Source organism: Mustelus asterias, chromosome 14, assembly GCF_964213995.1.
Source record: "Mustelus asterias chromosome 14, sMusAst1.hap1.1, whole genome shotgun sequence".
In the NCBI taxonomy this organism is placed as follows: domain Eukaryota; kingdom Metazoa; phylum Chordata; class Chondrichthyes; order Carcharhiniformes; family Triakidae; genus Mustelus; species Mustelus asterias.
The window spans coordinates 51,255,178-51,377,073 of NC_135814.1; the positions used below are offsets into that span (position 1 = coordinate 51,255,178).

Genomic DNA, 121,896 nt, shown 5'->3' on the forward strand with positions numbered 1-121,896 from the left:
GATCTCCCACATAGCACAGTAGCAAAGCATCCACTCTTTTCTTCTTACTCTGAAAAGTTTAATGCAGTCAAACGATGTAGTAATTTAAACCCTTGAGCAGAAAACTAAAAATGTAAATTTAAAATCAAGTTTCAGCTCACAATATATGCAGTGACAATTTACATTTAAACAAGTCCCAAATTGGCCTTTATTAGACCCTGCATATATCAAAAACTGATATGCTAATATCTTACCCTAAAATCAGCTCTGACAAAGGGCCATCCAGACTTGAAACGTTGGCTTTATTCTCTCTCCACAGATGCTGTCAGACCTGCTGAGATTTTCCAACATTTTCTGTTTTTGTTTCAGATTCCAGCATCCACAGTATTTTGCCTTTATACTAATATTTTATCTGTGGCATTAGTTTGTTCCGTTAACTTGTAGTATTAGTCATGTTTATATTTATAAAGTTCCAATGTTTAGCATCTCCACTCAACACCAAACATGTGCATTCAAAATCCTGCATCACTTTCACCAGCGATAAGACTCTAACTTTTACTCCTATTTTCACCTTATGCGATGAAATAAATTACTAATTTGCATTTATTTCTGATTACAAATATGATACAAAGGGGAATGACATGTTAGATATAGGATACAAAGAAACAAATAAAGTAGCAAGACAGTGAGAATGTACAGAAACAATAATTATCTGGGTTTTACAGTCTGCGGTGAAGTGACAGCACTCAACACAAACCGTTCACACTGAACATAACTGTAGGTATGAATTTCATCTGGACAGCAGGAGGAGATTGCCTTGCGACATGCGTGGCTTTATAGCACATTTTTAATGAAGGCAAAAAGGAAGGAACATGTGGTACAGTGGGTGGAAGCCATGTCCACAGTGTCTGTCAAACTCTTAGCTGCAGAAGTCACACCCACAAAAGTCAGCCTGCAGCTCGGTGGGAGGTGAGGACTGTTTTTAACTGAAGTTTTCAACTTTTAAATATTTGACGAAACCATAAAAGCATCTGAAAAAAAACTTTAAAATGGATGGATAAGCACATTGGACAGTTTGTGAAAAAAATTGTGCTAATTAAAATTTACATTTTTAAAAAAGGAATGCAAAGTAATTAACAGTCTCCAAAAAAACCACATTTACTTACTTAGAATCATAGAATCCCTACAGTACAGAAAGAGGCCATTCAGTCCATCGAGTCTGTACCGACCACAATCCCACCAGGCCCTATTCCCGTAACCCCACACATTTACCCTGCCAATTCCCCGACACTAGGGTCAATTTAGCATGGCCAATCAACTTAACCCGCGCATCTTTGGACTGTGGGAAGAAACCGGAGCACCCAGAGGAAACCCACGCAGGGGAGAAAGTGCAGACTCCACAAAGAGCCGAGGCCAGAATTGAATCTGGGTTCCTGGCACTGTGAGGCAGCAGTGCTAACCACGGTGCCATCTTTGCAGAAAAAAGATGGCAGGGTCAAAGATCGACGAGTGGAAGTTCTGACATAACTTTACTAATGAAGACCTCAGCACCTTCCTCCATGTGGTGGAGGAAAACCAGCAGCAACATATCGGTTATAATAAGTGTACGGTGCTGGTAAAAAGTCGCATGTTGGTATGGAAGGAGGTTGCAGAGTGTGAGTGCTACCAGCATCGTACCACAGGAACGAAACAATGCCGTTAGAAATTAAATGATTTAACCTGATATTCCAGAGTTTGTGGAGTTCTCGGATCTTTTTATTTCAGCTTTCTTGAAATGTTATTGAAGTGAAGAGCTTGTTTGTAGGTTGATGTTTAGGATCAAATGAAGTCAAGTGATCATAAAATTCAATTGCTATTGGAGATGGGCCTCACTACGTGCATGTAAAGATCTTTTATCTGTACTCCCAGGGTTGAGGTGCGAAGTTGTTTTCAATGAATGATATTCTATCAGCCAACCACCCAGCTGCTCCCTCTTGAACCAATATTAAAGCACATATAAAATTTTTTCCATCGCTATGACAGTGACCCTCAGGTATTTGTTTCATGTGGCGGGTAAAAATGGCTTAATTTGGGTTTGTTTTACCCAAGATAATCTCAGAGGTCAGAAGATTATGTATGGCAAGCCACCGTACATAGGAGACAACTGTGCACAAAGAGATGCATGGATCCTTCAGCATAGACTTGCCACTGCTGTCCCTAACTCCACCCTCTGCTAATCCTCACTCGTGAAGTTTGAGTCACCACATGAAAACCAGATATATCTCTAACTGATCCTGCCAGAGTACAGGTTTCTGAGCTGCTGCATGGTCTGCATAAATCCTGTGATAGTGCACCATCAGAGGGATTAGGCTCCTCTGAGGAGTCAGTGATAGTGAGCTCAATCATGTTCTGCTGAACATGTGAAGGCATGTGGTAAATTAAAAATATGAATAGTGCTGGACTGGGGGGAATGGAGTAGTACGTGCAACAGGTACAGAAATGTGCCATTGTCCTCACCTTTTCTGCCCCGATTAGATCGGTAAACAAGCATTGTGGGCTTCCTAGTAACAACGTAGGGCTCTTACATTGGATCCAAAAGTGTGATGCTGTGCTCCTGATGTTGACCTCTCCTCCAATATGTCTTTTTGGATTCCCCATCAACTGCTGGATAACAGTACCTCCATCCAGCTCCTCACAGCCACAGCAGCACATCCAGGGAGACCTCTGAATAGTGGGGCTCAGGCTTTTCCAGTCCAGACTCCTTTTCTGACATTTCTTCCCTCTTATTCTATACACAAACTCCTTCAACTTGCATCTTTTAATTGTCCCTTTAAACACTGCAGTTGAAATTACATAATGTGAGTTGTCATGATGCTCGTTGGCACTAATTGACTGGATGGGAAACCTGAAAGTAAAATGGTTTATTTTTTTAAATTTTGAATTTTACTCCATTCTTAAAGTTACAAAGCTAATGCCCAGAATGAACCAGGCAAACCCAAATCCATCCCGTGTGTTTAAAGGTGGTGTTCACCAGTTAGCTTCGTGCAGTTCTGTTTGGGGTCATTGGTTTTTGTTGACTAATTCTAAGGCATAAGGAAGGGGAGCAGGAGAATGACAATTCGCATTAAGGCTCAGGACTGGCAAGGGTGAGTCCACGATGAGGGGATGGTGTGGAGTGGGGTCGGGGGCATGGGGGAATGAATTGGGAAAGGCCTAACATCTGGGTGTGGTGGGAACAGTCATTCACACTAAGAAAATGAGGGGCCTAAAAGGTAGTGTTAGTACTGTCCAAATGTGTGTTTATATCGGAGTCCTTACACGACTTTGACTTCACTGATAACATTTCAATTATCTCTGCTGAGAATGATCGTGGACAATGACCTTTACAATGGATAGAAGCGAAGGTCAGCTGCAAGTTCAGCCATGTCCCAAGGAACGATGAATACAGCACTGGTCACCACAATGAACATTCAATAAAAAATGAACAAAAAAACACAATATTGTTTCTTCCACAATAAAGCAAATGCCCCTAACACCCCCGTAACCATCAGTGCATGCCAACCATGAGGTGTGTCAGTACATTTGGCCCTTTGGCTAAGTTAGTCTTAACAAGTAACAATGATGCACACATGAATAATGTGAAAATAATGTAAAATCAAATATTCACAAGTGAAATTTAAATTTAAAAATACATCCCTGCCACCGTTGTGCTGTTATCGGCAATGAGTTGGGCAGAGTGCAAAACTTCCCTGTTTGACCAGGAGGAGCTCTTTCATAACCCATTTGCAGCATTGTCAGCTGATGCCAAGTTACACCACTGAAAAGCATTCCCTGTGGCAGAATCACACGTTACCCATGCATTTTAAATTTTAATTGTAATCGCATTTGGGAAAAGGCCAGGGAAGGTAAGAGGCGCACACTTTCAGTTCCACCACTGGAAATGGTGCGCCACAGACAAAGTATGGTGGTTTGGTGTTAGCAGATGTGTGCTTATAATGTGTAATGCTGTTAAAAGAAAATGGCCACAATTGTGTAAAGATTGGCTCTAGTTCTATTTTTCACCAACTTACCTTCTGAAATATTAACACTATACACTATTGGGAGTTTTGCCACCCCTGCTCCTAGTACGTTAAAATCCAACCCTCCATTACAAAGTAAAATCAGTGGGAACAGGCCTTAGGCACAAGTACAGGTATATGAATGGTTTAGAAGTAAGGAAGTAGAGGACTGCTATAAGATGAGAAAGGTTACAGTGAAACAGAGGAGGTGATATGTGTCAGTGGTTTGTTACTGGTAAACACAAGTGACTTGTGGTTTCTTTCATCTCTATTTTAGCCAAGGTATTGTTGGCTATCATTGCTTCAAACTAATCTTGTAAGTGAGCCCTAATTCCTTAAATGTCCCAGAGAGTTACCCTGATATGTTCAGGTAAAACTCATTGATTATCCTGGAAATCAACAAAACACTTTTGGGCGGGATCTTCTGGCCCTTCCTCGAGTGGAACCTTCCAGTCTTGTCAAAGGTCACCCCCCCCCTCCCCAACACTCTCACACACACACACAGACACACAATGGATTTCCCGGCAATGGGAGGGGCGAGCCATGCAAGATGCCATAGACATTGGCAGGACTGGAAGGTCCTGCTGATGGTCAATGGTGAGCCACCTCTGCAGTTGGAAAATCCCACCCTCTGTTTAGTTTCTACTCCATGCCTTCATGGGATCTTTTCCTTATTTCCAATGAGACATAAAAACTTGTTTCAGATTTTAACGGCCAAGCATATATATTAAAAAGACAAAGAATAGTAGTGGTAATTTTTATTTTTACGGAAGTTAGGTTTAGCTAATTCCTCAAAATGAAAAATACAAAATAGCTTTTTTTTTGGTATATTTTTATTGAAGATTTTGCCCCATTTTTACAAACAATGCAACAAACCCTTGAGGATTGGTACAGTACAGCATCATTATTTCTCCAAGAATACATCCAGAAAGAGACTAGAGAAACCAACACAGTTAGATCGGATTATTCATTACAAATGGCACCTCCGAAGATACAAACAATGAAAGAGATTGGGGGTAAACAGTTAACAGGATAAAGCCATGAGTGCATGGCATAATGGTGCATGCCTTTACCTACAGGATCAGCCTTGGCAGAAGATATTTAAAACCATTGCAATTCTGGTATTGTTGTATTTTTTATTTACACAATTTGTAATGTAGAAATTTGTTTAACCTGAATGAGAATGAGTCTTTTGGAGAATTCCATCTCACAAGGCAGTTTCAGAACTGATATTACAGGTACTTGTGCACACAAAACATGTCCACCTGTTATAAGGTCACCACCCTTATCTGCAAGACCTAATATTGTACGCTGGTAACCAGTTCCACATGTTTCTGGTTGACAGAGAGCAGGTGAGTTGTACTATCTGATGCAAGAACAATGGAAACCATCCTGTAGAATAGGGAAAACATTACCAACGGTGGATGCAGTTATGCATTATGTATGAACCAGCTGTGTGATGCACTGGTCAGGACAGCTAGCTTTTTAATTTACTTTTTGATTGACTAACAAGAGTGAAACATGTCTTCCCAATGACACTGCATTGCCGCAACTCCCAAAATACAGAGGATCCCAGATGGTAACTAGATTCCACCACTTGCTGAACCTCATCTATGCCTTTTCACTCCCTTTGGAATACCTGTATCCTCTGGGATCATTTGTAACTTTATGGTACTTGCAAATGATGACAGTGAGAGGGGGCACAGTTGTTATGAGGTATTGTCTTGCCTTGAACTGCTGGCAGTTTGCTGTTTCAATCTACAATGATAGAGAAACGTCTAATGTTTAAATGATATAGTCAAGATTCCCATTTCAACAGAGCTTGCAGTCCAATATGCTAACCCTATAATGAGAACAAGACAAGAACACTGAATGACATTGGTTCATCAACTGGAATGGATTTGCAACTTCATTTCTTACATCTGCTTTAATCGGTCAGTCAGGGTGGCTACCTCCAAGGCAATTGAGGGTTTATGAGTCCTCAACCACTCTGTTCAGGATTGTTGTCTTGTACTTAGTAGCATCTTGTTGTACAAGTAAGGTAGCAGCCTCAACATGTTTAAGATGAAGGAGCAAGCACATGTAGAGTATTAGGCATGCTGAAGCTGCAGCCAATTGTTGGGGTAATCACATAATTGTGCATTACTGTGCCAGGTTGTGTTAAAGTGCTTTCCTGTCTAAAGTTCTTTGACAATCTGACTGATTTTACTTGTCATTTACAGCTATAATATGTGCCATATGGACATATGGCAAATGTGGTTAGAAATGAAAGAGCTGTAGGTTTGTGAGGAAATGTTATACACCAGCATTAAATATACAAAGGATGGCTCTGCAACACTTTGTGGCATGAAAACATTTTTCATGTGCTTGACATTTGACTTTTTCCAGAAATTTTGACTCTGGCCATCATCTTCTGCCAGGCATTTTGCCCTGCTTTCTTTGGATAATGTGCTCTGCAATGAGAAACAGGACAACCCTCTTCATACGCAGTCCATGCAGTCACATTTCCATTTCAGAAGCTATCGGGCATGAGGGTCTAGTTCTGAACTACACCTTTACTGATCTAAAGGCACTTTTTCCTGCCTACACTCTTATTATTTCTGCTGTTTTATTTGCTGCTACTTAGTTGCCCTGAGCCACCATAGGAAAGGTTTAATGATACTTAAAAATATTTATAGCTTTTTTTGTCCTCTATATGCAACTACTTACCTCTAAGTAGCAATAGTTTAAATTATAAAATCATGCTTTTAGGGCTGCTCTTTCGAACTAATGTGCACTAGCAGTTTAATAAGACATGCATAATGAGAATTAACTGACTATAAATACTATGACAGAAAGAGGATTCAGAGAATTTCTGGAAAAAGTCAATTTTCTAATTCCAAAGTTCCAAATTCCAAAGAAGAGTCATATTGGACTTGAAACATTAATTCTGTCTGCCTCTCCCATACGGATGCTGCCAGACCTGCTGGGTTTTTCCAGCATTTTCTGTTTCTATTTCAATTTTCCAGTTGTTCCAGATGCAATCTGTGGTCATGGGCAGTGTGCTACAAGTCACCGCTTGATGATGTTCAAAGGAACAAGTGCAAAAAAAAATCCCTGGGTTTTCCAGTAGCAGTTTGCTTTCATAAGTTATCTAGCAGCAGTGTAACAGTGACTGAAGTTTATGGTTTAATTTCCAGTCTACCAACTATTAAGTCCTGGGGGAACACATCCAGATGGACTGACATGTGAATGTTTAAGTTTACAGATGGTAGACACCTGGAGTATCTGGTAGATACTGTGGTCCTCCCTTGAGCTCAAGTTCACTAACCTCCTGGCTACAGATACTATCCTGACTGCAGCACCCCCTTTTGGTTTCTTGGAATGCCAACAATTTTCTTTAATATGCCCAGATTACCCACACTGAAAACACACAGGGTGGACCCCTGCTGGTTTACCATCGAGGTTCTTTCTTTTAAAATGGGCATGGGCATTGAAATTGGCAGCCTGCCTGCCACATTTAAATAGGTAATCAAGGTTTCCTTAAGGCTTGTTGCCAAGCCAACTGACCTTGATAATACACTATTATAGTTGGGCAGGAGTGGGCATCCTGATTATTTAAGTAAATTCTACAAGGGGCAGGAAGGAAAGAGGGGTTCTATCTTCTGGGGCTGTCCTTTGTGGATTGTGGGGGGGGGGGGGCTCCTCCAAAGACAGAATGCCCCCTTTCTTCCTACCTGCCCGCAGCCTTAAACCTCCGTCTCTCCCACCTCCTTCCTAACCTGCCCAAACCCTCCCCAACCAAGACTCTGGACTTAGTGTTTCTGGGGATCCATTGCTCCTTCTTCTTGTTCCTCGTTGCTGTCACAACGGTGCCCACTAATGCGCTGTTGATGTTGCTGAAACTAATGGAGCTGCTGGCTTATTGATTCCTTCCCAGAGGTGGGCAGAAAGCCCACTTGCCCTTTGTTTAGCCTGCCCATAGTTCATTATGCCTGTGTCCCCAGCACCCCACCCCAGGTCTTTTTCAGGTTCTGTATTTTCTGCCTGTTCCAAAGTCTGAGGTGAGGCCAAAATTCTCGGCCAGCGTCTTTAATACTGTGGGCTTCTGTGTTTTACCTGCTTAACTATGGGTTGTAGCTGTTCTATGGTTAGGGGTGTTAATTTAGCCCAAGTTAAGTCCTCCAGTTGCATGAATGTTTCTATGTCAAAGTTAGCCATACTGCTGTAATCCCATTTGTTGAAATAACCTGGGTTAGAGAGGGAGAAATAAGCCAGGATAGTGAGAGAGAGAAATAATCTGGGATAGAGAGAGGAAGAAACAACCCGGGATAGAGAGAGGAAGAAATAACCTGGGGTAGAAAGTGAGAGAAATAACCTGAGAAAAAAATAAACCATGAGACCATAAGGCATAGGAACAGAATTAGGCCACTCGCCCATCGAGTCTGCTCTGCCATTCAATCATGGCTGATATTTTTCTCATCCCCATTCTCCTGCCTTTTCCCCATATCCCCTTATTAATCAAGAACCTATCTATTTCTGTCTTAAAGACACTCAATGACCTGGCCTCCACAGCCTTCTGCGGCAAAGAGTTCCACAGATTCACCACTCTCTGGCTGAAGAAATTCCTCCGCATCTCTGTTTTAAAGGATCATCCCTTCAGTCTGAGGTTGTGCCCTCTGGTTCTAGTTTTTCCCACTAGTGGAAACATCCTCTCCACATCCACTCTACCCAGGCTTCGCAGTATCCTATAAGTTTCAATAAGATCCCCCCTCATCCTTCTAAACTCCAACGAGTACAGACCCAGAGTCCTCAATCATTCCTCATATGACAAGCTCTTCATTCCAGGGATTATTCTTGTGAATCTCCTCTGGACGCTTTCCAAGGCCAGCACATGCTTCCTTAGATATGGGGCCAAAAACTGCTCACAGTACTCCAAATGGGGTCTGGCCAGAGCCTTAAGACAGCCTCAGAAGTACATCCCTGCTCTTGTATTCTAGCTCTCTCGACATGAATGCTAACATTGCATTTGCCTTCCTAACTGCCAACTGAACCTGCACGTTAACCTTAAGAGAATCTTGAACAATGACTCCCAAGTCCCTTTGTGTTTCTGATTTCCTAAGCATTTTCCCATTTAGAAAATAGTCTATGCCTCAATTCCTCCTTCCAAAGTGCATAACCTCACACTTTTCCACATTATATTCCATCTGCCACTTCTTTACCCACTCTCCTAACCTGTCCAAGTCCTTCTGCAGCCCCCCTGCTTCCTCAATATTACCTGTCCCTCTACATATCTTTGTATCATCTGCAAATTTAGCAACAGTGCCTTCAGTTCCTTCTTCCAAATTGTTCATGTATATTGTAAAAAGTTGTGGTCCCAGTACTGACCCCTGAGGCACACCACTAGTCACCGGCTGCCATCCTGAAAAATACCCCTTTATCCCCACTCTCTGCCTTCTGCCAGTCAGCCAATCCTCTATCCATGGCAGGATCTTACCCTTAACACCAGAATAGAGAGAGAGAGAGAAGTAGCCCGGAATAGAGAGAGAGAGAAATAACCTGAGATATTTGCCTTTATTAGCCGAGGTAAAGAATACAAGAGCAGGGCGGTCATGCTGGAACTATATAAAATGCTGGTTACTATACAGCAGGTTAGTCGCCACTCTAGGAAGGATATGATTGTGCAGAGGAGATTCACCAGGATGTTGCCTGGGCTGGAGTGTTTCAGACATGCAGAATAGCTGGGGTTGTTTTCCTTAGAGCAGAGAAGGCTGAGGGGGTACCTGATTGAGGAGTACAAAATTCTGAGGCTAAACTAAAAGAAAATTAAACTGAAAGCATCACTTTTTGTCCTTTATAATCCAGCAGTGTTATTTTTATCCTCTGAACAAAGGAAGATAAACTTGTGGTCTGTTGGTCTCTGAATACTAAAATAACTTGAACAACTTTAATGTTTGTAACCTAATTGCACAGAAATGCTTCCTAGTTCATTCCTTTCAAAACTGGGCTCAGTTTAAAATGGTCCTTGAAAAGGAACTTTGTAATCTCACTGGAGAGTCTAAGCTGTTACCAATAGCAACACTACCATCAAAAGCAAAGGCAAACAAGTCTGCCACAATCTTTTCTATCCTCTTGTTGAACTATTTAAACTGTACAACCTATGTGCAGAAGCTGCTATCTGAAGATTGTGGTTAACAAAACATTATTAAATGAATTATGCTCAACCCCATTCTCCTGCAAATAAACCTGCAACAATGTTATCTCGGATATGGAATTTTTAAAATTCAGGTAGGAAATGACTGTTCTGAAAAGCATCGGCCTGATTTTCTGAAAGCGAGTGGAAGTTTGAGGTTTCACTGCTGATCCGCTTTATAAATAAGAAAATTAGGGTTAAGAGAATTGGCGTTGGAAATAAGTTTTGCAACTATTAGAGAGAACTAATGGGAAAAATGTTGTGGCTTTGTAATTGCAGAACGCTTGAGAAGCTGGCCCTGGAGAGGGTCAAGAGGAGGTTCATGAGAATGATCCTGGGAATGAAAGGCTTGACATATGAGGGGCGTTTGAGGACTCTGGGTCTGTACTCAATGGAGTTTAGAAGGATGATGGGGGATCTCACTGAAACGTACAGGATACTGAAAGGCCTGGATAGAGTGTACGTGGAGATGATGTTTCCATTAGTTGGAGAAACTAGGATCCAAATGCACAGCCTCAGAGCAAAGGGAAGACCCCTTAGAACCAAGATCAGGAGGAACTTCTTCAGCCAGAGGGTAATGAATCTGTGGAATTCATTGCCACAGAAGGCTGTGGAGGCCAGTTCATTGAGTGTATTTAAGACAGAGATAGACAAGTTCTTGATTGATAAGGGAATCAAAGGCTATGGGGAAAAGGCGGGAGAATGAGGTTGAGCAGACTCGATGGGCCAAATAACCAAATTCTGCTCCTGTATCTTATGAACTAGGCAGCTACACCGTCCTGCATTTGTTATGATCCCAGTTGATGCTACTACTGGACAGAAAGGTCCCAGAATGGAAGCCTGGTTCCAAAGATCATAACTTTTACTTTTATGAGAAAACATGGGGATGAAGAGTCACAGGACTGCCAATTAGTTTTTAATAACCGAAAAAACATTCATTATACATGAAAAGTTTGACGTACTCCAATACTCCTTCACTCTCACTTATCTTCATGAACATACACGGATTTTTTAGGATAACACAGGTTAAAAATATATTTTGTGCTATAATGTTTTCAACAAATACACAACACCGTGCCTGTAAACCAATAGGCTAACTGTGGTCAGACACACCGCACTCTGAAAAAACATTCAATTAAACATCCAATTAAATATTCAGAACAACAGAAAAACATTCAAAAAACATCCAATTAAACTTCTGTGTATTTCTCCTCAAATCCCCCCAGATGATTCTCACACAATGTTTCCAAACTCTACTCTCAAAAAGACATGCCTTAAAATTCTCTTTCAAACAATGCTTTCTCTCAGCTGTTTCCAGCAAGGATCCACCTCCAGGATTTCCAACTTTCCTTCCAGTATTCCTTTGAATTGAATAGCCACGTACAATCAAGCTTCCACACAATCTCTCAGGTACCTTCTTTCAAGCCAACTTCACCAGATTTGCACTTTTAGGCTCTGTTTTCAACTTCAATGCTCAAATTCCAGTTCCCTTTTGTTCATTTGACTTCAATCTTCCTGGAACTTCTCGTTTCATTCATTGGTTTCTAGAACTAGCTGTTCCTTAGTTTCTGAGACTTGTTTTTTTGCCCATTACTCTATGTTTCTGCTTCTGGCAGAGCTGCCTTCCCTCTCACCACCTAGTTTCAATTGCCTTGGGTCCAATTAAAACTAAACTCAAAAATCTTTCCTAACCTAAAAGTGGCCAATGGTTGCTAAGCAACAATTCATTCCTTATTTACATCTGTTTGCTTTTCATGTCGTAAACTCTCTAATAAAGACACAGTATGAAAGGAAACCAACACCCTGATATATGCAAACACATTTGTTTCACATGAATCTGACTAGAGTTTTGCCCTTTCTTACACAAAAACACGAAATTAAAGATAAATCTTTATCTTATTTCTAAATATCCAACAATACAACCACAGCTTATTTAAAACCACCTCTGCTTCCTGATACATAGCACTGTGATTTATTGACTAGTTAGCCTGGCTCATTAATAGAATTTGCTGAGGAATGCAAGAACACAAGAAAGAGGACCTGGATTAGATCAGGCTCAACAAGCCTACTTCACCATTCAATATGATCATGGCTGATCTCTGATCTTGGGCTTCAACTCCCACCTGCTCCCTATATCCCTTAATTCCTTCAGAGACAAAACATATGTTTATCTCAGCCTTAAATGTATCAATGGTGGAGAATCCACCACCCTATGAGATAGAGAATTCCAAAGATTCACAAGAAATCATAGAAATCATAGAAACCCTACAGTGCAGAAGGAGGCCATTCGGCCCATCAAGTCTGCACCGACCACAATCCCCCCCACATACCCACCCTACCCCCGCATATTTACCCACTAATCCCTCTAACCTCCGCATCTCAGGACTCTAAGGGGCAATTTTTTTTTAACCTGGCCAATCAACCTAACCCGCACATCTTTGGACTGTGGGAGGAAACCGGAGCACCCGGAGGAAACCCACGCAGACACGAGGAGAATGTGCAAACTCCACACAGACAGTGACCCAAGCCGGGAATCGAACCCAGGCCCCTGGAGCTGTGAAGCAGCAGTGCTAACCACTGTGCTACCGTGCTGCCCCATTGAGTTAAGTAATCTCTCCTCATCTCAGTCCTTATCCTGAGACTGTGCTCTTATGTTTTAGACTCCCAAGATCTACCTCAGCATCTACCCTGTCACACCCTCTCAGAATTTTATAGGTTCTGACAGGATCGCCTCTCATTCTTTTAATCTCCAGAAAATATATGCCCAATTTACATAGTCTCTCATCACAGGATAATCCCTTCATCCCAGGGACCAATCTAGTGAATCTTCACTGTACCATCTCAAATTATATCCTCACTTAAATGTAGAGACCAAAACTACACACACTACTCCAGATGTGGTCTCACCAAAATCCTGAACAACTGCAGTAAGACATTTTTATTCTTGTACTCTAATCCCTTTACAATAAAAGCATACCATTTGCCTTCTTAATTGCTTACTGCACCAGCATGCTAATGTTCTGTGTTCCTTGTACAAGCATACCAAGGTCTTTGATCATCAGCATTTACAAGTTTCACACCTTTTAAAATATCTTGTTTTTCTATTTTTACAACCAAAGTGAATAACTTGACACTTCCCTACACTGTACTCCATCTGCCATCTTGTTGCCCACTCACTTAGCCTGACTATATCTCTTTGCAGCCTCTCCACAGGTTACCTTTGCACCTGGCTTGGTATCATCAGCAAAAATTGATATATTATTCTTCATCTCTTCATCTAAGTCATTAATAAAGATTGTAAATAGCTGAGACACTAATACTGATCCTTCCAGCATGCCACAATTCACTGCCTGCCAACTTCGTAAATGTCTGTTTACGCCCCACTCTCTACCCATTTTAAAATACTACCCCTAACTCCATGAGCCCTTATCTTGCTTATTAACCTTTTGTGTGGCAGCTTATCGAATGCCTTTTGGAAATCCAGGTACATAAGAACATGAGAAATAGGAGCAGGAGTAGACCATCTAGCCCCTCGAGCCTGCCCCGCCATTCAATAAGATCATGGCTGATCTGAAGTGGATCAGTTCCACTTACCCGCCTGATCCCTATAATCCCTAATTCCCTTACCAATCAGGAATCCATCTATCCGTGATTTAAACATATTCAACGAGGTAGCCTCCACCACTTCAGTGGGCAGAGAATTCCAGAGATTCACCACCCTCTGAGAGAAGAAGTTTCTCCTCAACTCTGTCCTAAACTGACCCCCCTTTATTTTGAGGCTGTGCCCTCTAGTTCTAGTTTCCTTTCTAAGTGGAAAGAATCTCTCCATCTCTACCCTATCCAGCCCCTTCATTATCTTATAGGTATACTGCATCTACTGGCTCCTTTTTCTACGCTACTAGTTACATCTTCAAAAACTCAAATATGTCAAATAGGATTTTCCCTTAGTAAAAGCATGTTCACTTGTTCTAATCATACTATGTTTGTCTAAGTCCATTGTTCAGAGTTTCTTAATAATAGATTCCAACATTTTCCCATCAATTAATATGAGGCTAACTGGCCTGTAGTTCACTGTTTTCTCTCTCTTCTTTCTTGAAAAATGGTGTCATATTTGCCAACTTCCAATCTAATGGGACCATTCTCAAATCTGAGAAATTTTAGAAAATCATAGCCAGCACATCCACTATTAAAACCCCAGGCTATCAGGTCCCAGGGAATTGTCAGATTTTAGTCCCTCTTGTTTCGTCAATATCTTTTCTCTGCTGATATTAATTGCCTCATTCTTTTTAGCTCCTAGGTCTCTCTTTTTCTGTTTTGAAACTTGTATCTTCTACTGTGAAGACAGACACAAAATATTTGTTCAGTACCTCTGCAATTTCCTAATTCCGAATGATAACTTCCCCTGTCTATGCTTCTAAGAGACCAATGTTTACTTTAGCTACTGCCTTCCTTTTTATGTACTTATCAAAGCTCTTACAATCTGTTTTTATATTCTTGGCTCGTTTGCTCTTATATTCTATTTTTCTCTTTTTATCAACTTTCTGGTGGCCCTATGCTGGTTTCTAAAATACTCCCAATCCTCATATTTACCACTTTTTTTGCAACAGTGTAAGTCTCTTATTTTAATCAAATGCTATCCTTAACTTCTTGAGTGAGCATGGCTAGATTTTTCTTGCTGAGTTTTTGTTTCTCAATGGAATGTATTTTGTTGTGTTACAATCAGGATGGGAGGAGTGGGCAGTTTGACAAGTCCCACTACTCCACAGGTTGCATCATTAGTTTAAAGTTCGATTCACTCACCAAAATAGCCAATTGTTTACCTTCGCTACTGTTACCCAGAACGAAAGCGACTGTAACCAGGCTTCTTTCAATAAACAACAAATGTATTAGTTTAATATAAAACCAGTCTTATAAAATAGAAAGGCAAAGCTGATTAAGTATGAGATATAAAAGTATACTAATTACTCTTTTGAGACACCTTAAGACATACACATAAACATTTCAAAAAAAAGAATTCTGGCAAAGGTTAACATAGAACTTAGAACATAGAAAAGCTACAGCACAAACAGGCCCTTCGGCCCACAAGTTGCACATGTCCCTACCTACTAGGCTTACCTATAACCCTCTATCTTACTAACCTCCATGAACTTATCCAAAAGTCTCTTAAAAGACCCTATCGAATCCGCCTCCACCACCACTACCGGCAGCCGATTCCACGCACCCACCACCCTCTGAGTGAAAAACTTACCCCTAACATCTCCTCTGTACCTACTCCCCAACACCCTAAACCTGTGACCTCTTGTGGCAACCATTTCAGCCCTGGGTAAAAGCCTCTGAGAATCCACTCTATCAATACCCCTCAACATCTTATACACATTAAAAGTCAATAGTTCAAGGGGAAAGGAAAGCTGGTGGAGACCATTCTGGGTTATGCAGGTGTTCTCTTAGCACTGATCTGCAAAACAATCCTCTTGCACTGCTTTTCTGGTGGGCTGGAGGAACACTTCCAGGTACTCTAAGTGAGTGGGAACAAGGTGACAGATGGAGTATAATCTGGGGAGGATGAGGTTATTCACTTTAGTGATAACAACAGAAAAGCAGAATATTTTTTTAAAATATGGAAAAACTTGTAAATGTTGATGTTTAGAGAGACTTGTGTGCACTTGCACAAAGAACACACAAAGTTAGTATGCAGGTACGGCAAGCAATTATGAAAGCAAATGGCATGTTGGCCTTTATTGCAAGGAAATTAGAGTACATAAATGCAGAAGTATTGTTACAATTGTACAGGGCTTTGTTGAGACCACACCTGGAATACTGTGTGCAATTTTAGTTCCCATATTTAAGAAAGGATATACATGCATTGGAAGCAGAACAGTGAAGGGTCATTGGAATGAGGTTGTCTATGATGAGAGACTGAGTGAATTGGGTCCATATTTTCTGGAGTTTCATTGAAACGTACAAGATTAAGAAGGGGCTTGACATTGTATGTACTGGGAAGTTGTTTCCCGTGGCTGGAAAGTCTAAAACAAGAGAACACAGTTTTAGGACAAAGGGCTGATTATTCAAGATGTGGAGAAATTTCTTAACTCAGAGGGTTGTGAATCATTGGAATTCTCTACCCCAGAGAATTGTGGATGTGCTATCATTGAATATATTTAAGGCTGAGATAGGCAGAGTTTTGGTCTCTCAGAGAATCAAGAGCGGGAAAATTGAGTTTTTAAGCCCAAATCAGCCATGATTACATTGAATGATGGAGCAAGCTTGAACAGAAATAATGGTTTACTCCTGCTCCTATTTCTTCTGTTAATGATGATGGTGTGTTTTCCATCATTGTAAAAAAACATTTTTAAATCTGGAATTAAGAATCTACTGATGACATGAAACCATTGTCGATTGTCAGAAAAACCCATCTGGTTCACTGATGTCCTTTAGGGAAGGAAATCTGTCGTCCTTACCTGATCTGGCCTACATGTGACTCCAGAGCCACGGCAATGTAGTTGACTCTCAACTGCCCTCCAAGGCCAACTAGGGATGGTCAATAAATGCTGGCCATTCAGCGATGCCCATTTCCCACGAATAAATTTTTTTAAAAATGTGTACAGGTACTCGACTGAGTGTTTCTGTGTATTACTTCATTGTGACAGTGCGAGCCGGAACTTCCTTAAAAATGGTACAGATAGTTTTGGAAAATTGGTTCACATCTACGTCAAAATATTACAGTAGAATCAATGAGTGGTATCTTCCGTTCTGGAGTTTATGTTGGATGGCGGGAGAGGTACTGAGAGTGACTGCAGCTCAGTGGTAGGACGGCTGGCCCCTTGCGATCTCACTGCTTAGCTCATTGCATATACAAGGAGCATAGTGAATCTCGTGGCTGGGCAGCAGCAAGTCATTGCCGCATGGGGTGGAAGGTCATTGGCACCATATTTAAAGGGCACCCAGACAGACATTCACTCACTGCAAGCTAGGAACTCCAGATTCTGCATCTATTGGAATGTTCCAGAGAAGACAACATTAGGTGCTACGGTTCAATGATGTCTCTCTGCAGGTTCTCCTCCAGGCTGTCTAGGAAAGGCGGAGAGCCTGTTTCCCAGAGATAGCTGCAGGAGGCTCTCCCTTCTGAGGTGAGCAGGTGTCGCAGTAGAGGTTAGTGCCCGAAGAGCCCAATAAAGAACCAACTAGCTGTTCCAAAAAATGATGAATGATCTGCTGTGTGCTGTCAGGGTAAATGGCACCACCTACTCATTGCAAAGAGACATTCGTAATGGCACCAAGCAGTGTAAGTGTATGAATACATAGGGATGTCAGATAGGAGTCTGAGTTACAGGACTTAGCAGCAGATGGGACATGTACACTGGACGTGTTGTAGCCACTTTACGCTGTTACAATTTGCAGCACATCATGCTTGTTAATCACTTATTGGGGACAGCTCAGGAGTTGCCATAGACATGCATGCTCCTAAACTGCTCAAGTGCCCAATCAGTCCTCCTGTCACTGGTGGTCTGGGCCCACTGCCTCTTGTTGTACACATTATTGTCCTGCAGACAGAGTATCCACCACTTTCAAGGAGGAGGTTGCTTAACCAGCTGGGGAAGACTGCGACTATGCAAGTGCCAAAGATGAAACAGGACTCACCCAGGAAGTCAGTGAGGATGCCACCAGTCTGTTGTCAGATGCGCCAACAGAGCGAGACATTGCTTTAATAAGGGAGTCTGCTTAGGCATTTACTAATCTTTCTCTTCTTCACTCTACGTACCAGCAAGTAAATGAGGAGAAAAAGAAACAAGCTCAACAACACCTCTAGCCCTACCACCACCTCTGAGAATACTGCCCCTCAATTCACAGAGGATGCACTGTTCATCAGCACCTTTCACCAGCACAGAAACATTAATAGCCCTCTCTGTGGGTGCACGTTCCAGAATAGGCTCGGTCATAATCTAGTGAGCACATCACTGACACGAGAACATAGCTGACAGTGACAGCTGAGGTCTTTGACACTCACAGGACTGCTGGAGACCATGCAGCTGATGAGTCATTGGACCCCTCATAAGAGACATGTTGGAAATGCAGAGACAGGCAGAGATGCCAGAAGCTTTGGGCAGACTGGACCGAAGACTGAAGGACTCTGTCCAAGTTCTATCTGTTGTCATGGTTCCGGCATGCGGATGCTTGGCTGCCTCCATAGCAAAGGTCGCAGACACCTAAGTCCAGCAGAACACACGATGGCTGCTGGGTATGCACTCAGACCTGCACTCGGTGAGTGGTATGTAACTGTGGCTAGGCGAGAGGGAGACGGGGCACCTCAAGCTTCCCCCAGACATCTCCTCAAGAAGAAAAGTTCACATGATCCATCTGACATTTCCCTTCCTTGATCTGTCTCCATTTCTTGTGATAGACTGTTTACCAATATTCACTACAAGCCCACTGACTCTCACAGTTTTATTGAATCAAGGTGTGTCACCCACCACCCCCACCACTGTGGTTGACAGGGCACTCAACTGTGTCTAACCCATCACCCCCACCTCTGCTCTCACCCCTTCCCCTCCCTTCTAAAACAGTGATAGGGTTCTCCTTGTCCTCGCTTTTCACCCCAGCAGCCTGTGCATTCAGTAGATCATCCACCGCTATTTCTACCAACTCCAGCATGATGCCACCACCAAACACATCATATCTTTACCTCTCCCCTTCCCCCCCAGCCATCAACATTCCATCAGGACCATTCCCTCCGTGACACCCTGGTCCACTCCTCTATCACCCCCAACTCCCCATCCTCTTCCCATGGCACCTTCCCATACAATCACAGATGATGTAACACCTGCACTTTACCTCCTCCCTCCTCACCATTCAAGGCCTCAAACACTCCTTTCAAATGAAACAGCAAATCACTTGTGCTTCTTTCAACTTGGTCTATTGTATTCGCTGTTCACAATGCGGTCTCGTCGATACTGGGGAGACTAAACGCAGACGCTTTGCATCAATTCTGACACCTGAAACTGCACACCCACAGTTCCAGCAGAAGTCAGAGAATAATGATTAGTCTCAGGAATTGTAAACATCTTTTCCTTCTTTAACCCAGGCCAATTGACCTACCTGTTCTGTTTTGTTTGTATAAACTACACACTGAACCGGATACCTTCCTGTCCATTATAGTTCAGTTAAACATTGCCAAATTCACTAGGCCAGAGGGGTAATAACCTGTACAGATAAACACGGTTATGATCCTGGTAGAGACCGATAACTTTCAAAAAGAAATTTGAACTTCCAGTTAATAGCTGGAAGAATGAGACAACAAGATTTCCCGTTTTAAGATGTTTACTGTAACAAAAGACTCTTGACTAGACACTATCTTTGTAGGCAACTTATGTTTTTTTATACTTTTCCAATTCAATCAAATCAAGTCCAATTCAGAGTCCCAACAAGTTGAGACATTTCCAATCCAGGCTGACAAGACAGGGCAAGCGACCATTTACCCTGTCCTGGGCCTGATCTACATGAGCCAAGCTGATTGGAGGAGGGGCAGGACTTCCTCCTCCAAGGCTTGATCTCATTTGCATCTTAGCCAAAAGGCCGAGATGCCGCTTTTAAAAATTGCTTCATATGAATATGAAGCTTCAATGTAACCCAATGACCTCAACCAAGTGCAGCATCCGATCCATACTACACTTGAACTTAGCCAAAAGGCCGATACTTTAAACCACTGAACAGGATACCTGCCTTTTTATTTTAGCACAACCAAAGAAACACACTTCACAAGTATAAGTTACACTGTCTTTTAACTCTGCCAGAATCAGTCCAAAATTTGATTCTGAGCTCCCAAGAATTTACTTCCAAAATTTTCCTTTTCCAGCCTGGAAACTTTTAACTTCAAAATGTCTTTTATGGTACAAGTTTTCCTGGAGATTTTTCCCTCTAGCTAAAGCTAGGTGAATTTTCTAGTCTCATTTTAACCCGCCACTATTTTTGCCTTTCCACCTACATTCCGGCACAGTGAACCATACAGACTTCCAGCCTCTTGCTGCTCTCTCCCAGATCCTGGAAGATTAACCCTGTCTGAGTTTTCAGGGATATCTTAGAAATCTTTTTCCTCTCAAAGTCCATTTCCATGGCAACACGCATAACATGAGCCTTGTCTCCAGGTAGAAATGTTGAATAGCTATCCTTGAGAGCTCAACTCTCTTTCAACTTGGAGCTAATGGCCAGTTTCAATGCGACAGTTTACAACTTGACATTCCCAATAGTTTTCTGGGACTTGAGTACTCTCAGCCTGTCCATGGACATCACAGCTGCCTTTGTTTTACTCTGCAAGTGTGAATACCTTGCATCTATTTCCCAGTAAAACAATTTATGTTTTCCTTTAATTTTTTGCAGCGTTATCACCCAGATCCATTGTCAGACAGGCTTCAGCACCGGTCACATCACCCCTTCATTTTATCTTGGGTTAAGGACACAGCCTCAAAACATAATGTACAAAGATACAGATTAGGGGCAGGAGTAAGCTATTCAGCATCTTGCGCTTGCTCTGTCATTCAATAAGACCAACTTCACATTCAACCTATCCCCCAAAATCTTTGAGACACCCTTGTTAGTGAAGAATCTATCTACCTCTGCCTTAAGACCCAGAAGGAAAAACAGTAAAACGGGGAAATAAGAATGTTGGTCTTGTATACTTTAAAGTAGAACACCAGTGAAATGGGGAAATAGAGTACTGGTCTGAACTGTTTTGCCCTTTTGGGGAGTATTAATTGATCCTGCCTCAACCGTTGTCTGGGGAAAAGAGTTCCAAAGATTCACGACCCTCTGAGAGAAAAATTATTCTCTTTAATGGGTGACCCTTTATTTTTAAACTATGTAACCTAGTTCTAGCCTCTCCCACAAGGGGAAACGTCTTTCAGAATCCACCTGGCCAAGTCCCCTCAGGATCCTGTATCTTTCAATTAAACCATCTCTCAATTTTCTAAACTTCAATTGATACAGACCCAGCCTGACCAACTTTCCTCAGAAGATAACCTCCCTGTAATGACTCAGGAAGCCTGACTGGAAAGGAACATGGTTTATTACAGAATACAAAGTAAAACCACTACCGTGATGTACACACACTAGTCCCTACCTGGGACTACTGTTCAGCAGGTCTAGAGCCTTACAAAAGGCTCAGGTAATGAGTTCCATCTGGGCAGGCCATTCAACGAACCCCACAGGGAGATCAATCAATGATTCCCTATGGATCTCATGGGGGTTATCAAACTCCCCATCTGTTGTAGGGAAACTTCAAGAGGTGGCCAAATGTGTCTTAGACTAAGACAATTCAAAACTCACAAGGCAAATATCTCTATGCAAAAGATGTAACAAATTTATTTAACATGAAACATAAAAACACAAGATAATACAAATGTACAGCTGACCAGAGTCTCACGAAGGGTTAAACAGCTCTATGGATAGAGCTACAGAACCTCTCTGGAAGAACTGAATTACAGAATCAAATACAGATCAATTATATTTTTTCATAATTAATAATTCCACATTTCATTAGCTTAAAATCAATTCTATTTAATAGTTATACATCAATACAAATCTCTGTTAAATACTTCAGCCAATCATAAAATACTTAATAGAATGGGGATATCTCATTCGTCCAATTGATTCGGGATGTATTCTCCCCTCTAGGCACTAACTCCCTGTTACTAGGTAACGGCAGATGCTACCGCAAGGTCAAAATGGACGTTTCCACCGGCTCATTGCCAAGTTGAATAGATATGTGTTCCTGCATCCAGGTTCATATCTATTCAGTGTCTGGGCAATGAATACATCTATTCATAATGTTGCATAATGCGTCCCCTCTTAGGAATGCCACCTGATAAGACTTGCTGACTGACCTGTTCCCAGACTTTTGGTTTTAAACTAATGACTTTTACCATCATGCTTTTCAGTAACTTAGCTTGGCTAAAGCCTACAATACATTGAAATACATTTAGAATATCAGCATATATGTTTCAAAATTATAACTATTTGTTTTGATTCACTTACTGCATTCACATATGTGTAAACTGTTTGTGTTAACTTGCCCAATAATCATTTAACACTTTACTGATTCCTTATCCTCTGAAAGACTGCATTCTGCCTATTAATCTTGTTAGCTAGTTAGAAATACCTTTCCACACCATCCTAGGTATCAGTTGAGTGATCCTTCTCTGAACTGTTTCTAAGAATGAATTTATATCCTTAAATTAGGAGACCAAAACTGTGCATTTAACTCTAGATTTGGTCTCCCCAATGCCCTGTACAACTGTAGCAAAATATCCCTACATTTATATTCCATTCCCCTTGCACTAGATGACAACATTCCATTTGCCCTCCTAATCAATTGGTGTAAACCTCATTAATGTAACAACATATTACATCAAGAAGCTCCATACCTCTATATTAAAAATGTTACCCAAATTCAGAAAAACATGGAACAAATTTTCATGGGCGGCATGGTGCCACAGTGGTCACAGCACCAGGTACGCGCTTTTGATTCCGGCCTTGGGTGACTGTCTGTGTGGAGTTCACGTTCTCCCCGTGTCTGCGCAGATTTCCTCTGGGTGCTCTGGTTTCATCCCACAGTCCAAAGATGTGCAGGTTAGATGGATTAGACATGCTAAATTGCCCTTTAGTGTCCCAAGATGTGTAGGTTAGGCGGTTTGGCCATTCTAAATCGCCCTTTAATGTCCAAAGATGTGTAGGTTAGATAGATTAGCCATACTAAATGTATGGAGTTATGGGGATAGGGCAGAGGAGAGGGCCAAGGTCCGATACTCTTGTCAGATTCGGTGCAGACTAGCTGGGCTGAATGGCCTCCTTCTGCACTGTAGGGATTCTACGATTCTATGAAGTTGCTCAGAGTTAGAAAATGGGAACTGAAAATCAAAAGCTACTTCCAGATTGCACTTAGTCGGGTGTCAAGGCCATCAGTCCCAAGTGTGCAGATCTTACAAAGCCTGCAGTAAATATGCAGATATTGCTGTGGCTGGCTGCCCTCAGGATCTGTTTTCTTTTTAATTGGGTCTTCCAAATGACTAGGCTTAATGAGTCCAGCATGTTAACATTAGAGTTTACATTGTCTGCACAAATCTTGTACTTTCGAAAGTGGCAACCCTAACATCCCATTAAGTATAGTACACAAGAATAATGGTTAATTTTATGCAAGATAGTCTGTGGTTGACTCTGTAGATTTTTTCCAATTACCTATTGACTGTTGGTAAATAACTCAATTTCCTCTTATGGGTTCTGGCTTCAGTGATTGATGTAATAACAGTACATCACCTTTAACAATAAGCTATATTAATCTCAGCAAACTGCACATTGCATTAATATATCCTATCTCGCTTTTCTTTGTTTTTCTACTTCTTTGATCCTTCATTAGTTTCTAATCATTAGAAGTGGTTGTTACTAATTATCTATTGGTCTAAGTAATACTACTCTATTATGGAAAATACATTATCTCAGATGCCTGAGGATAGAAAGAAAAATTGTACTATTAGCCAATACATTGTTATCTGAATGCTGATGAAGTGTGCAGTAATACTGCTTTACTTAACACTCTATATCAGTTTTACGGTAATTAATAGAAATATGTGAATATTGAGTTTTTTAAAAAATAGTTTGACCAAGGAGATACAACTCTAGAACATTGAACGTAATGCATCAGACCATATGAATATACTAAACAAGTGGTTTATTAAAGAAGTGTTAACTCTTGCCCCTATTCTGTGCAGTAGTTTAAACAGTAAGAAGTTTAACAACACCAGGTTAAAGTCCAATAGGTTTATTTGGTAGCAAAAGCCACACAAGCTTTCGAGGCTCTGAGCCCCTTCTTCAGGTGAGTGGGAATTCTGTTCACAAACAGAACTTATAAAGACACAGACTCAATTTACATGAATAATGGTTGGAATGCGAATACTTACAACTAATCCAGTCTTTAAGAAACAAAACAATGGGAGTGGAGAGAGCATCAAGACAGGCTAAAAAGATGTGTATTGTCTCCAGACAAGACAGCCAGTGAAACTCTGCAGGTCCACGCAACTGTGGGAGTTACAAATAGTGTGACATAAACCCAATATCCCGGTTGAGGCCGTCCTTGTGTGTGCGGAACTTGGCTATCAGTTTCTGCTCAGCGACTCTGCGCTGTCGTGTGTCGCGAAGGCCGCCTTGGAGAACGCTTACCCGAATATCAGAGGCCGAATGCCCGTGACCGCTGAAGTGCTCCCCAACAGGAAGAGAACAGTCTTGCCTGGTGATTGTCGAGCGGTGTTCATTCATCCGTTGTCGCAGCGTCTGCATAGTTTCCCCAATGTACCATGCCTCGGGACATCCTTTCTTGCAGCGTATCAGGTAGACAACGTTGGCCGAGTTGCAAGAGTATGTACCGTGTACCTGGTGGATGGTGTTCTCACGTGAGATGATGGCATCTGTGTCGATGATCCGGCACGTCTTGCAGAGGTTGCTGTGGCAGGGTTGTGTGGTGTCTTGGTCACTGTTCTCCTGAAGGCTGGGTAGTTTGCTGCGGACAATGGTCTGTTTGAGGTTGTGCGGTTATTTGAAGGCAAGAAGTGGGGGTGTGGGGATGGCCTTGGCGAGATGTTCGTCTTCATCAATGACAATTCATCAGGCGAATGAGGCTGAGGGAGTTCTTCCACAAACCCCAAGAGGCCAACAACGAACACAATGAGACAGCCAATGAACCGGAACAGCCGACAGAGAGATCCGCAGTGCATCCGAAGAGGAAAGAGTCGAATTGGACTCCTCCGGAAGGCCGCTGCCCTCGACTTGACATGTATGCCCAAGCCGTCAGGAGGTGCGTCAACACCAAATTCATCAGCCGCACTCACAAGACAGCCCCGAACATCACCCAAGCACAACGTAACGCCATCCACGCTCTCAAGACCAACCGCAACATTGTCATCAAACCAGCAGACAAAGGAGGGGCCATCGTCATACTGAACAGAACGGATTACTGCAAAGAAGTGTACCGACAACTCAACAACGAGGAACACTACAGACAGCTACCTGCAGATCCGTCCAAAGAACACACCCGTCAACTCAACACTCTGATCAAGACCTTTGATCCGGACCTTCAGAACACCCTCCGTGCTCTCATCCCACATACTCCCCGCGTTGGAGATCTCTACTGCCTCCCGAAGATACACAAGGCAAACACACCCGGCCGTCCCATCGTATCGGGCAATGGGACCCTGTGCGAGAACCTCTCCGGCTATGTCGAGGGCATCCTGAAACCCATTGTACAAAGAACCCCCAGCTTTTGTCGCGACACGACGGACTTCCTACAGAAACTCGGCACACATGGAGCAGTTGAACCAGGAGCGCTCCTCGTCACAATGGATGTCTCAGCACTCTACACCAGCATCCCCCATGACGATGGCATTGCTGCAACGGCCTCAGTGCTCAGCGCCAACAACTGCCAGTTTCCAGATGCAATTTTACATCTCATCCGCTTCATCCTGGACCACAATATCTTCACCTTCAACAACCAGTTCTTCATCCAGACACACGGAACAGCCATGGGGACCAAATTTGCACCTCAATATGCCAACATCTTCATGCACAGGTTCGAACAAGATTTCTTCACCGCACGGGACCTTCAACCGATGCTATACACTAGATACATCGATGACATTTTCTTCCTTTGGACTCATGGTGAACAATCACTGAAACAACTCTATGATGACATCAACAAGTTCCATCCCACCATCAGGCTCACCATAGACTACTCTCCGGAATCGGTTGCATTCTTGGACACGCGCATCTCCATTAAGGACGGTCACCTCAGCACCTCACTGTACCGCAAGCCCACGGATAACCTCACGATGCTCCACTTCTCCAGCTTCCACCCTAAACACGTTAAAGAAGCCATCCCCTACGGACAAGCCCTCCGTATACACAGGATCTGCTCGGATGAGGAGGATCGCAACAGACACCTCCAGACGCTGAAAGATGCCCTCATAAGAACAGGATATGGCGCTAGACTCATTGATCAACAGTTCCAACGCGCCACAGCGAAAAACCGCACTGACCTCCTCAGAAGACAAACATGGGACACAGTGGACAGAGTACCCTTCGTTGTCCAGTACTTCCCCGGAGCGGAGAAGCTACGGCATCTCCTCCGGAGCCTTCAACATGTCATTGATGAAGACGAACATCTCGCCAAGGCCATCCCCACACCCCCACTTCTTGCCTTCAAACAACCGCACAACCTCAAACAGACCATTGTCCGCAGCAAACTACCCAGCCTTCAGGAGAACAGTGACCAAGACACCACACAACCCTGCCACAGCAACCTCTGCAAGACATGCCGGATCATCGACACAGATGCCATCATCTCACGTGAGAACACCATCCACCAGGTACACGGTACATACTCTTGCAACTCGGCCAACGTTGTCTACCTGATACGCTGCAAGAAAGGATGTCCCGAGGCATGGTACATTGGGGAAACTATGCAGACGCTGCGACAACGGATGAATGAACACCGCTCGACAATCACCAGGCAAGACTGTTCTCTTCCTGTTGGGGAGCACTTCAGCGGTCACGGGCATTCGGCCTCTGATATTCGGGTAAGCGTTCTCCAAGGCGGCCTTCGCGACACACGACAGCGCAGAGTCGCTGAGCAGAAACTGATAGCCAAGTTCCGCACACACAAGGACGGCCTCAACCGGGATATTGGGTTTATGTCACACTATTTGTAACTCCCACAGTTGCGTGGACCTGCAGAGTTTCACTGGCTGTCTTGTCTGGAGACAATACACATCTTTTTAGCCTGTCTTGATGCTCTCTCCACTCCCATTGTTTTGTTTCTTAAAGACTGGATTAGTTGTAAGTATTCGCATTCCAACCATTATTCATGTAAATTGAGTCTGTGTCTTTATAAGTTCTGTTTGTGAACAGAATTCCCACTTACCTGAAGAAGGGGCTCAGAGCCTCGAAAGCTTGTGTGGCTTTTGCTACCAAATAAACCTGTTGGACTTTAACCTGGTGTTGTTAAACTTCTTACTGTGTTTACCCCAGTCCAACGCCGGCATCTCCACATCAGTAGTTTAAATGCAGGATTGATCATCACTCACTGAAGCAGAGGTACTGAAGATTGTATCGATTTTGACACATCTAAAACATTACTTCCAGCAAGCACCAGGGTTAGGATTGTAAGAAATTTGCCTTGTCTTCAACTGAACCATGTTCCTGGACCATTTAATTTATATGCTAACGCAGTTTAAGCCTTATGGCAAAAACTACCTGTAGAAATACGTGACCATTGATAATAAACAGCAGGCGTTCAAGCCGCAGGCTGCTCAATGTGGACCACGTGTACAACCATACTGATTCATGTCACCATGGAAACATGCAGTCAACCAGTACAAGAAACAAAACACCTGACTTAAACACACAACAAAGAACAGAAAACAGCAGAATAACCACAGATCGCTTTGGGTTCTACGTCTACCATACTACACCAAGCACTATTGACAACACTAGACTGTATTGAACACACGATCAGTTTTGGATTGGGCATACTGATTATCAGGTGGTCTGCCTCTTAATGACTGTTATTTAAAACCAGAGGTTAAAAGGCAGGTAATTTTAAATATTGAGAAAGTATTTTTGAAGTCTGCTCCTTAGGTAAAAGATATGATTCATTAAATTGCATTTGTTGGGTTCCTGCCCAGATACCTGAGATTTTGAACGATACATCTGAAGATTCCTAAATATATCTCTCGTCTCTGTTACTCCTCAAAATATAAAGAGGGTTACCAGCTTTCCCGATGAAGGGCCCAATCACTAGACAGCATTTCAAAATCATGGACTGTCACCTTTTGATTGGAAACGTCCCTGGATGCTTGGTCACATGCTACTCATGATATCTGATTATGTGATGCCTATGAATGCTATGGCTTTTATCTTATAATGGTTGGGGTTCTTGCAGTTGAGATCTTTGGGGCTTTTATGCGTGAAACTGTTCATTGAATCATAAAATTATTCAACACAGGAGGAGGCCATTCAGTCCTTTATACCTGTGCCTGTTCAAAACTTTCTGTAAACCAGGAGGCCATCCCTGAGCAAGCAAAGAATAGAAACTAAAATGCTGGATAATTTCAGCAGGTCTGGCAGCATCTGGGAAGAGAGAAACAGAGTTAAGGTTTCAAGTCCGTATGACTCTTATTTCAGATTTCCAGCATCCACAGTATTTTACTTATATTTCACTGAAAACTGACAGCTGGGAAGAGGGGAAACTGAAGGGAGGGGAGTCATTTGAAGCAGGGAAATCAATGATGGGAGGAACTTTGATTTGACCGGTAACTCACTGAAACTGTATCAATTGCTAATAGAAATACTTAAGATTCCTCATTTAATACAAAAGTAGTACAAAAAGGCACTGAAACTACCAATCTCTCTGCCCAAACTCCATCCTCCCCTGCTTGAGCCCTGACCGTCTCTTTATCATGATTCTCCCTGACACAGAGAATGTGAAAATCAGGGGAATCCAGTAAACTGGAGTGTGTTCTGCTGGTGATATGTTTTTAAAAACTATTTTAAAATGGAAGTTGTGGAATGGCAGGGACAGTTTGGCTATGTTAATGGAACTAGTGCTTTTGATATGTTGATGAGCCTAGTAATACTGCAAACAGATATTTACCTAAGGCAAGTTGGTAACAATGGGGATTAGAACATCAAGGGTTTGAGTAAAATGTCAGAGATTCAAAGGAGGAGATAAATTGTGAACTTTGCAATTACATTCTAAAAAGGTGGACTTTCAAAATGAAGGTGATTACGTTTGACGTCTGAAGAGGTTAGTCCAGGTAAGGGAAGATCGACAGAGAAAAATGTATATCAGAAGAAATTCAACCTATGCAAGGGAGCTGTTTCAGAGGCCTCAGCATACATCAGGAATAGCTGTTTGAACTCCCATCAAGCTGTGTCTGTGAAGAAAGCTTGCTTGAACAACTAGTTGTTTTGTCCTACTTCAAAAGCAACCCCAAAAGATATAACTGCCTGGTGTGGTAACTATTATTGCTCTTTGCCTTTAATTATTTTTAAAAAACCTATACAATGTTGTTTGTAGTAGCTTTGAAGTTAGGGAAAAGAAGATATTTGGAACTAGGTAAACCTAGGGTTACTATATACAGCCATTTTAGTTAAGTGTTTGTAATAAGCATTTATTTTATTAATAATCATCACAAAATCTTCTGGTACATCATTCTTTGGTTTTTAAATCTTTCCTCACATTATATCAAATTGCAAAATGCAATTGAGGCCAAGTGTTTCAAATTTCCCGTCTGGGATTTGGAATAGCTTGGTGTTTACCACAAGTTATGTTCTTAACACCCTGCTCCTGCTCAAGCCCCAACCCCCGTACCTCAATATCCCTCAAAATCCTTAGTCCTGTCTCTCTCACCCATTCTCCCCAGTGAACTATTTCTCTGACTTCTTCCCCAATCTCCAGAGCCCTGACCCCGGTTCCCTAATCCCCTTCTACCTTGTTCCTGCTTAATCTTTTTGAACACAGTAAGAAGTCTCACAACACCAGGTTAAAGTCCAACAGGTTTATTTGGTAGCAAAAGCCACTAGCTTTAAAAGCGCTGCTCCTTCATCAAGTGAGTGGGATTTCAGTTCACAAACAGGGCATATAAAGACACAAACTCAATTTACAAAATAATGGTTGGAATGCGAGTCTTTACAGGTAATATCTAAGACTTGATTAACTGTAAAGACTCGCATTCCAACCATTATTTTGTAAATTGAGTTTGTGTCTTTATATGCCCTGTTTGTGAACTGAAATCCCACTCACCTGAAGAAGAAGCAGCGCTTCGAAAGCTAGTGGCTTTTGCTACCAAATAAACCTGTTGGACTTTAACCTGGTGTTGTGAGACTTCTTACTGTGTTTACCCCAGTCCAACACCGACATCTCCACATCATTATCTTTTTGAACCCAGCCCTGCCTCTCCTGTTTCTCTCTCTCTCTCCTCTTCCACCCACTCCCCAAGATTCATGGCTTTTTCTCCACCAGTTCATCTAGTTTTCAGAATCATTGTCTTTGAAACCATATGAAAGCAGATAAAGGAATTGTGTACAAATGCATTAATCATTCAGACACTAGAAATTCACATAGTTTTAAAATCTGAAAGTATTTAGTTAAATCTTAAATTTTAAATGATTTCAATATTGAAAAATATTAAATATTCTAACAATAGTTCTGCAACTTTATCTAAATTTGCCTTTTAGTTTATTGTGGATTTAATCTACTTTCAGAATATTATACTACATAGGTTGCAGTTATACTCTTCTGCCATAATGGGGCACTGTTACCCTTTACTAATCCCTCACAAGGGCTTCAAACTGGGAGAAGGATGTGGACTAACAAAAATAAGAGCTTTCTGGGTGTGATAAATGGACTTTTACAATATAATAATGAAATGGCCTCCTCAACAATAATGAATGATCTACAATAAGGTTACGTCACAAAAAAAAGCTAAAAATATTATAATCTCAGGCAATGCTCACTCTTGCCAGAACATGTAGAAAATTCCATTTGACTGAAAAGAAGTGGTACACTTTTCTGTTTGCTTTTTTTGGTAGTGTGATAGGGTTAGGGAAGAGCTGGACACATAACTGTCTTCAAACAAGGTCCGCCTTCAGTTGCAATCATTTCTGAGTCCTGGCAATTCTGTATTTCAATCACTAGCTCAATGTTGTTGAACTCCCTGAACAAGAAAGAACAAAGCCAAAGAATATAGATGCCAGTGGCATATACTGCAGTTAAGGTCAGACCATCATTTCTACTGCTTCCGAGTGCCAGTATTTTATGGAGAATGATTTGATTACTCAATTTGTTGCAACTTGGAAAATTGTATTCTGGTACATTGGAAACAGAATGTTATTTTCAAGCAATGTCAACCCCAGTACTAGTTACTGTCAGAATTATTCCAATTCCCTTACCTTACTTTTTATTTTTAATTTAGTATGTTTCTGCCTTTCTCACTTCTGAAAGCTCTTCTGATGTTACAACGTATGTATGCCCTCACTAGAATGTCCTCGGTGCATTCTGAACTGTACAAGTAATCATCCTGCCTGCTGCTCTGGCTGAAATCACTTAACTTAGCACAGATCATAAATTAAACTGAGGACATTCTGCTCTGAATGGCTTGGTGCTATTTCCGAAGGTGCTTTCACTCAATTGACATTGGAGGATGAAACTTAAGTACAAGTGTAAATTGCATATAACATCTGAAATATTTTCAGAATTTAAAAATCCCATGATGATTGATGAGAAAGACAGAAACATACTAAATTAAAAATAAAATATAGTATTTTTGTCTAAGATGTAAAACGGTATTGTCTCTTAATTGTCAGAGAGTAAAAGCCTCTCTCGGAAAAATATGCCTCGTTTATTTTTATACAATAGTTGCAACAATTAGTCATCTTGCTGAACCTGGTATCCAAAAGGAATACAATTCAAGCCAGGGTTCAAAGTTCAAATGCAAATATATCATGGGATGATCCAAATATGTTTTATTGGCTGTTCCTTTATATTTTATTTAGTGACTTATTTAAATTTACTTAGTTTCAGGAAATATTTCTTAACTTGCCTGATACAAATTGGAAAACCCATCTGAGGCCTTGCTTCTGTGCACATTGGGCAGGGGAGGAATTAAATGTTATAGTCTTATACACCAAGGTGACTATTTAATATTTGCCACTCACTCAAGCTAATCAAGCTGAACAATCACTGTAAAATCTCAACTATGTCTCTTCTCATGTTCACATATTTAAGGTCAAATTTTAAACCTGTCTGCTAAAAACTGTACAGGTAGATGGCTCAAACTAGGGCAGAAGTTTAAATAGGCGCGCAGGCATTAAAGTGGCGATTTTATTTGGTTTCCCGATCAGCCAGATGGAGCAAGAATGCTCCTTTGAGCCACATATTGAATCAGGAGTAGACCATAAAGCCTTTCAAGCTCATTACACCATTCATTGGATCACGGTTGATATACCCACCTTTGATCCATACCCACCTTTGATCCATATTCCTTAATATCTGATATCTATCAGATATCTCAGATTTAAAATTAACAACTGATGTAGCAACGATTGTTCTTTATGGAAGAGTGTTTCAAACATCTACCACCCTTTATGTGCAGAAATGTGTTGCTAATGCTCCTGCAGGACTGGCTGTAATATTTTAGACTATTTCCCCCAGTCCTAGGTTTTCTAACCAGTGGAAATTGTTCCTCTCTGACTGTCCTTAATATCTTGAAAGCTTTGATTAAATCACTCCTTAAACTAAATTCCAGGGACTATAATCCTAGTTTGTGTAACACATTTTCATAGGTTAACCTTTGGAGACCAGGTATCAGTCTAGTAAATCTATACTGCAGTCCCTTCTAGGCCAATGTACCGATCACTGTTGCATGATACAAACTGATTCCAATTTGTATCAGGCAAGTTAAGAAATATTTCCTGAAACTACATGAACTAAGTAAATTTAAATAAGTCACTAAATAAAATATAAAGGAGCAGCCAACAAAACATATTTGGATCATCCCATAATATATTTACATTTGAACTTTGAACCCTGGCTTGAATTGTATTTCTTTTGGATACCAGGTTCAGCAAGATGACTAATTGTTGCAACTACTGGATAAAAATAAACTTGAAGCATATTTTTCCGAGAGAGGCTTTTAATCTCTGACAATTAAGGAGACAATACCATTCTGCATCTTAGACAAAAATACTATATTTTATTTCTAATTTCTATCTTTCTCATCAATCATCATAAGCATGAAGAACAATGCAAGTCTCAGGGGTTTTGAGCCCCTCATTATGGGAATGGACCTCCAACAAAGTTCAGATGTGAGATTATTTAATGAAATGAAGTCAGAACAAGTCTGTAACTTTTCAGGCAGTGATATGCAGTATAATGTGGGCAACATACTCCCATATTAAGACTTGGTGGGGAGCATTCAATGATTTTTCTTGTAGCTTTGGTCTTCAAGCTTTTCTCTCGCTTCCGATTTCTAGTTTTTGCTGTGCGCAAAACAAATTAGGATGGTTTCTTTTATCCTGGCCCTTGGCCAGTTAACCCCTCCCCTCCCTCTCCCCCAATCATCTTCAGCTTTGTGGTGATCATGTTTTTCTTGACAAACCAGGTAAAGTTTATCTGGCTGTTGCTAACCTTACATATTTACATAATGTCCTTCATATTTATTCACCACTATATTCAAGGTTTTTACATCCCATGGTACCTTATTACGTAAAGCAGAGGTTCCCAAACTGGGATCCACAAAACCCAGAGGATCCGTGGCAAGATGGGCACATTTGAAAAATGCTGCAGAGCTGCTCATCCAATCTGGAGAAGCCAGTCTCTGATTGGACAAGCATGGACAGTAGACTGATGGGAAGAGATGGCCTCAGAATGGAATTTGGAATGAGTGCCGGAGTTGGGGGGGGGGGGGGGGGGGGGGGGCATCTGGCACAGGCCTCGAAGGGGGGTCATCCAGTATGGGCCTCAGAGCGAGGCGGGTGTGGTTTGTCCAGCATAGGCCTCAGTGCAGGGGGACATCCAGCATAGGCCTCAGGGGCGGGGGTGAGGGGTTATGAGTGGGTCTCAGAGCAAGGGAAAGAGGGGTGAGTGAGGGGGGTAGGAGACGTGTGTATGTGTGTGTGAGGGAGAGAGACGTGTGTCCGATATGAGAATCAGCTTTCCAGCATCATTCCTCCCACTAAAAATGAGAAAAGGTAAGACTTCACTTTTTTAAGAGAATCTTTTACGATTATCCATTCTTAAAGTGGTTAATGCTAAGGGCCATGGGAGGGGGGCTTGGCCAAGTGTTAATTGGTGGCGGGGGGGGGATGTGACTGTGTGTTCGAAACATCTGGGAAACCCTGACATAGAGAGAGAGTAAGAAGTCTCACAACACCAGGTTAAAGTCCAACAGGTTTATTTGGTAGCACAAGCTTTCGGAGCGCTGCCCCTTCATCAGGTGAGTGGGAGTTCCGTTCACAAACAGGGCGTATAAAGACACAAACTCAATTTACAAAATAATGGTTGGAATGACTCGCATGTTGGACTTTAACCTGGCGTTGTGAGACTTCTTACTGTGCTTACCCCAGTCCAACGCCGGCATCTCCACATCATAGAGAGAGAGACCACTATATTCCATTCTTCTCTTACACAAGCAGCCTTCAATGTCTTTTATCTTCTCACTGCAATAAACCTTTTTTAAAAACTTGACATGAACCTCCAGGTTCCTTTTACCTTGTATCTTTTTGATATATGCTGTGCTAAATTTCCAAGTTTGATGATTATAATATGCCACAGAGAAGGGCATCTAAGGAAGTTAGATATTAAAAACCTTATAATTTTACAACCAAAATATGTACTATTGATCTTCGTTCTGTTTTTCATTAAAATAAATAATAAAGAGTAGCAGCTGCTCGCTTACAAAAAGGTCTTACTCAAAATATAACCCCGTTTTCGGTCTGATTTTGATTGATTTACTGCATGTTTTCAACATTTGTTTCGTACTCAGCACTGTTTCCTCATGCCAGTTTGTGGTTCAGTTGGTAGCATTCTCACCTCTGGGTCACAAGGTTCCACATTCCAAGTCTCGCTCCAGGGCCTGTCTACAAAAAGAAAGGCTGACACTCCAGTGCAGTATCAATGGAGTGCTGCATTGTTGGTGGTTCCAACATTTGGAAGAGACATTAAACTTGGGCCCCATCTGCCTGCTTGTGTGGATGTAAAATTCCCCCAGCGCTATTTCAAAGCAGCAGCAGGGGAATTATCCTGGGTGCCTGGCTAATATTTATTCTTCAATCAACATCACAAAAACAGAATAGCTGTTCATTATAACATTATTGTTTGTGGGAGTTTGCTATGTTCAAATTGGTTGATGTGCAATGAATGCCCTTCAAAAAATGCTTCAGTAACTGTAAAGCCCTTTGAGACATCTGATGGTTAAGAAAAATGCAAGTCATTTTCACAACTAGAATAAGCAATATTCTCCTGTGTTTTTATCCAGAGTGAAGTCTGGCTCATTCTGTGAAATGGAAGTTACTGTTGGCGTGAGTAAAGAAGGATAGGATACAACAGTGATATCCTGAGTTCAGAGCACACCAGGGTCTACGGGCAGAATCTTGCCAAAACAATAAAACTCTGAAAACAAGAGTGTTCCACACCGGTTTTTTGGGCGAGTTCGGCACTGCAACCTTCCCACACTCTTGTCAGTTTTTCTGACAGCTGGGAGCTTTGCGTCAGTAAGAGAAGGACAGAGCCCAAGTACAGCGAGGGAGTCGGCTGCAGACCGCTCGAGCGCCATTGCGCAGGGCGCCCCAATCTACTCGTGCACAGGGAGACCTCCTCCCACCACCACCATCCTCCTAGAGATTGAACCCTCCCTCTTTTATTCGCAGCATTGCTACCCCTAACACCAACATGGGTCGCCGGGATCAAGACCCTCCCGATGAGTCCCTGGCAGACCCCCGACATGTACCCTCTTGTCATGCTGCCCCCTTGCATAGCCCCCTCCTGCATGAACCCCCCTTGCATAGACTGCCCCTCCTAGAGTATCCCCCTTGCAGAGCTCCTCCCTGTACACCACCCCCCTTGTAGAGCTCCTCTCTGCATACAATCCCCCCCGCAACCACTTCCCTTGCAGTGCTCCCTCCTGCATAAGCAACACCTCTCCCGCCATTGTGTATACATTGCCTGTTATAGCCCCACCCCCACTCTGGCTCCACCCACTTGGCACTACCCTGGCACACTTATAGTGCTCAACTGGGCAATGCCAGGGTGCCAGGTGGGCACTGCCAGGTTGGCACTGCTAGGTGGGTACTGCTTGGCCATGCCCCCTACTATCCAGGGGCTTCAATAGCCTCCAATTCCTCTGGCATGGCCATGGCACCTGGTCCGTGCTACTGCAGAGCAGTAGTGATTCTCGCCGGCATGACCGCTCACCAGCGAGGGGGAGGATGCTGGGAGAGATGCCATGTAGGAGCAGGTACATGGTTTTAACTTAATTACTTTTATGTAAATAGGAAAGGGCACGAAACTGATCTCGCCTGCAAAACAGGGCCGGGAGGATAAGAAACCGATTCAAGCCCGTTTTTTGTCCTCACCTGCTATCTTTCCGGTTCATCGTTTTTGAAGTGATGGTGGGAAAGAAATGGAAATAAAACACAATGAAATTATAATGAATTGGTGCATAATAAATTTCAGGGAAGCACTGTCTGCACAGGCAGCAGGAGAACGGAGTGGAGCTGAAAAAGGCTCTCTATTTGTTTCTGTTCCGATGCTCTCTTTTGCCTTCCTCCAAGTTTAAGCATTCCGTGGATATTGTCAACACCTTCCTGCTCTGGAATACTGTGACCTTCGTAGCTACAAGTTCTATCAAAGTGGCTTGCCAGAAAGTAATAAGTGGTTGTGCTTTGAAAGTAATCGATTGCTTTGGGATGGTCCAAAGATGTGAGAAGGCATTAAATGTTTTTTTCTTTTTATTCATTATAAGTCTTTGGAGACACATTAAAATTTCAAATAAAATTAAGATTTGTCCATAATTGGGGATTTTAAGCAAACAGTCATTTTAAAAATGAGCTGAAGATTGGTCTTGGCCTGCTGTAACTTCCTCATAGATATGTATGCGATTTGTTGAGATTTGTCCAATAGCTGCTTAATTATAATTATTAACTTCTAGTAGGCTACATGGTTAATTTTACTAAATTAAGCAAGAAACCTCTCAATTTGGAGAGTGACTTGCCTATTTTAAAAACACATTTACCATGTTTAACTTCCTAAAAAGGTCAATCTACATTAGTGTTTGTACAATAAGGCTATACAACATTTTCTGGAATGTTCTCTATAAAACAGCATTGCTTTTCTGTGAACCTTTTCTTTGACAGCTGAAACCCTGCTTTAGGGTACATCGTAAACACCCCACCACATAATACAAAGCTATGTGATGACATAGCTCATCCATGATAATGGAGGATACAATCTCCTTTCATTAAACTATATATACACACATTGCAAAGACTGATGGGAACAACTCAAGCTGTGGCACTTTCTAAGTGTTCAGATGTCTTTATAAACCATTCAAGCTTTGTTATTCTGATTAAGAATCTCATCCAAATGTTGCAAGTCTTACAACCTTGTGACACATTTGCAGCCATCTGTTCCAAATAACTGATGCCTCACAGTTCCAGGTTATATAACCCTGAGCACAAAATATTTTGTTTATACAAAGTGCTATTTTGCCTGAAGGGATTTTTGTTTTGAAGAAAAGTCAAACATCTGAAGCTACCTGTCAACCAATTCATATGTATCCCCTCGTTTACGAACATTCATATACCCCCACCTTTCACTCAGTCCGTCCAATTACAGTTGTGCCGTGGCAGTAAATGAAGTGAATAGAATAAAAAGCCAGGTCAAGTGGCATTCATTCTAAGTAACTGGTTGGCAAACTTGGATACATTATTCGTTATTTCCGTCTCCACCTTCAGCCATATGTTGATCCAGTTTGTAAACATGACAGCAAAATGTTCGGGGTGGCAGCATTTCTATGTGTATGATAGTATCTCTGTCGAAGAACAATTGATGTGTGTAGGTCTGCAATTTAAAAAGAAAAGCTGGGTAAAACTGGGTATGCAGGAGCAACAAGCACATTTTCCATGCTTTTCTCTCTCCCCCCACACTGGCTATGCAAATGAATCCAATGAATGGCTAATTAGAAAAGTCTCAGGTTTGATTCCCACTCTATGTTGGGATAACTGCATTAGCTTCATGTGAGCGAATACAGATTAAGCTTGGAATAAGAATCTTGCTCAATATTTCTACTGCTGATCATAATGCAGAAATGCATATGTGTTTATATTCAGTGAGGACAGGATTGGATTCAGCTGCTGTAACCTCTGCAATTGAATAGATTACCAGCACTCTCACATGAAAAATGACCACTGAGGTGAGGTACCAGATGGCTACAGATTCTGATGGAACCTACCTCAGTAAGGAGTCAGGTTCCTCAGAGGAGTAGGGGAGGGAAGAACTTGGAAAAGGTCATTTACTGCAAAATTTTATATTTCAGTCCTTTGTCACTAGAACGGAGAAGGTTAAAAGGGAAAAAAATATAAAATGGTTTCATACCCAAGGATTTCCTGTAAAATGGGGTAACCAGAGCCAGATGACCAGTAGGACGTTGAAAGCTCTGCTTCAAGGATGCTGGCAAGCTAAGGCCATAAACATTGATTACCGCACCCAGGAGGCACTAGTTGATGCCAGAGGAAAATGGTGACACCTCCTGTGGGCTGGCATGCACCACCACGATGACAAGTTCTCCAGCAGCTTGGCCAATTGTGAAAACAACCCACAACTATACTTGGAAGCTTCATGTGCGGTACTTGTGGCACATTAAAAAGGCTCATATGTGGACAACTAAACAAAAGCTTGCAGCGTAGCCATTCCCTTGGACCGATCATTTAAATTTAAACAAAACCTTGGCAGTTAACTGTTCCACAGTGCATTCTCCATGGCAACACTTCTACCAGAGTCCATTTGTCTACCAATCAGAACTCTCTTCTCATGTGGTATTATTGTTGTTCCCTTTACAGCTGGTATTCTTGTGAATCTGTCCCAATGAATGCTTGACGAAAAGCTTTGAAAGTATTTCGCTTTTTTCAGCAAGATTTGAGTTCTATATGACCAACCTTAGGTTTTGATATTTTGATAAGATATCAACATCATTGCATTACTTCTGTAAATCCTACCTATTCTGTAGCTTTCTACAATACCATTCCTGCATACAATAAATGTAAAATTGTTTTCATTGTCCCTTTTACTGTGGAGTGAATATTCGGTTCTTATTCAATTGTGGAAGTAGACATTGCCATACAGACTCAAATTTTATACAGGTGATTTGAAAGCTGGCATTGTTCATCTTTGTCTATGGGAATTAGTAAAGTCCATGAATCCAATTTAACTATGTAAGTGGGTGGATTTTGAATGAGCTAATATGTCACACTATTTTTAGTAATCCTCACTGCAAGCAACTACTTAAAATAATAAAGTAACTATTAATAAAAACAGGAAAAAAATGCAAAATAGGAAAGCACACTTAGAGAACAACCTTTTATAGTCTCATGAGTTCTACAGATGGTCCCCAAATGTGATTAAGCGGGTGTTCTATTGGTGTGTCATTAAGATGCTCTACAACAAAAGTTAATTAGTAGCTAATAACCAATGGGCAATTTATTGGTCATACTTACAAAATCCCACGGTTCCCTTAATGGAACACGTTTAATTAAGATGCCAGATTGGTTGTCGTAAAGATCGAGATGAATCTTTTCTTCAGTGTCTGTTGGAGGTGCTGCTAAAACAGTCAACAGTTCGAGCTCATCCTCGTAGTCTACCATTTTAAAGGTCTTAAAAAGTGATGAAACAGCAAAGGAATAAGAATTTTTCATTCGTAATTACAACTCACTGATAACTTTAACAATCCACGCAGAGGATTTCCCATGCCTCATTTGTCTGCATAGACTGTTGTCTATAGAGGTAGCAAATATTCCAGTGTTTTACATTCTTATAATAACAACCTCTATTAATTTCAGTTAAACTTGTGCCTGTTTGCATAATTCATAAAATCACTTTTTTTCCCCACAAGATTAACGCTACAATATATACTCATCATTTCTCCATCTAACCAATAACATCAATAACAGCAACCAATAACAATCGCATTTTAAAATCAAATACACTGAAGGACATAATATGAACGACCATGAACAAGATTTATGTCCCTTGATCAGACTGACTCGGTAACTCATCTATGTTAAAGAACCTAAGATGGCACCGGAACGAGGCAACTTCTTGCCAGCTGTCCCCAGTATACCTTCTAATTCTATCTTTTACTCTCATTCTATGCTTTTAAAACAGTACTCTAACTCTTTTAAACTCTCTAATAATATCATGCTACATTCTGCACCCTCTCCTTTCCTTCTCCCCTATGTACTCTATGAATTGTATGTTTTGTCTGTATAGCGCGCGAGAAACAATACTTTCCACTGTATCCCAATACATGTGACAATAATAAATCTAATCAAATCAGGTTTGGGGGTGGAATTTTCATTATTTGGCAGAGTGGCACAGTGGGTGGGAAAAATGGGGTGGACACCATCTCCACCATATTGTGAGCCTCTTAAAACAAAATGGCAAGAGGCGTTACATCACGCTGACGGGGCGGGCTCAGCAACTCAGGTTTTCTGAAGATGGGGGTGTCCTAGTTTTTAAAAAAAGATCTGTATCCCTTACCACAGAACTCTCTGCCCTTCACCCATGGAACACCATTCCTGGACATGACCTCTCTGTCAGGGGGCTGTACTCACCTGTGTGCCTCTGGTGGGTTCTGCTCGCCAGGTGCACATCATGGAAGACCTGTTGTGGCATGATGACACAAATGGCCCTTTAACATGGGGGCGGGGTCTATTCGGGATTGAGGCTTGATAATGACATTTAAGTATATTTAAATGGCGATCTCAACATTCAACTTCAGGATGCCCATTATGTCACTGGCTGGAGCGGAGGGGGGAGATATGATGACAATTGATCAGGGAAATCCCACAGGTGTAAAAGCTGTTTTGGGACTCCCACAGGATCCCCACCCCACTGTCATTATAACTTTAGACACTCTGCAATTTAAGACATAGAAAATAATATTTTTATACTCCACCCATCTATCAATATAGGCCAACATTTTATTTGCCTTGCTAATTACTTCCTGTGCCTGCATGTTAACATTTTGAGATTCATGTATGAGGACATCCAGATTCCTTGGTATTGCAGCACTGCACAGTCTCACTCCATTTGAAAAAAAATTGCATTTCTATTCTTCCCACAAGAGTGAACCACCTCAAATTTTCCCACACTATACTCCTACTCTACAATTTTTTGCCCACTCACCTAACAGGTCTGTATCCCTTTGCAGAGTCCATGTCCTCTTACAATTTGCTTTCCTACTTATGCTACACTATTGAGGCCCCAGCAATGAGTGTTTGGAATGGGCAAACAGGAAATGTGAAACAGAATGAACAGGATAACAGACAATATCAAGTGCCATGGAATATTGGACTTGCATTGTCAACTGGTAGTTTTACTTCGCAACATATGCCATTTTATATCTCATTTGTTCTACTATCCAGCAGGTATGATAGTCTAAATACAGCAAGCATTCTGACACACAACTCTTTCAATAGAATGTTCACTTCACCAGACATTAAACAAGGATAGAGTTAGAGGTGCTGCACCTGCCACTTGTGCACTTTGGGCGGGATGGGATGGAATGGTAGTTCTCAAAACCTTGGAGCCATGTGACAAGTACGGGATGAAGCTGCAGAACCCAATCTAGGGGTTTGTGAGCATTAAGAGGGTTCAAATATTGTGTGGGAAAAATGGAGGTTTGGAGGGGTGGGGGTGAAAGATCCTGAGGTCTAGCTAGACTCTGAGGGCACGATGCTAAAAACCTAGCCTTATATGCCTTAACTGTCTTCATCTGATAATTTTTGTCAATTTAGTAGAAACCAAGTGATAAATTATCTGCTCAAATTAACTGAATTCTGCAGAAAAATAAGTTAATTTCAATCTAGCTGCAATTCCTCATCAATGCCTGTGAAACAAAAATGAAAAATTCAAAATTGTGCAAAGTTTACATACAAAAATAAATCTATAATACATATTGTATCGATTAGAAAAAGTTGCAGTAATCAGATTCATAAAATAATCAAATTCATAAGAATAAACAACATGCAGGATGTAGAGATTAGTTTAGCTGAAAGGAGCCCGAGGGAGGACAGTTCACATTTGGATAAAGTGCCAACGTATTTATTCATCTAAAATGACAGCCAAATACTGAGATCAGTCTCAAATTAAATTCTACTCCACCATTAACAAGTAGCTTCAAGACTTGCCCTGTTAAAAGAAGAAAATGAATCCAATATATTAGAGTACTCTAAATCTACAATTACCTCATAAATGTCATCGTCTAATTGAAAAAATCGCCTCTTCACAGCTCGGCCACTAGCGGTCACTTTTACTGTGCTCTCCAGCTTGAATAGGGAAATTTTTTTTCAACAGTTAAATAAATATCAGATTCCTTTTTGTTGAGTATTCACCTGTATCTAATACTTTCAGAACTCTTTATCAAGTGAGCAAACATCCTAAAGCACCAGAATAGCGCACGTTGCTTTCTTTACTCAAACGTAGATGAATTTATATATATATAATATATAAATCTATATATATGCATAGAAATATTTTCTTAGTGGGAGAATAAAAGTGTAAATTAGATTTATTGCCATGGCTACGCACGTACCAGTGGCAACACATATTAAGTAGTTGGAGTAATTTGTTTGGGCTTAGCTCCCTTTGGGCTTTGGGAATCTGCTTATGCTGGTTAATGGTTTTGGATCACTATCCTTGTCTGTTTTAAGGAGGATTAATGTTGGCTTTTTTCCCTTCTGGGTTAGCCTTTATTCCATTCATGGTCAATTTTCTTGATGTTGGGTGCTGCTTGAACCTCTGACTATTTCACCACTTCCATGTCACTATGTTGAATTATTCAGATTACGTTATTGTGGGAAGAGCAGGGTTCCCCACAATGGGAGGAAATACAAATCATGCAGTTATTTCTGCTAACCAGTGTGTTGTGGGAGGGGGTGGGGGGGATATTTTATTTTCTGAATAAGTCTAACAAGTATTCTCCCTGTTCCAGAAGCTAATTATGGAGTAATGTTGGCATACCCTGTGAAGTAGGTCAATTTCTCCTCTCTTAGCAGGGTTGAGTACATTGTATCAATTTGGGCGTTGGAGAAACTGATTGGTATCTTGGCTGGCACAGAACATATTTTGGTGACAATTGTCTCTTCTTTCTGATGACAGAAATCAGATGATTTTCGAGGAAGTGACAAAGATGATTGATGAGGGTAGGGCAGTGGATGTTGTCTACATGGACTTCAGTAAGGCCTTTGACAAGGTCCTTCATGGCAGACTGGTACAGAAGGTGAAGTCACATGGGATCAGCGATGAGCTGGCAAGGTGGATACAAAACTGGCTCGGTCAAAGAAGACAGAGGGTAGCAGTGGGAGGGTGTGTTTCTGAATGGAGGGCTGTGACAAGTGGTGTTTCTTAGGGATCAGTGCTGGAACCTTTGCTGTTTGTAATATATATAAATGATTTGGAGGAAAATGTAACTGGCTTGGTTAGTAAGTTTGTGGACGACACAAAAGTTGGTGGATTTGCGGATAGCGATGAGGACCATCAGAGGATACAGCAGGATTAAGATCAGTTGGAGACTTGGGCGGAGAGATGGCAGATGGAGTTTAATCCAGACAAATGTGAGGTAATGCATTTTGGAAGGTCTAGTACAGATAGGAAATATACAATAAATGGCAGAACCCTTAAGAGTATTGATAGGCAAAGGGATCTGGGTGTACAGGTACACAGGTCACTGAAAGTGGCAATGCAGGTGGAGAAGGTAGTCAAGAAGGCATACGACATGCTTGCCTTCATCAGCCGGGGCACTGAGTTTAAAAATTGGCAAGTCATGTTGCAGCTTTATAGAACCTTAGTTAGGCCACACTTGGAATATAGTGTTCAATTCTGGTCGCCACACTACCAGAAGGATGTGGAGGCAGTGGAGAAGGTACAGAAAAGATTTACCAAGATGTTGCCTGGGTATGGAGGGCATTAGCTTTGAGGAGAGGTTGGAGAAACTTGGTTTGTTCTCACTGGAACGACGGAGGTTGAGGGATGACCTGATAGAAGTCTACAAGATTATGAGAGGCATGGACAGAGTGGATAGTCAGAAGCTTTTTCCCCAGAGTGGAAGAGTCAATTACTAGGGGGCACAGGTTTAAGGTGCGTGGGGCAAGATTTAAGGGAGATGTACAAGGCAGATATTTTACACAGAGAGTAGTGGGTGCCTGGAACTCGTTGCCGGGGGAGGTAGTGGAAGCAGATACGGTAGTGAATTTTAAGGGGCGTCTTGACAAATACATGAATAGGATGGGAATAGAGGGATACGGTCCCCGGAAGGGTAGGGGGTTTTAGTTCAGTCGGGCAGCATGGTCGGTGCGGGCTTGGAGTGCCGAAGAGCCTGTTCCTGTGCTGTAATTTTCTTTGTTCTTTGTTGACACCTATTCACTGTGGAGTATGATCCTATGTATGCTGACTGTCCTCCAGTATCTCTCAAGTGGTGATCGTGTGTGTATACAATGTTATCATATGGATACCACAGTTGAGATCAATCCTGTCTCGCCCAAAATGTTCACACTATGCTCTAATTTATCAAGAGTCACTACAAAGGTTTTACCCCATAATCAAAGCTGATCCTGGGTACAGTACTAAGTGGTGCACTATTGAAATACATTAAATCAAGATCCCATCTTCTCTCTCAGATGCATGTAAAAGATCCTTGGAACTAATTGAATAGTGAAATCTAGCCAATATCTATCTCTCAGTCACCAGCACCATAAACAGATTAGCTGATCATTATCACATTGCTGTTTTGAGCTGTGTGCAAATATGGGATGCTGGATTTCACTACATTATAAATAGTAACCATGCTTCAACAGTTTATTATAGACATAAAGTGCTTAAGGATGTCCAGATGTTCTCTCTCACTTCAGGTACCATGCCCTCAGAGGCCATTGGTGACTATGGATTTCCATGTGTTAGCCCATGGTTACACGGTGCACCACTGCAGTGATTTGCTGTTGCTTTCTTGCAGGTTCTACCTAACAGGGAGACTCTCTCACTCTTACAGTCTGCCATAGGCATTTCAGAAGGATTTGCAAGTTGATAATTAACCTCTTTGGCCACATGATGAATGCACCTTCTGTGACCATCAGGTCCCAAATTGGGATGCATATAGGGTACCTCTGATTCAGAGACAGGAACCCTACACACTATGCCACAAGGCCTCCTGGTCCAGAGGTTGCAAAGTGCTTAATAAATGCAAATTTTTTCTTTGACAGTAATTTCACATTTGTCCATAAAGTTTCTCATACATAAAAAGTAGAACTTACACGGGGTTCTCTCAATTGGCCATCATAACTTTGGTGGAAGGTGTTAAGAATTTAAAAATGGGTAGGGTAGGATTCAGAGAGCAGATACCCAGTGAAACAGTCAAGCCAAACCTTCATTCATAAAGTCTGACATTTTATGCTAACATTTTATCTGGCAGTGGAGAAATTGCATTTAATGGGGCAGATTAAATATGAATGTTCATTAAAACAAGCAGAATTGTGAATCAGAATAGAGAGGTTATGTAGTGGTAAATTAATCAGTTACAGAGCATTGCTTAATGCAAGATGATTTATGATGATGTCAGTCAACTTATAGGACCAACTACAGATTGCCATTTAAATAGCTTGGTTAATATCCAAGACCTGTTCCATTACAGGTAGTTAACTTTTAGTAATATCACTAACATTTAACAGGTCTTTTCAAACTAATTCATGGATTTAGTCATTTACCCAGTAGTGGAAAAAAGTTAGTTCAATATGTTTCAGTATAACTTAGATCAACTTGGTCATGAAAACGTTTTGTTTGTACCTGATCTGAAAAGTCAACGTGCTATTAAAAATTGTTAACAATATGATGACAAGCCTGTACATTTAGGTAGGAGAATTGCATGAAATTCATTTAGCTTAACAGAATAAAATGCAACATTGAAAATTCAATTGCAGCCACAATCAATCATAAATGGCTAACAAGTCACAATTTCAGTGCAATTACATTCAGTGAATATCTTCCATATTTGCTTCCATTAGTGCTCATCTGACTCATTCTAGCCTATGTCTCTCTGAACTTGCAGTACTCTTCTCTCAGGACCACCGTTGTCAAGGGTGACAAAAGTGCTGCTGTTGTTGTCTGGCATATCAATTTCTATCAAGCAGAGACTGAATGCCAATTCGCTACATTTTTTCCAATCTCTCTGGGGACTGTGAACCCACCACTAAACATTGTTTTCAGGATTATGAACCTCAAATTCTCTGGTTATCTTCCCTCCATGGTCTCCAACTCATTGTTCCTGCCCTAACCCTGAACAGCCCACTTCTGCCTCTTTCTAAAGATCCAGAAACAAGACTGCCCTGGTATACCCTAAATTATTGATACCTGGCCTCCTTTAGACACAACCATTTTGTGTGAAGTATGACTCCAACCATGGAAAATCTTCCCCGATTCCCATTGACTTCCATTAGATTGGGACTCCTTCATGCCACATTGTCACGTGTTTAGTTTCTTTACCTGTCCCATTATCAGTCCCTTTGCCTTGCACCATGAAGCCTTTTGTCATTTAATGTCTCCTGTCCTCCAACCAGTCACAGTCTTTCCCTTTAGTTCTTTATCCCTTAATACGCCCTTTCACTTACTCAAAAACTGTTTACATCCCTTATTTTTCCCAGTTACATTGAAGCTCACACACCTGAAATATTCTCTCTCTACAGATACTACCAGGCCTGCTAGGTATTGAGTATTTTCTGTTTTTATTTCAGATTTCCAGCATTGACTGTATTTTGCTTTGTAACTTCCATATTTTACTACTCTACCAAGGATTACGAGATCCTCAACTCCCAAGCATTCTTGCAAAGGAGAACCAGACTGAGGTTCCTCCATTTGTCCTTCTCTTTGAGTTGGCTATTAAAACCCCAGGAAGCAACTATCAGGAGGAACTTAGTAATCCACCCGTAATGGCTGAAGGAATTGAACACAATATCACTAGGATGCCCTACTTTATGTAACTAACTGTGTTTCTTCACTCCTCTAAATTTTATAAAAGACTAAATTTGCCTAATTCTCTGGAAATAAAGCTTAACCTCCCTAAAACAGAGGGAATATTCCTTGTCCAGAATATTCCTAAACAGATGTGCAAGAGCTGAAACTCCACAGCATTTTCTTCCGAAGGAGACAAATACAAGAACATCTGGCTTCAAATATCTTAGGGATAATAGCAATGCATAAATTAAATTGGCTATGCAAAATAAACTCTTCTTCCCTAGTCAGCAGATATAGTGATGGAACAACCTGCTCATATTACTCGTACGAAGGGCAAGCACAGTAAACAAAAAATATATTTTCCCACTGGCTTTGTCCCTTGGCTAGGCACAGAGACAAAGGAATCCCATTAAATCCCCTACACAGTCCCCAAGAGCAGACTCACAGAGGCACAGCAGGCTTAACGACAATAGGTGCACTCACCACCTGAAAAAAAGTCTATGGGGGGAATCTTATCAAAAAAATTCTAAGACCAGGACAGGCGGAAAAACAGGAGAGTTTCTCACCTGTTTTTTGGGCGAGGTCAAACCCAGAATTTTATGCACTCAGTGGCTAATTGACTAAACTGTTCCTAGCTTGTAGGGAAAGGGGCAGAGCTTAAATCACCAGAAAGCCTGCTATAGCAGCAGAGGGCGCCATTGCGCATGTGCAGACCTCTGTGGCAACAAGCAGAGGGCTGACAAGTCTGTGAAAGAGACTGGTCACAGAGACCTGTCAGGCCTCTGCTGCTGCAGCCAATCTTGACGCAGCAGCCTCCTCCCCCCGCAGCTATCGCGGGGGCCCATGGTCGATCGTGAGCCCTTCCCCGCCCAGAAATATCGCCACCCCCTCCCTCCCCCACCAATCGCCAGCAGAGTGGTAGCAGGGCTCCCCTCCCTCCCTCACTGGTCGCCTGCACAGTGGCAGCAGGGTCCCCCTCCCCATACCGATTGCAGAGTGTGCAGAGCTGTTTTCCTCACTGGAGAGAACCTCTTACGGTGAGGTCACAGAGGCAAGTGAGCCCGGCAAATTGAGTCCCAGGCTTGCTAATTTCATTTACATTTATATTGAAATTTGATTCAAATAATTTATTCAGCCTCGTATCGGAAATGGGCAGATATCCAGTGCCAGTAAATCGCGAGAGGCGAGAAATCGGGCGTGAGTGACTTCTTGGCACTCCTGCGACCTTACCGGCTCGTCCCGCCCATCGGCCAGTTTTGGCGCAACGGTTAGATTGCCCCCTACATCTGAACTTCCCTTGGAATCCTGCAAGAGTTTCTGAATCTCAACAATGGACCAATGTGATTAATGATTAAAAAAAGAAAATTCAAGTTACTGTTTACCTCTCTTTCTCTTGCAGAAGAAATAGTAAAGGCTCGTAAAACCTGCCATCTCTGTACATCTTCAGATTTTTCAGACAGCTGCAACACACTGGAAAGCAGTGTTAACATAATTGAGAACAAATGTCCATCTATGTTATAAATTGCAATGGAAATATTTTGCACAATAGCAAGGATACATCAAACAACAATTGATATTTTATGTTCTTCAGTAACTGTAAATGTTTTCTTAATTTCAGTGGAAAATTCACATCAAGTTACCAATAATAACACTTTGGCAAGAACTGATGTCATATAGCACAATCAGACATAGGGACGCAGTAATAAAGGTAATAGGAGCAGGAGTAGACCATTCTCCCCCTTCAGTGTGCTCTGCCATTCAACAAGATCGTGGCTGATCTTCCACCTCAATGCCATTTTCCTGCCCTATCCCCATATCCCTTTATATCTTTAATATCTAGAAATCTATCAATCTCTGTCCTGAATATACTTAATGATTGAGCTTCCACAGCCCGCTGGGATAGAGAATACCAAAGATTCATCACCCTCTGAGTGAAGAAATTCCTCCTCGTCTCAGTCCTTCATGACATAGTCTCAGAATAAGAGGTATGTCCCCAGTTCCAGATCCCCCAGGGGAAAAATCCTTCCTGCATCAATGAATTTTCAATGCATCAATGAGATCACTTCTCATTCTTCAAATAGATTCAGTTTCCTCAATCTTCCATCATAGAACAATCCCACCATCCCAGGGATCAGTCTGGTGAACCTTCGTTGCACTCCCTCTATGCCATGTGTATCCTTCCTTAGGTAAGGAGACCAAAACTGCACACAATACTCCAGGTGCCTTTTCACCAAGGCTTCATACAATTGCATGAAAGACATTTTTACTCCTGCATTTAAATCTTCTTGCAATAAAGGCCAACATACCATCTGCATTCCCAATTGCTTGCTGCACCTGCATGTTAGCTTTTAGTGACCAATTAAGCAAAGACACCCAAGTCCCTTTGGACATCAGCACTTCCCAAAGTCTCACCATTTAAGAAATACTTTGCATTTCTGTTTTTCCTACCAAAGTGGATAACTTCATCCACATTACATTCCCTTTGCCATGTTCTCACCCACTCACTAAACTGGTCTGAATCTCCTTGAAGTTTCTTTGCACCGTCCTCTCAACTCACATTCCCACCTAGTTTTGTGTCATCAGCAGTTCACACATGTGAATAGCTGGATCCCAAGTACTGACCCTTGTGGTATCATATTATGTGGAGATGCCGGCGTTGGACTGGGGTAAGCACAGTAAGAAGTCTCACAACACCAGGTTAAAGTCCAACAGGTTTATTTGGTAGCAAATACCATAAGCTTTCGGAGCAGAGCTCCTTCGTCAGATGGAGTGGATATCTGTTCTCATTCTTCTCATATCTGAGAACAGATTTCCACTCCATCTGACGAAGGAGCTCTGCTCCGAAAGCTTATGGTATTTGCTACCAAATAAACCTGTTGGACTTTAACCTGGTGTTGTGAGACTTCTTACTGTATCATATTAGTCAGAGCCTTCCAACCTGAGAATGAACCATTTATTCCAGCTCTCTATTTTTCTCTCCATTATCTAATTCTGAATTCATGCCAGTATATTACTCTCAATCCCATGTGCTCTAATTTTGTTTACTAACCTCCTGTAGAGACCTTATCAAAAGCCTTCTGAAAATACAAATATACAAGGTCAACTGGTTTCCCCTTATCCATTCTGCTGCTCAAAAAACTCCCAACATGTTTGTCAAACAGGATTTCCTTTCATAAATCATGGGGGTGGCACGGTAGCACAGTGGTTAGCACTGCTGCTTCACAGTGCCAGAGATCCAAGTTCGATTCCAGGCTTGGGTCAGTGTGTGTGTGGAGTTTGCACGTGCCTGCGTGGGTTTTTCTGGGTGATCTGATTTCCTCCCACATTCTGAAAGACGTGCTGATTAGGTGCATTGACCCGAACAGGCGCTGGAGTGTGATGACTAGGGGAATTTCACAGTAACTTCATTGCAGTGTTAATGTAAGCCTTACTTGTGACTAATAAATAAACTTTAGGGGAGTCTAAAACTAGAGGGCATAGGTTTAAGGTGAGAGGGGAGAGATACAAAAGTGTCCAGAGGGGAAATTTTTTCACAGAGGGCGGTGAGTGTCTGGAACAAGCTGCCAGAGGTAGTAGTAGAGGCGGGTACAATTTTGTCTTTTAAAAAGCATTTAGACAGTTACATGGATAAGATGGGTGTAGAGGGATATGGGCCAAATGGATTAGTTTAGGGGTTTAAAAAAAAAGGGTGGCATGGACAAGTTGGGCCAAAGGGCCTGTTTCCATGCTGTAAACCTTTATGACTATGAAATCTATGTTGACCCCATGTTCAATTCTACCATTATTTTCTAAGTGACCAATTATCACATCTTTATAATAGACTCTACTTTTCCCTACTGCTGATGTCAGCCCTGCTTTTTCTTCTGAATAGGCCCTGAATTTTATATATTTTTTGCCCTTCTGCTAGGGGCAGTTTTTCCAGCTTTTTTCCCCTCTGGTAAAACAAGCTCCAATATGTCTCTTGCACTTAGTTAATTTTGACCATGGCTGAGTATATTATAATAGCACACTGGCTTGCTTATAGTTAGGCTTCAGTTTATCTCTCATTTTTTATCTTGGGGTAAGTTTCCTGATTACACAAGCGAGATATCCAAAGACTGGATTTGCCTACATCTGTATAATAATAGACAGATAATTGTGTTTTCTTAAATCACTGTGCTAGCAAATGTCGAATTGTGATGACAATACAAATTAAACAAGAAATCATCATTCATAGTATAGTTAGAGAAAATCAAATTTAAAAAATTAAAATAATTTAATAAAGTTTAATAAAATAATAAAAAATTACAAAACATTACAAACTACAGGTCTCCTTAGTTAACAGTATAAAAACGAAAGGTCAACTGCACTCTGCGTTTTGTATTGAGGTCCATAGATAATATGTTGTCAGGTTGAGTTCATCTAGTCTTGCACCTCAATTATCCTGGGATTGCTAGTTGAGCATAAGTTTGGATTTTCTGAACGATATACTTTTTCAATCTCCTGTTCAGTGGAAATTTGTAGCGACTGAGGTTGGTTGTGTTTAATACTTGTATTGGTTTTCTGCTTTCCATTTCTTCTGGGAGGCTGACTATTTATATATTTTTATTATTCAGCTAAATGTCTCCTCACCCCATTTTCCACCCACTTCTACCTGAAAACAAGCGGGTATTTGAGAGAAAAATGCAGAACGTTCACTAAAAATGAACAGTCAGACCACTTGCTGATCAAAGATTAATGCAATTATATGAACTTACTTAATTTGTGTCGGTCCAATATGTATGATCCTTCCGGAATCATCTGGATGAAAATATATCCAGTCAATATCTAATGTACAACATTGCATCTCCTGAATTCCATTCTCCGCCTAATTGGACAAAAGTGCATTTGACAGTTTATATCCCTCATCGCATTCTGTCAAAAAAGCAGTGTCAAACCAGTCAGAATACAAATGGCAGTAATCTAACTGCAATGCTATAATTTCACTAATTTTGATTAACAATTAAACATTTTTGTCGGCAATTTTCTCACTGTGCCATCTTTCTCAGACTTAAAGCAGTTTCAAGGCAACACCTAACATCCTTGTAAAACGGGCTATAACTCTGGTTCCCTATTCACATTACCTCTCAAAATGCAGTACTGAACTAGCAGACACACAGAGATAATTTACAGCCACCTCCACAAGCCAGAAGTATAATTCTCATTTGTTATTCTGAAAGCAGCAAGAGGGAGCCACTCCGATATTGGTGCCTGTGCAAAATGACTCTTAGGTGGGGCCTTAAACGTACTAATTGGCTACCTATCTCTGTGCAGGAAGAACAATTTGGATTTGGCAACACAATCTCACAAACTACTAACAACTCAAAAATAGGAGATTTGGTAAACAATGAAGAGGAATGCAAAAGATTTTAATTAGTCCAGGAGAGGTTGGCAAAAAGGAGGCAGATGAAATCTAACGTGTCACATAGTACTTTTTGGGAAGAAAACCAAGGAATACAAGTACACATGTAGGGTAAGACACTGAACAACGTGGATGAACAGAGACTTTAATGAAATTTTATGTTTGAGCCCCCAAGTCCAAGGTAGTTAAAATCATAACAAAAACTCTGTAGAACTGAGTAGACAAAAGATCAGGCTGACTTTTAGGCCGGATGGGGACAGGCACAAAGGCAGGCACATGACTTTGTGCCACAGGCCGGCATGCAGGTTCCCTAGTTCCATCCAACCAACCCATCCCCCTCAACCTGGCCATTTTCCTGAAGGCGGTTTAAGTAGTCAGCAGGACATCCGATGGAGAGGTTGACCCTCCACAACGGTGGCCCGGTTGCTGCGGCTTTTTTTTGCTGAATTAAAAATGTTGAAGAGAGTGTGCCTCCATTTTGGGATGCCTCTTCCTCACTCAGTGCAGTTTGTTGCCTTTTCAGTACTGGAGGGTCTCCTATTGGCCTGCCAAATTCAAGAACCCTGCTGGGTGTCCTTAATTGAATGATGCACTTGTCCTCTGGCCACTAACTGGCTAATTCATAGAAATCATAGCCATGTTCCACATGCAGTTTGACAATGAGAGCAGGGATCTGAAACAACAGGAGAAAATCATGCGCGTTGTTAGGCCAGAGAGAACTAACTATGTGCAGTTTTTGAGATCTCAATCTAGAAAGCCCTAGAGAATGTGCAATTTAGATTCACTAATTTTGTGCTAGGAATGGGAAAATTCAGCTGTGAGCACAGATGTGAGATACTGGGGCTATTTTCAATGGTACAAGAATTAAACAGCTTAATTAGTTTTTTAAAAAAGTTAAGCCGAGTTTTGGCAAAGCAGGAAACACTATTTCCTTTGGTTAAGGAATCATTGACTCAGAAGTTTTCAACTTAAAATTATCACCAAGAGGGCAAAACAAGTCCAGAGGGATGTAGTTATTCAGAGGGTTGCTGGAACAAGGAATATTTTACCTAAGGAAATGGTTGAAGCAGGGACGAGCACATCCTTTAAGAAAGTTGGATCCAGGGTTAAAGGGAGAAAGCAGGACAGTAGGATTAGTTCTGGATTGTTCCAGTGTAAAGTCAGCAGAAACATGAGAAGATGAATTGAATGGATTCTTTTTATTTTCTAAACTTCTGTGGTTTCATGGTTTTAAAAGACACAGATTAGAAATACTGCCCAACGGCAAACCCATGTTGCAGAAGTATCCAGAGCTATTGTGATACATTACCAGTTCTTTATCCTTTAACGAATAAATATGGTAGATGCCTTCCAGTTTCTTTTGATTAGGAGTAATGATGTAATGCCAGGGGTGTCCTCCAATCTGAAAAGCACTTTTAAGACAAGAAACTTCAAATAGGACAGGTGGACAATCTGTAAAAATAGGGTTTCATGTTTATATTGACAGTGAGCTACTAATGCATCCTAATTCTGGATAATACAAGTAACAAGATTTTGCATTAAAATACCTGTTATTTTAATATTACATGGAATTCCAAACGGAGCTGCACCCACAATTCCAGTTGTGTTATTCCATTCACACTTTTGTCCAAGAGTACATTGTTTCTGTGTAAACTATGTAAAGACAAGAATGTTGATATTTATATTTAAAGAACATTTCAGACCACAATGTTAAACACTATGGGTGGAATTTTCCCATCCCGTCTGCCACGGGAATCGTAGCAGGTGGCACAGAAAATTCAGCAGACTATGCAAAGGTCCATTGGCCTGGGGCGAGAATTTCCAGTCTTGGGGTGAGTGCAGCCGGAAAATCCGCCCTTTGGTTAAGAGTTTGCACTCCCTTTTACATTGGGAGTGAATGGTGATAGGAGCACAAAATCTCACGAGAGAACCCAAATCGCATTATATGTCGGCAGGAAGTCCCATCACAATTGACCTTGCCAATGACCTAATGGGATTCCCAATAGTGTCCCATTAGGATAAATTTAAATCTAATTATCAGGCCACTATGCCTCATTACCCCTATCCGTTGGTGTGAGGGTATGCCAATGTGTAGTACGACTGATCTCCCACAGCATGCACCTGACAGACAAACCTGTCGGAGGAACTCAGGTTAGTACAATGCTCAGGGGGGGGATAAGGAAATGCCTGAGCTCGGGCAGTGCCGGGGGGGGGGGGGGGGGGGGGGGCGGGCTGTTCTAATTTTATACACCAGAGCGGCCTATAAAATGGTGTCCAATCTCTAAAAAACTAAGTTGTTGGTTTGCTTTTTTTTCTAAGTTGCTAATGATACGGCAGAGAAAGGCACCACTGGGGCCAGTGGCTCCAATGCTACTTTTCATACCAATGCAACACTCTGCTTCAAAAGGGGAAAATTCCACTCTTTTGGTTTCCATTTGAGAGTGTTGTATGTTTATAAAAAAAACATTGTGCCATCTGGCATGGATTTTACAATATCCTGCCCTTTGTTCGGCCAGGGAGAACTGTGTGCGGTTCTGGAGATCCCATTCCAGAAAGCACTGGAGAATATGCGATTTATATTCACTGATTTTGTGCCAGGAATGGGAAAATACAGCTTTGAGCACAGATTTGAGACACTGGGGCAATTTTCAATGGTACAAGAATAGGAGCAAATTAAGTAGAGATTTTTCAAAGTTATAGAGTTTCGGTAAAACAAATAAAGAAACACTATTTCCTTTGTTGGGGGAATCATTGATTCAGAGGTTATCAATTTATACACAGAGTTAACAAATTTCTTATAGCTTTTATTGTGTGTAAACAAACCAGTTAAACCAAAACATTATACAAGATAACATGACTGTGCTATGTAAGTAACTTCTTAAAAAGTAATGAAAACCTCAAGGGTTATTAGTCCTCCTGTTAATGGGAACATTGGCTTAAATTCTCCAGCCGTTCACGGGCCGCTGCCAGTGAGAATGGAGAATTTGATACTCAGCCAAATCTCCATTCAGTGTAGCGGGACTGGAGGACCCCAGCTGCGGGCAAGGTCAGGGAATCCAGTCCATTATTTTGAAACATTTTGGTCAGACTCAAATTAATTCTGTGTTTTCTGCTGCATTCGGGGCCTTTAAAATTATTATGGACAAGCTAAGGCAAATGATGAAGTTTTACAGTACAGGATACTGCCAAGACTGAAATAAAACGAAAGCAAAAACCTGATAAAATCAAACATGACTGAGGACGCCAAGCTTAAATTTTAAAAGTCTAAAGATTACAGTGAACCTTGACTTTGATATGGTTAAAAAAAAGAAAATGGAAACATATTTGCAAACTAGAAAGAGCCAGAGAGAAATATTCTGAACAATACTAACCATAATACTGTCAATAAAATACAGGAAGATGATGAAAGGAATCATCCACTGACATACTATGACAACTTAGCTGAATTAGTAGCCCATTTGCGTCTTTAATCAGAAGGTTGTAGGTTCAGGCTGCACTTCAGAATTTGAGCAGGTAATCTATGTGCACTCCAGTGCACTACGAAGTTGGAGGTGACATCCTTCCAATGAGACATTAAGTCAAAGGAATATCAGGCATTCTAGTAGCATTCGCCTGCAATGTCCTCATTTACTGTTTCTCATTAAAACCAAAGTTTCAGTTTGTTGGTTCTTCTAATTTTCCTCCTTGGAAAATACTTTCTATTCCAAAATCCAATCCAGAAGAGTATTTGCTGATGTTCGTTTAATCTACCTTTGACCTACTATACTTAAATACCTCACTAAATTCACTTGTTATCTATATCACACTCCTTGAACTCCTGATATTTTTTGCTTGATGAAAACCTATTTCACTTTTCCTCTGATGAAATCATTATTCTTGACAATTTCAATAATAAGCAACATTGAATTAAGATACTACTTTGCATTTAGCAGCGCTGTTCCCATTGATAGGCGTCACGTCCAACAGATTCAGCCTTGTCCAGCATACACTACATTCTCATTTTACCTTCTGAACAATCCACTGGAAACTGTAAAGCTTCACCAGTCCCATGCTGTACGTCACAATGAGCAAACCGTGTGAAACAGTGGCATCTGTCACATTGTTTCCAAATATCTGTAAAATGTAATGCTGTATTAAAAGGTTTACTAAATTATAGTAATCACAAATATCACATGTTGGGCTTAAACGAGATATACAAGGCAAGTTTCTTTTTTACACAGAAGGTGGTGGGTGCCTGGAACCCGCTGCCGGGGGGGGCAGTGAAAGCAGATACGATAGTGACTTTTAAGGGGCATCTTGACAAATACATGAATAGGATGAGAATAAAAGGATATGGTTCATAGAAACATAGAAGATAGGAGCAAGAGGAGGCCATTTGGCCCTTCGAGCCTGCTCCGCCGTTTATTATGATCATGGCTGATCCCGGAAGGGTTGGGGATTTTAGTCCAGTCGGGCAGCATGGTCAGTGCAGGCTTGAGAGGACCGATGGGCCTGTTCCTGTGCTGTAGTTTTCTTTGTTCTATTTGAACTCTATCCTAGTTAATTTCTGTATTTAATATTGTAAAATTGAGTTTGGTTTTATAATTGAAAGTATTTTAATTCAAGAATGATACTCCCAAAGTGTACTTGCAACCATCAGTTTTGGCCAAATATTTAGAAAAATGTAGTATCCGTGTGTAAATACAACTCCTAAACAATGAACATATATTGTACAGTCACATGTTTTTAAGAGCTGCAATAGAATCATAAAATGTAGCGACACAGAAGCAGGCCATTCACTCCAACTGATCCATGTCAGTTTTTATACTCCACAAATGAAGTATTTTTGCTGACCTCTCCCTAATGCTCATTCATTACCATCCCACAGACTAGTAGAAATTATGGGTGGAATTCTCCCATCCCACCCATGGCAGGTTTGGCAGTGGGCAAGAGCAGAGAGGAAATAAGTGTTAAACATGAAGCGTGTGCAAGTCTAGATTTTAAATGTAGAATCATAGAATAGAATCCCTACAGTGCCGAAAGAGGCCATTTGGCCCTTCAAGCCCACACCGACAACAATCCCACCCACAGGCCCTATCCCCATAACCCCACATATATACCCTGCTAATCCCTCTGAGTAACACTAAGGGGCAACTTAACATGGCCAATCAACCTACCCCACACATCTTTGGACCGTGGGAGGAAACCGGAGCACCCGGAGGAAACTCACGCAGACACGGGGAAAACATGCAAACTCCACACAGACAGGCTCCCGGGGCCGTGAGGCAGCAGTCATTGCGTTAAAGGAAAATGTGAAGCAAGGGATGGAGAGGTGTTTGCTTTGGAGCGGAGGCACATATCTAGGGAACTTGGTTCATACTTCAGTTTCTTTAAAGTTAAAGATGGTTTATTAGTGTCATAAGTAAGCTTACATTAACACTGCAATGAAGTTACTGTGAAAATCCCCTAGTCACCACACTCCAGCATCTGTTCGGGTACACTGAGGGAGAGTTCAGCATGGCCAATGCACCTAACCAGCACATCTTTCGGACTGCGGGAGGAAACCGGAGCACCCGGAGGAAACCCACACAGACGCGGAGAGAATGAGCAGAATCCGCACAGACAGTGGCCCAAGCCGGGAATTGCTGTGAGGCAGCAGTGCTAACCACTGTGTTATCGTGTCGCCCCATAGTTTCTGAAGCATAGCCAGGTCTTGGAGGCAATGGTACAGGACATTTGGTGCTGTGAGATGTGCAGGTTAGGTGGACTGGCCATGTTAAATTGCCCCTTAATGTCCCGAGTTGTGTAGGTAAGGTGGATGAAGGGTTGCGGGGATCGGGCGAGCGGTGGTGCAGACTCGATAGGCTGAATGTTCTCCTCCTCACTGTAGGGATTCTATGATTTGAGCTAAAATGAAGATTGTAGTTTGCTGAGATAATTAAATAGTTGATAAAGGATTGTACATAATGAATCTTTAACAGTTCCATGGTGTAGGAGTCAGAAATTATGAAGTGAGGAATTGGAGGTCTTGATGTCAGAGAGGTGCAAATGGGAATGGGGCAGTGTCCCTACTAATGAGGTGGGCAGAAAGCAGGAAGTGGTCAAACAATTTTCCATAAGTGAGTCAGACACTTATTTCCTCCAATTTGATTTCTTTGCCAATGCTTTGTTGGTTGGTTTAATGTAATACAACCGCAAATCAGTACTGTGAAGAAGCCTGTGTGGAGTACACCCAACTGGAAGTAGGCCCGATGCCTGACCACAATAGACAAGTTTGGAGTGTGTACTCCACGCCCACAGAATAGGAAATCAGTTGAGTATAAATGGGTTTTGTATGTAGATGGTCAGCCACAAACTGCTGAAGGTTGAAGGTGACCCATAAATTGGACGAGATCCCGAATGTGGTAAATACATGCTCTACAAGAATGAATACAGAGCTGTCTATTACATGACTAATGCCCAGATTTCACCATTTCATGGATTGCTATCTTTAAATAAATTGCTTTTTTGAGGTAATTGTTAAATAAGAGACAGAAAAACACAGGAAGTAATTTTTGATTCAATTAATTCACCGAATACAGCATGAGGATTTTTAAAAAAATAAAGCAACTTACATTTTTGTCAATACCCAGCATTCCTACAAAAGTAAGAGGTAGAACTCGGAACAAAGCTAAATGTATAAAAACGGAATGCTGAATTCCAGCCTGAAAGACAATAAAAATTATTATTTAAAAGTAAGGCAACCAGAAAACAATTCAATTACCGGAAAGCACAAAACATTCTGATATTCAAAAATTTTAAACCAGGGACCAACGTAACTAAAAGGAAATGATGAGAATGTCCGCAGGTGTCACAGGAGAGCCACACCATGCGGGTTTGACACTGCAATGTTATGTCAGTTTGTAATTAACAAGGGGTCTCCTGAACCTTGTGAACACATTTTAAACCTATCAGTAAAGTTAATCTCCTTGGACCCCATGCCCCAAATTGCTGCTATCAGTATGAGACTGCTAGCCATATAGGAAAGCATTATAAACGAGTTGTCTGCTATAGCTCTTCTGTAGTTATCTTGTATAGTTAGAATTTATCTGCTTATTTGAAATAACTACTAGGGTTAATGCAATTAATAAATTGTGCCAATGCAGGCTTAAAATTAAACACCTCGAGCAGATAATAGGTAGAACAGGAAGAACTTTTTAAGATGTTGTGCATAGGCCCAGTAATGAGAATAGTTTGTGCGCTAACAGGCTGCTTTTGTTGTGACAGGAGTAACTGTTGCCTGCAATACTCCACCCAGGAATTTCAAGGTACTTTACTACATACAAGAACAAAATCTAAACATGCTACCACTGAGGATAGCTGAACAGCAACTTGACAGAATTAATCAATTCGTTCAAAACATTTTATAACATTAATATCAAGTTTTTGTTTGGTGCTAATCATTGATTGTTATTATCACTGTGCACAAGGATTAAAAACTCTGGTATAATCATTACAAAATTGTTTACTGCTAAACAATGGCTTTCATTTTCCTTTGAAAATGTACCTGTTTCTGAAACTGGTTGCATCAAAATGACTGCCATTGTTTGATAAACTAAGTGGCATCCATTTGAGTGCACATTCGAGTTACAAGTTGAAAATGCTTTGTAGAGGATTGCTAACAACATTGATAGTCTTTACCTGCACAGAGAAACATGTGGCAATGAAGGGAAAAAAAAACAATTTGCCTTCAGTTGCTTGCTAATTCCAAAAGGTTTTCTCTCTAAGTTAGTCAATGGTTGGGTGTTCAAAATGAATGCTGACTATTGACGGTAGCTAATTAGCCATAACAAGTATAGAATCTCACAAAATCCAGTGCAGTTTGATATCAGCACAGTAGATAAACCAGCACCACCACACTGTGTATCATTTTCACTACTCACCGCTCTAGCTACAGCTGTAACTTTGTTCTGTGTGGTCTTGACTACTATTGTCTCTTGAGTATCATCCCAAGTCAAATACCTGTTAAGTATACAAATGTTATACCACATCACTTTAAAACAGGTTTAAAGCACAAACAGACTATTCGGCCCAACTAGTCTGTGCTGGTTTTTGTCCACCAGAGCCTCCTTCCCCCATTTTTTGTATAACCTTTACAGTATACCCTTCTATCTTTTCTTTCTCAGATACTTATCTAGCTTCTCCTTAATGTATCTATGCTAGTTGGCTCTATTATTCCATGTTGTAGCATATTTCATAGGCTTGGCATTCTTAGGTAAATTAGTTTTTCTAAGAACTCACAACTTAATTTATTAGTGAATAGTTTGGATTTATATGGCCCCTAATTTTGAAATCCCCTATAAATACCAACATCTTCCCAACGTCTACCCTACTGAACCTCTTCATTTTAGGTATCTCTATCAGACCGCTTCTCAGCCTGCTCTTTTCAAGCAAAAGGGCCGTTATCTGTTCAGACATTCCTGATAGCTGTAACCTCTCAGTTCTAGCATCATCTTTGCAAATCATTTTTTAACATCCTTTTTAAAAAAATATTATGGCGGCTAGAACAGTGCATAGCACTTCAACTGTGGTCTCACTAAAAGTTTTATAAAGTTTAACATATATTTCCTTGCTTTTAAATTCTATCCTCGAGAAATAAACCCCAGTGCTTGGTCTGCTTTTTTTAATGGCCTTATTAACCTGCATTGCTGTTTTGAGAGATTTGTGCATCTGTAACCCTCGATCCCTTGCTCCTTTACCCAATTTAGATTTTTATTATCCAGGAGGATGTGGCATGTTTAATTTTCCTCCCAAAATGCACCACCTAATGCTTATCTGTGCTGAAATTAAATCTCAATTAAACACCCGTCTTGTAAATTTATTCATGTTTCCTTGTATTTTGTCACTTTTTAAATGAACTACAGCCCCCAATTTGGTGTTGTCCTCAAATGTAGGACTTGTGCTGCCGGTTCCCAATTCCAAATCTTTAAGTTTATTTATTCGTGTCACAAGTTAGCTTACATCAACACTGCAATGAAGTTACTGTGAAAATCCCCTAGTCGCCACACTCCAGCACCTGTTTGGGCGCACTGAGGGAGGATTTAGCAAGGCCAATGCTAACCAGCACGTCTTTGGACTGTGGGAGCAAACCGGAGCACCCAGAGGAAACCCATGCAGACACGGGGAGAACATGCAGACTCCGCACAGACAGTGACCCAAGCCAGGAATCAAACCTGGGTCTCTGGCGCTGTGGGACAGCAGTGCAAACCACTGGGCCACCATGCCACTACTTCTGCCCTCATCCTCACTTCCCACCCAGCCAATGTGACGTCACACTAATGCAAATCACAGCCGGTTTTCAAAATGAAAACAAGTCAATGTGACCACGCCAGGGTTGCACAGCTAAGTAGAGCTCTTTATTGGTGAGGGCATGCCTAGGCATTGCTTCCAGCACTGCCAGGGGGCAATGATTAATGTAGTTTAATGTAATGCAATTTAATGTAAACTGTCAACAACTGTGGTCCCAGAACCCATCTCTGTGGAACACATTTTGCCAATCTGTTTAGCTGAACTTAACCTTTACTCTCTGTTTCTGTTTTATAGTCAACCTGCTATCCATTCTGTCATCTGTTCCCTGACCCCATGTGTACTGACCTTAATTATGAACCTATTACGAGGTACCTTATCAAAGAATACTGACAATTCAAAGATATTACATTCATCACACTACCTTTTGTCTAATCTGTTGATTCCTTGAAGAGTTCAAGCATGGTCTTCCCTGCTAAAATTTGTGCTCAGTATCCTTTATTATATTCTCATTTCCAGATGTTTTTCTATTACATCTTTACTAAAAGATTCTGTGCATTTTTCCATACATGTTAAGATAACTGGTGTACAGTTCCCTGAACTCACTCAATATTGGTTTCTACATATAGGAATCACGTTTGCTTCTTGGCAGTCTTCTGACACTATTCCTTTTTCTAATGCAATGTTTATATAAATACAATGGTGGAATCTTCCCAAAGATGCTCAGGCAAGAAAGCCAGTGTGAAGCTTGTAGGCTTCTCTTGCCATATTGATTAGCAGTCTGTGCAATTTCGAAGGGGAAGGAAATTCAAATAGTCAGCTAGAGGAGCGGGGCCGAAGAAAGCCGGAAACGCCGGGAATTCCGAGATCAGGCAACACCCTCTCCCCACCCCCCCCCACCCACTGAATAAGGGGAACTCCTGTAATGGAACCCCTCAGGAGGCCTACCAGCAGTACCCCCTGGCAGTGCCAAGAGCAATGCCTGGGCCTGTCCCTCACCAATCAATGTTTTTCTTACCTGTGCACCCCCGGCATGGTCATCTTGACTAGCTTTTGTTTTGAAAACCAGCAGTGATTCGCACCAGAATGACGTCACGCTGGCTGGGTGGGAAGTTAGGATGAGGGCAGAAGTAGCAATGTCAAGGCCGCTATTGTGGTGTTAATCATACAAATCAAGCTCATGCCCGGGGAAGATCTCATTCTGAGATCTCGCCGCCACAGTTCAAATCTTGTGAAATTCAGCTGCCATTATGAGATTTGTGCCCACGTCAATGGCTCTATCTCTTCTCAAACCTCTTAATTTGCATGTATGCAATTGATCCAGAGCAAGGATTTTACCCTCAGTTTGATTAGTTATCTTCCCGTTTCTATTTTAAATATCTTTTTTTTTTACCTTTTATTACAATTTTATTGTATATCTTTGGCCAATACATCAAACTCCTTTCTCAACAGGTCTCAGCTGGTGTATTGTGGCTAATTCTGGGCACCTCACTTTAGGAAGGAGGTCAAGGGCTTGCAGAGTTTTCAAAGAATGGATGGAAGATTTCAGTTATGTAGACAGACTAAAGAGGCAGGTGTTGTTCCCCTTGAAGCAAAAAAGGTTAAGGGGAGATTTAATAGAGGGATTTTGATACAGTAAATCAGAGAGAAACTGATTCTACTGACAGGAATGCTGGTAACCAGAGGACATGAATTTAAGGTTATTAAAACAGTACAGGAGATGAGGATTTTTTAAAAATTGTGTTATGAAGATCTGGAATGTATGCCTGAAAGGTGGTGGAAGTAAATTTAGTAATAACTTTGAAAGGAAATTGATAGACTTCAAGGCGTGAATTACAGAACCACGAGGAAAGAATAGGAGCGTCAGACTAATGGGATAACTCTTTTAAACAGCTTGCATAGACATGAAAGATGATTGGCCTCTTTCTGTGCTGTATTTTTCTATGTTAAATTTGGACTGTATGTACATGAATTGGTACAAATGAATGCGGATTCCCAAAGTACTTATGGAGGATAAGAACTTAGCCTAGAATCATAGAATGCCCAAGTGCAGAAGGAGGCCATTCAGCCCACCGACTGCCTGACAGAGCATCTTACCCAGGCCTTATGCCCGTAACCCCATGTATTTACCCTGCTAATCCCCCTCACGTACATATCCTGAGGCACTAAGGGGCAAATTAACCTAACTTGCACATCTTTGGAGTGTGGGAGGAAACCCACACAGACATAGAGAGAATGTGCAAACTCAACACAGACAGTCATCCAAAGCCAGAATCAAACACGGGTCCCTGGTACTGTGAGGCAGCAGTGCTAACCACTGTGCCACCCTCCCACCCAGCCTAGGGAAGTAAATAGAACAAAAATAAGTAAGCCATTTTACCACAGCAAATTTTGGAATGGATAAGAAAACAAACTGAGTGGGATTTTACCACTGCTTTACGCCCATTTTGCAGCGGGAAAATGCCACAAAATCAGGCATAAAGCGGCTAGCATGAATGGCACCAGTTTTCGCAACCGCTGCAATTTTACGACACCCAGATTTCCAGCGCGATCAGCCTCTCACCGAAAATGAGTGAGAGGCTGGTTAATTTATTGAAATTTATTTAAATTGTACTTTGTATGTAGTGAGCCCAGTGCTCAATAGTCCGGGCTCACCTGCCTTTGCGGCCTCACCGGGAGAGGTTCTCTCCAGCGACGAAAACACCAGCTCCCCATGAACGGGGAACAGTCGAGTTGGTCTCGCCAGTGGAACCGGGGAGGCAGTGGGCAAGGTGGGGGTGCCCCTTTGGCAGTGCCACCCTGGCACCTTGGCAATGCCAGCCTGGCACCTGGACAATGCCCAGTGGGGCCTGCTGCCACTCTGCATGCGATTAGTGGGGGAGGGCGGCGGAGCCACAATCAGTGGGGGAGGGAGGGCGACGGAGGCTGCATCTTGAGCCGCAGGCCCCCGCAATTGTGGGGGGAGGAGTTACTTGAGGCTGCCTGTAATCGTAGGGGCCTGACAGCTCTTTCTGTCTGTCAGGCCCCTACTACTGTTAATGCGCATGTGCAGCATCAGAGGTCTGAACAACCTCCCTCTACAGGCTGTCTGGTGAGTTAAGCTCCGCCCACTGCCTTCTGTTGCGAGAAACGGACTCGCCCAAAATTTTAAAGATAGAGCGCATAAGATTGGGCCAGAGAACATGCCCAAAAAAACGGATCTGAAACTCTCCCAATTTCATGCCCACCCGACACTTCAAAAATCTCGTAAAATTCCACCCACTATGTTTTTTCACCATTTAGGAATAATCTTGCACTCATGAAATTTTTTAAATAAGGAATGTTAGTTTGAATACCTGAATTTCCACTGAGATGAGAGGTAGATTTTTTCTATAATTTCTGCAGTCTTAGTAGACATACGAATGAGCCAGTTGTTTGCTGTCAGAGCTATGAGTGATGGCAAATGGTCTGATGGTTTGGGTAACATTTCTCCCTTGTGTGTAAAAGAATGTTTAAAATTATGAAATTGCTATCAAACTAATGTCCGTAAACTGCAATTTATGCAAACAAAAGCAAAAATCCCAAAATAAAGCACACTGTTACAGTACACACGGAATCATGGAGTGGTAACTAGGCGACGTTACTGGTCTACGGGGCGATGGAAATGAGGATGTTTTGGAGATATGGGGCAAGGAGAAAAACAAATCAGTAAGTTGTACTGCTTTCCTCCATCTTCTGGTTTCCATCACTCTGGGTGGGATTTTCCAGCTGCACTCACCCCAAGACATGAAAATGCCACCCAAGGTCAATGGACCCTTGCATGGTCCTATCCCGCTCGCTACGATTCCCATGGTGGGCGGGATAGGAAAATTCCATCCTTAGTCTCTTGTAGCCACATCACCTAGTGCATCATGCTTACCTTCATGGCCAAAGACAGGGCAAAAAAACGTCAGAACAAGACCATCGTTTTGATGAGGAGGAATGGAACTGGGTATGGAGAAACACTCAATATCACTAACAGCGAGATAATAACATACAGATCATGCATCGCCAATGGTGTCACCCCTCACTTCCCAAAGATATTGACAGTGGGATACTTGGCAATGATGATGCTGGAGGGAAAGGGGAAAAGATTTTGGGTTTTCCCAAGATGGTCATTACAGGGTACTTGTGTGGTGTAAATATTACGTGCCATTTGTCAGTCAAATCCCTGCTGTTGGTTGGAATGCATTACTGCATTTTTTTGAGAAGTCATGAAAAATGTCAAATTTAAATATCTGAATGCAAATATTTAAAAGTAAAGTCAATGAAAAACAGGATTGTAAGATTAAGAGACTACAGGGTTTTGGAAGTTATTGGAAAACATTCCTAACATGAAATAAATACTGTTGACTTACCCTATTAGTGATCCTATTTTCTCCTCTACATTGACTTTTAATTTATTCATTGTTGCAGGATTCCACAAGTGGCCAAGCTGGGGTACCACACAACAAAGGAACTTCCTTCTAACATTTTTATTCAAAGTGTTGAAAATGTTTGGCGATGAGTCAGGACCACTACACAATGAAGCCTAAAAACTGAATGCTAAAATGTTGATCCAGAATAAAAACTTACAAAATAAGACTTATGGATTTATTAATGGAGTCATCCACAATTTCTATTTTATATTTTAGTGGATGAGCTCATCCTTTAAAATAAGTTAACATCTCCACAAAAATAAGGGGCTTAGGATTCTCAGATGAACACATTTAGTATTTGTACACTTGCATTCCACTATGTAATTTCAAGGCCTACGTCTCCATATGACTACTGTAAAGCTAATAAGTAGACATCATTTAACTTAATTTCCGCTCCAAAGTTTCTTTCATAGATGCAACTTCCCAAAGAAGCAAACTGCCATTAAATTCAAAAAATTAACTGTGCTTTCCCCCCTCCCAGACTCTTTTTAAAAAAACTGGACATGATCTCACTTAAGTATGAAGATTTAGATGTAGGTCTGTAAGATGGCAATAGAAGTATTTGTCTCAAAAAGCAATCTCAGTCATTCTTCCCATCAATGATTTGGATGGGTTCAAAGATGTTTCTCATTCTGCTTCCATTCTCTCACAAAGCACATTGTTCAAGCGTCCGTAGTATGTTGTAAAAATGGCTCTTAATTTAAAGAATCATATTAAACTTATTTGTTAATTTCATATACCGGAAATAAATTACCTAGGTGATTGTTTAAAAGTTTCCACAATATTTGATAGAAAAATTACAAGTAGTTATGTGGATTTATATAGTACAAAAGTTTCAAGAGCTTCGAGTGGATTTTCCTCTGCCCTACATATAGGGAACAGGCATTCTCTTGAATAGGGGAGTGGAACAAGTAATACAAGTCCGTGATGTCAGTTCTGTGCCCTATCTTTGTTGCCCCAGGATTCCCTGGGTTTATCCGGCAAGCATGACCTGGGGTAGATGCAGGCCTGGTGCAGATACTTTAATGAGACAGAAGTGGTGTTCCAATCCTCCCACCCATTTTTCTGAATTGTTGCCCTTTTGGTGTCCCAGTGGAAAGGTACTGATGAGAAGCTGATTCAAAATGTCAGTACGAATTCTGGGGGTAGGCCAGAAATTATATGGACATGGGATTAAGATCATTTAAAAGAAAAATCATGGCTAATTTCTATCTCCAACAAACCTGAAGATCCCAATCTCAGCAACAGCAGCACCACGCACATCTCCCAATTGTTCAGGTGCATGGCTCGGTCACAACTTGGGTCTGTATTGGAATCTATCTGAATAAAATGAGGCTCTAGTTCCTCACAGATACCTATAGAGGGCAAACTGCCTCATTTCATCTGATATGACATTAACAAGTTTCTCGGAAATCCAGCTAAAGGAATACTGCTGTACTGATGTGGTTTTTCATAACTCTTTTTTTTACAGGTACCAAATTAACTCACCACAGGAGACTCACAAAGTAGTGCATCCTCAATCTTCTCAGACTTGTGAAGTTTTGGCAATTCATACAGCAAAGTTGGTTGAGGACCAGTGCTGAAACACAACAAAAACAACATAAATGGGGACATTTGCTGATGCAGTGTATGTTCTACAGTCTTCTCATCAAGTGCAAGTACCAAGACTGGGTTGATAGGAGTGAAGAAAACAGAAACACCTCACATATGCAAGTCTTCCAGCAGCTCCACAGTCAATATCCAAGCATCAAGCCTATAAAAATAATAAGGACGACCAGTGTGCTTTAAGATAAATGCAGAATGAGTGCTGGAATGCAAAGGCTGATGAGCAGCAACATCCAGCTGAGAGGCATGATCCATGTTTTTACAATGCGCTGAAGACTGTATATGGTCCATCTAACACAACACTTGCTTCTGTCCTAACATCGGATGGAAATGAACTCATCACTGATAAGTCAGCTGCATTGGCAAGGTAGCATGAGCATTTTGCTGAGCTCAATGGAGACTCCCATATCTCAGCAGATTCTCTGTATCAAACTGAGCAGTGGCCCAGGAAAGCAAGCTCATCTCTTCCTCCTTACAATGACGAGGCAATCAAATCAACCAAACAAGCCAAAACGTTTGGCTTAGAGGGCATTCCAGCAGAGATTAGGGAATATAAGAGAGCTTGTTAACAAACTTACAGCTGTCTTCACGAGTATCTGAGATCAGAAAAACAGTTCCACAGGACCCCAAAGGTGCCAACACAGTCAGCATCTGGATGCTGAAAGGATTCAAAGATGTATGCAGCAGCTACTGAGGAAAAAGTATTTTCTCAATTGCAGGAAATATCCATACAAGGTCCCTAATAAACCATCTACCAGATGGGCCTTGTAGATGATGTCCTGCAATCACACAGTGTGCTTTTAGGGCTGTGGGACCATTCATATGGTGTTTGCAGCAAAACAACTACAGGTGCAGATAGCAACAAAATAGGAGTTGGGGGGGAGGATTCTCCGACCTCACCGCACCGTTAGTAGATTGCTCCGATGCCAGAGAATAGCATGCAAGCCTAAAAGTCTGTTTCGCGCCTGGTGCCAAACAGTTTGCAATTCTTCTGGCCCTTTTCTACGCAAACCGGTTCGCACCCATTCTCACCCAGAAAGGGCACAAGGCTGATTAGCATGAATTGACTGTATTTCAATCTCATTAGCAAGTTCAGCACGAGACCATCCCCCCCCCCCCCCCCCCCCCGGAATGCACCCACCTCTCCGGCGTGATGTCACACCAGTGCGAATCACTACTGCTCCTTTAAAGTGTGGTTCCTGCGCAGCAGTTGCGAGGGAGGGTGAGGAGGTGAGTACTGCTGTGCAACAACCTCCAGGGTGCAAGAGGGTGTCTCAGCCGCAGCCACGGTGCAGGATGGGGGCCCTCCTTTGGCGCAGGGGCTTAGAAGGGTTCAGCTGGGCCTGGGCTCATTGAGTCAGGGGTCACCGTTGGTTTGGGGTCACGTGGCGAGCATTCTCCCTGCCTGCTGAAAGATCCCCCCCCCCCCTACAATATGTAAGGTGGGTGATGCATATTGTGTCATGTTTTTCCTATGTTTGATTTACCTGTAAAAGCAGCACCTGTAATTGTCAAAGTAAATTCTTCCTTTTTCATAAACCACGGGTGAATTCGATTTTTTCGTCCAAACACACTCAAAAGTTGTGGTCTTCTGAAAGATAGCAAATTAATCAGGCTGGATCATTTTCTAAAGATTTCTAACTTTCATTAATAGGGAAGTAGTAATTGGATCACAAGACAAAACAATAGGGAGGTCTTCAATCGTCAGAAGGCATATCATCCAATGAGTTCACATTTAATTAAAAACAAAAACTGACAAATATTTGCCAGAAATTAATTCCAAACATGTAGGAAGCCTTTATTAAAAAGTTTCAAGCTGCAATTTTTAAAAAAATTTCTCAGTACATATAAACCCCAAACAACACCTCATCATATTCATCTTATCTTATTCTCAACTCAGAAGAGGGATCGCCAAGGTCAGTTAACAGAAGTTGCCCCGTTTTCATTGCCAATTGTTAGCAGGAATGATGAGTGCTGATGAGCACTGAACCTCAACTCCAAAGACTAAAGGGTCCACTTCGAAGTGGCTAAAACATTTCCTATCCTTTTACACGTGAATTGCCAGCAATCAAACTTATCTTAAATATTTATCACTAACCCATTACCAGCAACTGAAAAGGACAATATATATATTAATATTTAAACTCCATTCCAGAGATTTGAGCACAGATGGAGGGATTTTATGATTCTATGATGATATAGGCTGACATTTCAGATACTTCAATACCGAGAGTGCTATCTTTCATAGGCTTCACCTATCATCTCAACTGGATGTAAAAGATTCCATGCCGCTATTAGAAAATTAATAGCATTTTCCAGTATCCTGGCCAACACTATGGGGAGGTGATGGCCTAGTGGTATTATCGCTAGACTATAAATCCAGCAACTCAGCTAATGTTCTGGGGACCTGGGTTCGAATCCTTGCCACGGCAGATGGTGGAATTTGAATTTTAAAAAAACATCTGGAATTAAGAGTCCACTGATGACCATGAAACCATTGTTGATTGTCGGAAAAAACCATTTGGTTCAATAATATCCTTTAGGAAAGGAAATCTTACCTGGTCTGACCTACATGTGACTCCAGAGCCACAGCAATGTGGTTGACTCTCAACTGCCCTCTGAAATGGCTTAGCAAGCCACTCAGTGTATCAATCGCTACAAAGTCTCAACAAAGAAATGAAACCGGACGGACCACCTGGCATCAACCTAGGCACCAGAAAAGGCAACGGCAAAACAAACAGCCCTGCTAACCTGCAAAGTCCTCTTACCTAACATCTGGGGGCTAGTACCAAAATTGTAAGAGCTGTCTCACAGACTCATCAAGCAACAGCCTGACATAGTCATTCTCACGGAATCATACCTTACAGATAATGCCCCAGACACCACCATTACCATCCCTGGATATGTCCTGTCCCACCAGCAGAACAGACCCAGCAGAGGTGGTGGCACAGTGGTATACAGTCGAGAGGGAGTTGTCCTGGGAGTCCTCATCATTGACTCTGGATTCCATGAAGTCTCATGGCTTCAGATTAAACATGGGCAAGGAAACCTCTTACTGGTCACCACGTACCGTCCTCCTTCGGCTGATGAATCAGTATTCCTCCATGTTGAACAACACTTGGAGGAAGCACTGAGGATGACAAGGGCGCAAAATGTACTCTGGGTGGGGATTTCAATGTCCACCACCAAGAGTGACTCAGCAGCAGCACTACTGATCGAGCTGGTTGGGCCCTAAAGGATATAACTGTTAGACTGAGTCTGCAGCAAGTGGTGAAGGAACCAACAAGAGGGAAAAACATACATACCAATCTGCCGGCTGCAGATGCATCTGTCCATGACAGTATTGGTAAGAGTGACCAAGATAGGCCTTGTGGAGACGAAATCCCGCCTTCATATTGAGAATAACCTCCATCGTGTTGTGTGGCACTATCACTGTGCTAAATTGGACAGACTTTGAACAGATCTAGCAACTCAAGACTGGGCATCCATGAGGCACTGTGGGCCATCAACAGCAGCAGAACTGTGCTCCAGCACAATCTGCAACCTCATGGCCCAGCATATCTCCCACTCAACCATTACTATCAAGCCAGGGGATCAACCCTGGTTCAATGAAGAGTGCAGGAAGGTATGCCAGGAGCAACACCAGGCATACCTAAAAATGAGGTCTCAGCCAACCGAAGCTACCAAACAGGACCGGATAAACAGCAAGTGATAGACAGAGCTAAGCAATCCCAATGGGTCAGATCTAAGCTCTGCAGTCCTGCCACATCCAGCCGTGAATGGTGGTGGACAATTAAACAACTCACTAGAGGAGGAGGCTCCACAAATATCCCCATCCTCAATGATGGAGGAGCCCAGCACATCAGTGTAAAAGATAAGGCTGAAACTTTCGCAGCAATCTTCAGCCAGAAGTGCCGAGTGGATGATCCATCTCGGCCTCCTCCAGTGGTCCCCAGCATTTCAGATGCCAATCTCCAGCCAATTCGGTTCACTCCACATGATATCAAGAAACGGCTGGAAGCACTGGATACTGCAAAGGCAATGGGCCCTGATAACATTCCGACAATAGTACTGAAAACTTGTGCTCCAGAACTTGCTGCTCTCCTAGCCAAACTCTTCCATTTCAGTTACAACACTGGCATCTACCCGACAATGTGGAAAATTGCTCAGGTATGTCCTGTACATAAAAAGCAGGACAAATCCAACTCAGCCAATTACCACCCAATCAGGCTACTCTCGATCATCAGTAAAGTGATGGAAGGGGCCATCAACAATGCTATCAAGCAGCACCTGCTCAGCAATAACCTGCTCAGTGACGCCCAGTTTGGGTTTCGTCAGGGTCACTCAGCTCCTGACCTCAGTACAGTCTTGGTTCAAACATGGACAAAAGAGCTGAATTCCAGAGGTGAGGTGAGAGACAGCCCTTGATATCAAGGCTGCATTCAACCGAACGTGGCATCAAGGAGCCCTAGCAAAACTGCAATCAAGGGGTATCAGGAGGCAAACTCTCCGCTGGTTGGAACCATACCCACTACATACGAAGATGGTTGCGGTTGTGGAGTGTCAGTCATCTCAGCTCCAAGACATCTCTGCAGGAGTCCCTCAGGGTAGTGTCCTAGGCCCAACAATCTTCAGCTGTTTCATCAATGACCTTCCCTCCATCATAAGGTCAGAAGTGGGGATGTTCAATGATGGTTACACAATGTTCAGCACCATTCATGACTCCTCAGATACTGAAGCAGTCCATATTCAAATGCAACAAGATCTGGACAATATCCAGGCTTGGGCTGACAAGTGGCAAGTAACATTCGTGCCACACAAATGCCAGGCAATGACCATCATCAATAGCAGACATTCTAACCACCACCCCTTGACATTCAATGGTGTAACCATCACTGAATCCCCCACTGTCAACATTCTTGGGGTTATCATTGACCAGTGGCTACAAGAGCAGGTCAGAAGCTAGGAACACTGTGGTGAGTAACTCACCTCCTGACTCCCCAAAATCTATCCACCATCTAAAAGGCACAAGTCAGGAATGTGATGGAATACTCCCTACTTGCCTGGATGGGTGCAGCTCCAACAACACTCAAGAAACTTGACACCATCCAGGACAAAGCAGCCCGCTTGATTGGCACCACATCTACAAATATCCACTCCCTCCTCTAGCAGCAGTTAGTACTATCTACAAGGTGCACTAGAGCAATTCACCAAAGATCCTTAGACAGCACCTTGCAAACCTACGACCACTTCCATCTAGAAGGACATAGGCAGTAGATACATGAGAACACCACTACCTGCAAGTTCCCATCCAAGCCACTCACCGTCCTGACTTGGAAATATATCGCCGTTCCTTCACAGTCAAAATCCTGGAACTCCCTCCCTAACGGCATTGTGGGTCAACCCACAGCACACGGACTGCAGCGTTTCAAGAAGGTGGCTCACCACCACCTTCTCAAGGGCAACTAGGGATGGGCAATAAATACTGTAAGAAGTCTCACAACACCAGGTTAAAGTCCAACAGGTTTATTTGGTAGCAAATACCATAAGCTTTCGGAGCACAGCTCCTTCAATAAATACTGGCCAGCCAGTGACGCCCATGTCCTACGAATGAATTTTAAAAAACATATCTCTCAATCATTAATACAGATTAGCTGGAAATTTATCTCTTGCAGCTTTTGGGATCTTGTTCTGCGTAAACTGGCTGCCATATTTACTTCCAGTAATCAGTAATTACACTTCAAAAGTATTTCACTGGCTGTGAAGCATATTGGGATACTCTGAGGTCATTGAAAGCACAGCATTAATGCAAGCTCTTTATCAATTTCAAATTATAGGCACTTTTGTGCTCAAGAGTTAAGCCAACTATGAATTTAATTGAAAATGAGGTAGAGGAGCAGGAGGGCCTAGATGAGCCGTTCAGCCTCTCAAGCCTGCTCCAATGTTAAATAAGGTTCTGGTTGATATGTACCTCAACTACATTTACCCCTTGGAGCTCAATATCACCTGATACACTTAGCAGAGAATCTTGTCGATTGCAGTCTTGAACGTTCCACAGGTCATTAAAGGCCAAAATGAAGAAAAGCAAGGAGGCATTAGCAGTCGGGGGTCCCTGTGATTTAGTAACACTAAGTGAATGGTCTAGTAGTTTGGCAGCACTGTGGAAGGAGTATTGGGGATTGGGAACTGTAGGGAATGAAATAAGGATTTTTTTTGTAGCACTTTTTCTGGGGTCAGGGTGTGGAATCCTCAAGATAGGGAATATTTTTCCAGTTACTTGCATACCAGATGTTTTACTCTGAGTTGTATATTTATTTTATAATTTCTTAGCTTCCACAATGAAATATGGAATGCAAGTGAAATTCAAAACATCAGCACCATTTTTTGAAAAATGTGATTAGTTCATCTTCACCTTTCTTCTCACTTGTCATTCAGGATTTCTTGTTTTCAGTCATCTCCTGGCCACTTTCCTCACTTACCCGTGTTCTGGCACTTTACAAATATGCAACTTAAGCCAGATGAACTGCAAGGAATTTTGCACACAAGTTGTGATGCTGAAGTGTGATGAAAATGCGCAATGACAAACCATTCACATGTTAAAATAAAAATGTTTTCCACTAAATGGGGACTGTACTGCTTTAATATCACTTGTACACCACATTATGATCAACCAGCCAACTCCTGATTTAGATACATGGATTTCATCATAAAAAGGCTCCCAATATTTGAAAAGGGATATTATCAGTTAAATTCAAGTTTGTTGTAAAAGAGACATAACATAGAATCCTACAGTGCAGAAGGAGGCCATTCGGCCCATCAAGTCTGCACTGACCACAATCCCACTCAAGCCCTATCCCCATAACCCCATTTACCCCAGCTAGTCCTCTTCACTCTAAGGGGCAATTTGGCCAACCCGCCTAACCCGCACATCTTTGGACTGTGGGAGCAAACCAGAGGACCCAGAGGAAACCCACTCAGACACGGGGAGAATGTGCACACTCCACACAGACAGTGACCCAAGCCGGGAATCGAACCCAGGTCCATGGCGCTGTAAGGCAGCAGTGCTAGCCACTGTGCCGCCCCAATTCAAATTCAATTCATGATAAATATAAAAACTGACTTTTTTTCACATCTTTTGTTATAGTCTAGCTGGAGATCACTCTGTGTAAGCATTTCCGCCTGTGAAATGATAAATGGCTAAAACTGTGTATTTTTTAAATCTGATGAGAGGAGCTAACTAAATTGGTGTATCCTGGAATTTGTTCACGCTGAACAAGTCCTCACTGCAGGATCCACTTTTGGCTACCAGTGAAAGTTTTGGGCTAGATTCTAACACTGGGCTTTTGGAAGGGGCTAAGCTTTGAACTAAACACTTTAATGAAGCTATGAAAAGTTAATTCCAGTGGATAAATTACTCTGAAGCATGTGATTTAAGTTATATTTTGGTTACAACATTATTTTGGATATTAAAATTTCCAGTTGGTAAGGGAAGAAAAGCAGATTAAATTTTCAAAAAAGGTGTTTAGTAATTCAAAGGATTTCTTCTCTTGACTGGTTATTCTGGATTAGTTTGTAAATTCGTAATGGTTCCTCACTGGGATTTTTCTCACTGTTTTACTTGCTTTTGATTAGTACACTATCTTCTGAACACAGAAACAGGCCAAGTCCAACCAGTTCACGTTGGCACATATCTTCCATAAGCTGTTGTCCTAATTTAGATTTTTGCCTCATTAGATATTCCTTTATTTGTGAGCCTTTCAACAACCAATTCCTAAATGTTGACATTGTTGCTACTTAATCAGAAGCTCCAGGTATGCACTTCAAAACTTCACAACCCCCTTGTGAGAAGAAAACCGTTTCTGCCGCTTCTTCCAAAATCATGCATGCAATCGATGACCACATCTCAAATTCAATAGCTTTCAATCACTGGAAACATGGTGCTTCTTTCTTTCCCCTTTGTCACTGCCACATAATTATCAGCAGCTCGATAAAGTAATAATTTCCTCTGTTTTTCATATTTGTGCTTCTTTATTACTGCCAAAATGTGTCAATAAAAAGTGTGCACGTGTGAAAAACAAAAGTGCATCCTAGATACAAAACTCTTAGTACATTAAATAGATTGAGCAAATACCAATAGACATGAAACTAACCACAACTCACCTGACAGACTAACTGACGGAGGATGGTCAAATTTTTTCTGAACACAGAACCATCTTCATTTCCATACAAGCCAATAGATCTTGCAGACAAAATGCAACAGTTATTTTTTTTCCTTGAAGATGAAATGTTGGTAGATTTCTTTGTACTATACATTTTCATAGATGGTTTGATGACTGAACTATTTATGTTTTCTGCCCTGAGGGTCTGCGCAGGTCTTGAGATTACATTTGCAGCATCAGTATATGTGACACAGTGAAGTGGAAATCCAGTTTCTCCCCACTTGATTGGATCTGCGGAAGATTTTTATTTTGTTAAAAATGTGTGAAAGCTTGAATATTTTTAAAACACATTGCCAATTTTACATTTCGTTGGCAACAGCTTATCATAAGATAGCTTCCAATAAAGAAGATGTTACATTTCAGCAATCAAGGCCATGTTTCCTATTAAGCCAAAGGTAATTATGCATGAAGTAATCAAAGAGGTATTATTAGGTCAGGTCCTAACACTAGATTCCACTACAATTACGGCAAAGCAACAACTGTTGTGGGACTGCAATGCTAGCTGCAAGAAAACAGGCTGCAAAAACTACAAGTGTACAGGCCCCACCACCAATATCACCCACATTTATAGGGACAGCTGTTTATACCACGCAATTAACACTAACTGCTTTTAATGTATTAAGAATTTTGGCTATTTTGGGATGACTCAGTTGTTCCATCAGCAGTTTGCATCTTGTTAAAGTGAGATTTCTTTGAATATTTTGGATCCTAAAAGTAGAGTCAGGTCACAGCTTGCACTAATCAGCTCTGATTGCAGCAGCAAAAAAAAAGCTGGAAGAGGAAAGGCACAAGCCTCAGAATGAAAACTGACCCTCCTGATCAAAATGGAAAAGCTATCTTGACGTGCTGCAGCACCTCAGTTTTCCAAAATGTATCGTTGTCAACAACTGAAAAGCTGGACACCGAATGGCATCAAAATTACAATCAAGACAGTAAAATGAAACATGAGGTTAAGAATGGATTAGTCAAGAAAGCACTTCCACACTGATTTCAGAAACTGTGTGGAAATTGCTTTTTCAACTGGTCTAGCCCAAAAAGTCAAACTCTACTCCTTGATGGGTTTCTACCAAATGTTGCCTTTGGATTTTTAACCAATCACCTTAAATCTGTTACATCTGGATCTTGACACTTCTACCAATGGGAACAATTGCTCCCTATCTAGTCTGGCTAGCCCCCTCCTGATTAGAACATCTGTATCAAATCCCCTCTCAACTTTCTTTTCTCTCAGGAAAACAACCTCCAATCTGTTCTTCAACCCTGGAAACATTCCAGTAAATCTTTTCCACATTATCTCTAAAGACTTCAGGACCTTCCTGAACTGCAGTGTCAGATATAAAGGTTCATCGTAACTTCCTTGTTTTGTGCCTCTATGCACAAAGCTTCAAGATTCTGTAAGCCTTATTAACCACTTTCTGAACATGCCATGCCACCTTCAAGAATTTGTGCACATATACCCTCAAAAATCATTCCTATACTTCTTTTAGAATTGTACCTTTTAGTTTATATTGCCATTAGTCATTCTTTGTATTCAGATGTGTCACTTCACTATTCTGTACATGTGTCATCTGCCATGTGTTTGCCCATTCCATAAGCCTGTGTCCTCTTAAAATCTATCACTATCCTCAGGTGACAATACTTCCACGTTCTGTGCCATCTGTACATTGTTTTCTATACACCCAAGTCTAGGTCGTTGAGGCCACTCATTAACGGCAGCATTGTGGCACAACGGTTAGCACTGCTGCTTCACAGCACCAGGGACCCAGGTTCAATTCCTGGCTTGGGTCACTGTCCGTGTGGAGTTTGCACATTCTCCCCATGTCTATGTGGGTTTCCTCTGGGTGCTCCAGTTTCCTCCCACAGTCCAAAGATGTGCGGGTTAGGTGGATTGGCTATGCTAAATTGCCCCTTAGTGTCAAGGGGACTAGCTCGGGTAAATCTATGGGGTTATAGGGATAGGGCCTGGGTGGGATTGTGGTCAGTGCAGACTCGATGAGCTGAATGACCTCCTTCTGCACTGTAGGATTCTATGTAAATATATATCAAGAAAAGCAGTAACCCTAGTATAAACACATGGGGAACTCCACACTATACCTTCCTTCAATCCAGAGAACAAATGCATCTCATCCATCCCAGGTGGCTTATCAGCTTTGAATCCAGCCTTTATAAGTACCCCCTTTAATCAATTTTTAGACTCTCTTTTATGGTGAATGCCAATCTCTTGCAATACTCTCTTTGCATCTATTATTTCCTTTTTCACTTTCCTCAACTTTCTATATTCGGCTTGGTTCTCATTTGTATGCCGATTACTTGACATCTGTCACATATCCCTCTTTTCCTCAGTTCTGCGTCTGTTTTGTGGGCTCTGGCTTTTGTTTGCCCCATCTTTCCTCCTCATGGAGGGCTGTACCTGAACTATCACCTCCTTAAAGGCCGCACATTGTTCAATTGCAGCACTGTCAGTATTTCGCCTGCCAATCTTTGATTCCAATTTACTGAGGGTCATCTGTGCTCACCCCATTGAGGTTGGCCCTCCCCCAATTAATTACTTTTACTCTGAATTGCTTCTTGTCCTTTTCCAATCTTTTTGGGCCAACCAAATAAACTAAATCAAATTAACAAGGGGACAAATTAAAAGGGGCAGCTCCCAAAAGGACGGGGACCGCCTGAAACAAAAAGACAAAGTGGAAAGGAAGCTTAAAACATCAAATCAAAATGTGATTAAAGGGGTCAATAATGCACCCCGATCCCTGCAGTGCCCAGCAGGCACAGAAAGCATTAATGGTGCCCTCGGACACCGCATGCTCCCTCTCCAGGGACACCTGGCCACGAATATAGCCCAGGTTTAGGGGCAGACAGTCGGGTTGGTTGGCCCCCCTTCAGTCGCCCGCTGCCTGGACCTGTTTATGGCAAGTTTTGCCAGGCCCAGGAGCAGGTTCACGAGGAGGTCCTCCTCTTTCCCCACCCCTCTCTGCACTAGGTGTCCGTCCATCAGGAGCATGGGGCTGAAAGTGCAAAACATCAACAAAAGGTTTTTGAGGAAACTAAAAAGTCTACCAACCTAAACCCATGATTACTGCCCCCTAATTCTAAGAGAGGGGCATGCGATAAAGTTGTGAGGGAAGTGGTTTAAGTTAAAAAGGCGGTCTGGTACCAGAGTGAGAGGAGGTCGGACTCCTTGTTTGAGTGCAGAGTTGAAGCTGCCTTTGCTGCTGTCTCGCGCCTGGGCCCAAGAAATGATTGACAGCAGCTCGTGGAGGCGGGGCCGGCCGGCCGGCCGGCCGCGGGGGGGCTGCTGGGAGTTGTAGTCGCTCTCCGGGCCTACATGTCCCAGAAGGCACTGCTCCATCCTCCCAACTGTGACCTTGCGCTGTTGTACTTCCGGTGTTTCCGAGTGGTTTGACCTGGAGGTGAGTTTATTCCTGGAGCGGTGAATGTGTCCCCGGTAACCCCGCCAGCTAGTGAGTTAAATGTTTCTGATTCCAGTGCCATGTGCTGGAGTCACAGGGAACAGTAGTGTGTTGTGTTTTGAGCTGCTGTTCACCATCTCAGCAGATTTTTGACCAAGCCGGGCTGGTCCTGTGTCCCAGGAAGGCAGCGCTCACTTGCCTGTATATTAGTTCTGCCTCTGCCAAGTACAATACCGCTGCCACATCCCCGGCTTGAGTCACTGTCTGTGTGGAGTTTGCACGTTCTCCCCGTGTCCGCGTGGGTTTCCTCTGGGTGCTCCGGTTTCCCCTCCCACAGTCCGAAAGATGTGCTGATTAGGTGCATTGGCCGTGCTAAATTCTCCCTCGGCGTACCCGAACAAGCGCCAAAGTGTGGTGACTAGGAGTTTTTCACAGTAACTTCGTTGCAGTGTTAATGGAAGTCTACTTGTGACACTAATAAATAAACTTAAACAATTATGTTTTCTTCTCCATTACTGATGTTGTCTTTGGAAGGCACAATGGGATTGGGATCCCCCAGAGTGGGTCAGTACCTGAAAAGGGATATCCCACGTTAAAATGTTAAGACTTCTTTGGCAGTCCCTCAGAGTTGAGGATGACTTGCTTGCACGCTAAAAGTGAGTTCTCGGGTGACTGAGGAGTCCAATTCATGAACTACAATCTCTGTCACAGGTGGGGTGGACGGTAGTTGGAGGAGCAGGTGGGTGAGGTGGCTGGGTTGCCACATGCTCCTGTCACTGTTGAAGCTTGGCTTCAGTTTACTCTTGACAAAGAAACTTGAGGTGTTAGCTTCCTCCTGATTGCTTTTCCTCCATTTCAGGCGGTCTTAGGCCAGGGATTCCCAGGTGACAGTGATGATTTTGCATTTTTTCAAGGAAGCTTTGATGGTATCCTTGAACGTTTCCTGTGCCCTGCCGTATTAAAACTCTGAACAGCATGCTTGTTTTGAGAATTTAGTGTGAGACATGCAGATGATGTGGCCCGCCTAGTGGAGTAGATGGAGTGTGGTCAATGCTTCGATGCTGGCGATGTTGCCCTGAGCGAGAACACTGAATTTGATACACCTACCCTGCCAATGCATTTACAGGATCTTGTGGAGGCAACATTGGTGGTACTTCTCTGAGGTTTTGAAGTGCCTGTTGTACATGGTTCATGTCTCTGAGGAGGGTGGGTATCACTACTGTTCTGTAGACCATGAGCTTGGTGCCAGGTCTGAGGTCCTTGTCGTCAAACACCCTCTTCCACAGTTTGTCGAAGGCTACACTGGCACACTGAAAATAACAGAGCTATAGAGAGACACCCTAATGCATACAATCTACGTAACTCAGTTTTAAAACCTCTTGGTCGAAAATCTGTATCAATAGTAACACAATCTGTGGACCAATCTCCAAATGTTTGAAGTACAACTACTCAATGGAAAACAGCGCTTTAATTGCTTAGAATTAAAATAATGTGCCAAATGTCAACTAAAGAAATCCAATGAAGGCTGTGCAGAAATAACTTATCTAACTGGAGATCCCAGTTGAAAACAGATGATCTAAAGAACTGCCCTTCATAATTGGGTAGTGTGTCCTGAACCTACTTGAGTTCTTTGAGAAAAGGCACACAATCCATAAATGGAAAAGATTCAAAAACGATCCAGTCAATATGAAGTTTTTAGAAGGAATTTGATGTCCAGCAGCATTTTTACCATCCAATTGCAATTCTTAAAAGGTGACTTGTAAAAATCTATTCTGTCATCCAATATAACCATCCGGCGTCTCAAGCCACAAGCCTAAACATTCACCAATACCATTATACTTTGATTGCACTGCATGCTATCCACAGACTGCATCACAGAAACTTGCCAAGGCTTTCTTGGTAGCAACTCCCAAACCCATGAGATCCATTTCCTAAAAGGGTGAGGGGCAGCAGGCGCATGGGACCACATCACCTCCAGGTTCCCCATCAAGTCATGCACCATCTATACTTGAATGTGTATCACTGTTCCTCCATTGGTGCAGGGTCAAAATCCTGAAATTCCTGATGTAATAGCATTGTGGGAGCATTATTTTGTCATGGATTTCAGCCGTAAAGGAGAGAACTCCCACACATAATCTGTAGGGCAAGTAAGGATGTGCAATAAATAGTGATGTTTCCAATAAAGCCAAAACACACAAATGGATTTCTGAAAAGGCTTATGTTCTGTTTTTCACTGTGCTGTCTAGTCTAGTTTCTCAGGTTGTGCTCACCTACCTGTCTAAAGTTGATCAATTCTCATTCCTCTGCCTGCCCCATCCTTCAAGCTGACTATTAATGTGTCTATCATGTCCTCTTCCCCCTCCTCAGTGATTCCTTGAGCGTATAAGTACTGGATGTAAAAATATCACACTTTTCTGTTCTTTACTGCTTTCTAATACTGAAAATGAGTCATTTTTTCACTCTTCATTTGCTGTTGTTTTTTTTTCTCCACATAAATAGTTATTGCATTAATCTAATTTGCATCTTTCTGAATTCAGTAATTAAATATATGTATATTCCTTGGAGCAGACATTTCATCAATATGAAGAGGAAGTCACAAGTGCGGTTGGTTCACATAATGTCTTTCACATTGCTGAGGAAACTTGGCTTGCAATGTAGATTCCAAAGTAGTAGACGACCAACTGCTCCTCTTGGCTCCCGGATTTTATCTGATCCTAGTAAAGTATTTGAACATAATATGTGGTAAGTGGATATTTTCCAAACCACATTATATTTACAAAAGCAAAGTACTCTAGATGCTGGAAATCTGATATAAAATGTCATTTCAGATTGCATGTTTGTTCAGTTAAAATCTGGTTATAAGAAATATTGCTTATGCAATATTATGGGTTAATTCCATTGTTAGTCAGTCCTCTTGCTCATAAACAACTCAAATATGGAGCTTCTGATATGATTTCAACAAGTTAATAATTTGAATTTTAAATTAAACTTTTTCTTGGTTAAAAGATTCTGCAAGTAGTGTAGTGATGAAGTTTAATGCTAGATCACTTAGATCCAAATATTGATCTGACAGTCCATAAGATGTAGGAGGAGAAGCAGGCCATTCGGCCCATTGAGTCTGCTCTGCCATACAATGAGATCATGATTGATTTGATGTGATATTCCTCAATTCCATTTTCCCACCTTATCCCCATAGCTCTTGATACCCTTGTATAAAAGCAAAATAATGCAGATGCTGGAATTTGAAACAAAAACATAACATGCTGGAAAATCTCAGCAGGTCTGACAGCATCTGTGGGAGAGAATAGACAGTAAGAAGTTTAACAACACCAGGTTAAAGTCCAACAGGTTTATTTGGTAGCAAAAGCCACACAAGCTTTCAGAGCTCCAAGCCCCTTCTTCAGGTGAGTGGGAATTCTGTTCACAAACAGGGCATATAAAGACACAGACTCAATTTACATGAATAATGGTTGGAATGCGAATACTTACAACTAATCAAGTCTTTAAGAAACAAAACAATGTGAGTGGAGAGAGCATCAAGACAGGCTAAAAAGATGTGTATTGTCTCCAGACAAGACTGCCAGTGAAACTCGGCAGGTCCAGGCAACTGTGGGGGTTCCAGATAGTGTGACGTGAACCCAATATCCCGGTTGAGGCCGTCCTCGTGTGTGCGGAACTTGGCTATCAGTTTCTGCTCAGCGACTCTGCGCCGTCGTGTGTCGCGAAGGCCGCCTTGGAGAACGCTTACCCGAATATCAGAGGCTGAATGCCCGTGACCGCTGAAGTGCTCCCCAACAGGAAGAGAACAGTCTTGCCTGGTGATTGTCGAGCGGTGTTCATTCATCCGTTGTCGCAGCGTCTGCATAGTTTCCCCAATGTACCATGCCTCGGGACATTCTTTCTTGCAGCGTATCAGGTAGACAATGTTGGCCGAGTTGCAAGAGTATGTACCATGTACCTGGTGGATGGTGTTCTCACGTGAGATGATGGCATCCGTGTCGATGATCCAGCACGTCTTGCAGAGGTTGCTGTGGCAGGGTTGTGTGGTGTTGTGGTCACTGTTCTCCTGAAGGCTGGGTAGTTTGCTGCGGACAATGGTCTGTTTGAGGTTGTGCGGTTGTTTGAAGGCAAGAAGTGGGGGTGTGGGGATGGCCTTGGCGAGATGTTCGTCTTCATCAATGACATGTTGAAGGCTCCGGAGGAGATGCCGTAGCTTCTCCGCTCCGGGGAAGTACTGGACGACGAAGGGTATTCTGTCCACTGTGTCCCGTGTTTGTATTCTGAGGAGGTCGGTGCGGTTTTTCGCTGTGGCGCGTTGGGACTGTTGATCAATGAGTCGAGCGCCATATCCTGTTCTTATGAGGGCATCTTTCAGCGTCTGGAGGTGTCTGTTGCGATCCTCCTCATCTGAGCAGATCCTGTGTATACGGAGGCCTTGTCCGTAGAATAGAGCCAACGTCTAGATGACCCTTCATCAGAACTGAGAGCAAAGAGAATCAACAAAGATTTATACTATGGGGGGCGGGGGGGGGTTTGGTTTCCAGAATTTTTGGTTTTTTATATTCTTGATACCTTTTACCGATTAAAAATCTGTCGATCTCAGCCTTGAACATACTTAACAACTTAGCCTCTACAGCCCTCTGCGGTAAAGAATTCCACAAATCCACTACCTTCTGAGAGAAGAAATTCCTTCTCATCTCTGTCTTAAATGGATGATCCCTTTGATGCCCTCTCCCACAAGGGTAAACAACCTCTCAACATCTACCCTTTTAAACTCCCTCAGAATTCTACATGCCTCAGTAAGATTGCTTCTCATTCTTCTAAATTCCAGTAAGTGTAGACTCAGCCTCTCATAAGAAAATCCTTCCATACCCAGGATCAAGCAGTGAACCTTCACCGGACTGCCTTTAATGCCACTATATCTTTCCTTAGATAGGGAGACCAAAACCCAGGTGTGATCTAACTAGTGTCTTGTATAGTTTTAGCAATACTTCCCTACTTTTATACTCCATTCCCCTTGAAATAATGGCCAACATTCTATTGGCCTTCTCTATTACCTGCTGAACTTGCATGCTAGCTTTTTTTGTGATTTATGCACAAGGACCCCCAAATTCAGTGGTCCTGCAGTCATTTTCCATTTAAATAATATTCAGCTCCTTTATTCTTTCTACTGAAGTGCATAACTTCGCACTTTCTTGTATTATATTCCATCTGCTGAGTTTTTTGCCCACTCACTTAACCTGTCTATATGAAGGCCTGCCTTCTCAACCTTGCCCCTTGCCTGAGACGTGGTGATCCTCAGATTAAATCACCACCTGTCAACTCTGTCTCTCAAAGGAGGAAGCAGCCTATGGTCATCTGGGACTATGGTGACTTTACCTTTACTTATATCCCTCTTTAGACTCTTTGTGTCATCCTCACCACTTGCCTTGGTGTCATCTGCAATTTGGCAACAGTATATTCACTTCCCTCATTCAAGTCATTAATATATATTGTAAATAATGGTGCCCACAGCACTGATTCCTTTGGCACTCCACAGATTGCCATCCTGAAAATGCCCCTCTTATCCTAACTCATTATTAATTAGCCAATCCTCTATCCGTGGTAATATCCCAATGCCATGGACTCGTAAGTACTTTATCAAATGCTTTTTAAAAATCCAAGTATATCACATCTACTCAAAGCATTCTAATAAATTGATTAGACGTGATTTCCCCTTCATAGAGCCATGCTGGGCCACCTTGATTATATTATGTATTTCTGAATGCTCTGCTATTGTGCAAGTATTATGCAATGTATTATGCAAGTAAACATAGTATCAATTTGATATTTTTATGGAATGCAATTTAATAAAAATTCTTCTGGAAAATGGTGGGAACTGTTATTTTTTTCCTCTTATGAATTTCTTACAAAACTATCTTTGTATCTCCATGTGCAGAAACTTTGAGGGGAAAAAAAAAGAGGGTGGCAAATAATCAACCCCAAACATTTCCAAATCATTTTTGCCTTCTATTCTATTTCAGTAATGGGAAGAGCATAAAATGTGTAAATAATTACATGTACCTTCCTCTGCAATCTTTAAAAAAGAAAATTAACCTTTTTATCCAGGGATCACATCCAGTGGACACCTGAACAGGAAGAGCTTGCTAGGCAAAAAATTGAAGAAAATTCTAATGTTAGAGTCTCATTGGAAGAACAAGGTACATTATAAAGTTTTATCTGAACTTTGGGGGAATATTCTTCTAGAGATGTAACGAGCGGGAAACAAGTTTGAAATCTTACTTTTATAACAGAATAGTTTGACAGGAGTGTAAATGAGGAGCCGACTGTGGAGCAGTTTGCCTACTGTGTTTTATTGAATGGTCCAGATACAGGTTAATTATCATTTGAACTATCCCAGTAAAGTATCTGGCAAAAGTAACAATGTAATGGCTGGTTTACTCGTCAAAAGTGATTGCTATTTGATATATACTAGATATTGGATCAAACTTGGGATGTTCCTTTTTATGTATGCTGGTTGTTGAGTAAACTCGCTGAACCAGTGTGATTACTCCAGTATTTGATGTCCTTCCTCTATATCCATATTTACATCAGGTTCTTTCGTACTAGATGAAAACGATGCCAATTTTAAAATAATAAATGACAGATTTTCATTCTCATTATAGTGTAGATATGTAGTACTGGAGAGCTGGAATTATTTTTTGCTTTTCGAGTAGAGATCAGACTTCTGATAGTAAATTTATCAGATTGAATAATCACATTAAATGCATGTGGGGATTATCTTGCAAATGTTTAAAGTAAAGGAATCAGTGTCAGATTGTATGTATACAGTCCAATGTTTGCAACCAAGAAGAAAAAAATATTTTGAATTTTAAATGCTAAAAGAGAAATATTTAAATAATGTCAACAAATTGGCATTTTTGGTCTGTACACATTTTGTTTTTAGTGAACCTTAACACAGACCTGTTCAACTATGTTATGTGCAGTAGAAACTTAGGTTCTATAGATCCTGGAACAATTTACCCTGGCTGTTCACAGATATCTTGTCATAGCATTAATCTGTATAGATATGACATTTTTGTATCTTTTCCCTTGGATCCCTAAATGTCGTATCTCTAAATTAGCTGGGAATATATGGTTGTCTGGATTGAAGTTATTTGATCGCAAAATGTACTTAATGTAAAAGTGTAGATAATAGGGAAACACTTTAACTCCTGAAATACGTTACGTTATAATTCAGGTTCTATGCCGAATTGGAAAAATGCAATTTATGAAATCTATTTTACAATCCTTTGTGTTTTTTGAGATTGAGCTTTCTAATTTACCATGTTACAGCTCCATAGATCCACTAGTCTTGCAATTGCAGTTTAAAAGCAGACTTCAGGCTTTAATTTTTCTTTTTCTCTTTTATTGCAATTTGTTGCTGCAGTCAAATATGAGAAAGATGCCAGCACCTACTGGGATGAATTCTACAAAACTCATCAAAATAAATTCTTCAAAGATCGTAGATGGTTGATCCTAGAGTTTCCTGAACTCTTTCCAGACAGAACGCTCAGCTGGAATGAAGGGGTCAAGGAACCAACAAGTAATTCCACACTTAGCTCTCATGTTTTCTTGCAAACGCAGTATTCTGCAAGTCCAGAACAAGCAAAGTTAGATGATTTTAACATGACACATGCTGATCCAAATATTACGGAAACTGTACAGAAAACAAACATCATAGAACGAATAAAAAGAACAAAGAGTGGAAAAGATGTGGAGCATAAAAAGCAACAGAGGAACAGGACGGACAAACAGAAGAATGCAGAAACTTTTCCTGGTATCGATTTCGCCTTCAGAATTTTTGAGGTATCTTTGCAAAACAGGGTAAACTGGACTATTAAGAGGGTGTGTGTGTGTGTGGTTCATGTTTAATATATGAATTGAAATTCTCAGAATAATTGTAGCAACACATTTACAAACGTCTAGGACTACAGATGTCAGTACCCATCGCTTTTCTGTTTCTCCTTTCACGACCTTTTCTTCTCTTCCATTAAATGCATTTTGGCAATTTACTTTCTTCAAGCAGGAGAGCAAGACGTTTTGAAGTGTTGGTGCCCAGAGTTAACATGTGATCTGTATTCCTGCAAGCTGGGTCTTTCTCCAGTGCTAGCTCTAAAGTCCACCAATTAGCCTGATTCACAGCTTGAAATACTGTCAATAAGATTTGCCATTGGAAGGCCAAGCAGAGTGATGAGATTGTCTTTTACCACGGAATGACAAAATGATCTTCTATTCCATTTTGATATGATTTTTCAATAGTAGCTATGCTGGTATGAAGGGGTGCCAAGCAGGACTTTGGCGATTCTCACAGGAAAGAATATAAAAATCGAGCAAAAACTCTTTCAACTTTTTTGTTAAATCTTCTACTCTTTAGCTGCAAAGTTGCTTTAGTACAGCTGGCACAAAGAAATCCCAAAAGAACAAAATTAAGATTTTTTTTTAAAAAAGCATCTCCATTGATTTAGTGCACAACCCTTTAAGCCATACAGACCAGAAGATTCTCAGCTTTGATGCTTGAGGTGTAGTGAGATAGTTGTTCTAAGCTGTGTTTGCAGTCGGAATGTACATTTGGTCTTGCTGCTATCACGGAATATCATTAGATAGCATTGCCCTATCTGCTGGGGGCAGAGGAGTTCCAAAACGCACAAGCAAACCCATGTAAATAACTGATATAATTGTTGAACAAAATAATTAAAGTTTAAATATAAATCATGGCCGCTCATTACAGTTGAAAACTACAGGATGGAATATTTACATTGATGTATTGTACCTGACAGCATTGTAACATTACTGACTAGTGGAGAAACCTACTTGTGTATATATATCATACATTAAATCTTTTAATTTGTTACTATAGATTGGGTAGTTTGCTTGTACTTTCAACTCAGAGTTCTCTCTTTTCATGCTTTGTGTGTACAGTTTGTGTTTTCCTTTCATTCCCTCCCCCTTATGTTTATTTGACTTTAATTATTCTTCAAAAATGTTCTGACTACAGCAAGTTCATTTCTTGACATTTTCACTCTGCATTTCTGGTTAACGTTATCTTTCCATGCAGATGCTTTAATACCCAGCGAAGTATGTAAATTTACCCATAGGTACTGCTGTTACAGTGTTCGGTATAAATTAGCAAAGGCTTACATAAACAATGAGGATTTGAAATAGGAAGTGATTTGAGAAATAAACATTCATGGAAACTGAGTAATTTACAGTCATCTCAACATAAATGCATCCAACTGCTGTGAAGAAGAGTTGTATGGACTCAAAACATTAGCTCTGTTTCTTTCTGCACGGATGCTGCCAGACCTGCTGAGTCTTTCCAGAATTTATTTCAGATTTCCAGCATCTGCAGTATTTTGCTTTCATATAAATGCATTTAATTTGGATTCCCTTATTGAGATTTGACATTTAAGGAGAGTTGTCCGTAAAGTTTTCTGATTTTAATACTGCTTGTTCACATACCTGTTTCAGACATCAGAATTATTAATAATTGTACAAAAGTATTTTGTTCATGCCTGGTAGTTTATAATTCCATTGAACCAGTAATGAAACATTTTTCCTGTCAAAAGAAGAGAACATCACTAATGCTTAAAGTGCATCATGATGTCATGTATTTTGGCTATGTCATTGGCAGGTTCTAAATATTTAAAGTATTATTTTAACGGACCGTAAGAATGGGGTAGAAGTTGGGAATTCTGGGGCAAGTAACTCACCTGACTCACCAAAAATGCTATTGACTGTCTGCAAGGCACAAGTCAGGGGTGTGGTAGAATTCTGTACACTTGCCTGAATGAGTACTCCTCTAGCAACAGTTAAGAAGCTGGACACTATCCAGAACAAAGTAGCCAACTTGATCAGCAACCCATCCTCCACCTTAAACATTCACTCTCACCACCACCGATACACAGTGAGAGCAGTGTGTACCAATTACAAGGTGCATTGCAGCAACTTGCCAAGGTTCCATTGACAGCATGTTCTAATCATATGACTCCTACCACTTGGAAGGATGATGGCAGCAAATACATGGGAACACCACAACCTGCAAGTTCCCCACTGAGCCATGCACCTAGCATGGAATTAAATTGCTGTTCATTCACTATCACTGGTTCAAAAATTCTGGAACCCCCTTCCTACCAGCACAGCCTGGACCACATGGATTGCAGTGATTCAAGAAGGTGACACACAGCCACCACCACCATCTTGAGGGCAATTAGAGATGGACAATAAATTCTGGCTTTGTCAGTGATAGTCACATTCCTTGAAAGAATTTTAAAAATGCCATTTGCCTGTCTAAATTCACACCAGTAATTCTCCCCAATATTCGTAGATGAAGAATGAAAATGTAAGTCCTATAAAGAGGTGTGAATCAAACAATTACATACTTCAGGTTTCCTGTCATAAGTGCTGGTTTAATTTGTATAAAGTATCTAATGTATATTTCTATATTCCATTTTATCCAAAGGGAAGAACAATTGAATTGCACTTCCCCAAAGGATGGCAAAGAATAAGAATTGTTAACTTGTTTTCAGTGCTGTTGTAAATTATTTTAGTTACAACACACTGCCAATTAATTGATAACCGACAGATCAGAACTTTATTATGTGTTATTTTCTATAAACAGTTAATAGTGTCTTGCCTTTTTACAATCTTATCAACAAGAAGGACTAATGTTTTAGAGAAGTTTCACTATTGAGCAAGAGTCACAGACAGCAATTCCTGTACTTCAGTTTTAATGGAGAGCTGGAAAATAGTTTTTATCAAATACAATAAACATTAATATTTACAGCATATTGTGCTGTATGTTTGACTTGACAATTCATATTCTTTACAATATGTTGAAGGAATAAACATCCATATTTGTTGGTTTGTCCCATGGTTATGTTTTCAGGATGATTAAGATATATTTTAAAACAAAAGTCCAAGTCATGCACAATTGTGCCTCTTTCGTGAAATTATTATATAGCCTCAGTTTTTAAGAAGTTTTTTCATGGGCTGTGGGTGTCACTGGCAAGGCCAACATTCGTTGCCCGTCCCTAAGTGCCCTTGAATCAAGTGGCCATTTCGGAGGGCAGAAACAAAAACATTGCTGTGGGTCTGGAGTCACTTGGTCAGGTAAAGCCAGCAGATTTCCTTTCCGAAAGGACATTTGTGAACCATATGGGTTTCTAGCACAAGGAATGATAGTCTCAGTAATGAAACTAACATTCAATTCCAGATGTTTTTCTTAATTGAATTTAAATTCCACAAGCTGCTGCCATGGTGGGATTTGAACACATGTCTGCAGAACATTAGCCTGGGTTCTGGATTACTCCTCTCCAGTGACATCACTGTGCCACCATCTTCCCATAAGGTGCACAAGTGTAGCATGCAACTGTGTAAATTTATACAGGCTCTCAGGCTGTGACTTATATTGTATGTGGACAGATTATTTCTTAGTTTTCTATTTAAACTTTCATTTAAACAATTTTAACTATGACCTTATCAATTGATCTTTGGCCTCATAAGTAAAAAGTTTGCCCACACATTTTAGAATTAATGCTTGACCTTTTCTTTCCTGCTGTACTAATGGTCTGACTTATGATTCTGCCTGCGTCAGCAGCCCTCCAGTGCTTTATTTGATCATCTATTCCTCATATCTGAGTATCAGTAGAGAACCATTCCTGTCCTCGCCTAGCTTCCACACAAACCCTTTCCAACAGAGGTCACTGGAACATTTATAATGTACAGAACTGCACATACATAGAATTCAAAAGTGGTGTTTCTAGCCAGTCTCTTCTCTTCTCTTAGCCAAAAGGTGCTGAAGTTAATGCTGTATCTCCTGCCACCCTGACTGATTTAAGCTGCCAAAGCATAAACCAGGAATTGAATCCCAAGCCTGTAGAGTTCAGGCAGTGTCTGCCCAAAATCTTGTTTGAAATTTATTTTTAGATTCATACAGATGTACCTTGCTTTAGTAACACAGATATTTGTGCTTGATTTTGGTATCATTAGGTTGGATGTGGTGCTGGGAATAGTGTTTTTCCCATCCTAGATGAAATTCGGTAAGTAAAACATAGGCATTAAAACTAACATCGTAGAATTAAATAGAATTTTATTTAAATAGAACATTAAGCCGTTGCAAAGTATTGTATTAACAGATACTCAAATATTACCTCACTTAATGAGTAGATATGACTTCGTGTATGAAAACATTTATCTCTATATTGTACATACAGGGAACAAAATCAGTGTGTGCAAATCACTCTTCCAATTCTCAGTGGAGCATTTATCAAACACAATTAAATGATTTGGAATAGACCCACTTGAGCTATTTTTCCTTAATTCCTGATCTCATCAAAAGACAATCTGGCACTGTTAATTCCATGGTTTGTTCTGGAACAATAACAGAAAATGTTGCCTGAGGACTTGGGGATGGCAAATATGATCTTTGCCTCCCACCTTTCTCCTGAAAAAACAAAATGGGGATAAACCAGCTAATTATTGACGAAGTTAGTCTTTCTTCAGTTGTTGGTAAACTGCTAAAGTCCATTATATGGGATAAAATTACTCAACAATTGGAGAAACGTAAGTTTGAAATTCTAAACAGCAGAGCTTGTTTAATTTAAAAATATTCCTTGAAAAAAAAACAGGATCTAAAAATGCAGTGTTTCTATGAAATTGAAAATGGAGTTCAAAAGGTACCTCCATAAGAAACTTATGGCAGAAGTAATGGTACATGGAATTAAGAGGAATGTGATTACATAGTTAGAAAAATGATTTGAAGGCAAAAACAAAGGATGAGTATAAAAAGAGTTCAATTAGAAAAATATAGGGAAATGTAGTCCACTGATGTCTTGCTCTAAATTTGCTTACTACTTTCCCGTGACTGAAAATTGTTCCATTCGAATGTAGATTCTGCTGTTGCATGAAAGGTCTGGCAAAGGGCTCACACCTGAATCATGTCAGATAAAAGATTAACTTAATCTGTTCTCTGCTCAGATTCTGCTGACTGTTTCCAGAATTTCTGTTTTCCAAAGATCGTACTATTTTGCTTTATGATCCACAATGTTGGCTGCCTTTTCTGGTTCTACTGGATTTATTTGTTTGAACTCTATATTGTTAATGTTTGTCCTCTGTGCTGCTGTTGTTGGACAAAACCTAACCTATGAATAGCAGATAAAGAACAACCCAGGAAATTTGAGCACCATGGAACTCGATATATATTACTGATGCAACAAGAAGTATACGCATACGAATTGGGTGCAAGGATTAGGTCATTTGGCCCCTTGAGCCTGCTCTGCCATTCAATAAAATCATGTGGCCTCAACTCCACTTTTCTGCCTACCCCTGATACTCTGTTAATCAAGAATTTATTTACTCTGCATTAAAGATATTCAATGATCCTGCTTCCTCCACTCTCTGGGGAAGAGTTCCACAGACTCTCAATCCTCTGTGAGGGGAAAAATATTCTCCTCATCTCTGTCTTAAATGGGACATTTATGTACGCAAATATGTATTTATGTACGCAAATATCCTTTCGTGGGATGTGGATGTCAAGTCCCCTCAGAATCCTACATGTTTCAATAAAATCACCTCTCATTCTTCTAAATTCCAATGGGTACTGGCCCAACCTGTCCAGCGTTTCCCCCTCATCAAAGGAATCAGTCATGAACCTTCTTTGAATAACCTCTTGCGTCCTTTCTTAAATAAGGAGACCAAAACTGTACATGAGATGTGGTCTTGCCAACATCTTGTAAAACTTTGCAAAACTTCCCTACTTTTATGTTCCATTGCCCTTGCAATAAAAAACAGCATTCCATTTGCCTTCCAAATCACTTCCTGCCCTGCATATTAAAATTTTGTGATTCATGTACCAGGATCCCAGGTCCCTCTGTACCTCAGAGTTCTGCAATTTCTCCACACTTAAATTTTTTACTGCTTTTCTATTCTTCCTGCCAAAGTGGACAAGTTCATGTTTTCCTACATTATATTCTCATCTGCCAGATTATTGCCCACTCACTTAATCTATCTACATTCCTTTGCAGACTCCTTATGTTCTCCTCACATCTTCGTTTCCAATGTATCTTTGTGTCATCAGCAAATTTAACAACGATACGTTCGGTCTTGTCATCCAAGGCATTGATTTTGATTGTACGCAGTTGAGGCCCCAGCACTGATCCCTGTGGCACTCCACTTGTTACACTGCGCCATCCTGAAAATGGCCCATTTATGCCTATACTCTGTTTCCTGTTTTCTAACCAATTCCTCAAACTGTCACATTTCAAATTTACAAACAATAAAATGTGAAGTCACTGCATGGTGCCCACAGTTGCCAGGCTCCAAATTTCATAGAATCATTCAATGGTTATGGTATGGAAGGAGATCATTTGGCCTTTTGTGTCCGTGCCAGCTCGCGGCAAGAGCAACTCTGTTAGTCCCACTCCCCCACCATTTCCCCATAGCCCAGCATTTTTGTTCTCTTCAGGTGCTTATCCAATTCCCTTTTGAAAATCACACTTGAGTCTACCTCCACCGCATTCAGGCAGTGCATTTCAGATCCTAACCTCTCGCTGCACAATGAAAGCTTTTCCTCATGTTGCCGTTACTTCTTTTGCCAGCTACCTTAAATTGGTGTCCTTTGCTTCTTGGTTCTTGTACCATTGGAAACAGTTTCTCTAACTACTCTCTCTGCACCCCTCATGATTTTGAATACCTCTATCAAGTCACCTCTCAACTTTCTCTAAGGAGAACAACCACAGCATTTTCATTTATCTATGTAACTAGTGCCCTTCATCCCTGGAACTACTCTTGGAAAGCTTTTCTGCACCTGCCCTAAAGTCTTTGCATCCTTCCTAAAGTATAGTGTCCAGAATTGAATACAATATGCCTGTTATGGCTGAACCAGTGCTTTATATTGGTACATCATGATTTCCTTGCTGTTGTGCCTCTATAAAACCTGGAATCCCATATGCCATTTTAACCATTTTCTCAATTTGCCTTGCAACCTTTGATGATTACTGCACATATAAATCTAGGTCTCTCTGCTCCTGCACCCTTTTAAAATTGTATCCTTTATTATATATTATCTCTCCTTGCTTTTCCTTCAAAAATTTATCAATTCTCTGTGTTAAATTCCATCTGCCATATGTCCACTCATTCTTCCACCTTGTCCATGTCATTATAAAGTCTATCACTACCCTCCCCACAGTTTACTATACTTCCAAATTTTGACTTAACTGCAAAATTTAAAATTGTGCCCTTTACATCCAAATCTAGGTCATTGATATATATCAAGAAAATCAGCGGTTGTGGTACCAACCATTTGGAACCCTTATGTACACTTGCACCAGTCTGAAAAACAACTGTTTACCTCCACCCTCTTGTTTCCTGTAAGTCAGCCAGCTACGTATCCATGATTCCTCAATACCTTTTACTCCATGGACCTCAACTTTGCTTGCAAGCCGATTACGTGACACTTTATGCTGCATTTCAATTTCTGCCACTTGACTCATGTCACAATTACTTCAATATTCCTTCAAGTTTGCTGTCTCTTTGAAATAATATAAAACATGAAAAATATATTTTTAATCCTGCAAGAAAAGTAAGAGGAAAGCATATTTCACAGGTTAGAGTTGAAATCCTCATTTCCTATCAAATAATGAAATGTATAAAAAAAATTCATTAAATAAATATCATCAAAAATGTTACTGATTTGTCTCTAAATTTATTATGTTATAAAATTAACCAACTAACATTCCTCTGATGCACAGAGTAAAAGACACATATATACATGTGCATATATAAAAGACAGATGCAAGTGCTAGTTGTCCCCTACACTGAATTTTTATTACACCTTAACAAGCCTGTGCCATTTGGTGCTGCATACATAAAATATATCTAATCAGTGTGAGTTGCTATCTGACAGTGAGCTGCAGAGAATAAGAAAGGAGACGAGTGTTGAAAAGACCGAAAGGGGGAGCATATGAATTTTTGTATTTGCTAATCCTCATTATGTTTAGATATACAGTAAAGTCTGCTTCCACAAGGATTTCTTGGGAGAAAATATGAGAAACAAAACATGCTTGTATATTTTGAATGTATTTTAATTTTTGAATTTTGTATTTTACTTTCATACATTAAGCACTATGCTGCAGCAGATAATGCCTAAGCAAATGACTAGAAGTCAGTGGGTGCGTTTGAATGCAGGAAAAGGCTTTACTTTCTGCATTTTTACTTCCTCCCTTTGACAAAATGCTTTGCAGTATAGGAGATCCCCCTGTGTGAAAACATGGGCCTGAACCTGCATTTTCCCAGTCCATGATACAGCACATTGATCCCATTCGAGGATGCACAACCTTATTAGTTCTTGTTGCAATTTTTAAAATATGAACTGCATTCATTAAGGAGTGTGGCAGCAATACTGAGATGGAAGATTTAGAGTATCAGGGCCTGGAGATAGGACTAGGTATTTAGAGAAAATATCAATATACTGTCTGTTCTATTGTATCCATATTTTCTCTGGTTTGTGCTATATTATGAGAGAATTGACATTTTACAACAGAGTTTCTGAAAAGTCAGTAAGATTATTTTGTGTTTAATGCGTGCACATTTTTCCTTTTTCCATGGTTGACATTTACTGGCTGAGGGAAAAAGACTATGGCCTAAATCATAAGAGATTTATAATTTTTAAAACACCCATATGATACATTTTGTTAAATACTTACCACTAGACAGAAGTGCTTTTACTAAATATTGAATTTCATTCACTATGAAGTCTGCTCCGTGTTCAGCAAGAACAGTTGGGGACACCTCACTTTAACAAAATATGTTGCGTGGTTTATTTTTTGAACACTAGACATATGCAATGAAGTCGCACCTTCAAATTTAGAAGAATAAAGCAAGCTTCCTCCTTTGTGCATACTTGTCACTGCATCTATCTGAGTTAATGGAGTAAATCAGGGCAGATATTTTGAAAGAGGTGTGAACATTACATCAGGGAATTTAGATAAGGGATTAATAGGACAGACTGAGTAAATATGTTAGAACTCTCCCACCAGCAGAAATGTTATTCCTTCTCCATTACGTTCTAGTACTTCATCAGCCGATCTGTAAATTATTTTAGTTCCTTTACTTTCTTCTTGCTGATTTCTTTGGGATAACCTTCAGCCTCTGTTCAGAGGACAGGTGATAACCTATTTCCCAGGTCTTTACTTGCGTTGCTGGATGGTGAACCGTTATAAATGATCCAGACTAACACTTCTTCCATGACCTCAACTTGGTATCTCTGTTGGTGAAATAACTGCAAGTCATGTAGGGAATTGTGGATATAAGCTAACTTCATAGTGACCTGAATTTTATACCTTTTCAAAATACACTTAGCATTTTCTTCAGATGTTTGTTGGTTTAATAAGTACACCTTAAATCTTTGTAATGGGATTTTTCGCATTTGGATGAAAACTGTGTAGATGATGCTCAAGGAAATGAAAAGATTTAATATTGTTCTCTATTCACTGCAGAAATCCCAATGCATTCCTTTATTGCTGCGACTTCTCAGCGCGTGCAGTGGAGCTGGTGATGGTATACATCTGATTTTGTTTTTCATTTCCTTCCACCTAAATTGCTTTAATTTTCTATTTTGCTTTTGTATAACAACAATAATTGTAGCTAGTCAAATATATTGGAATTTTACACTGGAACATTATTTCGATCATGATTATAGCTGAATGTTTTTTTAAAATTAAGTAAATCTGTGCTTTATATTGATTTTTAAAAAGGGGAAAATCAGAAAAATGTAAACAAATGAGAAACAGACAAAATTAATTCATATGTTTGGAATCATACGATGCAAAAAAGAATTTGTCTTTTGTATGTTCCTTTGAATTCTAATTGCAGTATCTGGATTGTGGTAATGAAATACCGACTGATAAATAAGAAATATTGAAATCTTACTAATTAGCTGTTGTGACCATATTCCTTTATTTGTCTTATTGTTCATTACTTTGCAGTCTCACCCTTCATACAATACATCCCAGTGTTATGCCTTTGTTCATGATCTGTGTAATGAAGCAGGCGCCACCTACCCGTTTCCAGATGGAAGTATTGATGTCATTCTTCTTGTATTTGTGCTTTCTTCTATTCACCCAGAGAGGTAGGTAAAGGTGAAGGGCCATGACAAACATCCTCTGCTCATTTATCATCCAGGTTTATTTCATTCAAAACTCGACAGGAACCTATATGCTACATCACACTTTTTAGAAGTTAATTTCATTTCGCAACAACCATTTGGTTCAGAAAGTAGCGAATGTTTTCGAATTAATAGTTTTTCAAAAATGAATTCTCACGTATCATACATTTGCATATTTCTTTGCAACCTGGTACAGAACCCATAAAGATATTTTTAAAATATTCTTTCAGCAAAATATGAAAATGTAATGGTTTTGGTGTGTGCTATATAGCATGACTTGTGACAACAATTGAGATAATGATTATGTGACTTGGACAAAAGCCAGAGTGAGAACAAAGCTTTGGCATTGGACGCTATTTTAGTAGATTTAAAATTAAACTATAAATTACCAAAACCACCTTTAGCACAATAAATCTGAGTGCTATTTTTATGCATCACTCTCCTTAGATTCTTGAGGAAATCTGCAGGTCATACTGTGTGGCCAACCATAGTAAAACTGCAGTATTTATCTTTTTCTATAACCAGAAATCAAATACAGATGTATAATAAATAATACTTTTATCAATATAATAAAATCAATGAGATCACAAAGGTCAATTAAAGGTGCTAAGAAATGGCTTTTAAAATTGAAAACCTGAGTAATCAATCTAATTTAAATGTCATTCCTGACATTAAATTTACACAGAATTCACTTCTGTGCTTTTGAGTATGGTATCTATCTAAAGGTGCAATTGAATTTCAAATTAATCAGTGATTTTTTTTCACATCACATGGTTGGATCCCAGTAACAGCCGTGCCTCTTTCATTTAAAGGATTGCTTTTATCTGGTCATTGTAGAGCTATTGCTCACGCTGGTAGCAATGAGCAGGCGAAAGAAAAATTTAAGAAAGCAGTTATCACACCCAGAAAATCTTCCACCATAGTTACAAAGTCTCTGTCTGCTATAGGCCCCTTCTGATTTGTAAACGTACTTCAGCAAGAAACTAACAGTTTTACTATTTATGTTCAGTTTCTGCATTTTACTGGCTTTACGGTTACTGGTTGTTTCTGATTGCCATTTTTATTTAAGCAGCCAGAGAGAGACAGCAAATGTGACCTTTCATTATTCATATTTCAACCTGATTATGATGCATTTCTTAAGATATGTTGTTTTTTTTAAAAATGAGTGTCCCCTTTTAGAGTTTTATGGTACTCATTTATTGGTGCATGCAAACTCAACACACATATTAATCATGATTTTAAAAAAGACTAGAAAATGGAGCTGTTAAATTTTTAAAAATGAACAGAAGTCTATTAAAGGTAATACTGATCTTGAGAAAAAAAAAGTAATGACAATAAATGGAACAAATTGCAATGCATTTTTATTCAGCCTTAACTCCATTCTGTAAACCAAAACTTTATGCTACCATCTAAGTATTTTTATGTTCTCAAAAAAAAGAAAGTATACTGTGACAGTTCTAACAATAGCAACGAAAAGGCATTGATAAAATATTTTGGTGTTTGAATTATGCATGGTGTTGGTACTGACCAATTTGCTTTTTGGGAAGTACTGTTTATTCTTTTTTGTATTCTTGTTGCCTCTCCAGAAATTCCATTTTGGAATTAGTAAATTATGAAAGATTTTGAATTTAAATGGCTATGAAAAAGCATATTAAGGTTCTTTCCCCTTTTTGTTCAGTCCTTTGCTTTGTCTTTTGTTATGCTAAATAATGGCTGAGGAGAAGCTGCTGAAGCCTTTGCTTCGTTCCTGTAGAGTGGTTGCTTTCTTCAGCTCCATCTTTCCCCTTCTTTATCTTCTGCTCTGTGCATCATCCTGTAATCTATTTTGTCAGTCACTGTCCAAGTCATCCATAGTGTCTCTGGTTGATATTGTCTTCAGTTAGTGAGGTTGGATGCAATCTCAGCTCTTGCTTGCAGAACAGCCCTGACTCTGGCTCCCCTTCTTCTAACATGTATATACAAAAAGAGGTTGCTGTTCGAAGTGCACATGTGGTTTTACCCATTAAGCTATAAGATTGACCACACTTTCTGCCTATATTGCTGTTCTGTAATTATTGTACAAGCCCATGTGAAAAGCATCCCTATTCTAAAATTTAAAATATTGATCGTTAACCAGGAAATTCTGATCGCATTTCTTCTCTACTTTGCTTTTGGTCCCTTCATATGACGTATGATATAAATACTTGGAAAGGTTCAGGAGAGGTCCACAATAATAATCCTAAGCTTAAACCGCCTCAATTATTTGGGCTTAAAATAGCTGTGTCTGTTCACTTACAAGATATGTGATTTCAGGATGATTTGATAATGATACATAAAATAGTTAAAACATTAAATTCATGGAATCCCTACAATGCAGAAAGAGGCCATCCGGCCCATCGAGACTGCACCAACAGCAATCCCACCTAGGCCTTATCCCCGTAACCCCTCAGTATTAACCCTGCTAATCTCCCTGACACTAAGGGGCAAAGTGAACATTGCCAATCAACCTAGCCCACACATTTGTTTGGACTGTGGGAGGAAACTGGAGCATCCAGAGGAAGCCTACGCACATGTGGGGAGAACTTGCAACTCCGCACAGATAGTTACCCCAGCCGGAATCGAACCTGGGTCCCTGGCACTGTGAGGCAACAGTACCACCATACCGCCTATTGAGTTTCTAGTTGTGTATTATTTCAGTTTGATAGATTGGGGAAGACCAGGGGTTATGCATCTAAGTTTTATGCAAGGGCAGGGTTGGGTTAGATGTTCGGCAGTTCTTCTTAGATAATAAACCTATGGATCACGTTGTCAGCTTGTGCAGAGAGTGCTGACTCACTGCCTTTCTTTAAGAGACCTAAGCCATTTGGGGTGGAAGTCAGACCTTATAGTTAGTGAAATACCAGGCAATATAACTATGGTCAGTATAACCACCTGAAGTAGTTTCAGTTGCTTATATGGGTCAGAGAGGAATTGTCCAAATTTATTTCCCCTAATTGGCAATGGGATTTAAGCTTGCCCTGAAGATTATATGGCTAATGGGGGATAGAGAATTGTTTAATCGTGATGTAACTGTGGGATATGCTTAATGTATCAGACTGTATTTTCCTGTCATTTTTGTTCTTGATTTGTAATGATCTCATGTACAGTACATGAATGAACAGTATGCAGATTTTATAGGCAGAACATTTGATTTTCCTGCACACCTCAGTTTAGAAAAAAAAATGTAGATGCAACCTATTATCTCTTCAAAAAGCCGCCTTCAGCTAAGCTTCTGAAGAAAACCTGAACCTGACTTTTAAAACATGTACAGCTTCACACGTCTGATTCTGAGAAAGAGAAACAGAAATAATTTATCAGCTCTCTCTGCCTCCTGTTAAGTCACTAAGATGGAAGTTCAGTCCACCAGCTGTCAATCTCAGTTACTGTCTTGAGGTGAATGCCTGCCTTTTTTGTTTGTGTGTAAGAGGCTCTGTATTGTATTTTTAACCTGGTGCCAGCAGCAATAGCAGTTACAAGGTGGACCTTAGTTGAGTCTCCTGGTGTGCAAAGGGACAATCAATCACCAGGCAAGACTGTTCTCTTCCTGTTGGGGAGCACTTCAGCGGTCACGGGCATTCAGCCTCTGATATTCGGGTAAGCATTCTCCAAGGCGGCCTTCACGACACACGACAGCGCAAAGTCGCTGAGCAGAGCAGAGACTGATAGCCAGGTTCCGCACACATGAGGACAGCCTCAACCGGGATCTTGGGTTCATGTCACACTATCTGTAACCCCCACAACTTGCCTGGACTTGCAAAGTCTCACTGGCTGTCCTGTCTGGAGACAATACTCTTTTACCTGTGCTAATGCTCTCCACTCACATTGTCTGTACCTTTAACACTTGATTAGCTGTAAAGACTCACGTTCTGTAAATTGAGTTTGTGTCTTTATATGCCCTGTTTGCTGTTTATGAGCAGATCTCCCACTCACCTGACGAAGGAGCAGCGCTCCGAAAGCTAGTGGCGTTTGCTACCAAATAAACCTCTTGGACTTTAACCTGGTGTTGTTAGACTCCTTACTGTGCAAAGGGAAGGCAGCTTCAGGTATCACAAAAAGTCATCTCGCAATGGAACAGTGTTTGGAATTGTATATAATAATCCTCTTTCAGAATAGCTAGTTACCACTATCAAACCACTATTGTTGGAACTAATACCAGACTGCTGCTTAATTGTTGGAAAAATGTTGAATCTAGTATAGCAATATTATAAGTTAACAAAAATGCGGTTCAGGCAACCTAGCCAAAATTAATTTTACTACAAGATCATTGTAGGGCGTTGTCCTTGGCTAAGACTGCCTATGTTTGGTCTTCATGTATTTGTTTTGGCACTTTTCAGCAAGTGTGTTGAGTGGCAGAGACTGGATTCATGATGATAGCCATGTATTTCCGTGGTTCTCTTCTCCACTACGTTAGGGTTAGCTTTACTCCTCAAATGTGTCCGCTGCTTCTATGTGGAAACTGTGGAGACATGTTGTGAAATCTAGCACATCGTTCCATGTGAAAGTTATCTACTGCAGTGCAACAGGGTCAAAATTTACATGTTTTAACCCTCGAGTAGTCTTAACTGCTGGAAAGGCCTTTAAAGATGCAATGACTGCATAGAACTTCAAGGAAATGACGCACCACATAAAATATTACCAAATTGCCCTGTAAAGAATTTCATAAAAGTGCAGTCATCTTCATTTTTCTCACAATGCACAGTTTCAACACAAGGTAGTGGCATGATGCCTGTTGCCACTACAGAAGGATATGAAAGAAAAGAGACAATAAAGTTAGATCATTTATTCTGTAGTTCAGTGCAGGATTATGGGAGTTTATAATAAAAGCATCATCATTTGGATTCCTGGAAATATGATTGTAAACCATATTGAGGGTTATAACTTGTGAGAGAGAACCTTGTAAAATTTATCATTGTTATCTGAACCTCAAAATAGGATTGTGTCATTTCTGATTCCATTAATTGCAACATGTGTTTGGGTGTTTTATTCCACCTTGTAACTGCCATTGCTGCTGGCACCAGGTTAAAAATTAATACCCAACATGATTCCTTGCTATTGTAGAAAGAAACCAGGGCCAAAAAATAATCATTTTATGGATGAATAATCCATCAACATGTTTTACATTTATACATATGAAAAGGTTCTGAAGCTTTGATTTAGTTATTTGATGGTCTTAGTGTAATTATAGCGATATTACTGATGTACCATTGGCAATTTAAAGATCTCTATCCCATTCATTCAGACTTCTGCACCCACCCAATGATCTAAGATTGCAAAAATAACTCATAGCAATCCATGCATTTCTTTTCCCCATGCTGCCCTTTCTCTCAATATCAACCTCTCATTGCTCCCAAGTCCTAAACATGCAACTCCAAGTGCTCATAACCTTGTAATAAAAATTCCATTTACTAAGTCACCTTAAATCAGTAGCGTTGATAATCTACATTAAACCCTAAAACTCTCATATTCTGCAGCACACTATGAAAATGCCATGGTAGATCTGCATTAGTATAAATAGATGTAGATATAGACTTTAATCTAGGTATGGAGTGAGTATTTGAGATTGATCTTGATCCATCTTGACATGGCCTCTTTACCCACTGAGCACTTTGCATTAATCTTCTCCTTCTGTTTTGTCCGCCTCTTCATTTCACGGATAGTCATTCAGGCAGACGAATCAGATGAAAATAGGACAAAGGATAAATTTATACTTGATAATAACCAGTGTTACCCAGTTTAATTCTGAATAAAGAAATGAAATAGCACTATTTTCAAAAGTCCTTTTTTGGTGTCTGAATGACACCAGTGTAGGTAGCCATGTGTCATTTGTGCTACATTTTGATATTTTGATTCTTTTCTGGGTGTTGTAATTAAACTCTACTCAAGGAACATTTGCATCTTCATATAGTTCTAGGGCTGATTTAATACGTTGGGTGGAAGTTTCCCCGAAAATATCTAAGTAACATAACAGCGAGAAAACAAGACTGCTCCATGCCAGTCTCTTTTTTTTTTGTCTTTATTCCAATTCAATCAAATTAAGTCCAATTCAGAGTTTCAACAAGTTGAGACATTCCCGATCCAAGGTGACAAGACAGGGCTCTCACCTCCTGTCTTGGGCTTGATCTACATGATCCAAGCTGATTGGAGTAGGCATAGCTCCTCCTCCAAGGCTTGATTTCATTTGCATCTTAGCGAAAAGGCCGAGATGCTGCTCTTGGGCTCGCTCTGCATCACAATCTTTTGGCACTTAGTGCAATGAAGGAGCCTTCATGCGAGTCACGGAGGCTCCAGGTGCATGACTTGCTCAAAATGGCCGCAGCTGTGCACTGTTAAGCAGGGGGAGCTGCATTTAAACACTAATGATGCACTCACAGTCAGTCACGCCAGGAAGATGGCACCTCAGAGAGCAACTCCACGATTTATGGAGGGAGAGTTGGGACGATTACTGGATACCATTGAGGACACACCTGCCGAGCTCCCTTGACTGGGGCGACAGCTGCCAGACCTGATTTTTTAAATTATTGTTAGTGAGGCCTGCGACTGGATGTCAGCAGTCAGTCACAGAGCCTGTCCAGCAGACAAGTGACAGGGTAACCATAGTGACATCAGTGGGGTTGGGACTTGACTTCATATGCAACCCCTTGGGGTCATTCAGTGGGGGAATGCGTGCAGTGACAATCCCTGACATGAGAACCCCCATACTGGAGCGTGCCTCCCAAACACCTGCACCCATGCAAGCCTCCCACCTCCCCCCACACCATGGCAGCAGATGACATCCCATCCCCTCCCCTACACCCAGGGGTTGGTGCTCAGTGGAACTCACCTCCTAGCTCTCTCTGTACTGCTGTGCCTGAGCAGCAGTGATTTGCGTGACATCATGCCAGAGAGGTGGGAAGGATTTGGGAGGGGGAATGATTGCATGCCGAGCTTGCTAATGATATTGAAATCCAGTCAAATTCATACGAATAAGCTTTGTTTTGGCGCAAAACGGTCCTCACCATGAAAAAGGGGCCAGGAAGATAGCAAACCGATTTTTAACATCTCGCGCTATTTTCTCATCTCGCCATGCCGTGCGCGGCGGGTTAGTAACATGGTGCCCCATTGTATTGTTTTTGTGATTTTGGTTTTCTCTTGATGGTCAATGTGGTAAATATGGATACAGGATTAATGTCAGTTTAAAAAGTGGACTGTTTTTGTTCAAAAATGGAAATACTGAGCAGGTCTGGTAGCACTTGTGGAGAGAGAAATAGAGTTTGTGTTTCAGGTCAATGCTTGCTCCCCTCCAAAAGCACACACAAGCTAACTGCAGATTCTGATTCTAGCAGTTCCGTTTCGGCAGGCATGAGCATAATTTGCTAGAATGAAAAACATTCACAGCAATCATTTGGGTAACTGCATCCTTTAAATATCATACAAGTAGCAGTTTTAGATACCAAATGGTGTTAATGTTTTAATTACAAATGTCTTTTTATTTCAATGAAATTATCAATCACTTATTTTATGCCTGTTTAACTGAGATTTATTTCCATGTTTTTAGGATGCAGATGGTCATAAATAGATTAAGCAAGTTACTCAAACCTGGAGGGATGATATTATTTCGAGATTACGGTAGATATGATATGACTCAACTGAGATTAAAGAAAGGTAATCTCTTAAATTTTTATTTTCTTTAAAAATCATATCACTTCGAAATCCTGTAGGTCTGTCATTTTAGTTACAGTTACAACACCACTTTTTATTTTGTTTTCCTCTCTTCCTGGGTAGTGACTGGCTGGGCTGCAATTCTATTAGGACGATCTCAGAAATTTGGTATTCAACCTTGTATATTTTGTGGTTGGAAATGAGGTCACGATTTGCATTCATGCAAAGGAAGGTTTTGTTCTTGGAACTCACTAAAATTTAAGGAGAAAATGCGCAACAAATATTCTCTAAAATGAGTCAAAACATTTTTATTACTACGAATGAGAACATTTTTACAATTATTGAACTGGAATAATTTCTCTCTGATCAGCTTCAGCATTATCATTCAGCACATTCTAAAATGATTAGTTTCAGAGACTACAGAACACACACAATACATGCTTATATTCACAAAGACAGCAAAGCTAAGTACGAGTGAGGAAAGTTATTTATCTGTCAGGTCCTTGCTTTCGAGCAATCCTATTGTCAGAGCATCTGATTCTTTAATAATTCCAAAATTCTTGTCTCCAGCACCCTAATTACAATCGTTCCAGTCTTTTCACAACATAGTAACAAATTCAGTAAATAAAATACCACAACCATTGCTTTTAACAAAAAATAATCATCATACCCTGGAAACAACAGACTTTTTAAAGTTTAATTTTAACTGTGTAAATAAACTAAGAACCATCAAAAATAAATTACAACATTTGAATTGTAGCTGCCTATTTTGCAGCAATGTAAAAGCTCTTTGGAAAGAAGGGCACCATCAAGGCAAAAACTTACTGCTGCACAAAGCCTAGCAACAATTTTCAGATCATGTCACCGTTATCTGAAAATTGTTGCTAAGCATGGCTAAACTGTGAAACAGGTGCCTGTGTTACAAGTTCCAACTGCTGTTTCATTTGTACCATGGCTGTCATCCTGGTTACAGCACTGATGCTGTCCCAAAGTTAGATTCAGAATTGCACTGAGAAATCTTTCCTACCAGCTGCCTTAATAGCAATGTACTAGGTTAAAAAATACCTCTGAGGCTGGTATGAGTCAAAATAGAGTAGGCTTTATTCTCACAAGCTTGCGGGAGAACTTGACCCCTTGAAAGCGGAAGCCAAAGTTCTCTCTGAACACAGAAAAGTGGGAACATTTATACAGCATGGCTCCCAGCACCAGTCACGACGCAAACACCACATCAGTCACGACTCAGAATACATTTACAACTGCTGGTCACGAAGCAAGCTTCCAGACCAGTTACAAACTAAAAATACATTTATAGCTTCGGACCATAAACCAGAGGTATCTGGTATTCTTAGGTCACGAAGCAGGCTGTGGGTTCCTGTTCTTCCCGCGGTTTCCCTTTGAAGTTCCCAGCGCGCACTCAGCTGCCCCAGCGGGAGTTCCTCTTCAAACGGCCGATATCGCGCTCCACATCATGGAATTGCTTCCCTTCCGCAAACCACACACAAACTTGGAGGAAAGGTAAGACTTCACAAACACATTTACATTTGACTGTCTATCACTATAAAAATAAGAGTTTAAAGAATGAATAACTTGTATTAATGTCAGAAGCAGTATAAACAAGGGGATTAGCCATAATGAAGGGTTATGCTTGTAATACATTCTAAGTACAATGTTCAACCTTTTGGGTACAAAATACATTGAGTACAAAAAACATTAACCCTTTCCCTTATTCAATCCCCCCTTTTGGTCAGGGACAAGTTCAAACATGGCCTCATGACCAATTCAGAGCCAAAGTTTACCAATATATATATATGGGCCTACCTCCTTCGTCAGGAAGCCTGTCCCTTCTGCCTGTACACTTGCACTCGGCATAATTCGGGCTGTTCGTTCAATAATGTCATATAAATACAACAAGCAATAACAATGACAATTAATACAATCAACTCATGCATCAGGTATGATCCCCACGACCCGAACCATTGCCCTAGCCATTCCGGAGGGTTGTAATTATGATATTGGCTCCCTTCACCTTGTATTGTCATCGCCACTCGTTTGGTATGATCTGCCAAACGAGTTATATTTTCCGAAACATCTGGGATATACGTGCAGCATTCGGATTCAATTATAGCGCACATTCCTCCCTGGAAAGCCAACACATTATCAAGTGTCAATCAGTTCTGTAAAGCAACAGTCCGGATAGCTACAACCTCGGCTGTACTTCAGAGAAGGTTGTGCTCACCTCCTCAAACCCGTCTCTAGTTTCATTGGCAATTCTCTCTAAGGTCGAGGCCATATGTATAAGTTCCTGAGCTGCTTTTGCTGTCCCGTAAAGTGGGAAAGCTATCATGAAGAACCGTTCTGTCTCACTAATGGTGAGTATAGGGTACCACATCTGCTAAATAACTCGATCCTACCCAATCCCAAGGAAGCCATGGGTAGGCATTGTTTCCACAGACAAAATAGGTACCATCATATGCAGTCATGCTGCTCATATAAGTAGAGGAGAGGCTGACCAGGACATCAGCAGTGAGGCAATGGATTGTAATCTGTTGCACCAAAGCCCAGGCACCACTGGTGACATTAACCTGCTGGGTGCAGTAGCTACGGCCAACAAGTATGGTTCCGTTTCCTACCAAGCAGATAGATCCCCCCTTGTTGGTTTTTCACAACATGCCTGATGAGGTTTTAAATGTCACTTCCCTTGTCCCGTCTTGGGTTCCATTCTGATTCAAAATTCCCTCTACCATTCCCGGAGTTGACAAAGGGATAGGGAATAAAGGATTTTCCCCCCTTTCCTTCGTGCATGGGAATATGTAAGCAGACCCAGCACTTGCTCAAAATTTTGACTGCAATACATACAAGTGAGACATATACATGAAAGTGTTCATGTGATAGGGTCGGATTTTTAGAGGATTGGTACAATGATCACTTGGATCGGCCAAATCTCGTGTTGATGTACTCATCCTCCCCAGCCCTCCGCTGATGCTGGGTACAGATCCATCCCGGTCCCTCAGCTAAACACCAAAAATTCCAGTTACACCACATTACATTGCATGGGAGACCCCAATCACCTCGCCCCTCCAACAGAGGTGGCAACATGGCATGGTTAAGGAATCCCAAGCAGCGGTCCCTATGGGTTACCTCCCAGGGACCTTTTCCATGTGTCGGAAGGTTACAATAGACAGAGCCATCGTTACAGAGATGCTTGCGATGCTCTGTCCCCAAGTCTACGCAATTCCACCTATACTTCCCCTCCGTAACTAGCAGGGCAAGGGTCGTGAGAAGCAGCAAGAAAATCATCCAATCACTTAACTAATGACCCGCGCGACCATTATACAATGGTCCAAAGGCTATACCGCCCGTGCGCCACTGCCCGCGAACCCGTTCAGCTTGCTTGGAGGTCAACCGTCTCGCATATCTGTGAATTAAGCACGCTACACAATTTTAACCTCATAGGGGCCCTTTCATTTAGGGGCGAACCCAGGTTTCAAGGACGAAACTTCCCGCCCGTCAGGGAGCATTTCAAGCTCTCTCTCTCTCTGTGTCTCTTTGTTCCGGATTGTCTTTTACCAATTTGCGCATCCCTTTTAGTTGGGTGCTTAGTTCCAAAACATATCTCCTGAATTCATCTTTTAGTGAACTTACATCATCGCCCATTTTGTTATTAATTTCATAAGGGGTTAATCCGGTTGTCCAGTTTGTGGTAACTCTTAATCTCATCAGTATAGTGGGCAATATCTCTGTCCACAATTTCCTGATATCTGTATGGCTTTAGCTAGTATATTATACAGTTGACTACACACCCCCCTTCCATAGAAAGCTTAGTGTGAATTAAATAATACTTTACACTGGCTTCCTGGCTGCAGTGGGACATCCATTCATTTGTATGTAATCTTATCAAAAGACATTGCATTCCCCATTAAAATCACATGCCATACAGCTCCAATCTTTATATAATGTACTCTTACACTATATCTAATTTAATCATTTGTATGGCGAGGAAAACAGGAAGCTCCTACAGAATTATGTTTCATCCATACACAATATATAATATATAGCCATATTATACAAAATTGGTGAAGGCCTTTCAGGATTTGATTTTATTCTCGGGTCTATAAAGCAGTGCTATACTGTATAATAAAAATAATCAAGCGGCAGTTGTATCATACCACTTTACACAGCAAAACCGTGATATCCAAACCCTTTTAATCCAAGCCGTTTCCAATTTTAAACAGCTCCAGATCAAAACCCCCCCGCACTCGAGGAAAACAACAGGCGCCAAATCAAAACCAAAGTAGGTACAATACATACTAGTTAATTAATCAGAAACATTTTGGTTTGATTTTTAATTGGCCAGATTTTAAGCTTGACAGTAGTTTATATTTGGCAAACTTTGAACAATAGATAGCACATAAAATTCCAGTGGCAGTACATAACTTTAACCAGTTTACAGAATATTAAACTTTCAGACATTCATAAGGGCAATTTGCATTGGCGACTAAGATTTAATTGATTAATCTCCTGCTGGAACTTGAAATAAGCAGAATTACAATTCATTTCACTAACTTAAAATATTTAAACTGACTCATAGACAGTACATTTACCACATTCTTTTGTTCTTGTTTATCTACTTTCCCATAAAATTACTTATTCTCTTCTCCCAATTCTCAACTAACTCTCTCATAATCTTTACTTCAAGACGAAGGAGAGAGCACATGGTTCCCTCCAAGGTTTAAATCCTTTCTTAACAAAATTCAAACACAGGTTTAATCAAAATTCAAATTGGCTATTTCCAACTTCAATTTATGTACTTCGATTTTGAAATTTCAATTTACTTTCCAATTTGTATTTAAACTCTGTATCAAACCCAATATTGTAAAATCACAACAGGGAAGAACATCAAAACATCAAAGCAAACAACTTTGTAAACACACACATAGACACACATGGAAGCTTCCAACACTCATTCAAATTTAACATCTTAAACTGAGATGTAAGTAAAACATTTTAAAAGAATACAGAACTTGGATTAAGACAGTCATTTTTATTCTTCTTTCTTCCAAACTGTAATTAAACTCAAAACAGAAGTAAATTCAAGAAATCTTATCACTTTCATCTTTAACAGTCTTAACACCTCCCCAGCTCTCTTGAGGCTAAACTAAGGTCATTTATTATCCGCAATAAACACTCCACAAGAACAAACAAAGGCTTCAACAATTCCTGCTCTCAATCTAATACAACAACAACCACCTACATTCAACTAGCAACCAGATCACACAAACACATTGAAATACAAAAACTAAGATCTCTCCTATCCACCTCCAGGTATGAAACTAGCCCATTCTACCAACTCATCATAGTTCGGGGTACTGAGAATTCCCATTTTAAGGATTTTTTGGTGAATACTAAAGGACACATCCTTAAAAGCCTAGATGAACGCTCGATCTCCTCGACCTGGGTTTCCTTGTCCTGAACATTCCTGATATACCTGGAACAACCATCCCCCATATTCAGAAGCTTCTTCCCCTTTTAACTGTTTCGTTGTGGTTATTCTGCTCCAGTTAGTAGGAGCATTCCCTAACACTCTGAGTTTCAAACTGGGCGAAGGGTGTCTGTTGGGCATGTATTTCTAATGTTAGGCCGACTATGTGTGTCCACCATCCCCCTCTATAATCCTGAGCTGGAGGAGCGGCGGGTCCACCTGCTACCTGTCTCCACTTACCCGCTGGACAGGCTGCCCTTACCAGATGGTGTACGTCTCTCGGGTGTAATAGGTGTCCTACCCAGATTGTGTCTAATTCTTCCCAGTATTTAGTGTTTTCGCTTCTAGGTTGTAATTTACCCAGGGAAGCCATTATCTGCTGCCTCTCACCTGGGGTGAATGGTTTATAATTTACCTTGGGCTGTGCATCTGTTCCCCCTCGGGTAACTGGCGCTAAGTTGTGTTCTAGCGCTTCCCACTCCTCTGGAAGAGCGGTTAGTCCCTGTTGTGTGGACTCAAGGAGGTAGAGGAACGGTTTCCCCTCTGCATTGCTTTTCTTCTAATACTTGGTTTTGTTTCTCCAGTTCCCTTACTCTGGATTCTAACTCCCTAATCCTTTCTTTATCCTCACTCCACTTCTTAGTAGAGGCGACTACTTGCTCAATTAGTCCAGCTAACTTATGTATTAACAATACTCCTATTTTCTTTGTCATGTTTCTCTGTTCTTTATCCAACCACTTATGCTGTTGGCCCAGAGGGTAGGATAAGTTCCACCCCCCTTTTCTCATCTGTTTAATGAATTTGTTCCTCTTAGTCATACACTCATGTATCAGGGATTCCGGAGGTCCCCACTGTCTTTGTGCTTGTGATCCCACCATAATACAGATAAGTTTTATACTCTCCACCTGGAGCCTTCTATTCTCCCTTCTCGCTCTCCCACTCCGAGGTCGCTCTGATCGGAGTCCGGTGTTACCTGTCAGGGGTGATCAAATCCCTCCATACCACCGCTTACACTACTAAGCTTACACTATTAAGCCGGCTTCTACTCCGGTGGTCACTCAGACAGTCTCTCTCTCTCACTCACGTCTGAACATCACACCTCAGGCACCTTTTTCTCCAGTCTTTACACTCACTTGAGCATCAAAGACAAATGCCTCCTTGTCCGTATATGTTCAGTTCAGACTTCTTTCACTCTCACACTCTCTCATCACATATGATCAGCCCACTGTAGTTTGACTCACCCTATTAGGTTCAGAACTCTATTCCAGTACCCAGGTTGTGGCCATTCAACCTGAGCCCGCAAACAGAGTCCCCGCAAACAGATCCCGGGGTGTCCCGGGTTTCGGCACCAATTGTAGTAGGTAAAAAATACCTCTGAGGCTGGTATGAGTCAAAATAGAGTAGGCTTTATTCTCACAAGCTTGCGGGAGAACTTGACCCCTTGAAAGCAGAAGCCAAAGTTCTCCCTGAACACAGAAAAGTGGGGACATTTATACAGCATGGCTCCCAGCACCAGTCACGACGCAAACACCACATCGGTCACGACTCAGAATACATTTACAACTGCTGGTCACGAAGCAAGCTTCCAGACCAGTTACAAACTAAAAATACATTTATAGCTTCGGACCATAAACCAGAGGTATCTGGTATTCTTAGGTCACGAAGCAGGCTGTGGTTTCCTGTTCTTCCCGCGGTTTCCCTTTGAAGTTCCCAGCGCGCACTCAGCTGCCCCAGCGGGAGTTCCTCTTCAAACGGCCGATATCGCGCTCCACATCATGGAATTGCTTCCTTTCCGCAAACCACACACAAACTTGGAGGAAAGGTAAGACTTCACAAACACATTTACATTTGACTGTCTATCACTATAAAAATAAGAGTTTAAAGAATGAATAACTTGTATTAATGTCAGAAGCAGTATAAACAAGGGGATTAGCCATAATGAAGGGTTATGCTTGTAATACATTCTAAGTACAATGTTCAACCTTTTAGGTACAAAATACATTAACCTTTTGGGTACAAAATACATTGAGTACAAAAAACATTAACCCTTTCCCTTCTTCAGCAAGATACAGAACTTTTTATCAGAGGTTCAGGGATTACGAAAGTAATGCCTGCATCTGTGTTTGAAAAAGCAACTTTTTCATTCTACCCATCATACTGTCATTTGTGACGCATACCATGTCATTCAAAGTGAAATATCGGATGATTGTGCTACTTGTAAACTGACACATTTTTCTGCTGACAATAAAACAGTGAACTTAAAATCAACCCAAGGCTTCAAAACTTTGGAATGGGAACTTTGTTCCCGTTCCATGGCCATTTATGTTCATATATTCATTGAATCCCTACGGTGCAGAAGGAGGCTATTCTGCCCATCAAAGCTGCACCAACAACAATCCCACCCAGGCCCTATCCCCACATATTTACCCTGCTGGTCCCTCTGACACCACGGGATAATTTACCATGACCAAACCACCCAATCTGCACATCTTTGGACTGAGGAAGGAAACTGGAGCACCCGGAGGAAACCCATGCAGACACGGGGAGAATGTGTGAATTCCACACAGTCACCCGAGGCTGGAAGATGTCAGAAGATGAAGTCTGAATTTTTCATCTTTCTTCTTGAAAGACATCATATCACTCGTTAAATCTTATTGTCTGATCATCCTCTATCATGCTTCCTTATACTAACTGACTTTGCCAAAATGAATCCTTTGCTTGCAATGTCTTTTGAAGGTCATAGAATCTAACACCGTGAATGACAAACTGCCTCTTGCACGCATGCTTGCCCGCACTGACTTGAAGACTGTTTTCATGAGTTCTAAAGAAATCATTAATACACGACACCTTTCAGATTGCTGTAACAGGTGAAATGATGGGAATTATCATTGTGCTGACACAGCAAGTAGCAAAAGTAGGTTTGTCTCTTGGCCAGCATTATGTCTTAAGAATTTTGTGCAAACATTTGTATTGCTGGTAAATTGTCTCTTTTTACAAGAACTAATGTCCATTCTTCTTTCTGAAAAAACACTGTTTTATCTCTTCTGACTTGCCGTCTTTAACTGGAGTTGGTTCAGAAATCAGATATTTTCTCTGTGTGGTATTGAAATTGGCAAACCAGAAATGGTTAAAAATAAAGTTCTGTATATTAAGCTGACTTCTATCATTACAACAATCTGGTAAAAACCCAAATCTCTTCCACCTCCTGGTTTTCCACACTGGCTCCGCATTCTATACTAACCATAATTATCGAGTAAGAAAATTACACGGAATAGTGAAGGTCTTTTGCAGCAGGCAGTTCCTAAAATGACTAAACAATGATTACACAAGATTCATGGCTGGTTTCCTTTCTGTCTTAGTATGGGCCCTTTTATTGTAGTTCTCCCACCAACTCCTTTGGCTACCCCAGCACAATTTAAAATAATGAGTCAGAACAACTAGTGTGCACTTACACACTAAACCACACAAGGGGGAGAGCCGGCTACAGAGCTACTGTTTCACTTCCAAATTCCCTCAAAAACTGTCTGACTTGGACTGCCTCAACAACTGCTCACCTCCCAATAATTTAGTTTCTTCTCATGAAACTGCATTCCACAAGATTCACAGAGCTGTACTCCTGCCTCTAATTACCGTTCACTTAAATGTTTCACACACTGCTAGCTTCACTAAGCTAGCATTGCCCATGGGTTTCTCTGAACTCCAGTCTCCTGGCTTCACCCAGCTATAAATGGCTCTTGGGGCTTCTCTGAACCCTAATTGCGTTCAACATGGAACCCTCATCCTTCCACTGCATGCTTTCCCTAGCACTCCTCCTGAGCCCTAACTGCATGAAATGGCTCCAATGGTTTTCCTGAGTGCTACAAACCATACAAGGTCGAAATTGTAACTCTCAGTTGCACTGAATGCTCCCAGGGCTTTTCTGAGCCCTAACTGCCTGGAGCCTGTGGACAGCAGTATCCTTTAGGTATATCCATTTCCCAGTGCTGCAGAACATAAATTGAAACCAGAGGATCTTTCTAAACTCCACCCATCTCCATGACGACATAGCCTTTCAAAGTTCACTGAATGCTTTTAAGCTAATTTAACTTTAACTCCCAAAACAAAACATCTTTTGGACTGCATAGTACTTTGCAAGCATTGTAGTAAGCCCATCTGCTGTTTTAAGATCTTACTTTTCTAGCTGTCAGCCCTTTAAGTCAACATAGTTCCAACCTTTTAAGTGTAATCGACTCCAAGCTGCTTTAGCTTCATGATGTTAGTTTCTACAGTTAAACTTTAATCTTAAAGCGCTAAACATTATCTTTAAAATATTAACATGAGCTATGAATTAGAGATATTTACAACAGGTGACACTACTGAATCCAATTCTTAAGTGAGTCCCCACCCCCTGCAAAGGTCATTGGGTAGCACACAACTGTTTTGCTGATTTTCCTTTTAATTTCCTAGCCTAGGAGTGAAAAGTGAGTTGCAGAAGTATGCTCTGAGATTATAATTTTTCACCAATTAAGGATCTACACCTTGCTCTTCATGATTTATATGTAGAAATTGGTGTATTTTGCAATTGAGTGGAGAATTCCTCATTTGAAATTATGCTGGAAGGAATCCTTACATTCATGTCAAACCTTCTCAACTTTGTCTTGCCTAGCAGGAATCTTTAATTTTAAAGGATACTGAGTGAAAAATGTTACTTGTTCTGAAATATTTTAAATTTACAATTTAGTTGTGGCAGAATAAACATGTATGTGTAGAGGCTACCCAAAGTATTTTCAGTTCAAGTTCAACCATGTAATATGTATAAATTTAAATTCTGTTGTTAGGTTGCTGCTTATTTGGAAACTTCTATGTTCGAGGAGATGGAACTTGTGTTTACTTCTTTACAAAAGGTACGAATGTTAACAAAGAACCTTAAATCAAAGAGAATGCTCAATTGGGAGTTATATAATACAACATGTACTCCCCAAGTGAAGGGATTAGCATAACGCACACACATGATGAGGTCACAAATGATTTAGCATTTTCATGAAGTGTATATATATTGCTTGATATTACATTAAAAGTTAAAATAGTCTATTGTGAGAAATGTTAACATGAGCAAACAATGTTTTAACAGTTCTTAAAAGGGAGCATGAGTTGCCTGCCCACTGTCTCCTGTTTCTGGGGATTAGAATGTGGGAGGAATTTTGCTACTGTTATACAGAGTTTTGGCAGGACTGCATCTGGAGTGCTATGTGTATTTTTGGTATTCCACATTTGAGAGGTGATATGTTTGCATTGGAAGCAGTGCAGTGACGGTTCATGAGATTGGTACCTGAAATGAAGGGGTTGTCCTGTGATGAGGCTGAGTTAATTGGGTGCATATTCTCTGGAGTTTAGAAGAATGAGGGGGGATTTCATTGCAACCTATGTTTTCCTCAGCTCTATCCTAAAAGGGCGACCCCTAATTTTAAAACAGTGCTCCTTAGTTCTGGACTCACCCGCTATAGGAAACATCCTTTATACATCACTTTGTCAAGACAATTCAAAATCTTATATACTTGAGTAAAGTCACCACTCACTCCCCTAAACTCCAATGGAAAAATGCCTAATCTGTCCAACCGTTCCTCATAAGACAACCCATTCATTTCAGGTATAATCTAGTAAACTTCTGAACTGCCTTCAATTCATTTACATCCTTCCTTAAATAAGGAGACCAAAACTGTATAAAGTATTCAAAATGTGATCTCACCAATGCCTTGTATAACTGAAGCAAAACATCTGTTAGTATGCTGTACCTGCATACTAATCTTTTAAGACTCATGCACGAGAACACCCAAATCCCTCTGCGCCTCTGAATGCTGCAGTCGTTTTTCCTTTAAGTAATGCTCTGCCTTTTTATTCTTCTTGCCGAAGTGAACAGCTTCAGCTTTGCATTTTCTCACATTATACTTCATCTGCCAGATTTTTGCCCACTCACTAAACCTATCTATATCCATTTGCAATCTTGTGTCCTCTTTACAACATACTTTCCTACCTATCTTTGTGTCATCTGTAAATTTAGCTACCTTATCTTTACTCCCTTCATCCAAGTCATTGATGTAAATTGTAAAAATTTGAGCCTTCAGCATAGACCCCTGCAAGACTCCACTTGTCACATCCTGTCAATCAGAAAATGATCCATTTATACATACTCTGTTTTCTGCCAGCCAATCTTCTATCCACGCTAATATACTATCCCTACGCCATGAGCTTTATTTTCCACAACAACCCTTGACGTGGCACCTTATCTTCTGGAAATCCAAGTACAACGTCTCCTTTATCCACAGTGCATGTCACTCCAGAAAAGTTGGTTAAATATGATTTCCCTTTCACAAGACCATGCTGATTCTTCCTAATTACCTTGAGTTTTTCTAAGTGCCAGGCTATAACCTCAATGATCGATTCTAACACCCCCCCCATGATTGGTGTCAAGCTAATGCCTATAGTTTCATGTTTTCTGTCTCCTCCTTGAATAGAGAGGTCAAATTTGCTACTTTTCAATCTGATAGAACCTTTCCAGAATCTTTCCAATGCATGTACTATTATCTCATTAGTCACCTATTTTAAGACCCTAGAACAAAGTCCATCAGGATCCAGGGACTTGTCAGCCCACCGTTACATCAGTTTGCTCAGTGGCGCAAACCTAGTGATTGTAATTTCACCAAGTTTCTCTTTACCTCCTGCTTTACAGCTATTACTGGAATGTTTTCTTTGTATCTTCTACAGTGAAAACAGAAGCAAAATTTTTCATTTCTTCTGCTATTTCCTTATTATCGACTATTAACTCTCCATTGTCACTCTCTAGAGGACTCACTTTATTTTTCCCTTTTAAATACCAATAGAAAATAATATGTTTTTACATTTCTAGCGAGCTTTCACTTGCACTCTAATTTCTTTCTTCTGATTAACTTTTTAGTCATTCTCAGCTGTTCTATATTTTCTGACCAAATATTGATATGCCATTCATCTTTGTGCAGTTAAAGTAACGTTCCAATAATTTTGTCTAGTCCACAATTTTAATAATAAATGTAGGCACCCAAATTTTATTTTAGCCAAGCAGCTAATTATATGTATCTAACAACTTAAATCAATTTTTCTTCAACAGAAGAAATTGCAAAGATATTCATCTCAGCTGGATTGAAAGAAGTTCAAAATTTAATGGATCGACGACTACAAGTTAACCGCAAAAAGAGAATTGCGATGCACCGTATTTGGGTGCAATGCAAATTCCAAAAACCCTCTTTAAAAAATGTTTAAGACTGAAGATATTTATTTTCGGAACTCCTTTAAACAATATTGTTTCATGTGGAAAATGTTTCACTATTCTGTTAGTTTATTTTGTACTCTTTTAAAGTATTGGCATTTTTTTCTCTCTTCCCTGCTTATAATATGTGCTACAGTGAATCTGGAAGATGCTATTAAAGTTTATTTGACATATTTGTCTATGCTGTTTATTCCTGTGCCTTTTTTACATATTGAAAAAATATTTAAGCCTGTTCTCAAAGGTGCTGCATGCCAGAATGTATCCTCTCAAATATCAAGAGATGTAACCATCATTCCTTTTATAAAATTACAACTTTAGCAGCATTATAGAAGTTAAGTGTTCAACAACCCTCTGTTTATTACAGGAGAATGTACTGCCACATACAGCAGTATATTGGCACTCAAAATTCAGTCAAAATGTCTATGTGGTCCACCAGGTTCCTGCCAGTGGAACACAACACCACAAATGTTTGCTTGCAGGCAGCTCTGCCCTTTTTACATAAGCATTTAAATACAGACTATTTTGCTAAATTATTGTTGCTTGAAAAATCTCCAGCACATCCAGTCCAGTTTCAAGTCTTTCTGCTTCTTCCAACAAAATAAATGATTTCTTAGCTCTCTTGTCTTTTTCCTCTGTTAAACCTGCTAGTGACCAAAATATTTTTTTTGTAAGTTGCATTCATAGCTCACAAAGGAAAATGTCAGTGAGACCATGGCCGTTTGTCCTGTAGAGATCTGCATTCTCAACAAGGAAGCATCTAGACTGATATGAGATGTTGTCTTTTCACCATACTCAAGAAGGCTGCTTCAGTCATTAATCACTATGTGAAGACTTACTTTAACTAATTTTTCCATGTGTTTTCTTAATCTACAGCTGTGGTTTAATTTGAAATGATACTGTTTCTAGTCCACTTGGATATAAATTTATGGCCCCTCACAATCACTGTTTTAAAAACCTGAGTCCAAATGTTTGTAACACTTCACAACCCAATCATCTGAGACCAAGGAACAGTCACATTCTTATCCTTGTATATTGAGTAACGATGTCCCACTTTTTTTTTCAAAGTTACATTTATCTACTGAATTCTATAGTTCTGCCTATTTGCAAACTTTGTCTAGATTTTTCTTTGATTACTTCAGTTAAATCAGCTGCTCTCTGCTACTTCATTTGGTATCATTTGCAAAGTTCGATCTCTCTCCCAACTGTGGATTTACAGGGTTAGATTTTGATGTGCCCAGACATGTAGGTTTGGGAGTAATTGGCTAAATTGACAGCACATTGGGAAGTTGGTTTCAACTATTACAACTTCCAGGAATTGCTGAATGTGGGCAGTTCCACTGGAAAGGTGGCTTGCAACCGAATGAGATAATTTCTCAGTGAGATATTGTGATGGATTTTGAATTTAAACTTTGGTTCTGCAGGTTTTCTGGAACTTGCCAGTGACAGCACCACAAGTACACTGCAGCAAATGTGGGGCAGAAGCCATGCCAGGGGAAAATGCCAACAATCGAATCATAGACTAAACACAAATAAGTCTACCAAGTCTGCACCCATGTCCCTGCAATTTTTCTGATTCAAGTATTTATCCAATATGTTCTTGAAGGCTACTGTAGTTTGAATTTGTATCCACCACTGGTCATAAACTATAACTCTACACACAATGTATAGCTTACAGGAGGCTGTACCCACAACACAGGGTAAACAAGCAGAGAATAAGCTTCCTGGATGTGCTGGAACAGCAGGGGGTTTAGGGTGTTGTGTGAGGTGGTATCAATCATTGCAGACTGCTGGAACAAGACCGACCAACTGAACCTGGTGGCTATGCATTACCAGTGGCACAGGCTGCCAAAGTCATCACCAACCTTAACATTTTTGCTTCTAAATTTTTTCAGGGCTCTGCTGGAGACATTTGCAGGATCATATAGTGGGCATCCCACAGATACAATCGACCGGTGACTGATGGCTTGTTTGCCAGAGCCAGTTATTAGATCAACTTTGCCTGCAATTACACCAATATGAATGAGCAAATACTGTGTGGCTCCCCACAGGTGCAAGAGTGCAATCACCCATTGCACACATCTGATAATTAAGGTAGCCATAGATCATCCAGGACATTAACTGAAAGGGATTTTGCTCCATCAATATGCAGCTGATGTAGATCCACAGAAAGATATTCATGCGTACGTGCACAGGATCGGCAGGGAGTTTCCTGTCATCTGGCAATCCACCCTTCCAGACATTTTTGCATCTGGAAGCAGGGTTATCTGGGTTATAATTTTTCCCCTTCACCAAGCCAGCCCAAATCCTGCAGCTGCTGTGAAATCCCCTCACTGGCCTGGCGGGTCTTTCTTTGGAGACCGCCCCCATGAAACTAAAATTGAATCACACGAGTTCTGCCCACACAAACTAGGCGAACAGCTTTGGAATGGAGGAACAATGTGCAGGTTGCCAGGTACACGTTACTTTTGTACCATTGTGAAACATGTCAGCGTAATTGTACACCCACGTGGTCTCATCATCCAGTTTAGGGAGAAGATGAGGGCGAGCAGGAATTATAATTAGATGTAAGTCACGATCTTTATGTTCAGGAGTGGGAAATGCCATCCATGATTGGCAGGAGGTGTGGATTGCGAACTGTTTTTACGATGAGATAAAACCGATTTTAAAACCGATTTTTGTGATCTCACAAGATTTTCCGCTCCCATTCGCCGTGATACCCGTCGCAAATGGGAACGGAAAATCTCGGCCACTAAGAGAGTGAATTTTTATCATCCAAAAATTAGAGGTGCTAACATTAACAATTTAGAATGACAAATTGTAATAATTGATAAAATACTTTAGAGATTTTTTTAACTAACCCAATATATGTTTTAGTTGTCATCAGTAATTATAACTCCATCTTCAGTTTTTATTCATATAGACTGGTCTTTTCTTGGCTTGATAGAAACACAAAGATGGGCATCATTCTGAGTGCATTTCATCGATGCGGCTCAGCGACTCACTAAAACAACTTGATGAACCAACAGGAGAGTCAACTGAACTGCAATCTGAAGTAATTTTACCGGTTGCTAAGCCTTTGAGGCATTCTTGAAGCTGTGCAGAAAAGATCTAATTTATGAAGAAAGACTGAATAGGAACCATCCTAAAAGCTGTCTTACACATTTTTTAAAGCTATGGGAAGAGTAAATTTGGAATATTACTTTCAATTGGAGGTGACACGGGGTCAAGACTAGTAAAAGATACATTTAAGACTTTACACAAAGAGCAATCAACAGATTGAATAGACTGGTAGATACAGCAGTAGAGGTGAAATCATTAAAGAGATGCTGCATGGAAGGAAAGTGATGCAGTAAATGCCAGTAGAGTTCAGGTGAAACTTCTTAATGCAGCATGTTATTGTATCATGGAATGTTTTTAACATTAGGAAGGATTGAAGTGAAAACCATTGCATATTTAAGAAGAGAGAAGCAGAGAAAGATACAGGGCTACGGGGAGAAGGTAAGGCAGTGAAATTAAATTTGGATTGCTCCTGAAAGAGCTGCTATAGATTTATATTTCTTTACATAAAGAGTGATCAAGGGATGCTAAGAACAGTGCTTGACATCACGACAACTAGCTGCTGCAATAAGAAGCTGCTAGGGTTGATATTTTGAAGTGATGTAGTCACAAAGTGCTTTTATCATGTGATCCAATTTTTATATACCATCAGATACAAAAGCATAGTGGTTGTCTCAATGAAACAGGAAATGTGAGAAATACTCAACAGGTCAGACAGCATCGGTGGAGGGAGAAACAGTGAATGTTTCTGGTGAATGACCTTTCATCAGACCTGGGAACAGTTAGAAATGAAACAGATTTTAAGAAAGTGAAAGGAGGAAATGTGAAAAAGAATAAAAGAGGTGGCCTGTGATATGGTGGAAGAGAGAAGAGTTGGTGGTTCAAAGTCCAAAGGAGTGGCAATGGCACAAGTAAG

At 40.9% G+C, this 121,896-nt stretch overlaps 2 protein-coding genes across 7 annotated transcripts; one reads left to right on the top strand and one right to left on the bottom strand.

The window, feature by feature from the left end:
* Nucleotides 1-36,734: 36,734 nt before the first annotated feature.
* Nucleotides 36,735-79,122, bottom strand: dcaf17 (ddb1 and cul4 associated factor 17). Of its 2 annotated transcripts, none has more exons than XM_078228355.1 (15): nucleotides 79,052-79,122; nucleotides 75,842-76,131; nucleotides 69,169-69,269; nucleotides 67,565-67,655; nucleotides 64,976-65,112; nucleotides 60,278-60,356; nucleotides 58,970-59,059; nucleotides 56,382-56,489; nucleotides 53,924-54,029; nucleotides 53,686-53,828; nucleotides 51,733-51,842; nucleotides 48,379-48,466; nucleotides 42,244-42,324; nucleotides 39,493-39,648; nucleotides 36,735-37,840 (listed from the first exon to the last, which is right to left on the bottom strand). In XM_078228355.1, exons 2-15 carry the CDS (start codon nucleotides 75,998-76,000, stop codon nucleotides 37,706-37,708), a joined length of 1,584 nt encoding a protein of 527 aa, XP_078084481.1. In that variant the 5' UTR covers nucleotides 76,001-76,131; nucleotides 79,052-79,122; the 3' UTR covers nucleotides 36,735-37,705. The 2 variants fall into 2 exon arrangements, with proteins under 2 accessions (XP_078084481.1, XP_078084480.1); XM_078228354.1 differs by having other exon boundaries at nucleotides 69,169-69,272.
* Nucleotides 79,123-79,280: 158 nt separating this feature from the next.
* Nucleotides 79,281-118,103, top strand: mettl8 (methyltransferase 8, methylcytidine). Of its 5 annotated transcripts, none has more exons than XM_078228360.1 (11): nucleotides 79,281-79,358; nucleotides 81,876-82,049; nucleotides 85,416-85,507; nucleotides 86,737-87,155; nucleotides 91,338-91,387; nucleotides 96,842-96,902; nucleotides 97,331-97,473; nucleotides 105,062-105,168; nucleotides 109,398-109,456; nucleotides 115,462-115,527; nucleotides 117,765-118,102. In XM_078228360.1, the coding sequence occupies exons 2-11, from the start codon at nucleotides 81,889-81,891 to the stop codon at nucleotides 117,798-117,800; spliced, it is 1,194 nt and encodes a 397-aa protein (XP_078084486.1). In that variant the 5' UTR covers nucleotides 79,281-79,358; nucleotides 81,876-81,888; the 3' UTR covers nucleotides 117,801-118,102. The 5 variants fall into 5 exon arrangements, with proteins under 5 accessions (XP_078084486.1, XP_078084483.1, XP_078084484.1 ...); XM_078228357.1 differs by lacking the exon at nucleotides 109,398-109,456 and adding an exon at nucleotides 112,301-112,466; XM_078228361.1 differs by having other exon boundaries at nucleotides 79,286-79,307.
* Nucleotides 118,104-121,896: the final 3,793 nt, after the last annotated feature.

What these genes read in the sequence shown, in the direction of transcription:
- dcaf17 (XM_078228354.1), bottom strand. Translation starts at nt 76,000, where the DNA reads ATGAAAATGTATAGTACAAAGAAATCTACCAACATTTCATCTTCAAGG. An exon ending in TACAGGTGCTGCTTTTACAG is followed by an intron (nt 67,656 to 69,168) that starts GTAAATCAAACA and finishes GTTGTGTTTCAG; the next exon opens with CACTGGTCCTCAACCAACTT. An exon ending in TGCTGGGTATTGACAAAAAT is followed by an intron (nt 56,490 to 58,969) that starts GTAAGTTGCTTT and finishes TACATTTTACAG; the next exon opens with ATATTTGGAAACAATGTGAC.
- mettl8 (XM_078228357.1), top strand. Translation starts at nt 81,889, where the DNA reads ATGAAGAGGAAGTCACAAGTGCGGTTGGTTCACATAATGTCTTTCACA. An exon ending in AGTCTCATTGGAAGAACAAG is followed by an intron (nt 85,508 to 86,736) that starts GTACATTATAAA and finishes TTGTTGCTGCAG; the next exon opens with TCAAATATGAGAAAGATGCC. An exon ending in TCAACTGAGATTAAAGAAAG is followed by an intron (nt 105,169 to 112,300) that starts GTAATCTCTTAA and finishes TGGTATTCTTAG; the next exon opens with GTCACGAAGCAGGCTGTGGT.